General features: G+C 36.5%; 2 protein-coding genes across 3 annotated transcripts; one reads left to right on the plus strand and one right to left on the minus strand.

Moving 5' to 3' along the window:
- Positions 1–2,364: 2,364 nt before the first annotated feature.
- LNPK (lunapark, ER junction formation factor) lies at positions 2,365–82,757 on the minus strand. 2 transcript variants are annotated; one of them, XM_054477783.2, is made up of 13 exons: positions 82,605–82,757; positions 76,047–76,135; positions 73,678–73,719; positions 72,724–72,911; positions 60,298–60,356; positions 51,170–51,210; positions 44,851–44,934; positions 44,717–44,768; positions 21,594–21,806; positions 13,345–13,435; positions 12,082–12,152; positions 11,110–11,280; positions 2,365–4,020 (listed from the first exon to the last, which is right to left on the minus strand). In XM_054477783.2, the coding sequence occupies exons 2-13, from the start codon at positions 76,071–76,073 to the stop codon at positions 3,788–3,790; spliced, it is 1,272 nt and encodes a 423-aa protein (XP_054333758.1). In that variant the 5' UTR covers positions 76,074–76,135; positions 82,605–82,757; the 3' UTR covers positions 2,365–3,787. The 2 variants fall into 2 exon arrangements, with proteins under 2 accessions (XP_054333758.1, XP_054333756.1); XM_054477781.2 differs by having other exon boundaries at positions 13,345–13,450.
- A 14,337-nt stretch (positions 82,758–97,094) lies between these two features.
- On the plus strand, positions 97,095–97,817 carry LOC134737693 (thymosin beta-4-like). The gene is given in 2 exon segments (XM_063647632.1): positions 97,095–97,456; positions 97,459–97,817. Coding segments are annotated over 2 exon segments (180 nt in total). The 5' UTR covers positions 97,095–97,389; the 3' UTR covers positions 97,572–97,817.
- The last annotated feature ends 46,362 nt before the right edge of the window (positions 97,818–144,179 follow it).

The raw sequence follows: 144,179 nt of genomic DNA on the forward strand, positions 1-144,179 counted from the left end.
AAGTTGCTTCCTGCTATGGTTTGAATGCTACAAAAAGCATGTGTTGAAAACTTATGCTAACTGTTGCAGTGGAAGCTGGAGCCTAATGGAGATGTTTAGGTCATGAGGGTGAAGCCCTCATGAATGGATTAATGCTCATTATAAAACAGCTTGAGGTTGCAACTTCCATCTCTTGCTCACTCTTGCCCTCTCTTACCCTTCTGCCTTCTGGCATGGGATGACAAAGCACAAACGCCCTCACCAGATGCTAGCATCATGCTTTTGGATTTCCCAGCTTCCAGAACTGAGCCAAATAAATTTTTGTTCATCACGTTACCCAGTCTGTGGTATTCTGTTATAGCAGCCCAAACGGACTTAAATACATACTCGCTCTACAACTCAGCTTTCTCTTCTAGTAGTCCAAAGATAAAAATCTTCACAGGATTCTTGCCAAAGTACAAATAAAATAATATATATACAGCAGTTAGCATGTTTCCTGGCACAGAATAAGAATGCAAATGTTTATCATCATTATTAACGCAATGTGAATACAGAAATGAGAATATAACTAGAAGATGTTTAGGAGACAAAAATTGACAGTTTGAATAAAGGGAAAAGAGATGAGTTTACAGCTTCTGGCTTAGAGAGTAACTCTATTTGATTAGATGAGAAACAAACGGTTTGAATGTTCTAAAGGTTTGAAGCAAAGTATAGTGTTCATTCTTGAATATATGGATTGTGATAGACAGGCCAGTAGGCAGGCAAATATATAGCTCTAAAGTAAAGGAAACAGATCAAAGTTGGAGATCTGAGATTCAGAGAGACAGATGGTTGAGTCCTTTGGTGTTGAGAAGAACCCCTAGAGAAAGAATATGCAGAATGAAGAAATGATGACACTAGGTAGAACTTAAGGAACACCAACACTTACAGGACGTTAAGAGCAAGAAGCCAGAGAAATAAGAGAATAATAGTGTGATATGTGAAAAGCCAAAAGAAAAAAAGTATCTCAGAGAATATTCAACAACGTCAATACTGCCAAGCAGTGAAACAAGAACTGAGAGTTTTCACTGGATTTGGCAACAAAGTATTTATTCACACAATATGCATCAAGCATTGTGCTAGACCCTTGAGATACAGACATGAATAAGAAAAATAAGACCCTTGCACAAACGGACATTATGTTGTGAAGACAGTAAACTAGCAAACAAATCAAATACACATTGTGATAAGGATGGTGAGCAGAGAGTGACATGATAGAGAGTAAAAGGCAGAGGCCAGCTTTAGATGAAAGGTAGAGGCCAGCTTTAGATGGGGAGTTTGGGAAGGCATCTCTCTGAGGAGGGAAAATTTAAGCTGAAATCTGAGGCAGGAAAGGGCATGGTCAGAGAACTGAAAGGAGTTCCATATGGCTACAGCACAACGATGGTGGGAAGATGGAGAGACAGAAGCTAGACCATGTTTGTAGATCACGCTCGGGACATAGAAGAATTTAGATGATGGCCCACTGAACAATTGTAAGCAAGGAAGCTAAGATCACTGTAGCTAATTGTACTTAATAGCTTGGCTTTTCTCATTTATACTAGTCTTAATAATCAGTAATAGGACATTTTACTAATGTTTCAACCATTAACTGTTTATTATAATAATAATGAAAATAAGCTTTTATATCTAAAAGGATACTATATGGTTACAAACATGTTACCTATTGCATTAATTTTACTAATCCCCTTTTAACTTTCCTCCATATTTCTTTCAAAGATATTTGTCATACTATGTGTTTGAGTCTATCAAATTTCTCTGAGGTACTTACTCATTTTCAAGCAATGTATATCAGAATTTGAATGTTTTATAACAACATGACTAAGCAAGATGTTACTAAAATCCATATGGGTCAGTAACATACAAAAAACCTGATGAAATTATTTTTAAAAAGATTATATTCTATAGAGTTTCAGTTTCCTATTTCCTTAATCTATGTATTTATATACATACATACAATAAAGAAAAGTTGATGCAAAAAACATTGGCTTGAATCTGAGAAGCTGAATTACATGTTTGTATTATTTTTTAATTTCCTCATCTGCAAGAGGAAAAACTTATGGTCCTTGCATATTTTAAAGACGTTAATAAGAACAAATGCCATCATTATCAGGTAGTGTGCTAGGCACATTACATTATTTTTAATTATCCTAATACCCTTCAAAAATAAACATAATTCTTCCCATTTTACAGATGAAAAAATCATCTCAGTGAGTTTAGGTGACTTGCCCAAGACTACAGACCCGAAATTTAAGCCCAATACGGCAGGCTCAAAAACTCTGGTTACTATACCAGATGTCCCAGACTGTTAACAGATTGAGTTCCAAAAAAAAAAAAAGTCACATATGAGATATTAAATCATAAAGATAGATTTTTAAATGATAAAAATGTTTTGTTCACTTTTTAATAAACTGTGTGCAACTTAGAAACATTAGCCAAACACACCATTCTTATACAGGTATATTTTTCCCTTCAGCATAATAATTCGATTTCCATTTTTTTTAATATTGGAGAAGAGAGATAAAAGGAGGCCATAACAGATAAGCACACTGTATTAAAGGTCCAAGAATCAGCACTGAGACACATTTTTTCCAGTTAATCCTTAATACAAATATTAAATCCAATTAACTAACAGCAACCCACTACCTATTCTCACAAAATTTGTTTCTCAAAGTTAAAAATTACAAATGGCTGGCCTACAATATTCCTGAATCAGAAAAACCTAACTTTTGATTAAAATCTCTAAATGTCACTATTTCTCTTAACTAGAAAGGAAACAAGTCTGAATAAAAGTACCATAATTTGCTCTAAGCAGAATCTACAGATTTATTGTATTGTGAGCTATTCCTCCTAAGATTTTTCAGGTAGCCAAGTCACCCACCAAGATACTGTTTGAAGAAGACTAGATATTTAGCAAAATGAAACTGATGCCAGATTATTTTTATTTTCCTTAATAAAATACAAACAAGAGCACAAAATTCACTTATATATCATCATTTTATACGTATAAATAATGCTCAGAATTCAAGTAGGGTCAAGTGCAGAAATATTTCCTATATGCTAGTGTGTAAATATAAACTAATTATATACATCATGTGCCTTTGGCCCAGTTGTAAAATAAAAGACATCAAAAAGAAACACTGCACTTGACTGTTTCATTGCATTCTCACTGAGAATTCGTACCAGTGCCTATGTAGTTACAGTTCTACTTAACTGTTCCATTGCATTCTTATTGAGAATTCGTACCACTGTCTATGTGGTAACAATAACAACTTTCATACCGCTTAATGTAAACACCTAAATAGACATTTCCCCCAGTTGTAAATATCTCAGGAGCTAAAATTCTATCAATTTTTAATAATGAAGTAGTCAAAATCTTAACCAAGTTTCATTCCTTAAAACAAACACAATTAGAGAACTTACTCTTAACCAAAGTTCTTCCTATGTCAAAATGGATATTTACAGGTTATACATACAGAAAACAAGGCAATCATGTTTGCTTACTTTTAGAATGGACAAAAAAGTATCTAAAAGCTGTCTCAATAGTGTGGGTCTTTGTACATTCAAAAGGATCTTACTTCACTGATATAACTTGCTTTTAATACTCAGTATATATAACTTTGAGATGTTCAAATAGCTAGGCAATCTGAATTCAAATGATACACAAGCATACCCTTAGAGGGGCAAAAAAAGTAAGTGCCACAGAAAAAGCAATAACTGACATCAACGAGACTATAAATATCCAGTTGAAGGCACATGGAAGCATTTACTACTCTGCAGTCAAAGATTCTCCATTTAGTTCAGGATCAGGAATAGAATCAGCTCCGGGAACTGTGGAGTTGGTTTCAATCACTGAGGCTTCCTCATTCTCAGTCTCTTGTTTCTCCTCTGGTTCCTCTGAGTCAGATGCTTTTTCAATCACTTGGTTTGTCTGTTCTGTAGCTGGTATTTTGTCATCTGTCTGCTCTGTATTATTATCAAGAACATCTTGTTCTAAAGATTCTGAAAAGATAAAGATTCAAAACTTTAGGAATACCCGAACGTTAAAACTGCTAAATAAGGCAAGCAAAAGATAAACACACACACACAAAGAAACCATACAATTGTCTAACATTATCCTTAAAATCTTTTAAAATAAGTACATAACTCTCTTTACAGTTAGTATGACAGAAGAAAAAAAGGAATTCAGAGGAAATAAACCCATAAATATACTTTTTCTAATGTCCCATATTTTCATACAAAATAAGTTACTAAAGACACATCTGAAAGTTGAAAGTCCAAAAATCATAGTCCCAACAGAATTATGTGCTATAATACAATAGTCCAGCAAACAATGCAAATGTATTAATGTCCAGATTACATTTCCTGAAGAAACTGTTTCCCTTGTGTCCAGGCAACCCTGTGAGCAATATGTAAATGTGTACTTTGTGGGTGGATGGTGCTTTCCTACACTGATATACATCTCTATTATCCAAAAACCGGGAAGTCCGGTTTCTATCTTTTCCAAAGGCATGACTAGTCTCTCCTCATCCCTCTGCAAGACAAGTCCTCTGTATTTAACCTCTGGGTCAGAATGTGCTACATACCTAGCATATTAGGGAGAGAAAGAGAAGGGTCTTTTAATCCCATCTCCATAGCAGAAGTTAAGGGTACTAGTCCCTACATGAAAATTTACTCCTTTTAAACTCTCTTTTTAAGTATTATTGAATTTAAATCCCTTAATAATAATATAACAATTGTATTGAATAAACTGCCTTTAATTCTTTAAAGTTTAAAGAACAGGATGGAGGAGGGAATGACTGGAGCAGACAACCTTTGGGCCACCCAATTTCTACATTAAAGATAAAAATCTAGCTTTAAGGTATCTCTTTGTTTATGTAAAAAAACAGCAATTAATATTTTTGCTAGTAGAAATATGGCCAAACCATATCAGTTAAGAAAAAAAGCAGATTTTTCTACTCTCATAGATGATTCCTTACATACTACAAATGTTACTGATTCAAAAACTCTGGAGGGAAGGCCAGCCTTAGTAAAAAGTTCTAATTAAGTTCCTTGTACAATACAGGTCAGTTTTGCTAAATAAATAAAATTGTTTTGCAAAGAAATTATGTGTTATATGCACAAGTGTTAATATGGAAGTCTTAGAAATCCATGGTTTTACCATACCAGTTTATCTATAGCTCACATACTCTATGCCAAGACTTTAAAAATATTTAAAAAGAATTATTTCTTTAAAGAGATACCTTGGACTCCAGCTTATATAGTTTAACCACCTTCCTCCTTTTGATATGTAGAATAAAGGCCCAAATTCTATAGTTTTACTACATGAAAACTTCCTATGCTCACAAAAAGTAGTAAGGAATGTCCATAAATTAATTTGTGCCAAACTTCATTTTTTAAAATCCTATCTGTATCTTAATATGGAACTTAAAATGGCATTGCTACACACATGGAATTTTATAAAAATCCAAGTTAGAAAACAGTAAGTCACTTGAATTTTGTTATTTCAATGTTCCAGAGCAGAAAGGAAAAGCAGAAAGGGCAAATGAAACTACAGGCATGTACAAATCATTTCTGCTACAAGGGCAAACAAGTTATCCGTGGAAAACTTCAGGAGTCACCAATCATTTGTAATTCTACCCTCACAGAATGTATCCAAGACAGAATGTTAAGCATCATGGTTTTCCACAACTCTCTGGCCATAGAGCAGTATTTACTTGGCAAGAACTTCACAATTTCTTATAGTTTAGTAAGCCTTCTGAAACAAACCAATAAAGCCACAAGAAATGAAAAAACAAAAAGCTAAGAATCCAGGATGTAACTCACCAATAAACATGTTTAAGTGAAAACAGGCCCACATAGTTTGTCATATTCTGTCTGACAGACTGCCTCAATACTGTACTGAAACAGGAGACGTATCAAAATTCAAGGCTTGTCATATGAAAGTTTTGTGATGTTACTATTTTCAAAAATAGACTTTACTAGTCAAAGCCAATTTAATGTACAAATTCTGGCGCTACAAAGAAGTGGCTAATACAAGGAGGAGAACTACAATACTGAAATTTTTAAATGTCTGCAATACAAGAATTCATAGAAATACCATGTGCTATCATAAACAGAAAACAACAAGATACACGAAGTCTTCCAGTCACTATTGTATTTCAGAGAATATGTGGAAGACTACAAAACCAGTGAAATGGGTGGAAACTGAAAATAATCAAAGAGCCTATTAATGATTAAGTTTCTTCCCCTGGGTTAATTTGCAGAAAAGCAATTTTTTAATGGCAGTAACACTACAAAAAATTAGTATGTGACGTGACACCTACAATGTAGACATCAGGTAGTCTAAATAAGATAGGTATTGATGTTTGGATGCCAATGCCATTTTGTAAGAAGTCATCAAACAAGATCTAAATAATTAAGTGTAAATGATTAACAGAGAATTACATATAAATTTAATAACCACAGAGCTTTATAAGATTATTTAATGTGTTACAAACATACTTTTTTCATTTTTATGGAAGCGCATCATTTGCCCATTCTAACAAAAACAGCAAATTTCTTCCATGAAGTTGTAGTTTAAAACAGCTTGGTGGAATAAAATACATTTCACAAGATGTTAATATTTGGGCATAAAATACTATAAGAGAAACCAGGCTTTGTGTTCACACTAATTAAACAACCCTACTCTTCCCTTTATGGCCCAGTTTAAGACTAAGACATGAAACAATTACCTGAATGACCTAATTCCATCTATAAGAAAAATTTTAAAATCGACTCTGGCATCTATAATGTCAAGAAAACAATATACCACAATGTCATAAAACAAAAAATGATCCATGCAATTTCTTTCCCCACTCCTGCCATCACCCCACCCCAACCTCAATATTCTTGAGATATTATTACTATTTTCTTTTACCAAATAGTAACAATTGGCTTCCAGTTGTTTGGGAAAAGTCTCAACTCAGCTAGAAAACTGAAACTCATAAAACAGTGTAATTATATAATGAATACCACTGCCCCACCTATAAACTACACACATGCAAAAACATGTAAAGAATATCATGTTTAGGTTTTACTCTAGTTCTTGAAAAAATAATTTCTTAAGAAAATTAAATAATAGTCTAGCAAAACAACTTCATACATTTTTGCCTTGCTAACTCCTCAGTGTCCACTATATATGTAAGCTACAAACTTACCCAAAGGAACTGTGTTAAATTAAAATTGACAACATGTCTTTAACTCACAAGTTTTAAACAAGGCACTTTTTACAAGATTTTCCTGCCTTAAGGAAAATGGTTAACTTATATTTAAGAAACAAAGGTATAAATTTCACCCCAACTCAACCCAATAACTCAGTAAATAAAATTCAGTTAAATTATAACCACTCATAATAGTTAGTATTCATCAACACACAGAATACCATTTAATTATTTACCATTTCTGAGCAAATAAATTAGACAAGGGTTTAATTTTTTTTTTTTTTTTTTTTTCAGACGGAGTCTCATTCCGTCACCCAGGCTGGAGTGCGGTGGCACAATCTCAGCTCACTGCAACCTCCGCCTCCCGGATTCAGGTGCTTCTCCTGCCTCAGCCTCCCATATAGCTGGGACTACAGGTGCATGCCACCACGCCTGGATCATTTTTGTATTTTTCAGTAAAGACAAGGTCTCACAATATTGGCCAGGCTGGTCTTGAACTAACCTTGTGATCCGCCCGCCTCTGCCTCCCAAAGTGCTGGGATTACAGGCGTGAGCCACCGTGCCTGGCCAAGAGTTTAATTATTAAGCAATGATCTAAAACTAAACTATTCAGTGAAAGTGTTTTAGAAACGGGAGTGAGAAGGCCAAAAGATCTCCATGTCTAAAATAAACATGCAAAAACATACTACATATCTTGAGAAGGCTGCACATAAGTAAATATAAACAAAGGTATAAAAAGATTATTTAATGGATCTGGTAAATACATGGAATTCAACAAAATTTACATTATCAAATAGTTTAATTTCCTGGAGCATAACAAAAATACTAAACTTAGAATTTTCCCTTGTTCAGCGCAACCTAATGGTAACAGTATTTTGCATAAAAGAAAGAGAAGGACTAAAATCATATTATCAAGTTAAATTTTACCTTATATAAATTTCACTTGCTATTTTTGATAGTATTGATTAGATGCCATGAGTTTTCTTATTAGGAAGTTATTTCCCATTGGACAAAAACTATATTCTACTAAAATAACTGCATGAGACCTAGACAAACTGGGCAATAAAAACACAATATTAACAGTAACATTTTGTAAACATGCTAGCCAAAAAATCACTGCATTAGAATACCAACAATGTAGAAACCTAGTACTCTAATGATTATCACATACCATAAAAAAATGTTTTTTTAAAAAAAGGTAAAACTGATAAAACTGATAAACCACTTTAATGTAACTTAGCAGAGATTCAAGTATTACGGTACTATCTATTTAACCATAAAAGAAACTGAGGAACCTAAAAGCAGTTCATTTCTTGCCGTATTTAGTATGCCCTCAAATAAAAAGACAATCTATATCCATAATTTCTTGTATTTCTCTAATAATCTATTACCAAAGCATCTGGATGTAAAATTCCAGAAAAAAATATTCCAGGTATTCAGGTGAGAAATTAATGAGAGAAATTTCTTCTAGGTCTCCTCCTTTGATGAAAACTTTCCAAGATTCTGTATGTTTTTCTAAAGAGCAGTCCAGAAATTTTAACAGCTTTGTGCCCCATCCTAAATGCGAAATCTTCCAAAATCAGAATCCAGGCAAAACTTAACTTCAAAATCCTTACATCACAGATTGAAAAAAAAAAATTCTTCTATTAATTCTTGATTGTTCATAAAAATGTTTACTGATATTTGTTTAAAGAAAAGTTTGGATGGAAGAAAGTTATCTTTTGGTTCCATCTGTAACTTCAATAACTTCATCTCTACAATTTCTGCTGCTAAGAAGGAGCCACTGCAATACTTTTAATAATATAAGAATTAAAGCAGAAAAGTTTTTTTTTTCAGACCTCAAGTATCTACATCATTTAGAAATCAGAAATCTAAAACATTGGCTGTTAGCAAAGAGTAGATGATTGAGATGATGTGGTCTTCATTAATAGTTCAATATACTCATAAGCCACCAGTGTTCAAAACAAATGCAGCTTCATCTATTCATCAGATATACTTCTAGTTGTTTACTAAAGGAAGCCAGCTTGGAATTGATAACTGTGTGTCACAGTGTTGAGTTAGATGTCTTGAGAAAAGTTTCAATCTTCTAGAAAGCCAAAGAAAAAGATGCTCATGGCCACTTTGATGAATCCAAAGAGAAGTATGAAAGTTATTATTCTAGAAACTATCTTAACCAAACGGAATTGTTGCTTCAGTTTTTAGCATTATGAAGTTATCAAACCCTGCCTCCAGTTTTGTCTTCATGTAATAACATTACCTTATTGGGGTTGGGTTTGAGCCAGTAAGACTTCTTTCCAGGAATTTCAGACAGAAAATGAGACATCTAGGGTATTGCTCCTCCTAGGTTAGATGAGAAGGATAGGTATAGCTGGGTGTTGTTTGCTAACTATCTATCTTGACCTTAGCAGAAGACAGAAAGTATGGGACTCATTATCAAGATTTTCACTGTGTTGACTGTTTCTTCTTGTCTTTTTTTTTTTGTCCCAACTATTAGCTTACAGGTATTCACTTTAGCTTCTATAAGCAGGGCTAGTCATGGAAAAGACTTCAATTTTTCCTCTAGGCATCTTCAGTATGAAATCCTTTAATTTTCAGTTCCAAAAGGCTGCAATGGCAAGGCAGATGGTTTGCATGTGACAGCATGCAGCTCAGAGCACAACTTAAGCAAAAGAAAAAAATTGACATTTTGTTTGAAGTTGATGCTGCAGACTTGGAGAAGATGAATGCATTGATTCAGTGTTGGAAGAATACAGGCCTCTGTCATAGCTATCTGTATTCAAATTCACTTTGATATTTGTTAGTAAGCCAAAAGCCAAGCCCAATTCAACACACACATTTTAGGTTCACTCTTCAAAGTTAAAAAAAAAAATCGATACTCAAATCTCATACTAAATTTCTGATATCTGAAAATTCACTGCTTCATATAATATTCTCAATTCAAGCAATTTTTACAGTACTCAATGTTTTTATGAAGAAAATATCAAATACATGTAAATGATAATTCCTAGAAATTAATTAATCCTGACTGGTAAATAAATTATGTGAACTAAACTTCTAATATGCATTTTTTTCCATATCACACATAGCAACAAAACATTATGGCCTGTTTCATAATTTTGGCAATCTTCATAGTTCAGAGCTGATTAACAAAGAGCTCCTGACCAAATATTAATACTGTAGCAAGAAAGAGCTGGCAATAGTCTAATCTTCCACCTCATCTTTTCCATGTTTTCATGAAACTTCCTCAAGAATTCCTAAAACAGAATTGTAAGATGAATTCTAAAACTCAATAAATTCTGATAAATTGCTTCTCTAAAATAAGGTTGATTTTTACATCAAAGGCAATGTTAATCTTCTGAACCTTTAGAAAATTGTTTGTTTTAATAAAATACCAGTCCTATTGATACAGCAATCCAAAAAAATGCAAGGGTAACTTTATAATTCCAAAGTTTCCTGCTTTCTGGTAATTTCTACCAATTCATGTGGTAGATACAAACCTATTTTATCAATGTTAATCACAAATCTTGTATTTTATCCTTTGAATAGTTGTTGCATAATTCCAATCATCTGTTTCACTCAGATAAATTGAAAAAATTAACCCATGAAAATATTACTAATCAAATCTCCCAACAGTTTTTAGAAAAGGTCACTCCATAAACAGTATTTAACTAGCTGATGCTAGATGTTGCTTATCACAATACAACCTGCATGTTAAAAGTGAAACACATCACACCTATCACACAGGAGGCTATGGTAACAGAGCCATAGTTGACACATGCATGCGGCAAAATCTGATAAATTAATCCATCTTTATCTAAAAGCATTATGCTTTTATTATTGTTAAATAATACATGTGATTAAGGGGCAAAACTGTTTAACATATTCATACCTTCATTAAACTGGTTGTCTGATGAAAGCACACTTCCTGATGGCAAGGGACCAACTGAACTTGAACCTTCCACCACCTGCCTCTTCTCAAAACTAAACTCAGGAAGTCTTGGAGCCTGAGGTCTGGTTTTTCTTGCAGGGTTCAAGAAAAAACAGTAGGCACATCGAAAAGCTGCAGAGAATTTTTTAAAAATAAGCAAAACCACAAACCAAACAAAGTTCAAGGACTAATTAGTTAACTCACAAGATCACTTTTGCAGATATTCAAAAGAACCTTTTAAAAGTTACTGTGTATGTTATTTAAATAATAATATGGTAGATGCTCTAAACAGAACTAAAGCATACTTCCTAATTATTAGAATTTTAATTTTTAAAATTAAAGGCAGAAAAGGCATAACAGGTTACATAGCAGGCTAACTATGTAATAAGTTACACAGCAGGTTGATAGCAGAATAAGATTAATGATTTAAATGAATTAGTGAGATTACATTTCTAGTCACCAGAATCATTAGGTATTTTAAAATCCAGAACCTTGCACATTTACCCATGAAAATGTGGTACATAATATTTAAGAAGCATTTTCAATTTACCACAGTAGTTTTTAATAGTGGCTACACATGAGAATCATCTGCAGAGCTTTAAAAAATATACTGATGCCTGGACCTCATACTCAGTCCATTAAAGGAGACTCTTTGTAAATGGGTCCTGAGTCTCATAATTATTTTAAGCTCTTCAGGTGGTTGTGATGCACAGTGGGGTTTGAGAACAACTGGCCTAGAGGCTGTACATTATATAGGAAGAAACCTGAATTCTCTTCCCTGCTTTGCTCTATGTACTAAAATAAGGATAATATGCCTAACCAATGTATACAAAGAGAGTATATAAAATAAGATGACACTGCATAGAAAATGGCATAGAATAAAATATTTAAGTGTAAATTAATATTTAAAACTCATTGCCCAATAATTCTTACCAATGTATTCAAATTCTTCCTTCAAAGCCATGCCATTATGAGAAAAACACTGCTGACATATAAGTGCATACCTACACCGTAAGGAAAAATGAACAGACCAGTTACAAATGCAGACAAAGCTCATGGCAGAGACTAATTTAGCCATCATGGCTAATTTATATTTTAACACAGCTAAATATGCCATAACAAATTATATGAGACTTAGTAAACCACAAACAATATTCATTAAACAAAAGCCAAAATTAACCAAAGCCCAAATTTCAAGCATTTAAAAATATAATTTATACATCAAATTTAAAATAAATGAAGCAACAGTTAAATGAATATGTCTTTACTAAATTAGCAGAAACATATTTGACATCTGAACACTTAAATTTTGGTGTTTCCCAAAGTACAGTGCTGGGGATGAAAGCCTCCAAATCTGTGGTCAGATAAGGCTGGAAAAGTTGGAACCCTCTTAGAGATTCACAATGAATACTATTAAAACCTGAGATGTGTTGCAGCAAATAAACATTTGATTTTGTTTAGTACAACCCAAAGATTAATTTCTATACATGAATCTTATACCTTTCCCAGTTACACTAAGCATCTTCCTCATTTTCTATTTATATACTTTCTCAGTTCTCTGTGGATATACTCAATGAATACTTCGCAATATCAAATGTCATTCTATTTTGAATAACATACAATTTATTACATAAACATTAAATTCTGATTCCTTTTTTAAAATAATATTAATTAGGAGCACTGTCAAACATCTATTATCCGACGAATTTTTTAAAAATCTATACTTTGACAATTGCTCTATACATATCATACGATCTTCCTAGAGTTATTTTAAGAATAATTGGAAAAGCATTTTGAGAACTGCTAAGTACTAAATACATGCAAATTGCTCTTAACATTAAAAGTACTACTATCACCAAGTCCAGTACTGATACCTATAAAGCCCCATTTCTTAGAACCTATCAGAGTTGAACTATGTTTTTGCTCTTTAAGTTTAAAAGTTTCAATGAAATAATCCAGTTTCTCTAAAAGTTATAGCAGAGTTAATATTTTTTCAAAATGGATTTAATCCAGACTATGTTGTCAAAACTTCTACTGTCAAATAATTGAATATGTACTCTTTTGCAGGGCTATAAAATACTCCATTATGCTCTAAAGTCAGAAAATAGGTGCCACAAAACTGTAAAACATCTAGTGTGTACACACACACACATCCTGTTTTCACTTTCATTTATCTACCACCCCAGTAAATATTACCTGTTTTGTGGACCATCACCAACCAAATATTCAACAATTCTATCCAAAGCACCTCGTTCTCGGGGGAGAATAGGTCTTGCTAAAGGTGGACCTGGAGGATGAAGACCTATTAAATAAATACATATATACAAAATTTATATACATGAAATACACATAAAATTTAATTCCATTACCAAGAACTACCTATACTTGTTAGAACTTTTAAAAGGTTTTAACAAAATAGCAAAATACTAATTCTTATAAATCTCTGAAGAACATTCAAATTTTCATTGAAAATACTGTACTACAAAAATATATTTAAATATGTGCTATATTAGAACTACCTTTGCTAGTAGATTCTGTAGTAGATTCCCACATAACTACTAGCAAATAAAATTATGCTTAGTTCTGTACAAACTGATTTTTTAAAATGCTCCAACTGGGAACTGTTGTGGGGTGGGAGGAGGGGGGAGGGATAGATATACCTAATGCTAGATGACGAGTTAGTGGGTGCAGCGCACCAGCATGGCACATGTATACATATGTAACTAACCTGCACATTGTGCACATGTACCCTAAAACCTAAAGTATAATAAAAATAAATAAATAAAAATAAAAATAAAATGCTCCAACTCTTAAAAGCCTACGTGATAGTAAATCAGGGGACTTCCACTTCAGGCCATAATAGAGCAACAGGAGTCAGATTTAACGTCCCACCTAAAACAATTAAAATACTGTGCAAAACATATGAAGTAACAGTTTTAAAGACACTGGATATCAAGCAATGTAGGTTATTGTTCCCTGAGAAGACTAAAAACAAAACATGCCCTACAACTGCCCCAGCTTATTGCCCATAGAGAGTTTCCACTCGGCAGTGAAAAGAAAGTAAACCCAGGTGAAGTGTAGCAGACTCTCATAGTTGAGGAGACAAAGCCAGAATTCTGAGAAGGCCAAGGCATATTGAGTTCACAAGAAAGGGTACCAAGCAGGAGAGAAGGCACAGAGAAAGAACAACAAAGATTTGCAGAGGGTCTACTGGAGAATTCAGCAGAGTACTGACTGGTGCATACATGTGAGAAAACTTTCTGAGGATGGAGGAAAAAAACTACTCAAAAAGGTGAAAAGAAACAGCATTCATACAGGGCCAAGAATATTGCCCATTTCCAATCAGAGTGGGAAAACCTCCTAACACACAGGCCATCAGGTAAAGTATTCAGAAGAGTACTGTATAGGAATTTTTAAAACCCAGTGTTCAATAAGGTAAAATTCACAATCTCTGGCAACAGATTAGAAATTACTAGACATGCCAATAAGCAGGAAAATATCACTGATAAGAAAAATCAATCAAAATTGACCCAGAAATTATGAAAATGACTGAATTAGTACACAAATATTAAAACAATTCTTATGACTATATTTCCTATGTTTGAGAATCTAAAGATTCAGTATGCTAAGTAGACATAAAAAAATGTAAAACTTAAAACCAAATTGAACTTCTACAGATAAAAACTACAATGTCTAGTATAAAAAAATCCACAGATTATGTGTACAACAGTTTAGACACTGCACACAAAAAAACTGGTGAACTTTAAGACACAGCAATAGAAACCATACAAAATGACAGCCAGGTGCAGTAGCTCATGTCTGTAATCCCAGGCACTTTGAGAGGTCGAGGTAGACAGATCACTCGAGCTCAGGTGTTCAAGACCAGCCCGGGCAATATGAGGAAGCCCCATCTCCACAAAAAAATACAAAAATTAGCTGGGTGTGGTGGCATGCACCTGTAGTCCCAGCTACTCAGGAGGCAGAGGTAGAAGGACTGCTTGAACCCGTGAGGTGGAGGCTGCAGTGAGCCATGATCGTACCACTGCACTCCAGCCTGGGTGACAGAGCAAGACCACAGAACAGTCTCAAGCAGCCTAATATATAAGGGGGTGTGTGTGTGTGTGTGTGTGTGTGTGTGTGTGTGTATAATATATATATTATATACATAATATATATTATATATATAATATACATAATATATATTATATATATAATATATTATATATTATATAATATATATATTATATATAATTTATATTAAATATTATATATTATATATATTATATATAATTGGGGGTCCATCAAGAAGAGGAGAGAAATGAAGAAAAAGACAAAACTATTTAAATAATGCATATTTTCCAAATTTGATTAAATCTATAAACCCACAGATTCAAAAATATCAACAAATCCCAAATACAAGAAACATAATTTTGCTCCAAGACAGTGCATGAACAAATTGCTTAAAACCAATAATAAAGAGAAAAATCTTGACCGGGTGCAGTGGCTCATGCCTGTATCCCAGCACTTTGGGAGGCCGAGGTGGGCAGATCACAAGGTCAACAGATAGAGACCATCCTGGCCAACATGGTGAAAGCCCTTCTCTACTAAAAATACAAAAATTGGCTGGGCGTGGTGGCACGCGCCTGTAGTCCCAGCTACTCAAGAGGCTGAGGCAGGAGAACTGCTTGAACCTGGGAGGTGGAGGTTGCAGTGAGCTGAGCTTGTGCCACTGCACTCCAGACTGGGCAACACAGCGAGACTCCATCTCAAAAAAAAAGAAAAAGAAAAAGAAGAGAGAGAGAGAAATCTTAAAAAAAAAAAAAAAACAGAAAAAAATACATTATGTACAGAGAAAAGGATAAGAATGACAGCAGACTTCTCATCAGAAAAGACGCAAACCAGAAAATGATGAAATGGTATGTTTAAAGTTCTGAAAGAAAAAACTGTCAAAAATGTTATATCCAGTATGAACATTTTTAAATGAAGACTTTTACAGATATACAAAACTGAAAGAATTCATCACTAGAAGAATACGAGAAATGTTAAAAAGAAGTCCTTCAGGCAGAAGGAAAGTGATAGCAGATGGAAAGCAAGATCTACACAAAGGAATAAAGAATCTAAAACAGTTACCATGTGGGTAAATATATAAGACTTTTTATTATTTAAATCACCTTAAAAGATAACTGACTGCACTCTATTATGCATTATATGTAATCTAGAGATGATTTAAAGTATATGGAAGGATATGTATAGATTATATGCAAATACTATGCCATTTCTTTTAAGAGATTTACGCATCCATGGATTCCGGTATCCACTGGGGGATCCTGGAACCAATCACCCATGACATATATATGTTCTTTCAAGTAAATATAAAACATTTACCAATACATGGCATTCTCGGACATAAAACAAGTATGAATACACATAAGAAGATTCAAATAACACAATGTATGTTTTCTAACCATATAATTAAATTAGAAATCAGCAGCAGATAAACATCTGAAAAATCTCCAAATATTTGGTGACTAAATAACATACATTTGAATAACCCAGGATTCAAAGAAAAAATGAAAATTAGAAAGTATTTTGAACTGAATGAAAATGGGAAAAAAAATCAAAATTTATAATATGCAGCTAAAGCAATACTGAAAAGAAAATGTATAATATTAAACACCTATATTACAAAAGAAGATAGGACTAAAATCCATAATTTCAGCTTCCACATTAAGAAACTAAAAAAGAAGAGCAAATGAAACCCAAAGTACAGAATGAAAGAAATAATAAAGTTCAGAGAGGAAGTTAATACAACAGAATATACAAAAATAATAAAGAAAAGCTGGTTCTTTGAAAAGATCAATATAATTGTTAACCTCTAGCCAGACTAATCAGGAAAAAAAAAAAAAAAAGAAGATACAAACTATTAATATCAGAAAGGAGAAAAACGCCGCAACTCCAGATTGTAAAAACATTAGGAGAATAATTAGGGACTATTACAAGCAACTTAACGCCAATAAATTCTACAGGTTAGATAAAATGGACAAATTCCTTGAAAGACTACCAAACTACCAAAGTTCACTCAAGAAGATAAAAATAATTATTTGTTAAAATTTTGTTAGGAATTTTTGCATCTACGATCATGTGTGATATTGGTCATAGTTTTTCTTAAATAAATTGAATTTTTAGTTAAAAAAAAAAAAAACACCTTTTTCTCTTAGGAAAAAAAAAAAAAAAAAATACCAGGCCCAGATGCTTCAACTTGTCATATCTTTAAAATTAAGGAAACATTTAAATTAAGGAAGAAATAATACCAATTCTACACAAATTGCCCAGAAAACTGAATAGGAAATACTTACTCATAATGTTATGAAATGAAACCAACATAACTCTGATACCAAAACCAGACAAAGAGATGACAAGGAAAAAAATAAACAAAAAAACCACAGACCAATATTCCTAATGAGTATTGATATAAACATTTTTAACAAAATATTAGCAAACCGAAGCCAACAATATACATATAAGATAATTTATCATGATCAAGTGAGATTTATTCCAGGAAAGCAAGTTAGTTTAACATTTAAAAATCAATGTAATTCACTATATGAACAGGCATTAAAACAAAGAAACAAAGCCCAATATAAACATCTCAATAGATGTAGACACAGCATTTGAAAAAATACACAATCTATTACTGATTTAAAAGAAAACCTTCAGCTAACTAAGAATAGATGGGCACTTCAAGCTGATAAGGAGTATTTATTAAAACAAAAAACCCTAGAGCTAACATCATGCTAAACTGTGAAAGAATAATTGCTTTTCCCCTAAGACCAACAAAAAGGCAAGGATGTCCACTCCTAGCACTTCTATTACCATTGTACTGAAGGTATAGCTCATATAATAAGGTAAGAAAAATAAATAAAATAAAACCAAATTGGAAAGGGAGAAGTAGAATTTTCTTTATTCAGACAATGTGGCTGTCTATGTAGAAAATACTATGTAATCTACAAAAAAGTTATACTATCTAGAGCCAATAAATTAGTTTATCAAGGTTATAGGACACAATAGCAATATACAAAAATCAATTGTATTTCTATATACTAGCAATAACCAGTTGGAAATAGTTAATAAAACAATACCATTTACAATAGCATTAAAAATATGAAATAATTAGATGTAAACTTAACAAAAAGTGCAAAATCTGTACACCAAACACTACAAAACATTGCTGAAAGAAATTAATGACCTAAATAAGTGAAGAGAAATATACTGTGTTCACGTAATAAATTAGACAATATCATAAGAGACTAATGGTGAGTGGGGAGTGGAGGAATAACACATAAAATTTAGTTAATAATTTTTATTTTATATAAAAATAATAACAAAAATAAAGAGTTACACATTCAAACATTATGAATTGTAACCCTATAACCTCTGAAAACTGAAAGAGAACTATTTGCAGGAATACTCTGAATTGAGACAACACAGAAGGCACTGAGAAGACAGTGACAGAATAAAATAAAATGTGATGTTTGCCTTTGTAAAACAAGACAGAATGAACATAATAAGGTGGGCAGCAATGGAGGTTTACATGGAGATTTCATAGAAGACTCTGAAACAAAATGGAACCCTGTTGGAAGACGCCCTGCAATATAGGGATACCAGGGTTTCAAAATGGCTATGACAAAATCTTTCAAGTATTCCAGATGGCTTTAGGATAGCAATACTACATTATACTAAATTCCTATAATTTAAAGGAATAAAAAGGAAATTCGATTTGTAAATAATCACAAACTTAAAGGCTATTACCATCTATAAAAGGGCAACTGATGTCAAAATTATAGCTACTAGTAAATAAAAGTTAGGTTCTAGACCAAGTTCTTAGTATTAGAAATCAAGTACACTTTTTTTTTTTTTTTTGAGACACAGTGGCGCTATCTCAGCTTACTGCAACCTCCACCTCCCAGGTTCCAGCAATTCTCCTGACTCAGCCTCCCAAGTAGCTGGGATTACAGGCGCCTGACACCAGGCCCGGCTAATTTTTGTATTTTTAGTAGAGATGAGGTATCACCGTGTTAGTCAGGCTGGTCTTGACTAACCTGACCTCAAGTGATCTGCCCATCTCCACCTCCCAAAGTGCTGGGATTACAGGCGTGAGCCACCGTGCCCGGCTCTCAAATACACTTTTAAGATTCTATCACTGGCAGGGTGCAGTGGCTCCCACCTGTAATCCCAGCACTTTGGGAGACCAAAGTGGGCAGATCATCTGAGGTCAGGAGTTTGAGAACGGCCTGGCCAATACGGCGAAACTCCTACTAAAAATACAAAAATTAGCCAGGCCTGGTGGTGCCCACCTATAATCCCAGCTACTCGGCAGGCTGAGGCAGGAGAATTGCTTGAACCCGTAAGGCAGAGGTTGCAGTGAGCCAAGATCCATGACACTGCATTCCAGCCTGGGCAACAGAACAAGACTCTGTCTCAAAAAAAAAAAAGATTCCATCAGCTAAGTTATTGGTTTACTTGTGCTAACAACATTCAATTATTATCATCAAAAAATGAACTTGAATCCAGACATGGTCATCCCTCATTATCAAATTTTCAACTTGAATAAGCAAGCCAAATTAGATTTGGAAAGCATTTAAGCCAACTTAACTTGCTAGAGTATTTTACTTCTACATATTTAAAGTGAACATATCCACAAAAGAATCTGGATACATGAAATAATAGATTTCATAAAAATATCTTAAACCTCTTGCACATGCATCTTTATATTCATGCTGTTATAGACAACGGTAATTAATAAAAACATCAAAAGCAATCATTGTAGGAATACTGGTCATTTTTACACAGCTTGGCAAATTATCAAGTACCTGCTGGTTATTAATTTTCAAACATATGGGAGCTCTGTGGTAATACACATTAAATTGATTCTCTTCCACAAATATGGCATAAAGAAAAAATTAAGTATTAATCTTCTTTATAATGAATTATTTAACTCATTCACATTTTTGACAATGTACAATTTAAACACAGTCTTTCACACAGAAACTAATTAAAAACTTTAGTAAAACATGTTATATTTACATGATCATAAAATCTAGGCTATTATTCCTTCTATAGCCCTATTCTTACATGTGCAATACAGTTTTTATTACTTTATATGTTGCTAAACTTTTTGCTTAAAATAAGTTAGATATACAAATGTATATAATACATACATTCGCACCCAAAAAAGTTCTTTCATTAACCCAGGAATTTTAATTTACAAATCATGGGTATCTCAAATCAACCAGATAACAACAGAAACATTAGTAATTTTCAATCAATTTAACTTTTCTCAATTTCATAAAATATATGGCTGCCTTAAGTATTGTCATTACATGTCAAATTTAAAAGTATTGTTTTACGTAACTATTTTTAAAGTTTTAAGATTTGTATACATTTCATTTATAGTCAGTATTCTTAATTTGTTAATAAATGAAGAGTTTTAGTCTTCTAAAATCTTATGCTGCATTTTTGAAGGAAAACAGGAAAAACATCTACTGTACTAAGTGACATTTCCATTTTTTATTGATTTTACTACACAAATACTGATTACCTGACATCAGCTACTGCCTAGCCTCAAAATCATTATTAATTATATATTAGTAATTAGTCATGAAATAACAAAGTAATCTACATTAGAATTAAATAATCTAAAACAAAATAAATAATTTACTATCATATGCAACAATATGACATGGAAATCTACATAAAACAATGTGATCTGTGCTAAAGCAGTGGACTTCCATGCCCCAATCACACTCCAAAAGAAACTGCAGGGTACTATAGTCTATTACACTTCGGAATGGGATCTTCCCCTAGAGAGCCACCACAGTGAAAAGAGATAATCTATGAAATAAAATAAAGAGAATATGTTCATTTAATACAGCTTTGTAAAATATCTATCAGAAAATACTAAGGTTCTATGCGTTAAAAAAAAAAATTTACTAGCCCACATTAACAAAAGTATACCACAATACAGGAGTATTATTCCTGAAATATGTTGTCATGTTTAAAAATACATGCATGGAGTTTAGCAAAAAACATCAATACATTCCAAAAGTGTTTTCTTCTATCCCTGTTTTATATAAATCTGGAGGCATTCTAAAGTTGAATATAAAAAGATATGCTGTACTGTTGGCTACAGAATAATACAAAGTTTTATTGCCATTTAAACAAAGAAGCCATAACAGTTAAATGAGCTCAAGAAATAGGTTTCAGTATCACAAGGTGCCAGCTGTAAAGAGTTATGGCTAATTGAATATGGAACTCCTGCTTAATCAGATAACTGCTCTGCTATTTCCAAATGAAATGCCATTTCCATACCATCTGAAAATGGCCCGTTTTATTGGTAACCAGAGAAAACAATATAAATTGTAAATAACATTAAGTGCTCTGTTTACCCATTCCAGGCACTGAAGTAGCAGGGGATCCAAGATGTCTTGGTAACACATTTGATGACAGGGCTGGAGTAACAGTTCTTTCTGGGGGTCCACCAGGGGCAGAACTGTCCTTTGGTGGTCCAGGAGATACTGGAACTTGTGGAGGAGGGCCCTGGTTAGGGCTTGCTGGTGTTGGAGAAAGGTTTCTTTGAGCTGCAGTTCGCTGACGAATCTCTGAGAAGAGTAAGTACATACTAGACTTAATTTCCAATATACCATATTAGCCAGTATCACAAACAATTTATATTTATTAAAATTTTACAGCCCCAAAAGGCATTATAGTGTCAAAATTACTGATAATAATAAATCTATAATATGTGACATTGAAAACAAAGTACTCTATTTCTGAACTTACAGTTCAACTGTACATGTTTACACAACAAGCCATGATCTAAGTGTAGCTACTGATACTACTTTTCAAAACAAATCCAGTAAAATAAAATCACCCAATTATGTGCCATATCTTTTTAAACTAATCTTCCTAATTATAATAAAGGAAAGAAAGTTTATCAGAATTAGTGAAAACTCCAAATTGCAGATTTGTTTTTCAAGATTTAAAAAACTAAAAACTAAGAGATAAGTGAATAAGTATATTCTGGAATTATCAAGGTAATTAATCTAAGTAGTCATAGAAATGCTGAAAAAGTATTTTTACTATTAGGTACCATTTCCATTCTCCTTCATGGTATTGCTATCCTTTTGGCAAATTTGTTTTGGCCAAAACATTCAACAGATCTACTCCATATAAACAATGTTTCGTCATTAATAAATCTTAGCTTATAATTACAGAAATTACAAGATTCTCTGTAACAGGGGTCAGCAAACATGCCACATCCAGGCTGCCGCCTGCTTTTGTAGTTTTATTAGAACACAGGCCAGTTCTTTTGTTTACAGATTGTCTATGGCTGCTTTAGAAGAGTAGAGTAGTTGCAACGGAGACCATATGGCTCTCAGGGCCATTTAACTATATTTACTATCTGGCTTTTTACAAAAAAAGTTTCATGACTTGTACTCAGTAACATAAAATTGAATTCTATTATTCTCTATTCCCACCAATATTTTACTTGAATGTCAGTGGTAAGATTTCACATAAAGAAGCCTTTATACTTTTTCAATTCTACCTATCAGATTAAATTATCACAAATCCTGAATTAGTGAGCTGAAACTAAATAAGTTATTTTTAATTGACATAAACAGTAAAAATACATATGTCCAGAAGCAAAACACTTGGACTCTATTTGACAGTTAAAGAATTTCATGAAAGTTAATTGCAATTGAAAGTACAGCTCTAGCATCAGATCTTAGTTCATCCCAATCTAGTCTACCAGCTAAGAACCAGGGCCCTGCAGTCAGAAAGATTTGGTTGGAATCCTGGCTCTGGCTACATGACTTCAGATAGGTTACTTAACTTTGAAAAACCTGTTATTTTATCTGTAAAATTAGGATAATAATATTAACTAATATAATTGTTATGAGAATTAAATATGATAATGTCTATAAACTGACAGCTCACATTTAATGAATACTTATTTCAGATGACAGTTTTTGTACACAACTAAGTATTTTCAAACGATTTTAGCTAAAATTACTGGGATCAACTAATTTTCCATTGGTTCACAATTTAGTCTCTAACCAAGCCATGGCAATAACAAATTATAAGCACAGTATCATTATATAAATGGAACCATCTTTATATTTTGCTACTTTCCATGCAATTTATATAGAAAATTTCAGCTGTTACCTGAACAAATCATATCCTAACATCTGCAAATTAGCTGCTAACTTTATTTTTTACTCACAAGGAGCACCTTAATAAGTGGTTGCATATTAGGAAAGTCATTAAATGCTGCAAAAGGTACTGAAATCAATAAAATCATATTAGGATTTGATAATTTAAACTGCTCATTTAAAAATAAGGTATCAAATACTGTAAATCATTTTTCAGCCAACTTTCAGGTAAAGCATAACTCAAAAAGTGGCATTTTTCTTCCAGATAAATGAAAGTTTAGCATTTATTAGACTATACCAAAGCAGCTATTATCCTTCCTCTTCACGAAGACTTGAGACTACTTCCTCTAAATGTGCATTTACCCAGTGAAAATTACCTGAAATGCTTTTACTATCACTAGTACACCACTGAAAGGAGACTAGCTAACAAAGGACACCATGTCAAGCATTCCATAAAAGAGACGTACCTTAATAATTCTAAATCTAAATTTAGGCAAAGGGGGAAAATGTTATAGCAGTTACAAAAGGGAGAAAATGTAGTTTCATCATTTTCAAAGGAAAAGCAAGTATCAAGGGTTACAATATCTTCAATAGTTTAAAATAATAAGGTACCAAATCTATATTTGTCAAACTATTATAAAATATTCTGGTAGTCTCAATTTAAAATACCTCAGATCTACTTTTAACTACTTGTGATTCATAAAGTTTTGTATTAATTACTCTAAAAAGTTTCCAGTACTCAACAAAATAGTCATATTAGATATGTTCAACATTTTCTGCCTTAAAAGTAAGATACAAAGCCCCCAAAAGAGCCACCAAGCATTCCACATGAATCTGGCAAAATATCATAAGAAGCATGCCATAAGGTTAATTCTCAACCGGAGTATGTTTTAACACCCTCATCAATGATCAATGACCCAACAAAAATCATACTCACTGAGGATGATGACATGCCTATATTAGGTTTAAATTCAAAATGAAGCAAACAGACCCATTACCAAGCTCTTTTCAAAGAGGTTATTTATTAAGGGTCACGAATAAAGGTTGGTTAGTGGGTACAAAAATATAGTTAGATAGGACGAATAAGAGCTAGTGTTTGATAGTACAGTAGGGTGACTACAATTAACAATAATGTGTCATTCAAAATAGCTAGAAGAGAAGAATTGGAATGTTCTCAACATAAAAGACAAATGTTTGAGGTGATAGATATCCCAATTACCTTGATTTAATCATCATAAATTGTATGCAAGTATGTAACCCCAAAAATATGTACAATTATATATCAATTAAAAATGAAGCAAATAGAATCCAAATGATATATTTTTAAAACTACTATATTAAACAGAAGCTTAAATTAATGATAAAACAGCATAGCTGTGCAAAGCAAAGACTCTGGGATCAAATGGTCATAATTTTAGCTCCACCCCGTTTACTAGATGTGTATGCTACCTTTTCCAAGTTGATGATATCACTCAGTTCAGCTTTCTCATAATGCGAATACTTACCGCTTATGGTTGTTGTAAAGATTAAATGAGAAAATCAAGAGAAAGAACTCAGCCAAAGCACATGCGAAGTACTTAACAGGCAATAACTATTAGCAGAAATAGTGCATATCTAAAGGTTCCAATGATTATAATAAATCAAAAACTAAGCAATCTAGAATTTCTAAGGCAATTATTTAAAATATATAGATATTAATTTACACATTAAATGTTTCCTTAAAGTTATTTGTGAAGTCGTTTAAATGTATAAATTCACAATTTATATAAAAACTTAAATGTATAATTCTAGCTTGCCATTAAATAATATTGGGATGAATGTTTTATAATACAAATACTCGTCCCTTAATTTATCAGATTTTTTACATACTCTTTTTATGCTGCTAGAAGGTTCTGTCTTTGTTCTATGATCAAGCTGTGGCAGGAAGAACACCATACAATAATTAGGAGGCCTGGATTTTCATCTAGCTAATAGTACCAGTTCCTTTATTATTTCCATAGGTTACTGAGGAACAGGTGGTGTTTGGTTACATGAGTAAGTTCTTTAGTGGTGATTTGTAAGGTCTTGGTGCACCCATCACTCATACAGTATACAATGCACCCTATTTGTAGTCTTTTATTCCCATCCCCTTCCTGCCCTTTCCCCTGAGTCCCCAAAGTCCATTGTGTCATTCTTATGCCTTTGCACCCTCATAACTTAGCTGCCACTTATGAGTGAGAACATATGATGTTTGGTTTTCCATTCCTGAGTTACTTCACTTAGAGCAATAGTTTCCAATCTCATCCAGGTCACTGAGAATGCTGTTAATTCATTCCTTTTTATGGCTGAGTAGTATTCTATCATTCATTCATATATATATTATATATATATGAATTATATATATAATTCATATATATTATATATTATATATTATATAATATTATATATATTATATTATATATTATATAATATTATATATAATATAATATTATATATAATATTATATTATATATTATATAATATTATATATAATATAATATTATATATAAGATATAATATAATTATAATATATAATTGTATATTATATAATATATAATTAACATATAATTATATATTTATATATTATATATTTATATAATTATATTATATATTTATATATTATATATAATTATATTATAATTATATTATATATAATTATTATATATAATTATATATAATTATATTATATATAATTATATATTTTATTTATATATATTTATTTATATTTTATTTATGTATATTTTATATATTATATATAATTTATATATTATATTATTATATATAATTTATAATTATATATAATTTATATAATAATATATTATATATTGTATATATATACAATATCTCTCTCTCTCTCTCTCAGTTTCTTTATCCACTCGTTGGTTGATGACATTTGGGTTGGTTCCACGTTTTTGTGATTGCGAATTGTGCTGCTATAAACATGTATGTGCAAGTATCTTTTTCGTATAATGACTTCTTTTCCTCTGGGTAGAAACCCCGTAGTGGGATTGCTGGATCAAATGGTAGTTCTACTTTTATTTTTTAAGGAAATCTCCATACTGTTTTCCACAGTGGTTGTACTAGTTTACATTCCCACCAGCAGTGTAGAAGTGTTCCCTGTTCACCACATCCACACCAACATCTACTATTTTTTTATTTTTTTTATTATGGCCATTCTTGCAGGAGTAAGGTGGTATTGCATTTTGGTTTTGATTTGCATTTCCCTGATCATTAGTGATGTTGAGCATTTTTTCACGTTTGTTGCCCATTTGTATATTTTCTTTTGAGAATTGTCTATTCATGTTCTTAGCCCACTTTTTGACGGGACTTGTTTTTTCTTGCTCCTTACGTGAACTAAAACCCCACTAGGTTCCAAATTTCCTTAATATGAGTGTTGGCAAAACTACAAAGGCAATATTCATATTTTCCCTAGCACTAGTCAAAGGCTTTCTGAACTACTGTGTCCAGTTCTAAGACTCATAAGAGAAAATTTCAGAAATTGGATTTTAGTAATGGGGGTGGGGGAATCTTTAAGCCTATTCACATATGCAGATGTGGAAACTCTTAGACTTAGGGTGAATTTTGCTTTTTGTAATTGTGAAAAAAATTATACTATAGTATAATTTTATACTATAGTACTATAGTTAGGGCACAGGGATATATTTTCAGGTAAATTTCTATTGTTTTCAGTTCTGTATTTTTTAACTTATTTGAATGTAATTCCTTTAAATAATCAAAATAATAAAGACATCTCTTCCTTCTACTTTCAAAACTTTCTGAAGTCCATGTTCACTGTATCTTCTGTTCACATCCACTCATACTAAGCTGCTCCAAATTCAGCTTCTACCCTATTTCGCTATTAAAATTGTACTCTCAATAGGTCAATGTCTTTTTATTGCTAAAAAATGACTTTATAACCTCTTCCTTCCTATAGAGGCAAAGCTTTCTGAAAAACAAAACAAAAAAAAAACTTCTCTGCATTTCACTTCTTAACCCAACTCAATCTGGTTTTTGTGCTCCTTTTTAGCTACCACAGTATTACCCACCACTGAAAGTATCATTGCTTTGGTCACCAACAACGTTATAATACCACTACTAATGTTGCGTTAACATAGCTACTCTTTATCAAATCCCTATTTTCTGCTAGGAACCATGCTAGGCACTATATATAAATCTACTAATTTCATCTACTATTCATATCAATCCTTTGGGGTAACTCCTATCTCCAGTTTTCAAAAGAAGAAACCAAAGTTCAGTGGCTAAATAACTTGCTAAAATTCTGACAGTAAAATAAGAGATGGAGCCAGGATTCAAATTCTGGTTTTTATGACAAAAATGCCCATATTCTCTGTGTTATGCAACCTGTCAAATTCAAAGGCCTCATTTCAGTCTTCTACTTACTACCAATCTAGCTCTACTTTTGACTCTGATCATTCACTCTTTCTTGGGCTCCTCTTTCTTCATCTACCCTTAAATGTCAATGTTCCCTGTAGTTCTGTCTTAGGTGCTCTTACTCTATTTTCTCTCTCTGGGCAATTTCACTCAATCTCACATTCCAATAATAATCACCTATGCCTCCCAATTATTTCTAATCTGTATATCCATAACCTCAACCTTTCTCCTGAGCTCCATATGAAATAATCAACTACCTATGAACCTCAGCATCTTGCTATAACTCCCATTCAACAGATCCAAAAGTAAATGTATTGTCTTCTACAGAAACCAGTATTCCAATTATGTTCTTTATCTGGCTTAACATACTAACACCTAAGCAGTTGTCCAAACAAAAACATCTTGATTCTTCCTCCCACCCCCAACCCCTGCCCCACTTTCCAAATCTAATTGCCTGTATCAATCTACTCCTGAATTATCTCTTAAATCTCTTCTTTTTCCTCAGTGCTATTGCTGTAACCTTATCTAGTACAGGCCTTTATCTTTTAACTATATTAGATGATATTCCTAATTGATCTCTATGGCTCAGTCATATTCTCTCCAATCCAACATAACCTCCATGTTACCAAAAAAAAAAAAGTATTCTTCGTAAAATGCTAACTTGATGTAAAATTCAAAGCCTCCGTTGACTTTATATGTTGTGTATAAGATAAAGTCCTGAACTCCAGAACTATACTATATAATGATGCAGAAAAAGCCCTTCATAATTTGATTCCTCTTTCATATGAACCCTACCTTCCTTTTTCAGGGATATGGCAGTATTTGTAGTGCCTCGAGGTGCCAAGTCGTTTCTCTCTTCCAGTCCTTGCACATGGAGTAAATCCTTTATCTGAAGAGTACTTTTTCAATCCTATTCTCACATCAAATTATTATTAAAAGTTATAATGCATTGTAATTCATACCTATCTTCATTTTGGTCCTTAGCATACTGTTTATTACATGTGTATACCCCTTTTAATCAAAAGCTAATAAGCACAAACTACATCTCTGCAGACACATGATGTGGGAAAGGTAACTGGTACAGAGCATGAGCTTAATAAACACCTATGAAATCAATCTATTTTCCTCTTGCATTTCAATGTTAAATTTCCAACTGCCTATTACCCAACTTATTTGGAGTGATAAACAGGAAAATGGCCTCTCAAAAATGTCCCCATCTTCCTGTCCATTCTGTAAATATGTTACATGCAAGGCAGATAAAGATTGCAGATAGAATTAAGATTGCTAATTAGCCTGCTGCATTTAGAATCTCAGCTTAACTTCAGGAGTCCATACAAAAAAGCTATCTTTAAGCAGAAAGTTTTCTATTAATAATAATATATACCACTTGCCAGCCTTTAGTTGAGTTTATTCTTTTGTTCTGCTTTTCAAATTAAAAATACATTTTGCTTTATAGTTCTTTGTCTTAACATTTACTTTCCTTTATCACCTTAATAATTTATTTTTGATCTGGCCTAACTTCCAGCAATCTCAACATTAAACAACATGAACCTTGCAGTTCACCAAGGTCCTATTTGGTAAATTACTATTTTATAACATTTAAACAAAATAAAGCAATGCCAAAATAAATGTTTACTTTTATTTTCTTCAACTCATTTATTAAGCAACCACTAAGAGTAAAACACCAGTATAAGCACATTGAAGGGGATTCAGAGTTGCATATAGAGGTAGCAAGCTATCTTTAAGACAAGAAAAACAAACTCACTAAATATTCTAATACAAGCTAAATGCCATATAATGGGAGCCAACAAAGTACTATAGAGTGAAGTGAGGACTTCACAAGAAGTGAGGACTGACAACTTAGTCATCTAGATGGGCTGAAGAAAGGGTTTACAGTGATGATGGCATTTGAGACAAACAATGAAAACTGGATTGGGATAGAAATGCCTTTGTTATCTATATTAAAGTCCATGTGGCAGTTTTAAAATAAGACTCCAAAATCCTTTGATTCTCCTTTCAACAAATGAGAGCAGAGGGTGTCTGTGTACCCTCCCCTTGAAATTGTACTCTGACTTTGACAAAGAGAACAAAGTTGTGCCAGAATCCAGGACTTTTTGTCTCCTATGCTCCTTGGTCTTGGAACCTGCCACCAGGGAAGAGTAAGTTCAAGTGACCCGAGAGAGAAGTCCATGTGGAGAGGAAACAACAGCCAGCACCCACTTGGAAACAACAGCCAGCACCAACTTGCCAGTTGTTTTAAACCACCTTGATAGTAGATCCTCTAGCTCAGTACAGTAGCTCTAACTGATGTGAGACACAGATAAGCTGTCTCCAACAAACCCTAGCCAAATTGCAAATTTCATGAGCAAAGAAAGAATGTTGTGTTAAATCACTAAATTTTAGGATGGTTTGTTATATACTAAACAATTGTAACAGTATAAATTTGATATTTACGTAAAGAACATCCAAATTTCTTATAAGGCAAATTTATTAAGGTGAATTTATTATTTTATAAGGCATTTTTCAGATTCTCTTAATCAAACACATTCCCCCAAAACAGCAAAATATAAAGTATTTCTCCATTTGGTATAAAGATCAAAAAAAGATCTATAATTTCTACTTTAATTTTCAATACATGCTCTGGAACACAAGTGAGTAAACTCTAAAACCTACTGAAATAAGAAGTTGTACTCTATTTGCTAAAACCATGTCCCTGCAAAAATAACTGATTTTGAATTTAGCTGTGGCAAGATACAATTGACTTTTCTTTTATTACATTTCATTAGTAAAGGTGCAGGGTTGAGTACAAAAGGCAAAAGAAAATGTATAGGTGGTTTCCTCCTAGAAAACAATAGGAGGGTCAGTTAAGGATTTGTTTTTAGGCTGGGCGTGGTGATTAAGGCCTGTAATCCTAGCACTTTGGGAGGCCGAGGCTGATGGATCGCTTGAGCCCAGGAGTTCGAGACCAGCCTGGGCAACATAGTGAAACCCCATCTCTACAAAAAGTTAAAAAATTAGCTGGGCACGGTGGTACATACTTGTAGTCCCAGCTACTCAGGAGGCTGAGGTGGGAGGATGGCTGGACCCCAGGATGTTGAGGTCGTAGTAAGCTATGATGACACCACTGCACTCCAGCCTGGGTGACAGTGAGACCATGTCTTCAAAAAAAAAAAAAAAAAAAAAAAGATTCATTTTTAGGGCATCCTCCAAAAATCTGATCATTCTCCCTATTTCAATCATTCACCCCTATGGTGATAACCTATTCCTATAACTTTGCAACCAGAAATAACTGATCCCCTCTCAGGTTTAAGCATCCTGTTCTCCAACCACTAACCTCTCAGCTTACCTCCTCCAACTGCAAGATCTATAACCCGTTAATTATTAATTATTAATAGGTCAGTGAACATTTTTGGAAAGAGCCACATAATAAACATTTCAGGCTTTGCAGACCACACAAGGTCCTGTTGCCTATTCTTACTCTTTATTTTTTAGAATGCTTTGAAAATGTGAAAACATTCTAAGCTGAAGAGCCATAAAACACAGGTCTTGGCCCACATTTGCAGGCTGCGGTTTGTGGATTCCTGTATTAATACTACCAACACCTTTTGACTGTCCATCACTACCACTCATGTCTTTATTTCCCTCATAATCATCTTAAATTCCATAATCCATTGTGATAATGGCTCCCCTACAAACAACTTCAGCTCCTGGCCCCCTTATCAAATTATCTAATACATTAGGCAAAACCCCAACCCTGGTTAAAACCAACCATTTGCCTACTCCATGCTGGCACCTACACGGGTGACTGTAACTGGAAAAGCACACAGAATCCTGCATTAAATTTATGACTATTCATTTTAAGTAGCCTTTAGAGTCCCCTGGCATTATTCCATATCTTTTCTTCAAGCCTCCAACATTATCTCCCCCAACCTCATCCTCACAAAGAAAATAGAGACACAATCAGAAAATTGGCTGGGCGCAGTAGCTCACACCTATAATCCCAAAACTTTGGGAGGCTGAGGTGGGCAGATCATTTGAGGTCAAGAGTTTGAGACCTGCCTGGCTGACATGGTGAAACCCCATATCTACTAAAACTACAAAAATTAGCCGGGTGTCATGGTGAGCACCTGTAAACTCAGCTACTCAGGAGGCTGAGGCAGGAGAATCACTTGAACCTAGGAGGCAGAGGTTGCAGCGAGCCAAGATCATGCCACTGCACTCCAGCCTAGGTGATAAAGTGAGACTTCATCTCAAAAAAAGAAAACATCTCAAAAAAAGAACCCAACCACCTACTTATATCTTCCCATGTTCTCAGACTTTCCCCATTGCTAAAGATGAGCTATCACACACTTGTCAAAAGCTGACTTCTCCACTTGTATACTAGATCACATCCCCTCTTGCCTAGTCATGGACAGTTCCAAATCAATTCTCCCTACTCTCTCCTCCATCATTAATTATTCCACATGGATACTATTGCAGATCATTCCAAGATGGGTGAATAGGAACAGCTCCAGTCTGCAGCTCCCAGCACGATCAACACAGAAGACGGGTGATTTCTGGATTTCCAACTAAGGTACCTGGTTCATCTCATTGGGACTGGCTGGACAGTGGGTGCAGCCCACGGAGGATGAGCTGAAGCAGGGCGGGGCATCGCCTCACCTGGGAAGTGCAAGAGGTCAGGAGATTTCCCTTTCCAAGCCAAGGGAAGCCGTCACAGACACTACCTGGAAAATTGGTACACTCCCGCCCTAATACTGCGCTTTTCCAACAGTCTGAGCAAACCACACACCAGGGGATTATATCCCGTGCCTGGTTTGGCGGATCCTACGCCCAAGGAGCCTTGCTCACTGCTGGCACAGCAGTCTGAGATTGAACTGCAAGGCAGCAGCCTGGGGTGGGGGAGGGGCATCTGCCATTGCTGAGGGTTGAGTAGGTAAACAAAGGGGCCAGGAAACTCAAACTGGGTGGAGCCCACCTCAGCTCAACCAGGCCTGCCTGCCTCTGTAGATTCCACCTCTGGGGGCAGGGCATAGCTGAACAAAAGGCAGCAGAAACTTCTAGACTTAAACGTCCCTGTCTGACAGCTGTGAAGAGAGCACTGGTTCTCCCAGCATGGCGTTTGAGCTCTGAGAACAGACAGACTGCCTCCTCAAGTGGGTCCCTGACCACTGTGTAGCCTAACTGGGAGACACCTGCCAGTAGGGGCCGACTGACACCTTATACAGCCGGGTGCCCCTCTGAGACGAAGCATCCAGAGGAAGGATCAGGCAACAATATTTGCTGCTCTGCAGCCTCCACTGGTGATATCCAGGCAAACATGGTCTGGAGTGGACCTCCAGCAAACTGCAACAGACCTGCAGCTGAGGGTCCTGACTGTTAGAAGGAAAACTAACAAACAGAAAGGAATAGCATCAACATCAACAAAAACCCCATCTATAGGTCATACCAAAACCCCATCTATAGGTCACCATCATCAAATATCAAAGGTAGATAAAACCACAAAGATGGGGAGAAACCAGAGCAGGAAAGCTGAAAATTCTAAAAACCAGAGCACCTCTTCTCTTCCAAAGGATCGCAGCTGCTTGCCAGGAAAGGAACAAAGCTGGATGGAGAACAACTTTGACAAGTTGAGAAAAGAAGGTTTCAGAAGGTCAGTAATAACAAACTTCTCCAAGCTAAGGGAGGATGTTCAAACCCATCGCAAGGAAGCTAAAAACCTTGAAAAAAGATTAGACAAATGGCTAACTAGAATAAACAGCATAGAGAAGATCTTAAAGGACCTGATGGAGCCAAAAACCATGGCACGAGAACTACATGATGCATGCACAAGCTTCAGTAGCCGATTTGATCAAATAGAAGAAAGGGTATCAGTGATTGAAGATCAAATGAATGAAATGAAGCAAGAAGAGAAGTTTAGAGAAAAAAGAGTATAAAGAAATGAACAAAGCATCCAAGAAATATGGGATTATGTGAAAAGACCAAATCTACGTTTGATTGGTGTACCTGAAAGTGACGGGGAGGATGGAACCAAGCTGGAAAACACTCTTCAGGATATTATCCAGGAGAACTTTCCCAACCTAGCAAGGCAGGCCAACATTCAAATCCAGGAAATACAGAGAACACCACAAAGATACTCCTTGACAAGAGCAACCCCAAGACACATAACTGTCAAATTCACCAAGGTTGAAATGAAGGAAAAAATGTTAAGCGCAGCCAGAGAGAAAGGTCGAGTTACCCACAAAGGGAAGCCCAACAGACTAACAGCAGATCTCTCAGCAGAAACTCTACAAGACAGAAGAGAGTGGGGGTCAATATTCAACATTCTTAAAGAAAAGAATTTTCAACCCAGAATTTCATATCCAGCCAAACTAAGCTTCATAAGTGAAGGAGAAATAATATCCTTTATAGACAAGCAAATGCTGAGAGATTTTGTCACCACCAGGCCTGCCTTACAAGAGCTCCTGAAGGAAGCACTAAACACGGAAAGGAACTAACGGTACCAGCCACTGCAAAAACATGCCAAATTGTAAAGACTATCGATGCTAGGAAGAAACTGCATCAACTAATGAGCAAAATAACCAGCTAACATCATAATGACAGGATCAAATTCACACATAACAATATTAACCTTAAAAGTAAATGGGTTAAATGCCCCAATTAAAAGACACAGACTGGCAAATTGGATAAAGAGTCAAGACCCATCAGTGTGCTGTATTCAGGAAACCGATCTCACGTGCAGAGACACATATAGGCTCAAAATAAAGGGATGGAGGAAGACCTACCAAGCAAATGGAAAACAAAAAAAAAGCAGGGGTTACAATTCTAGTCTGTTAGAAAACAGACTTTAAACCAACAAAGATCAAAAGAGACAAAGAAGGCCATTACATAATGGTAAAGGAGTCAATTCAACAAGAAGAGCTAACTATCCTAAATATATATGCACCCAACACAGGAGCATCCAGATTCATAAGGCAAGTCCTTAGCGACCTACAAAGAGACTTACACTCCCACACAATAATGGGAGACTTTAACACCCCACCGTCAACATTAGACAGATCAACGAGACAGAAGGTTAACAAGGATACCAGGACTTGAACTCAGCTCTGCACCAAGCTGCCCTAATAGGCATCTACAGAACTCTCCACCCCAAATCAACAGAATATACATTCTTCTCAGCATCACATCGCACTTACTCCAAAATTGACCACATAGTTGGAAATAAAGCACTCCTCAGCAAATATAAAAGAACAGAAATCACAACAAACTGTCTCTCAGACCACAGTGCAATCAAATTAGAACTCAGGATTAAGAATCTCACTCAAAACCACACAACTACATGGAAACTGAACAACCTGCTCCTGAATGACTACTAGGTAAATAACGAAATGAAGGCAGAAATAAAGATGTTCTTTGAAACCAATGAGAACAAAGACACAACATATCAGAATCTCTGGGACACATTTAAAGCAGCGTGTAGAGGAAAATTCATAGCACTAAATGCCTACAAGAGAAAGCAGGGAAGATCTAAAATCAACACGCTAACAACACAATTAAAAGAACTAGAGAAGCAAGAGCAAACACATTCAAAAGCTAGCAGAAGGCAAGAAATAACTAAGATCAGAGCAGAACTGAAGGAGATAGAGACACAAAAAAAACCCTTCAAAAAATCGATGACTCCAGGAGCTGGTTTTTGAAAAGACCAGCAAAATAGATAGACCACTAGCAAGACTAATAAAGAAGAAAAGACAGAAGAATCAAATAGACACAATAAAATATGATAAAGGGGATATCACCACCGATCCCACAGAAATACAAACTACCATAAGAGAATACTATAGACACCTTTACGCAAATAAACTAGAAAATCTAAAAGAAATGGATAAATTGCTGGACACATACACCCTCCCAAGACTAAACCAGGAAGAAGCTGAATCCCTGAATAGACCAATAACAGGCTCTGAAATTGAGGCAATAATAGCCTACCAACCAAAAAATTACAGGACCAAATGGATTCAGAGCTGAATTCTACCAGAGGTACAAAGAGAAGCTGGTACCATTCCTTCTGAAACTATTCCAAACAATACAAAAAGAGGGAATCCTCCCTAATTCATTTTATGAGGCCAGCATCAGCCTGATACCAAATACTGGCAGAGACACAACAAAAAGAGAGAATTTTAGACCAATATCCCTGATGAACATCAATGCAAAAATCCTGAATAAAATACTGGCGAACTGAATCCAGCAGCACATCAAAAAGCTTATCCACGACAATCAAGTTGGCTTTATCCCTGGGATGCAAGGCTGGTTCAACATATGCAAATCAATAAACATAATCCATCACACAAACAGAACCAAAGACCAAAACCACATGATTATCTCAATAGATGCACAAAAGGCCTTTGACAAAATTCAACAGTCCTTCATGCTAAAAACTCTCAATAAACTAGGTATTGATGGGATGTGTCTCAAAATAATAAGAGCTATTTATGACAAACCTACAGCCAATATCATACTGAATGGGCAAAAATTGGAAGCATTCCCTTTGAAAACTGGCACAAGACAGGGATGCCCTCTCTCACCACTCCTCTTCAACATAGGGTTGGAAGTTCTGGCCAGGGCAATTAGGCAGGAGAAAGAAATAAAGGGTATTCAATTAGGAAAAGAGGAAGTCAAATTGTCCCTTTTTGCAGATGACATGATTGTGTATTTAGAAAACCCCATCGTCTCAGCCCAAAATCTCCCTAAGATGATAAGCAATTTCAGCAAAGTCTCAGGATACAAAATCAATGTGCAAAAATCACAAGCATTCCTATACACCATTAACAGACAAACAGAGAGCCAAATCATGAGTGAACTCCCATTCACAATTGCTTCAAAGAGAATAAAATACCTAGGAATCTAACTTACAAGGGATGTGAATGAACTCTTCAAGGAGAACTACAAACCACTACTCAACGAAATAAAAGAGGACACAAACAAATAGAAGAACATTCCATGCTCATGGATAGGAAGAATCAATATCGTGAAAATGGCCATACTGCCCAAGGTAATTTATAGATTCAGTGCCATCCCCATCAAGCTACCAGTGACTTTCTTCACAGAATTGGAAAAAACTATTTTAAAGTTCATATGAACCAAAAAAGAGCCTGCATTGCCAAGACAATCCTAAGCAAAAAGAACAAAGCTGGAGGCATCACACTACCTGACTTCAAACTATACTACAAGGCTACAGTAACCAAAACAGCATGGTACTCGTACCAAAACAGATATATAGACCAATGGAACAGAGCAGAGGCCTCAGAAATAACACCACACATCTACAACCATCTGATCTTTGACAAACCTGACAAAAATAAGAAATGGGGAAGAGTCCCTATTTAATAAATGGTGCTGGGAAAACTGGCTAGCCATATGCAGAAAGCTGAAACTGCAACCCTTCCTTACACCTTATACAAAAATTAATTCAAGATGGATTAAAGACTTAAATGTAAGACCTAAAACCATAAAAAACCTAGAATAAAACCTAGGTAATACCATTCAGAACATAGGCATGGGCAAGGACTTCATGAATAAAACACTAAAAGCAATGGCAACAAAAGCCACAATAGACAAATGGGATCTAATTAAACTAAAGAGCTTCTGCACAGCCGAAGAAACTACCATCAGAGTGAACAGGCAACCTACAGAATGGAGAAAATTTTTGCAATCCACCCATCTGACAAAGATATCCAGAATCTACAAAGAACTTCAACAAATTTACAAGAAAAAAATCAAACAACCCCATCAAAAAGTGGGCAAACGATATGAACAGACACTTCTCAAAAGACATTTATGCAGCCAACAGACACATGAAAAAATACTCATCATCACTGGTCATCAGAGAAATGCAAATCAAAACCACAATGATGTACCATCTCACACCAGTTAGAATGGTGATCATTAAAAAGTCAGGAAACAACAGGTGCTGGAGAGAATGTGGAGAAATAGGAACACTTTTACACTGTTGGTGGGAGTGTAAACTAGTTCAACCATTGTCGGAGACAGTGTGGCGATTCCTCAATGATGTAGAACTAGAAATACCATTTGACCCAGCCATCCCATTACTGGGTATATACCCAAAGAATTATAAATCATGCTACTATAAAGACACATGCACATGTATGTTTACTGCGGCACTATTCACAATAGCAAAGACTTGGAACCAACCCAAATGTCCATCAATGATAAACTGGATTAAGAAAATGTGGCACATATACACCATAGAATACTATGCAGCCATAAAAAAGGATGAGTTCATGTCCTTTGTAGGGACATGGATGAAGCTGGAAACCATCATTCTGAGCAAACTATCACAAGGACAGAAAACCAAACACCACATGTTCTCACTCACAGGTGGGATTTGAGCAATGAGAACACTTGGACACAGGGTGGGGAACATCGCACACCAGGGGCTGTCGTGAGGTGTGGGGAAGGGGGAGGGATGGCATTAAGAGAACAACCCAATGTAAATGATGAGTTAATGGGTGCAGCACACCAACATGTTACATGTATACATATGTAACAAACCTGCACATTGTGCACATGTACCCTAGAACTTAAAGTATAATAAAATAAATAAAATTGAATTATAGCAAAAAAAATACACTATTGCAGACTAAAGTGATGCATGATGTCTTCTATTTAATAACTTTACTAAAATCCCAAGAAAACAGAGATTACTTACACCTGCCTGATGCATTTTCCAATATACATACCATCCCTGCTACAATGGTCAATCAAGCCAGATAGACAAAATGAAACATAAACGCTGATATGGCTTGGCTCTCTGTCCCCATCCAAATCTCATGTCGAATTATAATTCCCAATGTTTGGGGAGGGACCTGGTGGGAGGTGATTGGATCATGGGGATGGATTTCCTCCTTGCTGTTCTCGTGACAGCAAGTGAGTTCTCATGAGACCTGTTTGTTTAGAAGTGTGTAGCACTTACTCTTTTGTGCTGTCTCTCCTACTCCTCCATGTAGGGCATACTTGCTTCCCCTTCACCCTTCCGCCATGATTGTAGGTTTCCTAAGGCCTCCCAGCCATGCTGCCTGTACAACCTGCAGAACTGTGAGTCAATTAAACCTCTTTTCTTCTTTTAAAAAAAAAAAAAATATTTCACGTCTTCTGGGCGATTTGCAGTAACACACAAACATGCTATCTTTTCTCTCATACAGTAAGCTCGCCTGCACTCAAGAAATGCTTGCCCCTCCAATTACCCATTTCTCTACTCCCTTTTACTCAAGAGTTGTCTCTTCTCATTGTATGTAACTATTCTACTCCCATCCTTTCTAACCAGGCTTTTGCTCCCATCCTTTCACTAAAACTGTTCTTTTCAAGGTCACCAAGGGCCTCCTTATTGCTATAATCAGTGGTCAATTCTCAACCCTCAACTTACTCGGCAGCAGTATTTGTCACAGATGATCACTACCTTGAAACACTCTCTTCACTTAGTGTCCAGGCTCCATACTCTCCTGGGCTACCCATGTCACTGGCCACTTCTTCTCAGTCTCTGTTCCTGGTTCTTCTTCCTTATCCTAACATCTTAATGCAAGAGTATGCTAAAGCATGACCCTTGGTCCTCTCATCTTCTTCCTCTGTAGTAACTTCCTTGGTAGCCTCATCCAGTCTGTTTTAATGCTATCCACATACTAATGACACCCAAACTTGTATCTCCAGCCCAGGTAATTACTGTTTGCCAGACACGTATTCGATTGCTTTCTTGAAATCTCTAGTTGGATGTCTAATAGGTATCTCAAACATAACATGTCCAAAATCAACCCTGTTCTTCACCACTCCATCTCAGACCCCCTCCAAAAAGGCACTTTCCACCATCTCAGTAAATAGCAAATCCATCTTTCCAGTTACTCAGGCCAAAATCTTTAAGGTCATCCTTGACTCCTCCCCTTCTTTGACTCCATAACCAATGCATCAATAAATCTTTTGGGCTCTATTTTAAAAATATATACAGAATCTGACTATTTCATAAACCACCTTAAGCTGGGGTGAAGAGAAAGAGGAAATTCAGTTTTAAAAAATATAAAAAATTAGTTTGTTTGTTTTTGAGACACAGTCTTGCTCTGTTGCCCAGGATGGAGTGCAATGGCACAATCTCAGTTCACTGCAAACTCCACCTCCCGGGTTCAAGTGATTCTCCTGCCTCAGCTTCCCGAGTAGCGGGATTACAGGTACCCACCACCACACTTGGCTAATTTTTGTATTTTTAGTAGAGACGGGGTTTCACCATGTTGGCCAGGCTGGTCTTGAACTCTTGACCTCAAGTCATCCGCCCGCTCCCAAAGTGCTGGGATTACAGGTGTGAGCCACCATGCCTGGCCTAGTTAATTATTTTTAAAAACCACCTCCAATATTACTAACCAAGGTCTAAACCAAGCTTGTCCAACCCATGGCCCACAAGCTGCTTGTGGCCCAGGATGGCTTTGCATGTAACCAAACACAAATTTGTAAATTTTCTTAAAACATAATGAGATTTTTTTTTTTTTTTTAGCATCAGCTATCATTAGTGTTAGTGTATTTTATATGTAGCTCAAGACAATTCTTCCAGTGTAGCCTAGGGATTGGATATCCCTGGTCTAAGCCATCATCAAATACTTTCCTACATTACTGCAGTAGCGTCCTAATTAATCTTCCTGCTTTCACTTTTGCTCCCTCTGCAGCCTCTTCTCAATACAGTAGACTTCCTTTTAAGACATCATTGAGACCATGTCAATACTCTGCTCAAAACAAAACAAAATTTCTTAGAAAAAAAAAAACCTAATTGAGAACTGAAGTTTTTGCAATGGTCCACATTCTACAAAGGACCTACATGAGATGCTCCCTTGTTACTTTTCTCACTGCCACTCTTCCTACTCTCCCCCTTGCTCAGTCTAGTCCAGTCATACAGGCCTCCCTGCTGTTCTACAGACATGCTCTTCACTCAGGGTCTTTGCACTTACTGATTCCTCTATCTGGAATGTGCTTCCCTCAGGTATCTAAATGGCTCATACTCTCATTTCTTTCATCAAATGTCACCTTATCAATGAGGTGTTCCCTGACGATCCTGTTTTAAATTTCAACCTGCCCTCACTCAAGGTACTCCCTATTCACCATCCTTTCTTTATTTTCTCCTAACAGTAATTTACTGTCTATCTATCTCCTCACTCCCCACAAAGGGAGAGAAACGTTTTTACCTGTTTTGTTCACTGCTGTATCACCAGGGCCTAAAATGTACCTGGCAGATAGCACTCAGTAAACATTTATTGAAAAAAAAAAAAGAATAAATCAGACAGTACTGCATAAAAATGAAATTTAGTTCTGTATACCAATTAAAACCTTAAAGACAAGTTTAATTTTCACCAGCTCCAAATATCTAGATTTCTTTAGAAATCTATAGAAATTATTCAGGAATTTACACTGTGACAAATTCTATTTTTCACTTACATCCAAACTATTACATTTTAATATACTAAAGACATTAAGTCTTTCCATCTCCCAGTCTATAATTTCTACAGAACTAGAATACTAAGCATCTAAGCAGAAAATAATTCCATTTAATGTGTATATATACATATGTTTACTTTTATGTTTGGTTATTCCTTCATATCAAGTGATGGCCCTGATTTTCTAAGATTAAGCACCCATAGATAAAAATTCCTTATAGAAAAGAGCTGGGGCAAAACTGTCAAAGTCATCAAAAACAAGGAAAGTCTGAGAAACCGTCAGAGCCAAAAGAAGCCTAAGAAGACAAGACAACAGAATGTAATGTTGTATCTGGATGGGATCCTAGAAATAAAAAGACATCAGATAAAAACTAAGGAAATATGAATAAACTATGGACTTTAGTTAACAATAAAGTATCAAAGTGTAACAAATGTACCACATGTTAATATAAGAGAAACTCAGCACAGGAGTAGGTGGGAGTGTTTATATTATCTTTGCTATTTTTGTATACATCTAAAATTATTCTTAAAAATAAAGTCTATTAAGGGGTGAGAGTGTAGGGACTAGGTTAGTTGAGGGTAATTGTCTGGTAAACATGATACTCCTTTCAGTGTTAAACCTCAGCAAATCAAAGATATCCCCAAAATGTATAATCAGTAATATTCATCATGAACAACTTAATAACAAAAAATAAAAAGAAAGATGCCTAGTACACATGAATGAAAGTTCTGGTTCAGCAATCATGCAGGAGAGTTACTAAGATAAGGATATCACAATCAGATTCATTTTGGAAAGATCTTTTCAAGGGCACATAGGTACATACATATATCTTTTAGTATTTGTTTTCCACTTTCTATTGTTTAAGTTTAGAAACACGCTAAATTCTAAAAACAATAAGAAAGTAAAACAGAGAACAGTGGTTCAGCAAAAAAATAAAGACCTGACTTCAAATTCACGGAAAGATGGAAATTCAACAAAGTTAATGACTAAGTCACCTATAGAAATGATAGGAACTAAGAGATATTCAACATGAGTAAATTAAACACAAAACTGAAGTATAATTCTCAAAAAGTAGAATAAAGCTGGGATATAATTTAGAACTTTTTTAAAGTTAAGAAAAAATTCCAAACAGCAATTAATTACTACATACTTGGAAGAACAAAGAACACTACAATAATGTACACCAGAAGAAGTATTTTTTAAAATAAAAAAATTAGGTCATAAGCTTAAGGTCAAAAACCATGTTACATTTATTTCTTTATTCCCATATTGTCTGCACATAACAGTTATTCAATATTATAGCTAAATGTTAATTCTTCCTAAAAGAATATCCAAAAGCAATGTCACAGGAATCCAAAGCATGCATTATAGAAAAATGATTGCTAGAGAGATCAGCAATCATTTTTCTATAATTTCAATAAGACATCAAAAGGAAAAAAATTATTTGGGTTTCAAACGTTACTAAGAAAAGATAAATTTAGATTTTTAAAATAATTATGTTGCCTAAATATCAATAAATACTTAAGAATGTTAGTAAAGGGGATCATAGTTTTGTTCTTTAATAAGACAGAACATACATTAGTAAAAACTAATAGCAACAGCTTTCTACAAAATATCACATTTTAAAAATACATCCACTAAGGTCATTTTTAAAGTATTTTATACATTGGGAAAAGATTACTATAGTCAAGCTAATTAACAAATCCAAAAACTCAGTTACCTTTATGTGTGTGTCTGTGCGTGTGTGTGTGTGTGTTGAGAACACAAGATCTACTTTCTTAGCAAATTTCAAGTATACAACACAGTATTAGTATTGTCACCATGCTGTACTTAAATCTCCTGAAGTTATTCACCTAAATAATTGAAATTTTGTATCCTTTGACTAACATTTCCCCATTTCTCCCATCCCTGCTCTCCACCCCTAGAAATAATATTTCTACTCTCTGCTTCTAAGAGTTTAACTAAAAAATATTCTTGGCTGAGCATGGTGGCTCAGGCCTGTAATCCCAACACTTTGGGAGGCCGAGGTGGGCAGATCACTTGAGGTCAGAAGTTCAAGACCAGCTGAGCCAACATGGTGAAACCCCATCTCTACTAAAAATACAAACATTAGCTAGGTGTGGTGACACATGCTTGTAATCCCAGCTACTTGGGAGGCTGAGGCGGGAGGACCACTTGAACCGGGGAAGCCAAGGTTGCAGTGAACTGAGATTGTGCCACTGCACTCCAGCCTGGGGGACAGAGCCAGACTTTGTCTCTTGATTGATAGATAGATAGATGGATAGATAGATAGACAGACAGACATAGATATTCTTGAAAAATTAGTACCAGTTATACAAAATGCTTTAGAAATTATAGAAATCTGCTTTATAGGCCAAAAAATGTTTTTGTATTTACTAGAAAGTATATACATCGTAGAAAAATTTAAACTGGTTATGAAAGTAGGAGTTTCATTGCAAGTATATATGCCTAATTCATTTTAATCATATGTGAACTTTTACTTTTTGCAAAAGTGAAGGCTTCAAAATAAAAAAAAAATAGGTTAACATTTCTATGAACCAAAATCCTAATTATGGAAAATGTGGAGGTAGAAGGAATTCTTCCCATATAGCCCTGCCAATTGGAAAACCTAAACCTATTATGACTTATTTAATATCCACGATCTTTGTGAATACTTATAAAAAGATTTCCTTTCAAAGGTCTAAATGTCGTCCTACCTTTACAAAGCAGGTTATAATTCTGGGGGGTTGCAAAAATTGAAGTTAAATTTTTAAAAGTAACATATTCTATATTGCAACAAAACCCTTACAAACTATATTATTAAAGAAAAGACCAAAGACAAAAGCCATTGCAAACTCAGAATATCTTTTCCCATGCCGGTCTTGAGAATATTTTATGCAACCACTTAATATAATGACTGTTAAAATTTTATATAACATTTAATGATGTAATAGTAATGACTTCATTAATAATATGGTAATACAACCTCAAAAATAGTTAACATTATATAGCAATAATTCAATTTTCATTTTTCTTATTTCTAAATTATTTTATTCTAAAGTGTTATTTTAGAAAAAACAAAATTTTGCAGAAATCATAACATTTTTCAAAAATAAAACATAAAAATGTAAGGATTTTCATAATAACAGATATTCCAAGAGACTATTATTTGAAAGTGGGAAATATTTACAAAATATTGATGAAATTACTTAAATTTTAAAAGATTAAAACCAATGATATATTTAATCTCAACACATATTTGATATCCTAACTTAACATATTCCCATAAAATCAAAATGAAATAAAATTATTGCCATCCACCCTAAGTCATATCCCAAATTACCAAATATAAATTTACACAAAAGCATTCTACATAAGTTTTTGCACACCTCCAACACACTTTTGAACTCACTTGGGTAAATATGGATCTTTCCAACAGCAGCAGCAGTTTCTACAAAGTTATTTACCTTGTCCAGGTCTTGCAGTTACAGCTCCTCCAGCAGATGGCGGCTCACACTCCTGTCAATTATAATAATGTTATTACAGTGACCTATTACAATCTGTAACTTATAATAAAATAGTAGTGATATCACAGTCTTACCTTTGCTTTCTTTGAGTCCGGATCAAACCTTTCAAGAATTAATTTAGCCGTCTTGTAAGTTTCTTTTTCCATTACTTCTTCAAGCTACAAACAAAAATTTCCATAAATTGTCACATTTCAAAACACACACTACTTATTTGTATAAGTCCTATTCAAAATGGTTTAAATACCCTTAATATATCCAAATAGAATGAAAGACTTCCTACATTCGAATAATTAAAATCCAGATTTTAAAATGGCTTCTAACCTCTAATGTGTTACTTGTACTTAACAGCTTTACTGCAAGGAAATACCAAATATTGCTAATTGTTTACATATAATGAGGAGAATAATTACATGCACCAACTTCAATAATGGAACGTGCAAAAATCTATCAGCCATCATTATTGGAAGTTATTAGACATGACAAGCAAATGACAGGCAATTCCTCAGATTTATTTCCTCATAGCACTTAATGCTATTAATTTAAAGAAGGTCGTTAGCCAAGAGCTTTACAAAATAAAATCTCTGTGCCAATTAACTGCTGTCAGCATCGATTTTAGATTATTTATTAGCAGAAGCAATTAGCTTGCTGCAAATGCAGTGAAAACTCACTAACTGGGAGAACAGCCATGGAATTTGCTCAAATGACTTTAAAAGATAACCCTCACCTCTTTTTTACTTAGACTCAAACAACTTTAGAGGAAAAAACTGAGCACAGAATTTAAGTAAAAATTTTACTGAGTTCTATGTTCACACTAGGGACTATAATTAAATCACTTCATTATTGTAGCGTTTTATTTACCATGCACTCAAGTCACTTTATAACTTAATACATGGGTTTAACTTAAAATATAATCGCTAGTAAAGTATCACTAGCAGTTACAGCTAGTTCAACATCAGAAAAAGTTGAACTTTAGTACAAGACAGCCATAGTAATGACAAATTACCTAATGTGTAGGATAAAATGCTTTTGCAAAAATTGGAAAAGAACCTTTTCTTACTCAGTGACCACTGATGACCACTTAGATTCATTAAATGTCATATTCATTCCAAAGGACATTTATTTTAAAATGCAACCCAAAGCACATTTACTGAGTTAAAAATATGCTGCCACAATAGCAGTTAACAGATTCCTCATTAAACACTCAATTCAACATTTAAGAGGTAGGTACTTAGATGAATGATTTATTAGCTTTGCCTTGGTTTAATGAAACTAAAATATTTTCCTATTTCAAAATTATGATAAATTCTCAAAATAAGCAAGTTGACTTCTCTGATGTAAAGGAGATGTTTATACTATCACTTTAGAGTTAGAAAAAAAAACACAAAAAACTAGGAACAGAGGTAGAAAGAGGGCATAATAAAATACATCCCCAAATCAACAAACTACATGGAATATCAAAGAAACAAATCCCTGATCTCTACACATTAGACTTTTGATGTTTTAGCAGTGTTGTGCAGTAAAACTTTATGTAACGATGAAAATGGTCTATGTCAGCATAATAGTAGCCACTAAACCCTATGTGATAAATGAGCACTTAAAATGTTGCTTGTGCAACTGGGGAACTGAATTTGTACTTTTGTTTTGTTTTGGTTTAGATGGAGTCTCACTCTGTCACCCAGGCTGGAGTGAGTGGTTTCGGCTCACTGCAGCCTCCACCTCCCGGGTTCAAGCGATTCTCTGCCTCAGGCTCCCAAGTAGCTAGGATTACAGATGCGTGTCACCACACCCAGCTAATTTTTGTATTTTTAGTAGAGACGAGGTTTCGCCATGTTGGCCAGGCTGGTCTCGAACTCTTGGCCTCAAGTGATCCACCTACCTCAGCCTCCCAAAGTGCTGGGATCACAGGTGTGAGCCACCGTGCCCAGCTGTAGTTTTATTTCATTTTAAATAATGTAAATGTAAACAGTCATACTCATTTGGACAGGTAACTCTAGACTAAAACTACTACTAGGTTTAAAAAGATTAAACTGTGATCTTTAAAACAACACACAAAACTCCAAACCAAAATGCTACTTTATCGAATGATTGCATTCCTGGTAGATTATTCAGCAAGTATTCAAGTGTAACTATGTTTTTATTTATCTTAAATAAAATCAGTTTTTAAGTACTAAAAGATACAAATCTATTTCCCATTTTTTGCATTTACTTCTAACAAAATATTTTCATATAATAGCTTATTTAACACACACCCATACAACATTTAAGTAATAATATGTTTTAAATGCACTGTTCAGTGGAAAGAACATGAACTTGAAACTTCAAAGTGAGAAAAGATCTGGGTTCAATGCACATTTCCATTCTTAGGAAGACTGTTAGCATGTTTGTCAGCCTCAGTTTCTCCTCTGCATAGATATTTTAATACTTTCTTCATAGCACTACTGTGCAATTTAAAAATATATAATGTAGGAGAAAGAGTCCACAACAGTGCCTAAAATATTAACATAATTTTCAGTGACACCTCAATTACTCAGAATGGGCCTGAAACAAACTATTTCCAAAAACTCAACATATTAACCTCAAGATTCAGGAACAAGAAACTAGAATTCTTGAGAATTCTCTAAATCAAGCTTGTCCAACCCTTAGCCACCAGCCACATGTGGCCCAAGACAGCTTTGAATGCAGCTCAAAACAAATTCGTAAACTTTAAAACATTATAACATTTTTTTGCAATTTTTTATTTTTGAGCTCATCAGCTATCGTTAAAGAATGAATCATTTTTCTGTAATACGGTTGTACTAAAGGTTTTAGAGGCTTTTTTATTTTAAAAGATAGAATAATAAATACATGATTCTATTAAGAGTCAACATTGTGATGAGACTGTATATTTCTATAACATGTAAAAATTATTTCTACTTGATACAGCCATTACATCATAGAAAACATTAAAAGGGCACACTAGCACAAAATAAATGTGAGAAAAAACTTTTTAAGTTTTGAAAGACAATTCTACAAATATTTAATACTAAAATCATCATTCTTGAAACAGAATTTTAAAACACACGAAGCACTAATTTCCCTAACCAATATTTACTCATGAAAAGTATTCCAGATGTGAGAAAACTTTCTTTCATTTCATTCATTTTGCATTAACTTTGCAATTCAGAGTATTAGGGAGCATGTTATACCATATAAACTCATCCTTTTATCATGCTGAAAATACTGTCTGGTATCCCTGATTTGGGGTTTGCTGTTGAAATTGATGATGTTTTTACTAATTCAGATGTTATATCATTTTCTTTCATATAAGAGTATTCCTCAATAATAGTCACATCTTTATTCTTTGCGTTTCTTCTGTTATTGTGTAGCCTAAGGTGAATATTCAAACACTGGGAAAAGCCAGAAAATATTACTGGGTAATACAAAAATGTAACATTTTAAGCCGCTATAAGGTTAAGAACTCTATAGAGAATAAAAGCTAAAATTGCCAATTTAAGGACTTCTTTTGCTTCCAAAACTTATTTCATGGAATATCATGCACAGGATTTTGTACAAAGTATAAAAATGTATAAAATACTTTATACATTTATATAAATTATAGTAGGTATATAAACATTTTTATTTGCAAGAATGACTCACCATTAATAAGAGAGTGCCATAAATGCCCACAAAACTGATTAGATTGTACCACTTCTCTATGATTCTGTACTGTTCCCAGAAATGTCAACATTAACCTGTAACTCAGCATGTCAGAATTTCTTGCTCTTGCCTTCAGCTGACATTAGTGAATTCCTTTGAACTAGTAACATCTGTAGTTGATTGTTAAGCTTTAATTCTCAGGGAACTATAACACTTTTCCTCAGGTTCCCAATTTCTCAAGTGATTTTTCTCAGGATTCAGAAAAACAGATTTCCCAAGGAATGCTAGAAATTACCACATAGGACTACTATTCTGAAAAAAGCACAAAATTTTCATGAAGCCATTTAAAGAGGTAACCTTTACTCATGTATTTTGATAGAGCTTGATTTTTGAACTGTTTTGAAGGAATGCTCACGGATGCAGAGGGATTATCTGCTTGCACAGATTACTCAGTGATTATTAAAAACTCAAGTTTTGTTAAAGGGCCACAAAATACGTGAGTGATAAAATGCACACAGATCTAGACTTGGGAATTTTTTAGATAACTAAAGATTACTTCCTAACTTTATAAATAATACTTACATTAAGCTCTTAAAATATTGTTAAGATGCTCTGTCCTAATTTAACTTTTTAATCAATTCATAATTCATATCTGTCATTACAAATTACAATTTTACAAATTTCAAATTACATTACAAATCTATTCAGATTAAAGGGATGCATCCCCAAGGAAACCACTTTTAATAAAATATCAAGTAGTGACCAGCCTGGCCAACATAGCGAAGCCCCCGTCTCTACTAAAAATACAAAATTAGACAGGTGTGGTGGTGCATGCCTGTAATCCCAGCTACTTGGGAGGCTGAGGCAGGAGAATCACTTGAACCTGGAAGGCAGAGGTCGCAGTGAGCCGAGATTGCACCACTGCACTCCTGCCTGGGCAACAAGAGCAAAATTCCGTCTCAAAAAAAAAAAAACCAAAGTGTAAAACTACTCAAAGCAGCTCTGTTAAAGGCTTGAACAGTCAAGACCACAAACTAGTTCGAGTAGCAAACAGTATTATAACCAACAATAATCAAGTAAATGCAAATTGTGTTTAATTAATAAAGTGAATTAGAGCCAACTTATTTTTCTTTAGTCAACTGCAAGAGAAATGCCATATTGAATTATTAATACTGAGGCCTAATGAACCATTTAAACAGGCAGAGCTATTGAACTCTGAACTTTTCAAACTGTTGTCAGACTTAAAATGAAACATCTTTTATGTTGCGATTCCTTTAAAGGCTATTTAAAAAGTAGTAAATAGCTTGACGTATCCTTTCACACAATTTTCCAAGTCAGCTCTGTTACTCTATTGAGAGATTTTCCCAAATCATATGTTCTTCAAGATCCTGTTTTCTGGCCATATGATGCCAGTGACATTGGGCTGCTTCTCATCACTTAGGACTTTTTTCTTTTCTGCTTTCCTTTGTCTTCCTCTTTATCTTTTCTACTTTAACTAATATTTCTCCATTTTGGTATAAGCAGGACTTGTCTCTGATCACCAGTACCAGCTCTTCTTTTTATCTCATCAGCAAGTCAAACCAATCATATCACAACTTCTAAATCACTGACACCATCAGTATTTCCTCACTTTGAATTTCTGGCTGTTTCATAATGTGCAGAATAGCAGAAACATAATAATAAGATATTTCTGTGTTTGGCAATTTAGGACCACCAAAATTGCCAATGCAATTTTGATAAATACCTCATAGGACACCTAATAAGGAGCAAACAAATAAAGCTAAGGAATCCTTTCAAAATTAAAGTTCTCTTACTTTTCAGGTACTTAAAGCCCTTAAAACCAGTATCTATTATCATCAATTCACAGAATAATTTTTAACGCTAGTCTTAACCTTCACAATATTGGTTTCTTATTACTTGTTACATACTAGACTATAATATATTGAATTGATCATTTGCACCTGATTAAATTTTATTAAATACATTTCTATACAACATAATACTATCAGCAGTTATCATTTTCACACTTCAAAAATAATCATTAAAAAATTAGTAGCTCTATGTCAAACACCAACTTGAATTACTTATTACAGACTACTATATATCAATATCTAGAGCGCCTTCTGTCTTACTCTTGGTCCTCTTTCCAACACATCTGAAGGGATGCATCAACCAGCCCCACAATAGATATCCATGTGATCAGAGTTATTGATAGAAAGTGGAAAACTCTGAAGAAAACAATTATCTCTCTCTCTCCCATCTCTTCTTCAGTATTTTCATGTTGAATTTCTCTCTTACAACCGATTTTCTTGATTCCCTCTCTTTCTTGGTGTCAAGAAAACCTGAGAACTGACATGTGGAGATATTTTGTCCTTTTTTATTTAGCTCTAATAAACAATCTGGTACCCACCTTTTTACCCTCTCTGCCTCATTTAGGCCTCCAATATGACTCATTTACTTACTTCTCAGCTTCCAACTGATATAGATTCTCAGAATCTCAAAAGTCCTTCTAAACTACTTTTTCCTGTCAATCATTATTAACTAGCAAAAATATTCACAATTTCACTTCATCATTAAAATGCTATCTAAAAGCATATTATTAACTAGCAAAAATATTCACAATTTCACTTCATCATTAAAATACTACCTAAAAGCATATTTCTTCCTTGGAGAGTTATTAACTTCCAACACATAAACATTAATTATTCAGTTCTTATTAGTTTAATATAAATTAATTTTAAATAAAAGTTAACTTACTATTTTTTTCCTCTGGGATTTTAAATCATCCAATGCTTCATCTAGAAAACAAGATTTAAATCAAAGCTAAATCAAAGATTAAGATATTTAGATATAAGAAAAAAATCATGCCAAATGACACACGGTAGCAAACACAAGAAAACTTTCTCATTTTAGGATTTCTCAAAATTTAACTGATGTGTAGAGACAAAAATTATCTCAATCTTCACCCACATGTAGTTCATATTTTTGCCTGTATTATATATTACAGGCTGTTTAGGGGAAAAATTGACTTTACATAGTATAAAGCACCTTTCTAAATTGAAATATATACAAATATTTTTTAGTGTGTTCAGAAACATTACTTTCTACTATTTCTTTTTCCTTTCAACACCTCACCCACATTAATTTACAAAATTAGTATCAAATCTCTTTTTATACACTGGTAATAAAAATGTTCTCTTTGTTTATAAGGAAATAAGTACATGTTTTACTTAGTCAAGCCTGAAGATATTAAGCACGACTTTTTAAAAAACCTAGAAAATCTACCTTATTGCATCTGAGAAGGGACATGGAAAAAAATACTAATAACTTTTCAAAATTAAACATTTCTAAGATTTGCCCGCTTATATAGGTTGGCACGGTGGAACAGAAAGAATCACCGCAGAGGATATCTTTTATGAATGTCAAATGTTATAATGTTAAAAAAATTTACCAATTTATTTAAGTTTCTAGTTTTCCTCTAGAAATATTTAACTAATACAGATTGAAACACTATTCCATATGGAAAGAAGAACTTATGGCTTGAATATTATCAAATGAAATGTAAATAATTGTTCTTAATAATTAATTAAATTTATAAATAAAATTATTACTTCTTCACTGAAATTCTAGGTAACAAATACCTGAATACCCAACTCAAAGTACATCATTTATGTAAAAATTCAAGGAAACACAAACATATAAAAAGACGATTTTACTATAAAAATTTTTTTCCAAATAGATTAAGCAGTCTTTAATGTGATAGCTAACTTATTACTAAAAGCAGAGGAAATCTGCTAACATCTTCAAAGAGAATAGTAATTTTTTTGTTACATAAGACCAAGCCAAACATCTGTACTTTAATCCAAGGGTTAGCAAACTTATTCTGTAAAGGAAAAAGTAAGTATTTTGGGCTTTATGGGCCAAAAAAGCAAAATCAAGTCTGTATTTTTTTGTTTTTTGAGACAGGGTATTGCTGTCACCCAGGCTGGAGTACAGTGGCATGATCTCGGCTCACTGCAGCCCCTGCCTCCAGAGTTCAAGCAATTCTCATGCCTCAGCCTCCCAAGCTGGAATTACAGGTGTGTACCACCACACCAAGCTAATTTTTGTATTTTTAGTACAGACAGGGTTTCTCCATGTTGGCCAGGATGGTCTCGAACTCCTGACCTCAGGTGATCCACCTGCCTTGGCCTCCCAAAGTGCTAGATTACAGGCATGAGCCACTGCGCCCAGCCTAAGAAATACAAAAGAAATACAAAATTTCCACAAACTTTATAGACTAAATTCAAATACGGGTTGAGTATCTCTTATCTGAAATGCTTGGTGCTAGAAGTGTTTCAGATTTCAATTTCTTTTTAATTTTGTAATATCTGCAGAATACACCCCAGCTGAGCATCTCAAATCCAAAAATCCAAAATCCAAAATGCTCCAAGGACCATTTCCTTTGAGTATCATGTTGGCATTCAAAAAATTTTGGATTTAGGAGCATTTCAGATTTTGAATTTTCAGATTTGGGATGTTCAACCTATATAATAATTGAGTTCAATTTTTTGTAATATAAGTCTACCAGTGAAAAGAATGGAATACTTTCAGGGGTGGATAACATTTCACTTAACTGAGGTTCAAAGCTAAGTGTTTTCTATCATTGAAACTGATTGCAAATGATAATCCATTAATGCTGATCTGTAATGAGATTTTACATTTTGATTTTTTAATGTCTTTTCACACAGGTAGTTACTGCCAAATACTGATATCAATCCACAAGCATATGATTTTAATTGAGCATATTCACTAGTTTGAAAGGCATTTATAAAATTCTATTAGATTCTTCTCTTGGCATTTGCCTTTTAGAGTATTATTACATTGGAAGTTAATCACATCAAATCAAAGACTGAAGCTCTTCAATTATACAGTGAAATGGATTTAGAAACATGGAAATTTCCTTTGCACTTGCCTTGAGGTCTGAAAAATTCTACTGGAACTATAATTTCACCTCGGACAACGCATCTGCTACAAATTTGTGTGGGAATGGCAATCCTGCTTCTTGTTTCCATTTTTATAGCACTTTTTAAAAAATTACTTGTTATTGCAATGTTGTTTTCTAAATGACTTTACCACATTATAGGTTTTGCATATATACATTGTTTTGCCTTGCAATCTTAGGTTGGATTAATTAAGAACCATTATCAAGGCTGTAGCAAAAGCTAATTTCCAAAGCCAGTCAGTATTCAAACACAGTGGCTGAAGATGGTCCTTCTCACTTGGAAGTATTTCAATCTAGGTTTTGAGCTCAAAATATGACAATAAAACTTTGCCACTGCTAAGCCATCAAACTGCTGTCAGACAAGTCAAGATAGCTTCTATTCATGATTAAAATTCATATAACTGACAATGGTGAAGTCCATGAGAGCAATGAAGTTCCCTTTGGCCCTACACAATGACAAATTCAAGTATGTTCTGCAAAGTACCTGTTGTTGAATAATACAATGAATAACCATAGAATGTAAACACCTTACAGTTTCAAAAGTTTTGTACAATTTGTACAACTAAGTCTTTTTCTGTTACATATTTTTACCACCAGTAGTTACAGTACATCTTAGCAGATTCCACTTCAGGCTGTAGTAAATTGCTGTTTTCTAAACTTCATTGAAAATATTCTCACCTAAAGTTGTTCTGCAAAGACTTTTTATAGAGACTAATTCTTCAGTCACTTCAAGCTCAGCATGGACAACTCAAACTACAATTGAGCAGTATTGATAGCATCTGTCAACTCAACAACAGCCAAGAAAGATCACTTGAAATCATTTGCCTTGTTCTTTAATTGACTACTCATGTTTGTTTTTCTGAATTTTCTCAATTCTTCAGGCAACTGTTCTTGCTGAAATATTACTAGTCTTAAGTGTATTTTCCCTGAATACATTTCTTCTGCTGCAGCAATCAAACACAATTTAATTAACTCATCATTGGTAAATGGCTTTCCTTTCTTCACAAACAAGCCACTCAGAAACTTTCTTTGGCTGAAGCCCCATTTTCCCTTTTAGTTTTATGGAGCAATTCTGCAATAATATATTCCATTTTAAATTTTCTAATTTTTATGACCATTGCCTTCTGTGAGTTGGGAATATGATGATGAGTAGTTAGTATGGTAATGTCAAATACATATTGTACACTTTTAGCACAGCTATAACGTCATTGCATAAAAAATACAATGCTTTGCATTTTGATAATAAAATAGTCCACATTCCATTATGTACTAAAAGTGCAACACTCAAAGTCCACTTTTCTTTTCTGGTTTTTACATGATGGGTATGCATGGGTAATAAAAATAAAATAAAATTGTCACAGTACAGCAATACACATGGCACTTAAAAAATGCTGTAAAGTTATAACTGCATCAGTCGTACAACAGTGTGAAATGATGAAATGATTAGTCCTACAAGTGCCTGAAGTGATGAGAGCACCACACAGTCTGTCACAGCTACTCAATTCTGCTATTGTAGGATGAATGCAGCTACAGACAGCATGACTGTGTTCCAATAAAAACTGAAATTTGAATTTCATATAAATTTTACATGTCAAAATATTATTCATTATAATATTGCAATAATTTAAAAATATAAAAGCCAATCATGAGCTGTACAAAGCAGTGGGCAGGACTTGGCTTCCAGGCTGCAGCCAACAATCCCTGCTTTAATTTATACAGGGTCCAACTTGTAAAACAAAACAACTAAAAATCATCGAGAATAAAAAACAAGGACTGGACCAATAGCTTCAGGCTTAAAAAAATACTATGTGACTGCAAGACAATCTTTTACAAAGTCGATTTTAAACATACATGTACTACCTATTCAAATGAATTAGTACAATTAAAAACAAAAGGAACCTCTGAAATGTATTTTAAAGCAAAAAAAATCCCTTTCATAACCACGTCCAGATCTGCCTATTTATTACATAAGTTAAAAATATTCATACATTTGATTTCCTTAAAGAAGTGTTCCAAAGAACTCTTGAAAAAGGTTTCTTATATTTTTTTACTATCTTGCTATTTCTTGAAGTCAGAAAGCATATTTGCTTTCAACTTCTTCCTATTCTTCCACCATCTGCTATATTACTAAATATCACCAAAAACAGTATCAGAAGCTTAAATTTCCTTACTCTGATAAAAAGCATTAACATTTTTTAAAACTACAGCAAACATCATACTTAATGGTAAAATATTAAAAGTTTTTCCATTAAAATCAGGAACTAGACAAGGATACCTGCTATTCCCACTTCAAGTGAATACTGTACTGAGTCCTAACCCATTTAAGCAAGAAAAATAAAATAAGAATTGGAAAAGAAGAATCAGTGCCATCAGCTCACATTTGTATAACACTTTGCAATTTTTATATGCTTTCATATATAGTAACATTTACTACTTTTAACAGTCCTACCAAAACAAATATTCCTGTTTTCATTTTATTTTTTTGTGGGTACATAGTGGCCCTATATATTTATGGGATGCATGAGATGTTTCGACATAGGCATACAATGTGAAATAAGCACATCATGAAGAATGTGGTATCCTTCCCCTCAAGCATTTATCCATTGAATTGTAAACAATCCAATTATACTCTTTATTTTAAAATGTACAGTTATTATTGACTACAGTCACCCTATTGTGCTATCAAATACTAGGTCTTACTCATTCTTTCTGTTCCCATTTTATAAATTAAGAAACTGTAAGGTTCAGCTGGGCGCAGTGGCTCATGCCTGTAATCCCAGCACTTTGGGAGGCTGAGGCAGGTGGATCACTTGAGGCCAGGAGTTCAAGACCAGCTCAGCCAAAATGGTGAAACCCTGTCTCTACTAAAAATACAAAAAAATTAGCTGGGCGTGGTGGCGGGTGCCTGTAATCCCAGCTACTTGGGAGACTGAGGCAGGAGAATTGCTTTAATCCAGTAGACGGAGGTTGCAATGACCTGAGATCGTGCCACTGCACTCCAGCCTGGGCAACAGAGTGAGACTCCATCTCAAAAAAAAAAAAAAAAAAAAAAAAAAGAAACTGTAAGGTTCAGGGAACTTGTTTGTAGTACAAAAAGATGGCCAGTGTGGCTGGAGCAGAAGTGAACAAAGGAGAGTGAAAGATGAGGTTGAAGAAATAGGAACAAGCTAGAAAGTGAGGATATGAATTCAGATTTCATTCTGGTTGCAATGGGAAGCTATTAGACAATTTTAAGCAAAAGACACACAAGATCTGATTTATACCTTAAAAACAGACTAGTGAACAAGCAATTGTGCAAGCAAGAGATGATAATGAATTAGAACTGTAGTAGTAAAGGAAGTGAGAACTGGTCAGATTCAAGATAATTTTGGAGGTAAAGATTATATTACTTGCTGGTAACGTGAATGAATATGAAAGAAGAATCAAAAATAGCTCCCAGGCTTTTGGTCTTGTGATGGTTAATTGTATGTGTCAACTTGATTAGGTCACACAAGGTATCCAGATAATTGGTCAAACATTATTCTGGGTGTCTGTGAGGTTGTTTTGTGAGATTATTTTTTCTGGGTGTCTGTGAGGTTGTTTGTGAGATTATATCGTTTTGTGAGGTTGTTTTGTGAGGTGTCTGTGAGATTAGCACTTCAATCAGTACACTGAGTAAAGCAGATTGCTCTCCCTAATGAAGTGTCCCTCAGCCAATCAGCTGAAGGCCTGAATAGAACAAAAAATTTGCTCCTCCCTCCAGTGAGTGAGAACACACCATGCCTGACTCCCTGGAGCTAGGACATCTATCCTTTCCTGCCTTCAGACTCAAACTGAAACATCAGCTCTTTCTGGGTCTTGAACCTGCTAGCTTTCAGACTAGAACTTACACTTACTGGCTTTCTTGGTTCTCAGGCCTTCAGACTTAGATTGGAACTAAACCATTAGCCCTCCTGGGTCTCCAGCTTGCTAACTGCAGATCTTGGAGTCTTCTCAGTCTCCATAATTGCATGAGCCAATTCCTTATAATATTTCCTATAATAGTTCCTGGAGAACCCTAACTAATACAAGTTTTAACTATTAGTCATATAGGGTAAACATTTACTGAGACGGAGAAAACAAAGGGAAAAGCAGATATGAGGGAGTGGGAATAAAGGGGAGGAGGAATATTAATTCTCTTTTGGCCATGTTACTTATGAGATGCCTACTAAACTCCTAAGTGGAAATGTCAATTACACAGTTAGGTATACAAGTCTATAGCTGAAGGGAAGAGTCTGGACTAAGGACTCAGATTTGGGAATCATTAACAAATAGGCAATATTTAAATCTGTGGAAGTGAATAAAATCACCTAGAGATGTACTGTCTAATGTATTAATAATAGCCAGGAGCCACATGGGGCTATTTAAATTTAAGCTATTTAAAATTCAGTTCTTCATTTACACTAGCCTTATTTCAAGTGCTCAACAGTCACAAATGGCTAGCAGATACCATATTGAACAGTAGATACAAATTATTCTCATCATATAAGGTTCTATCAGACAGCACAGACCCAAACAAGTTATCAAAGAAAGCCAAAGGCAGAATTCTAGTAGAAGAGGTAAAGCAAATAAAACTAAAAAGAAATCACCAGTGAAGTGTTGTCAAAGAAGCTTAAAAAGTTTTCAGAAAAAGAGTGAATAACTGAATTAATTCAAATGCTGTTAAGAGATCAAGCTGTATGAGAAAAGAGAGCTGATTACTGGCTTTGACAAGACATAGATAATGAGTGACCTTGAAATGAGCCACTGCAGTAAAAATTGTTGGAAACAAAACCTAAACAAATTATGTTGAGAAGGAATAGGTGGGGGAAAAGAAGAGAGAATAACTATAAACAATTTTTTTAAAAAATTTTTGTTTTAAACAAGAAAGAGAAATTGGTGGTAGCTTAAAGGAAATGTAGGGTCAGGAGAGGTTTTTTCCCCCAAATAGACATACTGAGGCAGAATTATATGCCAATAGGAATAATAAAATAGAAAATGATGCAAAAGAGATGATAACTACAGGAGATAACTGTAAGAGTAAAGCTCTAGAGATGGCCGGAGTATTTAGAATCCAGAGCATAAATGACGGTCAGCCATAGATGAGATCAAGTCCAGTCTTACAAAATATCATGAAGGTTGAGACCTTACGGAGTACAGGTGGAGCTAACTTTACATACATTCAGCCCACCATATGGATTAGTTCAGCACTCATGGAATTAAATCAACCATGGATCAAAAATATTCAGAAAAAAATTAAAAATAACAATACAACAATAAAAAATACAAATTTAAAATTAATAAAATATAGCAACTATTTATATAGCATTTACATTGTATTACAGATTACAAGTAATCTACAAATGATTTAAAGTATGCAGGACGACGTGTAGGTTACATCCAAATTCTACATCACTTTTATTCTTGGGGGTATTGGGACCAATCCCTCACAGATACTGAAGGACAACTTCACTTGGTGGTATAGGCAGCTCTCATCTGTTTACATCTATTTTCTGTATAAAGTAAGACTATAGGTTAAGAGTGACCAGGTAGATTTTGTAGGGTTTCTTTGTGACTTTTGATTTTTTTTATTTGGTTGGTTGGTTGGTTTTAGTTTGGTTAGATTTGATTGTTGGTTTTTGGTAGGAGGCAGGTATTAGTGATTTGAGGAGAAATACAGTAAAAAACATCACGCTGACAGAGAAAAAGGTGAATTTACTGGGGAACTATAATAGGACCATAAGGCAGTTTTAAGTACATATTTGATATCTGCAATCACAGATTTAAAATAAGTCTGGTCAGGTAAGCATGTTGTATCATTTTCCTCTAATAAGTTTAGCTGCTTCAATGAGATTAAACCTGTAAATGTATTTAATCAGAATACAGTTTTGCCAGTCATTGATTAGGCATATAATTGTATTTAAAGAGGGTAGGCTTTGACAGATAAGGAGGATGAGAAGGAGGAGCAAAAGGGTCAAGAGTGTCAGCAAGGAAATAGTCATTGGGGTAGATTATAGGACCTAATGTGAGCAGAAGAGAAGAGAGGTTGTGAGTGAGGAGGGCAATTTGAAAGTCATATATTAATATTTGTACAAACTTTATTTGGATCCTTAGTCAAACAAACAAAATTTTTTTAAAAGCAAATGATACTTATAACTGAAAAGTTAATATTTTTATATTTAATATTTTATGATATTAAGAATTATTTTCTAGGTATAAAAATGGAGAGATACATTTGGGATATACTTCAAAATAATATATGGGGTGAAAAAAATGGGTTGAGGTAAAAATGAAACAAGACTCTGTAACAAACCAAGTTTTCCATAAAGATTAATTTAACAAATATAAATTCTCTTTATTTAAAAATGTTTGTTTTGGTCGGGCACCATTGCTCACGCCTGTAATCCTAGCACTTTGGGAGGCAGAGGCAGGCGATTGCCTGAGCTCAGGAGTTCGAGACCAGCCTGGGAAACATGGCAAAACCCTGTCTCTATAAAAATACAAAAAATTAGCTGGAAGTGGTGGCACGCACCTATAATCCCAGCTATCTGGAGGCTGAGGCACGAGAATCACTTGACCTGGGAGGCGGAGGTTGCAGTGAGCCGAGATCATGCCACTGCACTCCTGCCTGGGCGACAGGTTCTTCCTATCCCCCTGACTCTGTCTCAAAAAAAAAAAAGTTTGTTTTGTGTAAAAAAAAATCTAAATGAACAAGATGGAAATAACACAAATTAAAAACAGAACCATCTTGATCATTTATAACCTTTCTCATGCTTTATAATAAACAACTCTTCAATACTTACCACATTATCATTCCAAAATCATATTTTACAACCTGTCTTACCAGCACACTCTAAGATAGGTATTTTAAAAAATATTTATTAAAAATTGGAATTAAACTTACTATTTCTTTCTGTTCTCTTGGAAAAGAAGAAAATAATTACTGTTCTTATGCTCCAGATGCTAAAGGGGAAGCAAAATTCAGAAACAAAAAACATCATTAGAAAAAGTGAATTAGAAGCCATGTAAAATGAAAACATATATTTCCAATTAGAGTTAGGTACATTATTTCCCTTTATATACAGAAAACGAAAAAGCATTTATTTCTGCCAGAGAAGATTAGAACCTGTGCTTTCAAAGGAGGAGTTCTCAACCTAAAGTCCACAGACCTTCTCATGATCCCCTTAAATTGCAAAATTACCTTTGTGTGCATAAGTGCATTTCTCTGGAAAGACCATTGCTTTCATCAGTCTGAAAGGAATCTATGCACCCCCCAAAAGATTGAGAATATTAGAATCCCTTACTAAGTAAGCATCACTTCCAAAAACTTAATTTGTCTATTCCCACACATTAAGGAAAAATGTTTTTACAAATGTAAGAGCATTATACAAATGTAAGTTGCCACTCCTTCCCTATTATTTAACAATGGAGGGACAGTCTCTACTCTAAGAGATTAAGCCTGAGGGAAAAATAAACAAAAACCTTACCTTCAAATAAATACCTGATAAGTAAAATTAGCTAAATATCTCCTTCCAAAGATTTTATAAGGATAATTCTTTAGGCCTTGCATTAGTAAGACATCAAATGAATTGAAAGAATTAAAAGAAACTAAATGAATAATCCTCATCACAAACTTGTCAGGGTCATCTCCTAAATTCAATGTAAACATAGGAAAATACCACTTCTCCATAGAACCTGGCAGAAATAAGTACATAAGGCTGGGCACGGTGGCTCACGCCTGTAATCCCAGCACTTTGGGAGGCCAAGGCAGGTGGATCTCCTGAGGTCAGGAGTTTGAGACCAGCCTGGCCAACATGGTGAAACCCCATCTCTACTGAACATACAAAAACTAGCCAGGCGTGATGGCACATGCCTGTAGTCCCAGCTACTTGGGAGGCTGAGGCAGGAGAATCACTTAAACCCAGGAGGCAGAGGTTGCAGTGAGCCAAGATCATGCCACGGCACTCCAGCCTAGGCGGCAGAGAAAGACTGTCTCAAAAAAAAAAAAAAGAAGCATATAAACATTCTTCATCATCTTAAAACATACACTGTATCTCTTGTAAAAAAAAATTCGATTGTACTGGAAATAAATTCAGAATATAAGTATGAAAATTAGTTCTTCACTCTGAAATACAGCATTTGCTATTTTGGGGAGTCAACCTGCAAGTAGTCACCAGTGATCCCTGTCTCTTGGTATTCACACCATTGTGTAGTCCTCTCTCACCAGTGTTGGTCTGTGCAACTAACAGCATGGCAGAAGTGATAGTGTATCACTTCAAGATTAAGTTATAAAGGACTGCAGCTTCCATTTTGGGCCTCCTCTTTCACTTGTCTTTCTGTCTCCTGGATTACAAGCTCTGTGAGAAGACAGCTGTCATGATATGAGAACAGTCAAAGAAGTCTATGAAAAGGTCCATGCAGTGAGCAAGAAAGGTCTGTGGTAAACACTCAGCAAAGAACTGATGCCTGCTAACAGCTGCCTGTGTGAATTTAGAAGTGGATTAGGGAAAAATCAGCCAAAGTGAGTAGGACCACACCAGATATCTTATTGGGATTTGAATTCAGAACCCATTTTGGTGGTGGCAAGACAATTAGCTTTGGCATGATTTATAAATTCCTCGATTATACAAAGAAAAAGGAAACTAAACATAGGCTTGCCAAAAAACAGCCCATATGAAAAGAAAAAGACCTCAAGGAAAAAGCAAAAGGAACACAAGAACAGAATGAAGAAAGTCAGGGGGATTGCAAATGCCTAGCAGTGAGCTGGAGACTGGATAACGGCAGAAGGAGTAAAGATCTGCAGTGACTTTATCTACAGTGATTGTATGGATTTAGTTAAGCCTGAGATGACTGTGGCCTCTACCAACAGCTTAACTGCAATTTACCTAAAAACAAAAGATCCTGAGATAGAACTACCCAGCTAAGCAGCTCTTAACATTCCTGCCCCTCAAGAGCTGAGACATAATAAACATTTGTTGTTTTAAGCTACTAAGTTTTGGGGCAATCTGTTACACAGGAATAGATAATACACTTTTTTTTAATATTGTGATGATTTATTTTTGTGACATGAAAACACCAAATAACTAGCACCAGATTCCTATTTGGCATTTGGACAATTACCTAAAAGTATGAAAAACACCAGGCTTTGTCCTTACCAAGGGAAGGGAGATAAGAGAATATAGGTTAAGCATAATGCCCATAACCTTCAAGGATCCCACAATAATAAAAAAGTCTCATATCACTTCTCCAGTGCAAACCCACTGAAATAGTAGCAGGCTGGAAGAGAGGACTTTAAAAAAGCATACAGAGAAAGAAAACGGGGGAAAAAAGATTGAATTGCAGTGATAGTGGCTAGAATTCTGTAGGAAATGTATAAATTTTCTTAAATGAGTAGATACTTTTTAAAAAGCATATATAATTGTCAGTGTAAATACTACAAAAATTGAAATTTACTCTCTTCAAAATAAAACTCACTAAATCCTCTCTGTGGACAATAAATTCCTCTAGTTTTTATCGGAATTCCTCCTGGATAACATAAGCTATCGAACAACAGACATTTCCATATGTCAAGTCTTCAAGACTTGAAAAGGTAAAACACAGAATTTATTATTCTTTAGGGCTAAATTGAATGAAATTCTTTGGTATTTTTTGTTATTTTTGTAGAGACAGGATCTCACCATGTTGCCCAGACTGGTCTTGAACTCCTGGCCTCAAGTGATCCTCCTGCCTCTGCCTCCCAAAGAACTGGGATTACAGGCACAAACCATCATGCCTAGCTCTTTTATATTTTTAAATAAAATTAAGAAAAAGAACTAAAGTACTTCAGGACTCTGTTTTAGTCATTCCAACAAAGGTTTTGCTCCCCCAATAATTAAAAATAATGTATTAAAATATAGCAACATACTTTGTGAAGATATTGACAATATTAAGGATATTATTACTAACCTCTAGTTAGAGAATAGTGGCATAAGATCCACTTCCCCCTTCTCTTCATAAAAATAATCCAAAAAACAAGAAGAACAAAAATAAAACTGCAAACTCCTTCTCTGGTAAAACAGAGATATAACTAAAACTCAACCATCAGAATATGTGGAGGCACTCTCAAAAGCAATGGAGATTATTACACAGGGGCTCCAAAAAGTGGAAGCAAAACAAGAAAACTGCGTATTTCACAAAGAGGTAACAAGGTAAACTTTTCCAAGTGTAGAACTTAAATTAAAACCCATGTTTGTAACAATGAGAACAAGATGCACAGCTACAGGCAGACACTCCTCAGTTTGGTTCCAATAAAAAAAGAGAGAAGGCAGAAATTAAAAAGAAATTATTCAGAAGTACACTATTTACAGAGTATTCTATTCCTATGGCAAGGGGGTTGGGGGGAAGTTTTGTATTGTGAAAGAAATAATTGCCTAGCCCCATTGGCTGGGAAAAAATAACAGCTAAACAAATTCACACACAAAATCCTGAATCATAAGGAAAATTCTAGTTAGCCTGGAACACAGGAAGATATGCCTTTATCCCAACACGACCTATAAATAACTGACCCAAAGTAAATGTACCACAAAGTAAAAGGTTTTAATTATAAAAACCAAAATCAAAAAAATTGTTTCAAAACAGACCAACTTCTTTCATATCAACAAATATTAAGTGGGCTAAACTCACTAAGGTAAAAGAAAAAGACCTTCACACTGTAACACCAGACAAAACCCAACTCTATAATGTAAATGGATGCATCTAAAACTAAGTATCTTTTAAGGTTGAAAATAAAACCATAGACAAAGGTATAGCAGGCAAATGCAAACAAAACAAGGGTTGTGATCTTAAAACTCCAATGGTTAAACTTTTTTAAAAAAACCTTTCAACTAAAAGAAGGTCACATTATAAAGTTAAAAAAAAAAAAATGTAATTCCTTTCCAAAAAACGTTGACTGAGCACATCCACAGGCAAAAACAAAAAACAAAAATTAAACCACCTTGACCTGAACCTTGATTAACTCAAAATGGATTATGAACTTATATGTTAAAAAAAAAAAAATTAAGGTATAGAAAAAAACATAAGAGAAAACCTTCATAACCTGTAGCAAGGTAAAGTGGTCTCAGAATTGACAAGAAAAACACAATTAATAAAGGGAAAAACTGATAACTTGAACCTAATCAAAATTAAAAACTTTTGCTCTGCAAAAGACCCTGTTGGGAGAATGAAAAGACAAGACAATCTAAAGACTAGGTGGAAAAAATAAAGCTGTAAACCATATATATCCAACAAAGAACTTTTTTTTTTTTTCTGAGACGGAGTCTAGCTCTGTCGCCCAGACTAGAGTGCAGTGGGGCGCGATCTTGACTCACTGAAACCTCCGCCTCCTGGGTTCATGCGATTCTCCTGCCTCAGCCTCCCTAGTAGCTGGGATTACAGGCACGCATCACCATGCCTGGCTAATTTTTGTATTTTTCATACAGATGAGGTTTCACATGTTGGTCAGGCTGGTCTTGAACTCCTGACTTCATGATCCGCCTGCCTCAGCCTCCCAAAGTGCTGGGATTACAGGCGTGAACCACTGCACCTGGCCAGAACTTTTATCTATAATATATAAAGAACTCTCAAAATTCAACAGTTAAAAAAATGAATAATCCAATTAGAAAATTGGACAAAAGTCATGAATAAACATTTTGCTAAAAAAAGATATATATTAATGGCAAATAACCACATGAAACATCCTCAGCCATTAGGGAAATAAAAATTAAAACCACAATGAGATATTACTACATACCTATCAGAACAGTCAAAACAGAAAATAGTGATTAACACCAAATGCTGGCAAGAATGTAGAGAAACTGGATCACTCACACCTACCTAGTGGAAATGTAAAATGGTATAGCTACTCTGAAAAAAAGCCTAGCAATTTCTTATAAAACTAACATGTACTTACCATATACTCCAGCATTTGCACTGTTGGGCATACACCCCAGAGAAATGACTTATGTTCACATAAAAACCTGTACAAAATATTCATTGCAGCCTTATTGGTAATAGCAAGAACTAGAAACAATGCAAATGTTCTTCAGCAGGTGAATAGTTAAACTATGCTACATTAATACCACGGAATACTACTCAGAGAAAGAAAGGAACTATTGACACATTGAACAACTTGGATGGATCTCAATATACTGAGTGAAAAATGCCAATTTCAAAAGGTTACATACTATGTGATTCCATTTTATAACATTCTTGAAATAAATTTCTGGAGACAGAAAACAGATTAATGGATGGCAGGGGTTAGGAATGGGGAAAGTGGAGAAAGATGTGTATGGCTATAAAGGAGTAGCAAAAAGGAGCCTTGTGGTGATGGAACAGTTCTGGATCTGAATTGTGCGGTGGTTATACAAAACTACAGGCGATAAAATTGCATAGAAATATAAAACCCACTCAAAGGAATTCATATAAAACTGATGAACTCTGAATAGGCTCTGTGGATTGAAACAATGTCAATTTCCTGGCTTAATATTTGTTGATATGAAAGAAGTTGGTCTGTTTTGAAACAATTTTTTTTGCTTTTGGTTTTTATAATTAATTAAAACCTTTTACTTTGTGGTACATTTACTTTGTGTCAGTTATTTATAGGTCGTGTTGGTATAAAGGCATATCTTCCTGTGTTCCAGGCTAACTAGAAATTTACTACAGTAGTTCTCCCTTAATCTCAGTGATAGGATCCATGACCCCCAGTGGATGCCTGAAACCATGAACAGTACCAAATCCAACATATACTAAGTTTTTTCCTATAAATACATACCATGTAGGTATAGGGATTTAATTTATAAATTAGGCACAGTAAGAGATTAACAAAAATAACTAAATAGAACAAGTATAACTATACTGCAATAAAAGTTATATGAATGTAGTCTCTCTTGAAAAACTAATATTTTCAGACTGCAATTGACCACAGTTAACTGAAACTGCAGACGGCAAAACTGTGGATGAAGGAAAAACTACCGTATAGATGTTACCATTGGGGTGAGCCAGGTGAGGGTACCTGCAACCTGCCTGTACATTTTTTCTGCAACTTACTGTTAATCTATAATTTTTTCAAAATTAAAAATTCTTTTTAAAGGATGTGTTTATAACGAAGATATAACAGAAATACCCATGTAAAGAGCAAAGCATCAACATTCATAAAGCAAAACTAAAAGAAATACAGGGAAAAGTAGAAATACACTGTTATTAGGATATAAAAGATCAATATAGCATAAGGTAGTTCTCATTGCTAATATTCAACTCTGTGTAACTGAAAAAAGAAAATACATCTTCAAATGTTCATGAAACACTTAAAAAACTGACCAAATAACATTCCACCAAAAAAACTCAATAAATTTAAATCAGAAATATTTAACATTCTCTGAGAGCAATACAATAAAACTAGAAATTTTAACTAAGACAATAAATAAAAATATAAATATATATTTGCCATCCATAAATAACTCACAGATTATAACTCCCTCCAAAAAAATCATCATATCTTGAAAATAACCAAAATAAATCACTATATATCAAGACCCATGGCATAAAACTAAAGCAGTGGTCAGAAAATGTCATAGTTTCAAAAACATATACAGTGTTATTGTTTCAACAAATAAAGAATGAAAATAAAGAAAAGTTTTTGATGTTTTTATAAAATGATCACAAGACTGAAAGCAGAAATTTTTCCTGGAATTCAAGAATGATTCAATATTTAATATTATCCCTTTGTATCAAGAGAAGATGAAAAATCATATGGTATCTCCATAGATAATGAACTGTATTTAACAACATTCAACAACCTTTCTTGATTTAAAAAAAAAAAAAAAAAACTAAATACAGTAAGAATAGGTAGAAAATTCCTTAACATGATCAAATATATCTGTCTCAATCCAAAAGTCAGAATAATGCCCAATGGTGAAACATTAGAAGAATTCCCAAAAAAACACATCAAGTATGTCCACTATTTTCTCTACAACTTAACATTGTCCTGAAGGTATTAGCTAACATAATTAGCCAAGAGAAAAAAAAATCAAAAATATCAAACGAGAAAAAAAATAACAAACGAAAAAAACAAAAGGAGGTGGTAAAATTATTGCTATTTACAGATTATATGATTGCATACTTGGAAGCTCTCAAAGAATCAACCAAAAAAATTATTACAAACAATAAGACTATTATTGTAGTTGAATATAAAATTAGTATAGAAAATCACTAGAAATACCATTTGACCCAGCCATCCCATTACTGGGTATATACCGAAAGGATTATAAATCATGCTGCTATAAAGACAGATGCACACATATGTTTATTGTGGCACTATTCACAATAGCAAAGACTTGGAACCAACCCAAATGTCCAACAGTGATAGACTGGATTAAGAAAATGTGGCACATATACACCATGGAATACTATGCAGCCATTAAAAATGATGAGTTCATGTCCTTTGTAGGGACATGGATGAAGCTGGAAACCATCATTCTCAGCAAACTATCGCAAGGACAAAACACCAAACACCATGTGTTCTCACTCATAGGTGGGAATTGAACAATGAGAACACATGGACACAAGAAGGGAAACATCACATACCAGGGCCTGTTGTGGGGTAGGGGGAGGGGGGAGGGATAGCATTAGGAGATATATCTAATGTTAAATGACGAGTTAATGGGTGCAGCACACCAACATGGCACATGTAAACATATGTAACAAACCTGCACGTTGTGCACATGTACCCTAAAACTTAAAGTATAATTAAAAAAAAAAAAAAGAAAATCACTACATTCATATATACAATATATCAGTTGAGAAATAAAAAATTTCTTTGACTCACATTCATCAAAGCATTTGTTGTTCTTTTCTGAATGAAATTAATGCTACTTGGAATATTACTACAGCATGAATTTTTGTTCAATAATATCTAATGACTTGAACTAAAAAAATATGTGTCCTAGCAGGAAATACTTGGAACTTCAATATAATAGAATCATACAGAGGACAGCGTAAACATTTTAAAACTTCAATATTCAGTGTTTTACTGTACTCAAACTAAAAATGCTAAAAGTTGAAATATAGCAGAATATCTCAATTCAATCAATATAACTAAACCTTCCTTACTTTGGGTAAAGAATTAACATTCTATAAACCTGGTGGTTTTTCACCAATCTTCATATATGCAACATTATTTTGTTACCTCTTTCGCCCTTTCTGCCAAACTTAAGTGTTCTTTTTCAAACCACCATATCATAAGCCCTATCCAATTTATCAAAATCTTTTTAGATGAGATTTAGCAATATATAAATCTAACGATGAGCTGAGCGTGGTGGCTCATGCCTGTAATACCAACACTTTGTGAGGCTGAGACGGGCAGATCACTTGAGGCCAAGAGTTTGAGACCAGCCTGGTCAACATGCTGACACCCCATCTCTACTGGAAAAAAAAAAAAAAAAAAACACACACACACACACAAAAATTAGACAGGCATGGTGGTGAATGCCTATAATCCCCACTACTCAGGAAGCTGAGGCGCAAGAATTGCTTGAGCCTGGGAGGCAGAGGATGCAGTGAGTGCAGTGAGGCAAGATTGCGCCATTACACTCCAGCCTGGGCAACAGAGTAAGACTCTGTCTCAAAAAAAAAAAAAAAAAAAAAGCTAAAGATGAATTGATATACAGGTCTTAATATTTATAACTATGTTGACTTCTTTGTCAGCTTATTTAACCACCAAAGACTTCAGCAATAATTACCTTCATGTTTAGGCAAAATAGTAACAATGATTTATTTTGGTGTAAAAAATAAGAATCAAGTATTTCTTGCTTTTGTTTTTTGGGGCATACAACTCAAAACCATTTTTCCTTACAAATGTCTTCTTTATTATATATAAAAGCCATATCTAAAAATTCCTTTTGAGGTTATCTCTGAGTCTGTCGCCCAGGCTGGAGTGCAGTGGCGCGACCTTGGCTCACTATAAGCTCTGCCTCCTGGGTTCACGCCATTCTCCTGCCTCAGTCTCCCAGGTAGCTGGGACCACAGGAGCCCACCACCATGCTGGGCTAATTTTTTTGTATTTTTAGTAGACATAGGGTTTTACTGTGTTAGCCAGGATGGTCCCGATCTCCTGACCTCGTGATCCGCCCACCTCGGCCTCCCAAAGTGCTGGGATTACAGGCGTGAGCCACCACGCCTGGCTGAAAGACACGTGTATTCTTACTAGTGTATCATGAAACAAACATTTAACTTTCTTCAAAAGGTTACAAATTATGTTTGTCAACCTAGCTGGATTGAGGAAATACCTAACATGTGCTACTTCTGGGGAGAGAGAGGAGGCATGAAAACTGTATAAGAACAAATCCCTATCCTTAAATGGCTTTCAATTTAAGTGGAGATACAAGAAGAGAAATAGGAATATGACCACCTTCCTCAATTCCCTTGCTTAAATTTCTTCCCCAACAACCCCATTTTGAGAGGCAAAAACAAATAAGAAAATTATGGCTAACTCTTCAATATCTTATGATGATGATCAGTCTCTAAAATTACAGAGAATGAAATGTCTAGAAAGTTATAATTCGTAAAAATAAGGTATCCGAAAGTAAAAATCTACAAGATTGCTTGTAGCATTAGTTAACATAGAAACAAAACTTAATGGTTGCTGACTTAGAAAATGAACCAACTCCCAAGGTAATGTATATTTGCTAACATAATGCAGAAATACAAAATTGTAACTTTACGTAACCCAAACCTTCCCTCACTATGGTGTGTAGCCTTAATGACTCCTACAAAATAAATTTGGCATTTATATTATGATTTAGGTTTCAGTAATAGTTGAAAAGATCAAGGGAGGTAAATATACTATTGAATCTGAAAGGCCGAAAAACAGTATGTGGAATTATATTAAACTCCTCCATATTACATTCTGAAGTGAAAATATAATAAAATTTCAAAGGATGTTTATATAGAGTATTGATATTCTACCATAAAGAATAATTTTGGAATAGTTATACAATATATGTTCAGTCCTGATCCATGACCTTTCCAGTAAAAGCATTTGGGAAACTGGGAATGTGCAGACAGCAGGCACTTTTTACAGATATCAGGTAGATTTCTAAACTATATAATCAATGTAGACAGTGTTGAGTAAAACAACATACTTTATTGCCCCTTTTGCCTGTTTAGTCTTTAAGTAAATCCGAGTCCAGCCCTCAGAACTGTTTGCTATAATTTGGATATTTGACCCTCCAAACCTCATGTTGAAACTTGTCCCCCAGTGTTGGAGGTGGGGCCTAATGGGAGGTGTGTGGGTCATGGGGGTGGAGCTCATGAACAGATGAATGTCCTCCCTGGGGCATGGTGAGAGTTTGCCCTCTATTAGCTCCTGAGAGAGCTGGTTGTTAAAAAGAAACTGGCACCTCCCCTATCTCTTGCTTTCTCTCTCACCAAGTGATCTCTGCATATGGTGGCTCCCTGTCACCTTCTGCCAAGAGTGAAGCAGCCTGAGGCCCTCACCAGATGCAGATGGTGGTGCTATACTTCTCGTACAGTCTGCAGAACCATGAGCCAAATAAACCTTGTTTCTTTATAAACTACCCAGCCTCAGGTATTCCTTTATAGCAACACTAAACAGACTAAGACACTGTTTTCCAAAGAAAAAAGTCCAGGGATAAGCTCACGTTAGACACAAAAGGCAACAACTCACATTACACACATAAGAAAATGTCCTGTGTTAAGTCTTCTTTCTTTTTACCACAACACCCACTTTCACATTGTTTTATTTCATGATTTTTCGATTGTCATCGATCAGAAGGACAATGCTATTCTTTGTTGGATAACCGGTCTGTGCTTCGAAAAGTGAAAAGCTCACTGAAATAGAAGCTACAACAGTTGAGAACGAGGTTACAAATATCAATGAGACAAAGTGAAAAATGGCTCTGAAACTAAACAAGCCAAGATATACTAGATGCACGTGATGCAGAAAAATCAGAGGGACACAGTAAGGATAAGAAAGCTTCATACCCAAAATATCAGAAAGACTGAATTGAAGAAATTACATTTTTAAAGAAATGAAGTTTTCCTGCTTCTAAAGAACAATTAGTATATAATTTATTTGCCCCCCAAAAAACTGTTATGAATTATAATAGCTAGATCATAGTTTTTAGATAGCCATTAGAATTAACACAGTAGATTTCCCTATCAGACATTCTGTGACAACTAGATACAAGTCTTTTATGATCAAAAAATCAATCTTTATATGGAAATAGATGTAAAGTGCATTTTTGAGTATTTAAAAGTGCTTAAATCAACTAAACATCTCATACTTATTTTGTAATTTTCTCTTCTCTCCTCTTATGAAAAAAGATAAGGGAAACAAGGAAAAGGGGCTCACAATTATAAAATCCACTACTTCTGGGATAAAAGCATTCCAAAAGATTTCAAAAAATGAAAATAAAGAAAGTAGCAGAGATAATTATTTTGCAATATTATGAAAGCACTCAATTTCAGCTCTTGTAGCTACATACGAACTTATAATTTTACAAGTTTCAGAAGTTTCAAACTGAAAATATGCCCTGCACTAAAGACTAAACAAACACATTTTCTATAGTAGTACTCAGACTGAGGCAATGCCCCTATTAAATGCTCCCATAGCATTTTACACTTCTCTTTTCTAACATTCATCATACTCATTACTTAATGTTTGCAGTCTAAGATATAGTCAGAGAGTTTTGTATTTTTATGTACCATACACCATTATAATCCAATGTCTAAACAATTGGTACCCATAAAAGCTTGTTGACTGAATAAACACACTTTTAATTAAATTGTCTCTCAAAATTCTTAGTCATGATACGCCTCCTATACAGTGCTGTATTATAAAATATTTCTAAAATAAGGGTCAATTGCTTTATAGCAGTGACTATAGAGCAGTAAAACGAGGGGAAGAGAGTTGAGGTGAATGGAATATATTCAGAATAATTTGAGCAGTTATTCTTTTGGTTTTACAAACCCTGCCCCACTTGCCATTACCCACTACTCCATGCCCAGTGCCCCTCGGGGAGCATGGTCATCTACTAGAAAATCATAAGACACTGCCATATAGAGCAATTATTACTCATATTACTAGGTAATATTCCTCAGGTATATTGGATTACAAATGAAGGTTTAAAACAATTGTTCTACTATTTTAAAAAAATCTTTTCAAATTGTGAAAGAAATTCAAACTCAATCAGATATTACCATTTAATAACAAAGAGACTGAATATACATATTAGATATACATTAAGACTCTCTAGTCAGAAAAGGAAAAGATCAACAAAAAGAATAATTTACTTACATCAATGGAAAAGCAAAAAATGGGAGTGTCATGGCAAGTCTTGCTGTAAATTCATCAGGAAGATACCACAAATATACAATTAAGCATGTAAACAGATAGAGAACTGAGGAATACAGAATTAATCTTCCAACCCATAATTTTTGTAATCTCTGATTTTTTTCCCTAAATTCTTCCAATGCTTGAATTTCCTGTTAAGAGAAAATTATTCCATGTTAGTAAATTTCAAACTTCATAAAGAAATTAAAATGTTAAAAAATTTTAGCAGGAAAGATATTTAAGAAAAAACTCTTATTTAAAGTTCAATAAAGCATAATATCCTAACAGTTTAAAACAAAACATAATATGAAAAAGAAAACTAAAAATGAAGTTAAAAATGTATAATGCTTATTCTAACAAATCATTTTTACAATGCAAAGTTAATTACTATTTTTAAACTATCAAATTGGCAAAGATCCAGGGAATGAAATTGGTATCGGCAATAATATTTGTTGAGTCAAATAAGTAATAATTCCTCCTATAAAAGGCATTTAAAAAATCTGGCAATAAGAAAAATAATTAATAAAAATTAAAACAGTAACCCATCTATTTATCACTCTCAATATTCCCAGAAAATAATCATTTTTGATAATAGTATATAAAAAGCTGTGAAAATTTTGTAGACTGATAAAAACTATCGTACAGTATCTCATCTATTTTGTCCTACCTGTAACACTGATTTACACCACATTACAGATCTAATTTCATTCTAACTGGCTCTATTACTTGAAACAGACTTCTTAAGTCACTGATAGACTTTGGATTTTTTTGAGATCACATAACATTAAAGTTCTCAGACTCACTCTATATCATTTCTAAATTCCCATACCAGATTTGGTCTCCAAAATAATATACACTACAATAATATTTACTTAATAACTAAAATGAATTAAAATACCTCACAGACAAAGAACATACCTTATCTATACTTTCTAGAACTTCTACAGTTGAAGGTTTTGTCTGTTATAGAAACAGAAACAAGAGACAGCATTAAAACTTATGACAAATCCTTACATTTTGATATAATCATTAAAGAACATTTATTTCAAAATTAAATTTTCTCAAAGCTTGTCAAGCAAATATGCATTCTTGTTTATAACTAAGATTTATTTAAATAAAAATTATAATTGCAAACAGAACTACGTAAGATTAAAGAAATAAGCACTTCCTTACTTAACTTTTTTAATCCTAGAAAGACTTTTAATTCTGATAGCTCAATTTTTACCATTCTTAACCTCAATAGAACACACCGTTCTAGAAAGAAACAAATTTTGGCCACGCACGGTGGCTCATGCCTGCACTTTGGGAGGCCAAGGTGGGCAGATCACTTAGGGTCAGGAGTTTGAGACCAGCTTGGCCAACTGGTCTACTAAAAATCCAAAAATTAGCTGGGCATGGTGGTGTGCGCTTGTAATCCCAGCTACTCAGGAGGCTGAGGCACGAAAATTGATTGAACCCAGGAGCCAGAGGTTGCAGTGAGACAAGATGGCACCACTGCACTCTAGCCTGGGTGACACAGCAAGACTCCATCTCAAAAAAAAAATTAAATTAAATTAAAAAATTAAAAAAACACGTTTTCCTCCAAAAAAAATTCTTAGGAATGATTACTCAAAAGAATTAACACATTAAAAAAATTTACAGACTAAAAATGGTCTGATTTGCTAATGCTAAAAGTTCACTTCAGACTCTGGAGGTCAAAATCAACAGGCTATCTTCATTCTAAATTCCTAAAGTACTTTTTGCAGATCAGATTTTAAAAGGACATCTAAGAATACTTCATTATAGCAAAGCTTGTTTGCCAAAGATATTTTTTATATATCTAGAATAAAAACCAGCCAAAATCGCTCATAAAACACTTGAAAAAATATTTACCAATTACATACTCAACAATCCAAGAGGGTAATGAATATCAGTTCATTGTAGTTTCCATAAGAGTTGTTAACATTAGAGTTAACCATATGAAACTGACATTTTGCTAAGTCCAATCAATTGAATACTGGCAATTTCATATGGTTCAACCTAATATGAAAGACAAAGCAAGAAGAGATAAATTTGATCCTTGGGCAGATTATTATAAGGTCATAACAGGGTCAATATAATGCTGATCCAAAACAAGGCTGTTCCAGCAATAGCCCAAAACCTAAATTATGTACCAAGTATAGTTAGACTCTATTATTACGGTAATAAGGAGTAAAAAAAATAAGTAGTTTATCCTAGATTACCTTATCTCCTCTCTTACATTTGAAAAGACCATTTATATAAATTTTTTTTTTCTTTTTCTTGAGACAGAGTCTAGCTCTGTCGCCCAGGCTGGAGTGCAGTGGCACAATCTCGGCTCACTGCAACCTTCATGTCCTGGATTGAAGCGATCCTGCCTCAGCTTCCCGAGTAGCTGGGACTGCAGGCGCCCACCACCATGCCCAGCTAATTTTTGTATTTTTACTAGAGACAGGGTTATATAATTTATACAATTCATATTTTCGAGCTGTAACTTTGAGATACTTCCTCTAAAAGCTTATCCAATAAAATCAAACTGCATTTCTAATTTTGTTTAACCTATAATTTCTAAAAGCACATGTAGTGTGACTTTAGTCAATATTTATGATAAGCTTCAAGTAAAAAGATACAGTCTGTAAAAAACAAGTATCGTATAGAATACTTTTGTGTGTGTGTGTGTGTGAGACAGAGTCTTGCTCCGTCACCCAGGCTGGAGTGCAGGGGCACAATCTCGGCTCACTGCAACCTCCACCTCCTGGGTTCAAGCCATTCTCCTGCCTCAGCCTCCCAAGTAGCTGGGATTACAGGTGCGCACCACTACGCTGAGCTAATTTTTGTATTTTTAGTAGAGACGGGGTTTCCCCATGTTGGCCAGACTGGTCTTGAACTCCTGAACTCATGATCTGCCCGCCTCAGCCTCCCAAAGTGCTGGGATTATAGGCATAAGCCACCACGCCCGGCCTAGAATACTTATTTTCAACTACCTTTCAAATAAGCTTGAAACTTAGGAAGTATAAGAAAACAATAGCCATTTGCACAGAAATACAGAAATAAAAATAATGCATACATCCAAGTGAAATAATTCTGTTAAACAGAGGCATTGGACACCTACAGAACAAATGGGAGTATTAAAATAAAAAAATAGAAAAGTAATTCAAAAGAGAAGAAAAAAGTTAAGGAAAATAGCAAACTACTATTCAAGGCTATAATCAAAGGAGACTTTCACAAATAGCTTTATATGACACTTTTATATTAGACTCAAGAACTAGCTGTAAAGAAAAGTACCTTACCCTCCATCGAGAAAATAATCCACCCATCTTTTATTTGTAGAAACTGGGCACAATGATAAATATCATCAATTGTCCAAAGGAATTCACAGCTGGAAATAAAGCAAGTATTTAAAATGTTAAGTTAAACACACAGCATACCCACTATAGATGTTGCAATACTGCCTCAAAAATGTTATGAAATATTAATTTCTTTGGATGCCACATATATGGAATTTGATTTCAGACAGTTATTGGAATAGAATCTACTTTTTTTTTTTTTTTTGAGATGAGTCTCTCTGTGTTGCCCAGGCTGGAGTGCAGTGGCGAGATCTCAACTCACTGCAACTTCCGCCTCCCAGGTTAAGCAATTCTTGTGCCTCAGCCTCCTGAGTAGCTGGGACTACGGGTGCGCACCACCACACCTGGCTAATTTTTGTATTCTTGGTAGAGACGGAGTTTTGCTATGTTGGCCAGGCTGGTCTTGAACTCCTGGCCTCAAGTGATCTGCCCGCCTCGGCCTCCCAAACTGCTGGGATTATAGGCGTAAGCCATTGCACACCACCAAGCCCACCTTTTAAAAATCCATTCTTCAAAACCAGAAAAGATTTAAAAGTGAAAATAAAGTTTGAAAAGCTTTTTAAATGACAATGCAGTTTAGAAATGTATATTCTTACCACTTTGCTATTTTCTATTCTTTAAAATAGGTTCTCTATGTTGTTCTGGTAACAAAGTTTTACCATACTACTTTCATACTATACACTTAAATAAAATAATTTCTACCATCCAGCTGTCTCCCAACTAAACTAGTTATCTGGAAAAGGAGTGTTTTACAATGTTTAGAATATCACCTTACAAGTAATAAGAGAAGCCAACTGAGTTATGAATAAGAAAATAAGGATTACAAGGCTATCTGTGACCTTTAGCAAATCACTTAATGATTCTAAGCCTTAATTTTCTTTTCTCTTAATTAGTTAATAATACCACCACTTTCTCACAGGATAGTCTATAGTATTACCATCTCACAGATAAGAAAACTAAGTGAAAAGAGGTTTAGTGATTTGCCCAATAGCTCAGAAGAAATATGGCCTAGAGTCCCTTTATCTTCAGATTTCTAGCCTCTATTACTAAACACTACTGTTCAATGCCCAAATAAACATTTCTCCCTGACATTGTATATAAGTCCCTGAAGCTAGTTGACCTTCAATTCAGCTAGCTCTATAACCACTTCTTTTAGTTGTTTTTCTATGACTCTCGAATGTTTTATAATAGACTCAACAATATTATATTCTAAATCAACTTACTGGACAATGATTACATAAATTTGTATTCTTTTAAGTTGAAATGGTAAAAGTATAATTTCAAACTGACATATTTTAACCAGGTTACAGTTAGATACTTGCCAATGTATAAAACTACTTTTCCACCCCCAAAAAGGTTACCTATGTCATACTTCTCACATTTTTTAACCATAAACGTAAACACAAAATAATACCAGTTATCAAGTAAGAACACTCACTCCGCAAAATTATTTATATGTTGTAATTAGCATAAGGCATAGCTATCTTGGAGTTTCTCAGAAAAGTAACAAAGTGCCTAACTGTAAAATACTTTTACTCACAAAGTAATTTTTAAGGACAGAAACACCTATAAATCTGTCCCGAAAAACTCTAAGGTTTATAACTATAATGAATGTTTCAAGTCATATTTAAGTTGCAATCTAAATATTATTAATCATTTAGTATTTGCTTAGTACTCAAATTTCTAAAATGTGGTTGTAGAAAATCCAGGAACTTTAATGATTAAACTATAAATTTCTATCTGAGTTATGACAGTAAGTAAATCTAAAAACCCTCTTGAGATGCTAAAAATAACTACCAAAAAGGTGGGTGAAGGGGGTAGATTCATATGAATCACTTGTTATTCTCAAAATATACATCATTCCACTATTCTGGAACTAGTGTATGGTGTCTAGCAGTGTTCTGTACACAACCAACCTACATATTTTGGTTTGAAGTAGAATTATATCCTTCAATGTCAAGTTTCTAACCATCACACCCTGAGACTGTGATCAGAATTTTTAATATTTGAAATTAATGACAACAACAATATCAGTTAAACACTTAGTAAGTACTTCATTTCTAGCGGCCCTAAAACAAATGCTGTGTGTGTGTGTGTGTGTGTGTGTGTGTGTGTGTGTGTATAAATATAAATTTTTTTTGAGACAGGGTCTCACTGACACCCAGGCTGGAGTGCAGTGGTGCGATCTTGGCTCAATACAACCTCCATCTCCAGGGTTAAAGCAATTCTCCCATCTCAGTCTCCAAAGGTGTAGCTGGCACTATAGGCACGAGCCACCACACCCGGCTAAATTTTTTTTTTTTTTTTTTGGTAGCGACAGGGATTTCACCTCATTTGCCAGGTTGGTCTCGAACTCTTGGCCTCAAGTGACCTGCCCACCTCGGTCTCTCAAAGTGCTGGGGATTATAGGCGTGAGCCACCACACCCGGCCCAAATACTTTATATTAATTTTAGCATTTAGATACTACTATCCCTCCATTTTACAAATGAGAAATCTAAGGCAAGAGAAGTGAAGTAGTGTGCTAAGTAACATCCCAAAGACAGTAAGCAGGCCGGGCACGGTGGCTCACACCTATAATCCCAACACTTTGGGAGGCCAAGGCGGTTGGATCAGAAGGTCAGGAGTTCAAGACCAGCCTGGCCAAGATGGTGAAACCCCGTCTCTACTAAAAAACTACAAAAATTAGCCAGGCGTGGTGGCAGGTGCCTATAATCCCAGCTACTAGGGAGGCTGAGGCAGAGAACTGCTTGAACCCAGGAGGCGGAGGTTGCAGTGAGCCAAGATCGCGCCACTGCACTCCAGCCTGGGTCACAGAGCGAGACTCCGCCTCACAAAAAAAAAAAAAAAAGACAGTAAGCAGCAGAGCCAAACATAATATTTTAGTTTTTATTTTTTAAGCACCCAGTTATTACCAATAACACAAAATCAGAAATAAAGTCTGCTTTGTATAGATTAGATTTGAATATTTATATGTAAAATATATGAAACCACCTCTGACATTATCAAATAGTTGGTAAACAAATCTACTGAAATGAAAAGTGAGTAATAAGCACAAGAAACAGTATTAGTACAATGTATTGTGTAACCCAATTCCTTTATTTGATTACATTTGAGCGTTTAAATCTACATTAAAGAGAAGTTAAATGATTTGCCAAAATCATGTAGCTCCAGCTAGGGACAGAACTGGTACTAGAAGTCTGCAAGCACAGCCTTTACTTGTTTACTGCATATCAATTTTAAAGTAAGTACAATATGAAATACATGCATAATATCACTATACCAATTTTGACAATTATTTGCTTAAAGAATTGTTTTGGTATTAATGAAACAATCTACATCTTAGCCTCTAAGACCCCTGAAGCAAGGGATTATGCCTTTAAATTTGTACTCTAAAACAATATTAGAGTGATAGTCATTAAATGCCATATCCATGCTTTCAGGTTCATAATCAAAGAACAGTCAACTGGCACTGTTCTAGCAATTTTTCTATCAAATTCTGATATTAAAGGAACTGTTTTACTGTAATGCATATGTAATAGGTGGTACTTTCTAACAGATGTGAAAACACAACAAAATTAAATAATTAAATCAAATATTTCTCCATAGCTTTAATTTCATACCTCTTCTGTATTCAACCACTGGTTCTCTCCTTTCCACCCAAACATCTTAACTCCAAGTCCTGTGGCCCATCACTTACTGTAAAATCTTGGACAAATCAGTTACTTAACCTATCTGCTACTCAATTTCCTCATCTGTAAAAGAGGGATAGATAGTTAAGGACCCTCTTAAATGTTGAAAGACTTAAATGACATAATGTATTCTAAACTATTTACAACAGTGCTTGGCACATAGTGATTGCTCAATACAAACTGTTTTTACTGCTGTGGTTGTAGCTATTTTCTAATCCATCTCTCCTTTCTTTCAAATACATGGAAAATACATGGGAACCGAATAACCCTTGCATTTCCTTCTGAGGCATAAATCAATTTGCTTGCCCTGGATTGGACAGACGGTTCAACCTCAAGTGACTTTTCTCCAAGAACTCTCCCATGAACATGTACAGAGTGTTTCTTTCCACTCTGATCTGATACCACAACAGGACCTGTCATGACCTTAAGAGCGGGGTGCATCTAAGTGTGTTTTTCTTTTTGTTGAGACTGAGTCTCACTCAGTCTGTTGCCCAGGCTGGAGTGCAGTGGCACAATCTCAGCTCATGCAACCACCGCCTCCTGGGTTCAAGTGATTCTCCTGCCTCAGCCTCCCATGTAGCTGGGATTACAGGTGCGTGCCACCACTCCCGGCTAATTTTTGTGTTTTTAGTAGAGACAGGGTTTCACCATGTTGCCCAGGCTGGTCTTGAACTCCTGACCTCAAGTGATCCGCCTGCCTTGGCCTCCCAAAGTGCTAAGACTACAGGCGTCAGCAACCCCACCCGACCTAAATGTGTTTTTCAATGAACAATAATGTCGACCACCTTATTTGAATGTTTTCTACTAATGGCTATTTATACTCAGGTTTGGGTGTCAGAATTTTAAATCTTGGGAAATGTTTTTCTTAAATTGTCACCTCACTCCAAGACACATTAAAATAATGTAATAAAACAGATCTGGATTCAAAATATGGCTCAACCACATACTAGCTATGCAATCTTGAGCAGATTACTTAAACTCTGCACGCCTCAGTTATTGCATTTGCAAAATGGTAAAAATATCTACACTTCATAGAACTGTTGTATAAATTAAATGAAATTATGTATCATTTGGCACAGTGTCCGACACATAGAAGTAACTGCTTAATAAATTGTAGCCATTATTATTACCAGAAAACACACGTATTTTTATGAAACACATTTCTTTCTAACTTCTTATAAAGAAAGCACCTATTTCATAATTCTAAAATTGGAAAATTATATTACAGTTTGTATTTTTACTAAAACATTGCTCTCATTTTCTCTAGTATAAGAAATAGAGCAAAAAATTCTGTAGACTCTGCCATTAAATAACCTTGTAGGCCTTTGAAGGAAACAGCAAAGAAAGTTTTATGTTTATCAAATTCCAAAGTTAAGTATAAGCTATTTAATCACCATCAACAGTACCTCCATACAATTGAAGAGTAAAGGTGATTTATTCTAGAACTCTAACTTTCAAATGTCCTAACTGAAAAGACAATTCTGAAATAGCCCAAGCCACATTTATTGCTCAAAAAGAATTTTAATGAAAAGAAGTACACCTCTGTTATATATTAAGCACTCTTAATATATAATGATTAGTGCTTGCTTTCATGGTAAGTTAATTTTCATCTGAACTAAATACCACCAAAAAATTACTATTTGATTATAAATATTTCTATATGAAGTCATATATTTTTATAGCCATATAACTTCTTTTCTTGTATTTTCTTGTTTATATGTTATAACATATAAACACTATATAAGTTTATTAACATCATTACTGAGCTGATCTCAATAGATAACAGACAACCTTAAAATTCTAATTTTAAACGCACCACTCCTGTTTAAGAAAATGTGTTAAAAGTCAACTTGATCTTCTGGGGGCTGCTGAGGAAAAGAAATGAGCATTCCCTGCCAGTCTGAACATATTCCTGAAACCAAGCTTACTCACACCCACCAAACCGCTGTTGAATAGAGTCAATTTTGTCACTGCTGACACCCAGGCCATAACACACACCGGAGGACAAGTGGGAAAAGCAGAACACGGAAAACTCAGTGATTCACGGGTCTTGCTTAGTACTGTGAAAGCACCATCAGCAAAGCTGAGTTGACCAATTTCAACTCTTTCTCAATCCGTAAACTATGAACTGATGGAATTTAGATTTGTTTTTCTCCTCCTGCCACGCCTCTGATACTACGCATCTTCGCCCTTCCCCTCCACCCCACAGCCCACCATCCCTGAAATAAGGACAATGGTTGGAGAGCCTCTTCTCTAAGTAGCACGTACTCCACGCCCACACGCTAGAGCCCGGCAGCATGACACTGACAGTTTTCAGTCCCTTCTGGTCTTTCCAACTCTTGGAGCCTCCGCACAACTCAGAAAGAGAGTCGGAAAAAACGCTCAAAGAGGACAGCTGAGCGTAGGAAATGCTAGTTTGGGACCTTCTGACCTCTTTGCCCTACCTGTGTCGAGGTAAGCTCGACACAGGTGGGCCAAAAAGCTGGGACTCAAGCCAGTCACCACCCGGAATCTCCTAGAACCGAGCTGGAGAAACTACCAGCCCTAGAGGGGAGAAAAGGGTTTCGAGACTCCAGCACCACCACTGCCAGTGTGCTGGGAAATCCAGGGAACAAGGCAGCGAGCCTGGGTCTGCGCGCACTACCGCGCAGCCTGACTAGCAGCCGCCGCAGAGCTCTAGGCCACTTGGCAGGAGGCGGGGGCACTAAGGAGAGGCAAGCGGGGAACCCGCGGCTTATTTCCCAGGGGCACAGCTCAGCATGCCTGCCCGCTGCAGAGCCCTCCCAACTGCCCTCGCCTTGAGCGTTCTACCTGCAAGAAGCGGGCGCAGCCCGGCCCGGGCATCCACCCCCGCCAGTCTCGGCCGCCACCGCCCAGCCTGCCTCCAGAGCAGGCACCAGCGGCCACTGACAGAAACAGGCCGGGCCAACTCCTTCCCATGAAACCCCGCGCTCCAGCCGCTCGCCAATTGGCGCCGCGGCCGGCGCGCGCCGCTCCCCCGTCACGTGACCGTACCCGGGGCGGGTAGTTGTTGGGGCGGGTCGGCCGGGAGGTTGGGAACCTGGGTTTGTGGCCTCCGCAGCTAGCTTAGGCTGCTGGGTGTCGTGTCGCAGTTATGTACTGCCATTTATTATGACTCTTAGAATATAGTTATTTCTTAGTCTTCCGCTGCCTCCTTTGCTTTTAAAGCCTGTTCTGCCGAGTCTCGCTGGAGAAGGAAACCCCTGAAACTGGTCCTGGTGGTCTCAGACCGCCGCGCGAGCGAAGAGTGGGGAGGACAAAGGTTGGGGAGTTGAGGAGGACAAAGGTTGGGGAGTTGAGGAGGATGGAGATGGGTGAGTCTGGAAAGGAGTCCGTCCTGAGGAGTCCCCCATCAGCTGTCAGCCAGCCAGCAGCAGAGCAAGTTAAGACTACACAGCTCCGAAGAAGCCAGTTCCCAACCAAGCCAGTGGAGAAAAGTCAGCCTGGTCCCCAGGAGTGCTTGAGGCTCTGTCACTCATGGACGTCAAAAAGGGTCATTTGATGACTGGACGCTTACCTCACCGGTGTGAGGTAAGCTTCAAACGCCATATCATGTTGCTTTAAAACCTGCGGGTAACAGCATAAGCTGAGTTTTCTGTCTTAGAACTCTTAAGCCCAAGAACACTCTTCACAGGCCCTGATAGGTGGACCCACAAAAAACCACTCAGGCTATATTTGACTCGGATTTGAAACGCTGCCTAAACGGTATTAAGTGTCCTCCTCAACTGGAAAAGACAAATAACAAATGATGCCTGAATGAGAAAAAGACTAGACTTGCACACAGTAATGTGTGAGCAGGGAAACTTCAGCGAAGGTTTTTATCATGCTTTACCCCATGTGCAAACATTTTTCATGGGTTTTTTTTCTATTTTTTATTTATTTATTTATTTATTTTTATTCTTTTTTTTTATTTTTTATACACAAAAAAGTTTCGATGATTTTTAAACAGTGTAATAGTTTTAATATGTTCCATTTAAACTTTGACGATGCAAACAGGTTGTCAAGAGAAGCAACTGAGCATTGTTTGGTTGGTAAGAAAATTTATTATACTAGAAGCTATCACGTAATTCACTGTGCAATTTGCTTGCCCTAATTGCCTAAATATTTAGTTACAGTTCTGTACACTTGCAAGGATGAGGGGAAGGGAACTAAAGTTTAGTGTGTCACTGTGGATCAGGCACTTTCCAAATGTAGAAGAAAATGAACAGAAACATTTCACCTGTTTTGATATGGAAATTTAGCCGTTTTGTTTTTCAACCTTTGCTGTTGCAAAGTATTAAAGTCCTGTGCAGTTTTGCAAAGGTATCTCACCGCAGAAAGATCTCCTTTCCTAAGAAGACTGGGAAGAACGGCTTTCCACTTGACAGTAATGTGTCCTCTGGTTTCAATTGAGCCATCAATGTCTGTACTCCAGCCTGGGCTACCAAGCGATACCCCACCTCTAAAAAAACGGTATCGAGGGGACAGAGAAGAGCTGCCTGGATGCACGAGATTCCAAAAACCTAATCCTGAGATAAAATTCCCTAGGGAATTGCTCTACCAAGAGTAGAGATTTGCCTGGCAAGAGAAGGGAGAGAAGTATTTAATCATTAACTCTTTTAATCCTCCCAACAACCTTTTTAGTATCATTTTTCAAATGAGGAAACTGAAATGTAGAAAGATTATGTACACTGTTAAGGTAACACTAAACCACTGCCTCCTTTATATCAAGAATAGTTCATCAAGCAAATAAAGTGAGGGAAAGACATTACAAGCAGAGAAATCAACATACACACTATTGTGGCTGGGCTTCAGGCTACAGAGTGGTTCCAAATATTTATTGACAAGGCCGTGTGTTAAGGGCTGAGGATACAGAGATAAATAAACCAGCTGTCCTAAAGCAGCTGACACTAGTGAGAGAAATCTTAAAAGAAAATACAATGCAGACTAAATAAGTGCTGTGATAGAGGCTAATGTTCACAGTATTGGAAAATGATAAGAAAACAGCAGCCGGAGAGAATGTGAGAAAGCCAGTCAAGGTGCTGCTTTAGCAGAGTCCAAATGTCAAGAGTTATCCCCTACTAACCCTGAAATTGTTCTGGGATAGGGTCTAAAGAAGTGAAATCCAAAGAACAACAGAGAAGAACACCAGAGAATACTTGGAGAGAGGAAACAAATTGCTCTAACCAATGGAGTTTTAAATGGTCTAGTTTAACAAATAGGTTGAATTTATCTAGGTGTTATGAGAACTTACATAAGTGGCATTCATTGGTATGGTCAGAGAGGTTAGGTAAGGCTTCTTTGAGGAAGTCACACCAGAATGGAGATCCGAAAAATGAGAAACTGAAAAAGGGAGAGTGGGAAACAGGGAATATCATGTGTAAAGCCTTTTTGTCAGAAGGGAACACTGCAAGACTGAGGGACTGAAAGGAGGCTATTGTGGCTAGAGCCTAGGTTGCAGGGAGAAAGTGCACCAGTTTGAAGCTGGAGACCAGACTAAGCAGAGTCTTATTGGCCATATTAAGAACTGTAATCTTAAGAGAAAAAGGGAGGGGGAAGGCATTTGACATGATCGGATCTGTGTTTTGAAAAGCTCATTCCAGCTGCAGTGTGGGAACACAAGCAGAGCCAGCACTGGACTAATTAAATCTATGAGTGGTGTTAGTGTTGGTAGGCATGCAAGTGGATTGGGGTAGGAACAAGGAGATGGACAGAAGTGGGGGAAATGGAACAATAGGAAGTAAAGTGGAAGGTTTTGGTGATGGATTCAAATATCATGGGGTGGGATGGGGACTGAGGCTAGTCAGATAACTCAATTTCTAGCAGACCCAGTGGGTGGATAGCAATGCCATCATTGAGATATGGAGGACACTGGAAGAGAGCCAGGTTTGGGGGAAGAGGGTAATTTCAATTTGAACACGTTAAGTTTAAGATATTTTTGTGACTTCAAGGGAAGATGTAAACATTGGATCTTTAGGTCTGCAGCACTGGGCTGGAGAAAAAAATATATATTACCATTTGCAATTTTTTGTTTTCTGCAGGGTACTTATTTTTTCAAAATACAGATATCTTTATTGTAAATAAGATGTTTTGTTTTTAAACATATTTAGAAGCACTTGAACCCGGGAGCCAGAGGGTCGCAGTGAGCCGAGATGTCACCATTGCACTCCAGCCTGGGCAACAAGAGCAAAACTCAGTCTCAAAAAATAAATAAATAAATAAATAAAAATATATTGAGAACAGAATTTTAAACTAGAGCAGTTTCCCAGACTTCTCTGAGAGTCACCAGTGTCCCTTATCAGAAACTCAAATTCTCAGGCCCATCCCCTAGAGATTCTGATTTCACTTGTCTGGTATAGGGGGCCTGGAAATGTGGATTTTTTGACAAATGCCACTGGGGATTCTTCTTATTGCTGAGTTTCTCTGGGAAGTGGTATGCCAGTGCCAGAGGCTACCTGCATAAGAGTCACCACAGTGCTTATTGAAATATAGATTCTCAGGCCCTGCCGACTAAATCTATAGGGATAGAAGGGTTGTGAGGAATGGAAAAAGGAACATGGTACCATGTCAGGTGGTCCAAGACCTCACCCTTCATCTTTGACAGAGGTGTTCTGCGCTTCCCACTGGGCAGCCCAGAGGAAAGTGGATGTCCCTTGCTGGGTGATGCATATTTAGGCAGCCGGCAGCCCTCACAGTGTGCAATGATAACAGCTCTTAACCTAGGCCTTCTGCCCTGTCCACTGAAATGGCACTCAGCCCACTTAGATAGTCTCTTTTTCCACCATTCTTATCAAGGCCCGTTGTTCCCTCCTGGCCCCCAAATCTTTTTCAATGTTGCTTCCAGCACGCTGTCTTTCTACTCCTGGTTCAGGTGTTTTTCAGCCAATCTCTGTGGCCAGAGCTGGGAGAGAAATTGGGTCAAATGCTATGTTTCAGTCTTGACAAGGCTTTTTTGTTCTTGAGAACCGACTTTGGAAGTGTTTTTAAAGACTGAGCTGTGTCAGGGAGGAAAAACTTTCCTCTGCGCTCTCATGTTTCCTCTTTGGGGGACTGCAAATTAAAACAACAAAGATAGCAAGAGAAAAAAGACATTTAATTACATATGTACACACACACAGAGAGAGGGAGAAAGAAAGAGAGAGAAATTCACAAATAACTGACCCTAGGTGGTTAGAATTTGGAGCTTATATACCATCTTAATAGGGGACAAAGAAGGGCAGAGAGGCCCTTCTAGGAGAGTAAATGACTTCTTCAAAGGAAGTGAGGGAGAGACAAAGCATTTAGAGAAAACAAAACACTTTTTGGAAAGATAAATGGACTTTTAGGAGAATAGATGGACGATATGATAGTTTTGTAGCAATGTCTGGGTGTGGTGCAGATGTCTCCTCAGAGAAGAAAATATTAGAGTTGCTCCCCAGGAGGGAATTTATTACAATTGAGTTCTTTTGGGAGGCTTTACTTTTAGGCACATAAGGGATTTCAGGAACTCAAGTCCTTCAGCTCAAAATAACTTTTATGCCATGGTAGCTTATTCTGAACCCCTTCAATTATTTGTTCTCCTTGTAGTCTTGCTGTAGCAATCCCAAGTCTCTTTGAGACACTGTAGATGCTTTTCAATAGAGGAAGAATCAGAACGTATGAAGAAAAAAAAATGATTAGAATGATTTGTTGGTGATGGCAAGCATACAGAAAAGTTTCTAAAACTAAAGTATACTATTTAGCACGATAACACACTCATGTAACCCCACATGGGCCAAAGTAGAACATTCAACACTCCAAAAGGCCCCAATGTGCTCCTTCCCTTATAACCTTCAAGTGCCTAGAGATGGCCACATCGTGATTATTACCATATTTACTTTCTTGTTTTTCTTTCTAGTTTTACTGCCTAATTACTCATCCTTAAACAATATTATTTTTGAGCTCTATGTAAATGGAGTCACAGAGTAAGTTTTTCATTTACATGTCTTGAACTTTTTTGATCAATCTGTCTTTAAGATTTACCTATGTTGATATGGCTGTAGTTTATTCATTTTCATTGCTGTAGGTTACTATATTACATTGGTGTATCATAATTTATTCTACTGCTGATGGACATATAGGCTATTTCTAGCTTTAGGCTATTATAAGCAATGCTGCTGTGAAAGTTTGTGTAAACACACACACATATATATGTTATCTTTAAGTACGTGTGTGTGTGTGTGTGTGTGTGTGAGTGTATATATATATATTCTGGAGCATATAAACACAGATTTCTTTGGAGGCTTTACCTTGGTATGTAATTCCTGGTTTGTAGAGCATGTATATATTAATATATTCAGTTTTACAAGATCATGCCAAAATTTTCCAAAATGATTGTACCAATTTATATAACCAACAACAATATACAAAAGTTTCTGTTGCACTACATCCTCACCAGCACTTGATATTGTCAGACATTTTAAGTTTTATTACTCTAATGAATATGTAATGCTGTTTTATTGTGGCTCTATTTTGCATTTCCCTGATTTTTAATAAAGAATAGCCCCTTTTTATATGAGCATTGTCTAATTGTTTAGGTCTTTCCCCATTTTTCTGTTGAGTTGTTTGTATTTTTCTTATTTTTTGTATTAATCCATTATATAATGTTGAAACAAGTTTTATTGATTATATGTGCTACAAATGTTTTTCCCACTTTGTGGCTTGTACTTTCACTGTCTTAATGTCTTTTGATGAAACCAAGTTGTCAATGGAGTAAAATTCATCACTCTTCCCTTATGAGTAATGATATCTGTATCCTATTTAAGAAATCTTTTCCAACCCTAAGATCATTAAGACTTTTATATTGTCTTCTAAAATTTTATTGCTTTGCTTTTTAAATTTTGGTCTAGGCAGACCTGCAATTAATGTTATTACATATGGAGAAAGGGAGGCATATATAGATCCCCAACCCCTTCCATGTGGAAAATTAGACTAGCACCATTTGTTGAAAGATGGTCCTCTCTGCCCTACCCTGCAGTGCCATCTTGATCATGCACCAAGTAGTCATATAAGTATGGAGTTGTTTCTGATCTTGGTATTCTTTCCATTGATCTATTATCTTTTTTTGTATGTTGCTGGATTCAATATACTCACATTTTGTTTAAGATTTCAGGGGATCTCACAAATAAGACTGACCTGTAATTTTTCTTTTGGTAATGTCTTTCTCTGAATTTGGTATCAAATTATGCTAGCTACCTTCATAAAATTAGTTGGGGAATACACTTTCTTTTTCCTATTCAGTTGTCTTTTTTACCCATTTATTCTTCTTGTTTTTGGAATCAAGTTGTCAAGAACCCCCAAAACTCTATGTGGATTTTTATTAAAATTTATGTTTGTATATTAATTTCAGGGAAAACAATATTCTTCTATATGAGACTTTCTTTTCAGTAGTCTGCATTTGTTCAAGTGTCCTCATATATGTTTTCCAAAAATTTTATCATTTTCATTATATAGGTCATGTATCTTATAGGAGGCAGAATTCTAAAGTCCCTCTAAGTTTTCCACCCCTAGTCAGTAAAACACTAATCTAGGCACTACTAAGAATGTACAGATGTAATTAAATTTATAGATCTTAAAGTAGGGAAATTATTGTAGATATCTGGTTGGCCCAGTCTAACCACTTGAGCCCTCATAAAAAGAGAAATTTCTTCAGCTGGAGTCAGTCAGATGTGGCAAAAAAGAAAAGCTGAGAAAAGATGAGTCAGAAAGATCAGAGACATTCAAATCATGAAAAAGGCTTGATGCCACTATGTGGTGGCTCACACCTGTAATCTCAGCACTTTGGGAGGCTGAGGCGGGCAGATGGCTTGAGCTCAGGAGTTCGAGACCAGCAACGTGGTGAAACCTTGTCTCCACTGGGTAATACGGTGAAGCCCTGTCTCCACCAAAAATACAAAAATCAGCTGGGCATGGTGGCACATGCCTGTGGTCCCAGCTACTTTGGAGGCTGAGGCAGGAGGATCTCTTTAACCCAGGAGGCAGAGGTTGCAGTGAGCTGAGATCGCACCACTGCACTCCAGCCTGGGTGACACAGCGAGACTCCATCTCAAAAAAAAAAAAAAAGAAAAAAAGAAAGGCTTAGTGCATCGTTGCTGACTTTGAAAAAAAAATGGCCAAGGAATGCAGGTAGCTTCTAGAAGCTGAGAATGGCTCCTGGCTGACAGATAGCAAGCAGTGGAGAGCTCAGTCCTACAAGTGCATGGAACTAAATTCTGTCAACCACCTAATGAGCAGGAAACAGATTCTCCCTTAGAGCCTCCAGAAGGGAACACAGTAAGTAATACCTTGATTGCAGCCTTGCGAAACCTAGCACAGAGAGCTAGCTGAGTCACTCTGTGCCTGGATTTCTGACCTACGGAACTGTGAGATAATAAATGAGTGTGATTTTAAGCTGGTAAATTATGGTAATATGTTATGGGAGGAAAAGAAAACGAATACATATCTTATTAGGCAAAAATATTTTGGGTAGCTCATCAGGTAGGCCTTTAAGTAGAATGAGTCCATGAAGGTTACACTACTCAAATCCTGTGGCTGAGATTGTTTCACCTTTTAGAATTTTGACTAAAAATGCATATGCTGTATATATAAGGCAGATGGCACTTGGGGCTGCTATCAGCTACCTCCTGAAAGTGGGCTTGGTAGACAAGATAGATAGTACTTAGGAAAAGAAGGAAGTAAATAGAGGAAAAACACAACACCAAAAGCCAAGAGCACGGGGTAAGAGCAGAATGAGCAGCATGGCTTCTCAGCCTCTGTTTGCTCACTTCTGATTTGGACTCATCCATCACACTCTCCTGAAATAAATGTGTGCTAAATGTGGTTCACATGTTCCACTTAAAAAGTGAGAAAATAAAGTCTAGATCTCTGTGAAGTAACTCTGCAAATATTGAATGTATTTCGATACTGACATTTTTCAAGTCTAACATTAAAGGTTTCTATTGTCATAAATAATGCATAATTCCAGAGACCGTTTGTGTCTGAAAGGCATGATTTAAAATTAGAACACAAGGTGTCCTGGCATGTATACCTGTCTCAAAACTCCATGTGAGCTCAATCTACTTATCAAAAAAGAGAGGAATAATTCCTTCTTACAATTAAAAAAAAGTTCTCATTCTGGAAATATATATATATTAGCTAAGTAGGTTAAAAATATACATTCTTGGCTTTGTGCTCAGTAACTCCATAAGGTGACATTCTAATGCTTCCTAAAAAATAAATGATACACATGACAAATCAGGTAGCTGGTGAAACTTGAGTCTTCCCTAGAATGCATGTAAAGCTTACACATAAAATAAGGAAGATGTAGCTTTAGCTAATTCAGACTGAGATTTATTGTTAATAGGAGTCATAAAGGTGCATGGTGTTTCACAAAGCATAAAATATGGAAGACAGATTTCCTGCCCTGAGGAGCTTAGTGAAACATGTGCAGACAGTAGGTAACAGGAAAAATATTAAGTCATGGTGATTTACAAAGTGGTCACCAATGGAAGACCGAGTACAAGAAGATGCCTTATAAAAATGTCTGGTTTTTGGAAAAAGATCTTGCAAAAGCTTGAAGAAAGAATGAAAAAGAGATGAGTGAAATGAGAGTTCTAAAAATGATGAAAGAGGAAAAACTGAAGGGAGAGGTGGAGAAAAAGGCTCAGGCTGCTGTGAGACATGAACCAATATATGAATTATAGAATATAGGACTGATTTGACAAACCTCTGAAAATAGACAACCAGAAATTCTAACTATACATCTCATTTCTTATAAAACTTAAGAGATAGTTTTCTCAAATAATAGACACTAGACCAAACTTCTTGTTCAAGCCATATTATATGTCTATAAGATATGTATATATAAATAAAATTCCGTGTAGATCTGAATTGGAATTCCATGTACTGCTGAATTGTGAATAATTTCAAAAGTTTGATTTTTTTGAGTTATAGTGTGAAAGTAACTTCCCCTTAGAAGATATATTCAAAAGCACTAGTTTTCCTTATACATACATATGTTACAGAAAATGCCCAATGCTATAGCTATACTGAAATCAGAACCAATATTTCCCTACAAGATAAAGACCAAATTCCTGTACAGTATATTCAAGGCCTGTATCATCTCCAGACTCCACCTTTGTGGACCAGACTTCTCTTTATTCCTCCAGTAGGCTGTATTCATAAAATTGTCTGTCCCAGTAATTTGCCTATTTTTAATTGGATCATTTGGCTAGGTGCAGTGGTGCATGCTTGTACTCCCAACATTTTGGGAGGCCAAGGTGGGAGGACTGCTTGAGCCCAAGAGGCTGAGGCTGCAGTGAGCCATGATCACTACTGTAGTCTAGCCTGGGCAACAGAACAAGATACTGTCTCTAAAAAACGAAGTTAAAAAAAGAAAATTGGATCATTTGTCTTAACTAAAGGGTTTTGAACATTATATATTCTGAATACTAATTAATTTTTAGATATGTAATTTTCAAATATTTCTCCAGGTCTGTGGTTTGTCTATTTGTTCATTTAACATTGTCTTCAAACAGTAAAAATTTTTAATTTTCATGAGGGAAATTTATAATTTTGGTGTCATATCTAAGAAATATTTACCTAACCCAAGATCACAAATATTTTATCCTATGTTTTAATCTACAGGTTTTTACCTTAATATTTTGCTTTTAAGTCTTATGGTTATTTTGAGTTGGTTTTTTAAAGGTATGAGGTATGGGTTAACATTCATTTTCTTTGCATATGGATGTCAAACTGTTTCAGCACCATCTGTTGAAAAAACTATCCTTTTTCCATTGAATTGCCTTTGCATCTTTGTCAAAAATCAATTGGCTGGCCGGGCGCGGTGGCTCACGCCTGTAACCCCAGCACTTTGGGAGGCCGAGGTGGGCAGATCACGAGGTCAGGAGATTGAGATCATCTTGGCTAATGTGGTGAAACCCCATCTCTACCAAAAATACAAAAAAAAAAAATTAGCCGGGCGTGGTGGCACGCACCTGTAATCCCAGCTACTAGGGAGGCTGAGGCAGGAGAATCACTTGAATCTGGGAAGTGGAGGTTGCAGTGAGCTGAGATCATCACCACTGCACTCCAGCCTGGGAGACAAAGCAAGACTCCATCTCAGGAAAAAAAAAAATCAATTGGCTGTATATTTGTGAGTCTAGAAATAGACTCACTCTTCATTGATCCATGTTCTCTATTTTTGCCTTTTGCTACACTATGTTGGCTACTATACCTTCACAGTAAGTCTTGAAATGAAGTAGTATGAGTCCTCCAACTTCGTTCTTGTTAAAAATTGTTTTGGCTAACCTAGTTCTATATGAACTTTTAAATAAACCTCAATTTCTAGAAAAATATCTTGCTGGGATTTTTATTGGGGTTGCATTGATCTATATATCACTTCGAGAAAAATTGGCTTATTAGCAATATTGAGTTGTCCTATCCATAGATACAGTATTTCTATCCATTTATTTAGATCTTTGATTTCCTTTATCATTATTTTGTAGTTTCCAGCATATAAATCCTGCATATTTTTGCATTTTAAATTTATAGCTAATTATTTCATTTTTGGTACTATTATAAATTATACTGTGTTTTAAATTTTGATTCCCAAATATTTACTGGCAATATTTAGAAATAAAAATTATGTTTATCTTTGTACCTTTTATTTATAATGTTACTTTTCTAAAATGATTAATTCATACTAGGACTCTTTTTATAGATTCCTTGGGGTTTTTTATATAAAAATCACATAGTCTGAACAGAGAGTTTTATATTTTCCTTTCCAAGCTGTATTTTTTTAAAAATCTTGTTTCTTGCCTTGCTGCACTATCTAGTACCTCCAGGATAATGTTGAAAAGGAGTAATGAAAGCAGACATCCTTGCCTTAAACTCAGTCTTAGGGAGAAAACATTGAATCTTTCACTTGTAATACATTAGATGTAGATCTTTTTATCAGGATAAAGAGGTTTTCTAGTTTGTGGAAAATACTTATCATAATGGATTTTGAATCTTGTCAAATGCTCTCTCTGCAACTACTGAGATGATCATGTGGTTTTTCTTATTTACTAAATTGCTGTAATTAATGACATTGACTTTCAAATCTTGAACAAGCCTTGTGTTCCTGGAATAAACTCTATGTGGTCATGACATACTCTTCTTTTTATATATTGTTAGATTCAATTTACTAGTATTTTGTTAAGGATTTCACATCCATGTTTATGGGAATATTGCTCTCTAGTTTCCTTTCTTATTATGGAATGTCTTTGTTTGGTAAATGAGTTGGGAAGTGTTCTCTCCTCCTATTTTCTGAGAGAAAGTGTGACGTATTGGTATTTGTGTTTGGTAGAACTAACCAGCAAAACCAGTTTCATTGTTGGGAAGTTTTTAACTGCAAACTCAAAATCTTCAATAAATGTAAAATAATTCAGATGATTTAGTTCTTGAGTGAGCATTAACAGTTTATATATTTCAAGAAATTGATCTCTTTCATCTAAGTTGTCAAATTTACTAGCATAAAGTTGTTCACAATATTCCTTTATTAGCTTTTTTTGTTTGTTTTGTTTTGTTTTTTATTTTGTTTGTTTGAGACAGGGTCTCACTCTGTTGCCCAGGCTGGAGTGCAGTGGTGCAATCTCAGCTCACTGCAACCTCTGCCTCCCGTGTTCAAGTGATCCTCCTGCCTCATCCTCCTGAGTAGTTGGGACTACAGGTGTGTGCCACCACACCGAGCTAATTTTTGTATTTTTAGTAGAGACGGGGTTTCGCCATGTTGGCCAGGCTGGTCTTGAACTCCTTACCTCAGGTGATCTGCCCACCTCAGCCTCCCAAAGTGCTGGATTACAGGCATGAGCCACCGTGCCTGGCCACTTATTAGTTTTTTAATGTCTGTCATATCAGAAGGATCAGTGATGACGTCCCTACTTTCTTTTTTTTTTTCTTTTTTCTTTTTTCTTTGTTTGTTTTCTTTTTTTTTTTGAGAAAGAGTCTCCTTCTGTTGCCCAGGCTGGAGGGCAGTGGTGCGATCTCAGCTCACTGCAGCCTCCGCCTCCTGAGTTCAAACGATTCTCCTGCCTCAGCCTCCCGAGTAGCTGGGATTACAGGCACATGCCACCACACCCGGCTAATTTTTGTATTTTTAATAGAGTCGAGGTTTCACCATTTTGGCCAGGCTAGTCTCGAGCTCCTGACCTCAAGTGATCTGCCTGCCTCGGCCTCCCAAAGTGCTAGGATTACAGGCGTGAGCCACCGCTCCTTGCCCTGCTACTTTCATGTTTGATATTGGTGATTTATAGCTTCTCTCTCTCTTTTTCTCAGTCTGGCGAAAGGTTTATCTTTTTTAAAAAATAAGCTTTTTGTTTCATTGATTTTTCTCTATTATTTTTCTACTTGTAATTTCATTGACTTTTGCTTTTCATCATTTCCTTCTATCTGTTTGCTTTGGGTTGAACTTGCTCTTTCATTTCTTAAGTGGAAATTTTGATCACTGATGTAAGACATTCTTATTTTCTAATCTTAGCAATTAATGCTACAGGTTTCTTACTAATCACTGTTTTAGCTCCATCCCCATATTTTGATGTTATATTTTTATTTTCCTTCAATCAAAATGTTTTCTAATTTCCCTTGTGACTTTCTCTTTTACTCATGCTGTATTTAGAAATTGTGTTGTGTGTGTTATATCCAAATATATGGTGATTTTCCAAATATCTTTTTGTGATTTATTTCTAATTTAATTATTTTATGATCTGAGGTCACGGTTTGTATTATTTTATTTTTTAAAAATTTGTTGTGGCCGGGTGTGGTGGCTCACACCTGTAATCCCAGCATTTTGGGAAGCCAAGGCACAGATCATCTGAGGTCAGGAGTTCGAGACCAGTCTGGCCAACATGGCCAAACCCCATCTCTATTAAAAATACAAAAATTTGCCAGGTGTGGTGGCACATACCTGTAATCCCAGCTACTCAGGAGCTTGAGGCAGGAAAATCGCTTGAACCTGGGAGGCAGAGGTTGCAGTGAGCTGAGATCGCACCATTGCACTCCAGCCTGGATGACAGAGCGAGACTCCAACTCAGAAAAAAAAAGAAATTTGGGCCAAGCAGGGTGGCTTACACCTGTAAGCCCAGCACTTTGGGAGGCCGAGGCAGGTGGATTGATTGAATCAGGAGTTCGAGACCAGCCTGGCCAACATGGTGAAACCCTGTCTCTACTAAAATACAAAAATTAGCTGGGCATGGTGGTGGGCGCCTGTGATCCCAGCTACTAAGGAGGCTGAGTCAGGAGAATCAGTTCTACCCAGGAGGCAGAGGTTGCAGTGAGCCAAGATCGTGCCACTGCACTCCAGCCTGGGCAACAGGGTGAGGCTCCGTGTCAAAAAAAAAAAAAAAAAAAAAATTGTTATAGTTTGTTTTATTGGCCAGAATATTGTCTTTCTAGATAAATGTTCCATATACAACATTTGGAAAGAATGTGTATACTAATGTTGTTGGGTGGAGTGCTCTATAAATGTCAATTAAATATAGTTGGTTTCAAAAGTATTGTTCCAGTCTTTCATATCCTTATAACATTCTGTCAACTTCTATCAATTACTAGGAGGCAGATGTTAAAGTCTTTATGTGTAATTGTGGATTTATTGCTACCATGTTTTGCTTTATGTATTTTGAAGCTCTGTTGTTAGGTATAAACACATTTAAGATTGTTATATCTTCTTGGTGAATTCACTATTTATCATCATGTGATGTTTCTTTATATTCCTGATAGTATTCTTTATTCTAAAGACTATTTTGCCTAACATTAATATAGCTACTCCAGCATTGTTTTGATTAGTGATTGTGTGGTATACCTTTATTCATACTTTTACTTTAAGCCTATCCTATATCTTTATACTTGAAGTGGGTTTCTTGTAAACAATATCTAGTCGGGCCTTTTTTATACAATCTTACAATATCTACTTTTTTACAGTTTTTTGTTTGTTTGTTTTTGTTTTTGTTTTTTGAGATGGAGTCTCACTGTGTCGCCCAGGCTGGAGTGCAGTGGCATGATCTTGGCTCACTGCAAGCTCCGCCTCCCAGGTTCACGCCGTTCTCCTGCTTCAGCCTTCCGAGTAGCTGGGACTACAGGCGCCTGCCACCGTGCCCGGCTAATTTTTTGTATTTTTAGTAGAGATGGGGTTTCACTGTGTTAGCCAGGATGGTTTCGAACTCCTGACCTCATGATCCTCCCGCCTTGGCCTCCCAAAGTGCTGGGATTACAGGCGTGAGCCACCACGCCTGGCCCTTTTTTACAGTTTTATTGAGGTATAATTTATATATGCCTTTTGATATTGTCCACAGGTCCCTGAGGCTTTGCTTATTGATTTTTCAATCTATAATGTGTTTCTCAGATTAGATGCTATCTATTATCTATCTTCAAGTTCATCAACTCTTCCTCTGTCATCTGCAATTTGCTATTGAGCCCATCCAGTGAATTTTTGAGTATGCTATTTTTTAGGTCTAAAATTTTCAGTTAGGTTTTTTTAAAATAATTTCTAACTAGGTGGTGGCCACTGCACAAACTAGATTCTGCTCACGCTGGGCCTCACTCCACTTCCTCTGTGACAGATCATATGACACATGATATGTCAAGACATATCATGTCTGACAAACCTGATATGGCTGAGATCAAGAAATTTGATGTCAAAAATAGAAGAAGACAGAATTGCAAGAGAAAAATCCACTGCCTTCCAAAGAAACAATAGAACAGGAGAAGCAGGCAGACAAATCTTATGGAGGCATGCGCCGCCAATAGGCACCGTACATTCAACGAGAATTGCCTTCTTATTTTACTTATTTTAGCTGTTTAATTTTGTAAGATGCCAAGAGGTTGGATCAACTTTTAAAGGACTTTGCTGCCCTTTTCACATCAAACAATAGAAAACTGCTGACGATGAAGGCCACACCTACCTCTCCCATCTGCTTGTCTGGCTGTCAAGGAAGGAAAATAACTTGCATGTTGGTGAAGGAAGAAGAAGAGTAAGAAGACAGGTAAATCTAGAGTAAAACCAAGCTGCCCCAAGGTGTCCTGCAGGTTCTCAAATGCAGTTTAAATGAAGTTTAATTAGAGTGCCATTTTTCTTGTTCAAATGATTTTAATTATTAGAATGCACAAATTTTATTTAAAAATAAACAGTTTTAGGCTGGACATGGTGGTTCATGCCTGTAATCCTAACACTTGGGGAGGCTGAAACGGATGGATCACTTGAGGTCAGGAGTTTGAGAAGAGCCTGGCCATCATGGTGAAACCCCACCTCCACTAAAAATACAAAAATTAGCTGGGCATGGTGGCTCGCACCTGTAATCCCAGCTACTCAGGAGGCTGAGGCAGGAGAATCACTTGAACCCGGGAGGCAGAGGTTGCAGTGAGCTGAGATGACACTACTGCACTCTATCCTGGGCAACAGAGTGAGACTCCATCTCAATAAAAACAAACAAAAAAATAAAAAATAAGAAAACAGTTTTAAACCCTTTAAACATTTTTGTATTTTTCTGCTGAGAACTTTTCATTCACTTCAAAGTTGTTTACCTTTATTTCATGGAGCACAGTTATACTAGCTGCTTTAAAGTTGTTGATAATTCCGTCATCTGGGGCACCTCAAGGTTAGCACCTGTTGATTATCTTTTCCCTTGAAAAATGGTCACATTTTTCTAATTCATTGTCAATTTTAGATTTATCCTGGGCATGTTGACTTTATTTTTAATTTTTAGTTTTATTATTTTTTATTTTTTTGAGACAGGGTCTTACTCTGTCACCCAGGCTGGAGTGCAGTGGCGCAATCTTGGCTCACTGCAACCTCCACCTCCCAGGTTCAAGTGATTCTCCTGCTTCAGCCTCCCAAGTAGCTGGGATTACAGGTGCCTGCCACCACACCCTGCTAATTTTTGTATTTTTAGTACAGACGGGGTTTGGCCATGTTGGTCAGGCTGGTCTCGAACTCCTGAGCTCAAGTGACCTGCCCACCTCAGCCTCCCAAAGTGCTGGGATTACAGGCATGAGCCACCGCGTCCAGCCCAAAATAATACTTTTTAAAGTACTTTTTTCTCTTCTATCCTTCTAGGTGACAGAGTACAGGGTTTCTGGCTTCAGGGACCTCATACTTTAAAAGTGAAGGAGAAAAGAATGATAACTTAAAATATTTCTATAGGGCAATATTTTAATGTTTTGAAGTATGTTTTCATATTTTAAATAATTATAACCCACAATAAACTCACAGGGAAAGTGTGAACGGAGTCTAAAATTTCAGAATTGTCTTAATTCTATACTTTGAAATTGAAGATAATTTTATATTAAATGTAAATAATCCTCAAAGAAGAGTAAATTAGTTGTTAGTCAATTCACTATATTTTTCTTCTTTAATTATTTGGCTTTTTTCTGAATGGGTAATATATGCATGACACAAAATTCAAAAGTTGCAAAAGGGTACAGAGTGAAAATTAAGTTTTTATCCCACCTCATCTTCAAGACTCATGGCTCCCTTCCCTGGAGGCAACCAGTATTACCAGTTCTTGAGTAGCCTTTCAGATATATATTTTGCATACATGTACATATTTCTCTGTTTGTTAATACAGAGAGTAGCTCATTCTATACACTGGTCTTCATATATCTTAATAATTATTTTCATTCACTTTGATGGCTACATTATATTCAATTGAAAGGATGTAGCATTCTTTAACTGTTCTTCTGTTGATGGACATTTAGGTTGTTTCTGGTCTTTTACTATTACAAACAATGCAGCACTATATAACCTGTGCACATGCCATTTCTTTGCGTGACAGTACATCTGTAGCAAAGAATTTCTAGAAGGAAGATTTCTGGGTTAAAGGATATGTGCAATTAAAATTTCAGTAGATCTCACCAAATTGCCCTCTATAGATGTTGTACTAAATTACATTCCCACCAGGAATGTACCTCTTTTCCTATGGTGGACAACACAGTATATGATTAAATTTTTTATTTTTAACAATTGATAGATTTAAAAAATAGTGTCTCATTATAGTTTTAACTTGTACTTTGCCAATTATGAATGAGGCTGATCATCACTTTATATGTATTAGAGCAATATTTACCATCAAGCTTCAATTACTTAAAGAGTAGTCAATGATTTCCTTCTAAGTCTGACTATTCTCCCTCAATGAAAAAGAAAACATCCTACTGAGTTGTAATTTTTAGCATCTACCATTAATAAATAGATAAACAAGACACTGCACCATCTTAGAATATAAAAGCAGAGTTTTTTCACCTTTTCTGGAAGAACTCAAAAATTTATCTTTGGTCTGGTAATAAACACGTAAAGCTTCACTAAAGTTATTTATTAATAAAGTTGACAAAGCAAGCAGATCATTTGAGGTCAAGAGGTTGAGACCAGCCTGGCCAGCATGGCAAAACCCCGTCTGTACTAAAAATGTATAAAAATTAGCCGAGCGTAGTGGCACATGCCTATAATCCCAGCTACTTGGGAGGCTGGGGCAGGAGAATCGCTTGAACCCAGGCGGCAGAGGTTCAGTGAGCCGAGATTGTGCCACTGCACTCCAGCCTGAGTGACAGAGCAAGACTCTGTCTCAAAAAAATAAATAAATAAATAATAAAATAAAATGAAGTTGGAAGTCCCCACAATATATAAATCCGTAATTGTTTTTCACAATAACATGTCAAAATGCAATATATATATATATATATTTATATACCAATCAAAAAATGTTGACCTTTAAAACAATAGCTATGATAGTATTTAGTAATAAAAAAATAAACTTCTAAGACTTAGGAAATCATTCATCTAATAAAAGATTGTCTTTAGGGATATTTGGACATTATTTTTGAGTAATATAGTAATAGTATAAATTTTAATACAGTATTCATAAATAGCATTATTACATTGCTACTAGTATTGCAACACCAGTGTAAGTAAATACTATAAATAAATATCAATGCTAATTTTTTTGTTCTGTGGAATTTCACTGTTCACATTAAATTATTGTCTTTTCATCATTGCTATAGCAGTTAATCTTATTAAATAAAACATAGCAATTGAAATGCACTAAAGTCTTAAGACTTTTCCAGTTAATGTGTGTTGAGCGTGTAGAAATTACTTAGTATCTTAGAGTTCTAGGTGCAAAATATACTTTTTAATATCATTATTTTGGGAGGTTAGTCTTTCCACTCCCTACTCTCCTCTCTACCAACCTCATCCAGAGAAATAACTCTCTCAAGGTACTGATAAGAGATGCCACAGTCAGCCTAGTCAATGGAGTGAAAGATGTCACTGCCAGATCCCCTGTATAGTGGCACAGACTCCTGGAATTGAAAGGGAGCTAGCTTAAGGAGTCATTTAATCCAGACCTCTTTCTTCCTGCAAGGGGTCTGCCTGAAATGTCTAAGACAGATGGTTTGTCCTTAAAATTCACCAGGGACAGAGATTCTACAATATTACTCTGGAGCCTTTTCTAATGTTTAATCACTATTACTGTCAGGTTGGTTTAAGCTCTTTCCTGCTAGTTTTTCCTCTGCAGACATGGAAAACGGTTGAACACCAACCTCTTTATAATCACCTTGCCAATACGCAAAAACAGTTACCATGGTGCCCTTCGGCCTTGTTTTTTCAAAAGTATGTAATTTATCTCCTCTCCATTTTTAACACATCAATATTTTATCTCATTAATCATTTGGGTTAATTTTAATTAAACTATTTCCATTTGTTATATATCACTTCTAATGTGGCATTACAGTAAGTTCTTAAATTGTAATGTGTTTTATTTTTAATTATTATAGGGTTAGGTAGAACAATACAAGTACTTATTGAGTATGTTGTTCCAGCAAGAAAAGGATAGGCAAATCTCTTGCTCCCACATAGTGTATATTCTAGTAGGAGAAATAAACAATAAAAACTATAAAAATTGATCTATAATATCATATGATGTTATGGTAAGAATAAAACATCTTGTATTAACTAGAAAAATGCTAGGCTGCTATGGTAGAGACCCAAAAATAATGCAGTTGTTTGAAAAAGAAGTTTGTTTCTCTTACTTAACAGTCCAAGGTAAATGTTCTGGATCATCAAGAAACTGCTCTGTGAAGTCATTTGGGGACTCCAGTACTTCTATTATGCTGCATTACCATTCCTAAGATCATTATCATTAGCTCTATACTATAAGCTGAGTCACCCTGAGTTTCAGCCAGCAGGGAGGAGAAAGACAGAATGGATGAGGCTACCCTAGATTCAGAGGTGGCACACATCACTACCACCCCATTCTGCAAGAAAACACAATTTCATGGCCACCCTTGGCAAGGAGGCTGGGAAGTGCATGCAATCTAACCACATGCCCAGGAAGTAGAGAATGTATTTGGGGGAACAGATAGAGTGTTACAAACACTGTCAATATTTCTCCCCAGTATCTTAAGATCCCCTTTCACCTATTTGTGTGTTTCTGCTTCCAACAACAAACCCCAGGCTGTTTTTCAGAAGCCACTGGATCCCACTTGGCCAACATCAGAACATGCCTGGGAATTTACTTTCCCCCATTCCACAATGCCCCCAAGGGGACTGGTTGGCGCAGAACTATGAAAGACCAGCTCCCTTCCCCTCCAGTCAGGACAACTCAGGCATAACTTACCTTTCAGAGCTCCCCTTCAGACACAGGCTGAAGCCACCCTCTGTGGGGTTAGCCTGAGATCCATACTTGCTTGGCTGTCTTCTCTTCTCTGTCCTGTCCTGCTTTCCCCATTCCCTTATTGGTTTCTCCCAGGAGTGCTTTCGTAATAAATCACACACGAATCCTCACCTACGGGCCTGCTTCTAGGAAACCCAATCTAAGGCACAGGATAAAGGGTTAAAGTGTGATAGAAGGTGCTGGATCATTTTTAGTGGCTTCCTAAATAATCAAAAGGATTATTTGGACAAGTATGAATGACTTTAAGGAAGGAGGCCATTTCTCTTACTGTCTCCTGTCTCCAAAGGAAAGGAGGAAATAAAAACTGAAAAATAACAGACTGATCAGAGCCACTGGCCAGGCCTGTAGGCTAAAGATTAACCCCCACCCGGCGGGCGCCTGTAGTCCCAGCTACTTGGGAGGCTAAGGCGGGTGAATGGCGTGAACCTGGGAGGCGGAGCTTGCAGTGAGCCGAGATGGCGCCACTGCACTCCAGCCTGGGCGACAGAGCGAGACTCCGTCTCAAAAAAAAAAAAAAAAAAGATTAACCCCTACCCTAATCGCTTGTGCTATCTATAGATCACAGACAATGGTATGGAGAAATACTTGCCTTGCTCACCACCCCCACCTAGTCACGTACCCCATGCTTGCTCAATCTATCACAACCCTGTCACGTGCACCCCTTAGAGTTGTAAGCCCTTAAAAGGGCCAGGAACTCTTTCTTCAGGGAGCTCGGTTCCTGAGACGTGTCTGCCGAAGCTCCCGGCCAAATAAAGCCACTTCCTTCTTTAACCCAGTGTCTGAGGGGTTTTGTCCGTGGCTCGTCCTGCTACAACTTAGCTCATAGATGTCGCCACTACTACGGAAAAAAGAAAACTCTAAAATGTGTGTTTTAATTGTTTTGCAAGGGTCACATTCACATACACAAACTTAACTTTTGCAGTGTGGATATCTACAACCTGCTCAAAAAGTGAATGCAGTGGATCTGCAGCTGTGGAGAGCGAGTACCACCGCAATAATGGGCCACAAGTTTGGAAATCTGAGGTGGATGCAAGATGCGGTTACCTATAGCTCGTGGCCCTCAGGCACTGGCCTCCCCACACTGCTTCAGCAAGGACATCCGCAACAGGCTGCACAATAATACTCAGGCGGCTTTCCTTTGCATAAAGCCACCATTTGCAGTGTTTTATCTCGTCTACACACAGGAGAAATGGGAGTCTGAGAAATCCAAGAATAACCCAGCTGCCTATGAAAATGGCAAATGAGCAACTCATCTGGATGACTCATTTGGTTCCCGGTCTCTGAAAGACCATTCTCTGGGATAGGAGTCTTCATTGTAGTGTCTTGAAGACATGATAAATGTATGGACTGCACTGTTGTGTTTTTTTTTTAAGTGAATGCACCTCCTTTTTATGTTATCAAATTAGGCTTCACAAACGTAGTATCTTCCAGTTTGATATTTGACAATGACGAGAATGCAGTTAAGTGAATGGAGTAGATGGGCAACAAAAGTCCTCAGTAATATTCTGCATGGTATAACCCAGCTTGGACTCAGAGCACTGCAGAACACAGAACATCAGCCTCGATGGCTCACGCCTGTAATCCCAGCACTTTGGGAGGCCGAGGCAGGCAGACTGCTTAAGTCCAGGAGTTCGAGACCAGCCTATGCAACATGGCGAAACTCCTTCTCTACTAAAAATACAAAAAAATAGCTGGGCATGGTGGTGCATGCCTGTAGTCCCAGCTACTTGGGAGGCTGAGGTGGGAGGACTGCTTGAGCCTGGTAGACGGAGGTTGCAGTGAGCTGAGATGGAGCCAGTGCACTCCAGCCTGGGTAACAGAGAGGCCTTGTCTTAAAACACACACACACACACACACACACACACACACACGACATTATGGATTCTGAAAACTAAAACACTGAAGGATGCAAATATATCCCATGTAACTGTTTTGCACAAGGGTATTGGCAGCATAACCATAATGAAGTCTGGGAGTGGAGTAACTGGCAAAAGATTAGATGATTTAATTTTGACTTTACTAATTTTAACCAACTGTGATTCCCTTCTATGATCCTAACTAATAAATTAATGTAGAGTTTTATGTTACATATTTTTTACAGTAGGATTGAAATATGTAAATATTAGACTCATTTGTGTGCTGCAGAATCATTTGGTTTATATGAGTAATTGATTCAGTAAGAGAATTCTTTAAAATAGGTTTCCAATTTAAAGTATCACCTTTGATGAACACACACATCAGGAAATATATATGCTACTTAAAGTAAAATTAACTTGCATTGAGATTGCCTTATTCAAATTTTACTCTCTCAGAGCTCTGTAGACTTTTTTGTGGCTCTGATCACAGTTTAAATTGTACATTTATTTTTATGATCATTTAGTTAATGTCTGTCTCCATCACTCAACTGTAGATCTATGAGGGCTGTTTTTGATCACCAGCAGTACATACAGTGCCTGACACATAGTAGGTATTCAAAAAGAATTTGTTGGCTGAGAAAAATTAATGAATATCTCAATATAGAAATATATATATTAATTCTCAAAATAATCTTTACCAAGTATGTGGTATAAGTATTATTACTTACTACTCTGTAAATTATAGAAAATGGATAATACAAATGACTCTTGTCCATAGAAATGCAAATGATTTTATCCAGTATAATGGAATTGATTATTGCTATCTGGATAGATTAATTTTGCATCAATTTTCGCATTCCTTATTGCCCCTATGTATGTGGTTCTTTGAATTCTTTTTTTAATTACTTATAACATCTTACTGGTTCCCTCATTAATTATGCATTAAAAAGGATTTTTGATATGTGCTAGTTTTATATTTGTATGACAGTCATGATGTTACCTTCTTTTAGAAAATAACATTTAACAGTTTAACAATAGCTTAATACCATCTTAAATAGTGCTAATAAGTTACTCTATGTACACAAAAGTATATTGAGAATGAACTACATGAAGAGTACTGTGCTATGCCTGAACATAATGAACAACAATATAGTGATGGAGTCTGATATATAAACCAATGGCAGGAACTGAATATCTTTATCACACTTCTTACTAGAATTTAGGCCAGGTGTGGTGGCTCATGCCTGTAACCCCAGCACTATGGGGGGCTAAGGTGGGAGGATGGGAGGATCACTTGAGCCCAGGAGTTTGAGACCAGCCTGGGCAACAGAGTAAGATCCTGTCTCTACAAAAAATCAAAATACAAAAAATAAAAAAATTAGCCAGGCATGGTGCACACGCCTGTGGTTCCAGCTCACAAGAGGCTGAGGCAGGAGGATTGCTTGAGCCCTGGAAGTTGAGGCTACAGTGAGCCATGTTTGTGCCCTTGCACTCCAGCCTGGGAGACAGATCAAGACACTGTATCAAAAAAAAAAAAAAGAATCTAGTAAAGCTGCAAAGAGATTAGTAAAAGAATTATGCATACATATTTTGCTTTTCATCATTATTGTTACTTCATACAACCACAAATTACTAGCACTGCGCTGTATCAATGGTACCCCGTCCCAGTTCTCTGGGATTTGCATGTCAGAGAAATATTTTATCTAAGCCAACCATGTGAATATTTCAAAATATTCCAGTTTGCAGTTAAATTCATTGTTTTATTTCATTTTTTCTTTTTCCTTTTGTTGTTTTTTGTTCCATTTTTCATACTTTATAAATGAAGAATTACTTAAAATTGGGAAAAGAGATAGCTCAAGCATTGAAATTTCAACTCCATACATGTTTCAAGGAGTGCAAAAGATTATACTTCAGGGGGTACTAAAATTACTTAAGATTTTTTTCAAACGAATGCCAAAAACTGTATCTGCTAATAAGTTTTGCCCAGCTTGGAAACCAAACTCACCCACGAAGTATGAGAACGCCAGATATACGACAATAAATATTTTTGGCATAGTTTCAAAGCTACATAATGCCAGACATAGACATGTAAAAGTAATGGCAAGAACTACAAAGATTATAAAAGAAATAAAGTCACAGTTCGTAATTCATATGATTATGTTCAATAGCAGGCTTAGACGGCTATTCACATAATAAGATCCACATGTAAAAGCATCAGCTTATTTTACTTGGTAAAAGATAACAAATATTAAAATGGCTTTTAAAAGTAAAATTTTGTTGAGAGCTTGTAGATGCATTTTTGCAAGCTCAAGAACAGCTGAAATTGTTTTTTTGTTTCTATTTAGATTTCCAACTTCTGCTTCCCTTTTCATCACACTCAGAAAAGTTAAGTAAAAAATGAAAGAAAATACAATCTCAAAGATCAAAACAGCTTTTAAATATTGTCACTATAATCTGTGTATTAAAACTGGAGTGTAGGGGGAAACACCATTCCCCCAAAATTAAATAAATTCTGCATTGCATTTAGAGAAAGGATGAGGGAAATACAGCTGTCAGATGTTCAAACCTTGATTTGACTACTGGGCACAGATTATGGGGCTCAAAGCCAAAGTGAATAAAGCCAAAGCAATTCCCTTGTATCCTCCACTGCAAGCTGAGTATATAAAGCTGGTTTTTAAGAGCAGAGATTCTAGCAATATTTTTTGCTCCTTGGAATATTTTATTTTAGACCCAAGAAAATCAAATTAAATTAAGTTTGTGATGTGTTTGATTTTCAAAGATAAAAGAAACACACCTTTGTGTTTTCTGTCTGCTTAATTTATGGATTAGAAGTGGTCAACCATCAGGGTGGGCTAATGAAAAGCGAGACTAAGGGGAAAAGCTAGTGGAAGAAGAATGGAAGAAACGGTAGAATCTGAGATAAACTGTCAGTGCCTCAGGCAAGATAAACCAGAACACCACAGTGCCAAGAACAGCTAGCCTGGGGTTCAGTTCTTAGTCACAAGCAATACAATGAATTGCGGTTCATTTTTTTAAAAGAAATTTGACTAACATAGAAAATAATTATTCAGTAGGTGAACTGAAAATAATCATATTGTAAGATTTTATATTAAATACAGTGAAATATTTTTGTCAGTACTATAGGTCTATATTGTATTGAATTTTTATTCTGCTGTGAATAGAACAAAAGCTCTTGTTCCTTTTCAACCCAATGAAAATTTATAATGTAGGATAATTACATTGCATCTCTTATCTATCAGCTGTTATAAAATAAAACAATAATGTTTTGCAAACACATGTTTTTTTCCTTAGTTCAAAGTTTGCATGAAATTTTTAAATAGCCCTCTAGCAAAGCACTGTTTGTGTTGAATACATTTGTAATGCATTCATGGTGATATACACTTTTCTTAGATGTTAGTGAAAATTTTTTGTTACAAAAAGACACTTTTCGATTGAGTTCTGTCCCTATTTACACATGGATCCTTTTAATGGATGTTGAGAGTCTTGATTTAGAACTTTTAATAGGCTCGTTTACATTTTGCAAATCTCTACCTTTGAAATAAAAATGCAGTGATCCACCCATCTGCAGACAATTAAGACCAGCAGCCAAGTATAAAAGGGTGGAGAACTTTTAATGGGTGTTTATAGATTGGAAGCACCAACCCCCCTTTTAAATGAAAGAGGCCTAAGAAGAAATAGTAAGTGTTAAGGATAACCATGAAATTCATTTAACCCCCCAAGCAGAAGATCTGTTATCAAAGAATTTGCAGGATTCTACACCTTCCAACTTAAGGTTCTCAGCTTAAGTACTTAGCAAAAGTACTTTAAAAAGAAATATCTTATTAGAAGTGTTTTGATTATAATTTCTTAGCTGCTTGAAGGTCAAAACGCAAGCCAGCAGGAAGACCAACAGTAAGGTATGTGATATAAAAACAAATATTTCCATAAAATCTTTGCCCTAGCAAAAAGAGAAATTCTTAGTAGGTTCAAGGTGGGAATTTAGGGAATAGTATTTTTTTACAGGAAATACTGGTTAGGCGTTTTATATAGGGGGTTCTGCATTTGTGAAGGGATAATTTGCTCTAAAATATGTGGGCAACCAGCCTAAATTCTCTAATTGAGTAGTTTGCTCATAACCCGAGGCCATTAGGTGAATGTAAACTGTTACAGGCTTAGTAAGAAAATAGTCCCATTAGGATTTTTTCTATTTGTATGTGGTTGCGGGTTAAAGTAACTGTTTCCAAAATCATGGATTAATGAAAAGCTCTTTTTTTCTGAGTTTGCAAATACCAGCTTTAAAATGCTCAAACTCAAATTAAGCCAAGGATTCTTTTTTTTTTAACAGTTAAAAAAAGTTTTACAAGATCAAGTCTCAACTATAAGTTCCATCGTAAGTTATCTAAAAATAAAAATTAGAGATGTTTAATTAAATGGTTGTTAATAATAAATGAAAAACAGCCATATTTTCTTTGAATCTGTCATTCAGGTATTTTGTTCATGTCCTAAAATGTCCAGTATTGGCAAATGCCAAAAACTTTGATGCACAGAAAATGAGTATGACTTCTAGAAAATAAAAACTCATGCAGAAATTCAAGAAATGTTGTGTCCATGTATTTCATTCGGTAATGCTCAGATGCCACACGTGCTGCATGTATGCTCGTATATCTGTAAAGGAGAAGACAACTTTATGTGCTGCTGCTTGAATTAAATTCTGAACTTCTCTCTCATAATGGATCTCTTCAGTTAAACAGTCTACTTCCTTTCCTGTTTCCCGATTCCTGTTAAGTCATCACATTGTGCTTCTTACTAAGTATGGCATACTTGTATAGCCCAGAGCAGGACAAGGGAGGAACGCAAAATAGACTGTGTAATATTTCTTAAAATCAGTAGTTACTATATATGCAGAAGAAATTCAGTCAAGGGAGGAAAAATCTGACCAAATATGTCAGGTAAATTTAATAGACATACTCAAAATTAAAGTAATTCATGTGTCTTTTTCATGTCTCTATTTCTCCTTTGAAATTGGCTCCAGCACTAGTAAGGTTGTGGATGCTAGTATTACATCAAATCTTATTTAAAAATTGAATTACACAAAAACTTTAGCAACTTAATTTTTTAAATATACACTTAGAGCTGAACACGAATCTCTCTCACCTGAGAGTGCTAGGTGTTTTCTTCAGCTGTTTAACTTTTTACTCTGTGATGTTTTCTTTTTTCATTTTAAAATGTCTCATTTCAAAATATTATAAGATTACAGAAATACCCTAAGTATATATTTGTCCAACAACTTAGCTGAAAAAAAATCAGAATAATATGTGAGAAACTCCTTAAAAAGAGAAAATTTTTAAAAAAATGTTAAAGCAGAATTGTTCTGAAATGACTTGCAAGAACTGGAGGAGAAACTTATATACACATTGGAGTACATGAAGAGAGAAGGGATTTTCAAAAAGGCTTGCTCTATAATGAAAGTATGTCTAAATTCCACACCTTGAAAGAAGGTAGAAAAGATTTCCAGAACAGCCTGATAATTTTTAATAGCTTTTTAAAAACTTTCTAAAAGATAATCATAAAGATAATTTATTTACTATCTTCTTTCAATTGAGATTGAAGATGGAATTCTTGAATCATAAATTTTGGAAGAATTGAAAGATGAGATTTGCTAAAAGAACTGATGATAAAGGAAATATAAATTGATTCTGGTAGAAACCAAATGGAGAAAAAGAATTTGTCATCAAAATTGTTCTCTTAATTCCTTATTTTCAAAACTAATAAAATAATACTATAAAGAGGAAAGGCAGAGATTCATTAGATTCTTTCACATACCACCTTACCAATATTTGTAATATCAGATATAACTAGGAATTGTATTACAAGCAAAATGAAAATGGATGTTTCTATAGAGAATAATTATGCTTGAAATGACCAAAGACATAATAAAATTATAATGATAAAAGCTTTTAAATCCATTCATGTAAACATACTATTAGAAACTATCTGCACATAATGAAGCTTCAAAAGTATCCTAGATGGTTTCTCAGAAGGTTTACAGGTGAAATTTTAAAAGAATAAAGGTCCCATCCCTCTTACAGTCCATCTTGCATGTACAGTAACTTTAATAAACTTTTTTAGATGAATGAGAAAGAAGAAAAGCAAACTGGTCATGATACAGTATCTATCTTGTGAGAAATAAAACATTACAAGTCTAAATATTCGTTCTTACTAAAATATGACTTAAAATAGGTTTTCCTGGTAGATAACTGTTGAAGTTAGGTGAAAGTGTTTCATTATAGCATTCTGTTTTGTGTATGTTTAAAATTTTCCATAATAAAAAGTTGAAAAGATAAAAAAGCAGATTCCTCAAGATTTGGAGAGTAGATAAATTGGCATTTGCAAAGTTTGTTTCTATTTAGGAATAAAAACTTGGAGAATCATTGCGGAATTTCTTCTCTGGGAAGGATTTACTGGGGAAAGGGATACTAAAGTGGCGTCTGCTCTGTCTAGTGATAATAAAATAAGAAGGTAGAATGAGGCAGAAAGGGAAGCCAGAAGGGAGGGGCAGGATAGCAGTTTTAAGCATGGTGGCTATTTTCATAGTACAAGACTTTGTTCTTCTGATGCTTCACCACCTCATTAACCTGTGTGTCATTCTGAAGTATTTTGCCATGCTCTGATGATTAGAGACTTGCTCGCTAACAACACATTTTAAATGCAAGTTCTTCCCTGGAGTCATGGTGAATTAATTTTCAATTAGTTTTCATTAATGAACTTCATTTTTATGGTCCTAATTGCTATCCCAGCTTCAGGAAACTAAGCAAGTACTTTGGTGGGGTGTGGGGTGGGAGGCCGCTCTAAGAGCCAAGAATATTCTGGGCACTTTTCAGAAGATTTTACTTCAGTCATCCTCCAAAAATTAAATCTAAATTATAAATCAAACACCCACCAATAGAACCCATGCATCTTTTCTGTGGCCTTGAGAAGTATGTTATTGCTAGCTTCATCTGGAGTTTATCTTGCGTCCCAAAACCAGGATCAGGGAGGGAAACAGTCAGATTTAAGCAAAGAAAAAGAGCTACTGGAAGTTCTAGAGAAATTGTGTAAGGTAAGGAATCATTTTCTCTTCTAGAAAAAAAGGAGACCAAGGATGTCTATGATGATCTTATTATCATAAGTATGTCCATATTTTCAATGAGCAAATAAAATTCCTGCAACCAGGTCACTTCGTCTTCTTTCTTCAGTGAAAAGAATGAATACCAACCTATTCAGAATCTTCTTTCCTCTATAGAGAAATTCATCACCACTTCCTTTTGTAAGCTTCAGTGTTAAAATCAGAATAGGCTATATCTGTACTTCAGGAAATATTGAGTAATCATTATATATTGTTTAAAATAATTCCCTTCAGTTGTTAATATTTTTTAAATCTGTCTGCCATGTGGAAATTCTATCCTGAATTGTTTCTATCTAGTACTAACGCCAAATTTCTTCCTACTTGGAAAATTTAAAAAAATATATATATGTTTTAGAGATGGGGATCTCACTATATTGCCCAGGCTGACCTCGAACTCCTGAACTTAAGCAATCCTCTGGCCTCAGCCTCTTGAGTACCTGGGACTACAGGCATGCACCACCACACTTGGCTTACTTGGATAATTATCAGTCATTGTAAATTAATAGTAGAAGATGTTTTACAAGCATAATACATATAAATAATAAAAGAATAAGAGATATATAAGCTTATACCTGATAGAGTTCTGCTCCCATTTGTATGGTTTGGGCAAGTCACCCGCTCTTCTTTTAGACAGCGTCTTGCCCTGTTGTCCAGGATGGAGTGTAGTGGCACAATCTCAGCTCACTGCAACCTCCACCTCCCAGGCTCAAGTGATCCTCCCACCTTGGCCTCCCAAGTAGCTGAGACTAAGGGGCAAGCTACCATGCTTGGCTAATATTTGTACTTTTAGTAGAGACAGGGTTTTGCCATGTTGGTCAGGCTGGTCTCTAACTCCTGGGTTCAAGTGATCCACCCACCTCAGCCTCCCAAAGTGCTGGAATTACAGGCGTGAGCCACCATACCTGGCCTCACTCATTCTTTCAAAGACTTAGTTTCCTCTCAAGTAAAAAAGTTTAGCCTGGATTTTTCAGAGTCAAATAAAGATTCAAAAATAGTTTATAAATAATCACAAATAAGTCTAATACATAAAGACAAACTGCATAGTAAAATCAGTGTTCTTGGGTTGCTAATGAAGGACTAATAGCCTGAGTAACACACCCACAAACCAACCCTCTAACAATGCAGGAAGCCACTGTGATGCTCTGTGCCACAGGATGAAGACAATAAGATGTCTGTACTCTTCATTTCCAGTCTAAAAACGAATCTGACGCTCATGAAATACTTATCACCCACAGCCTGAGACTTCATCTTTGTAAAATTTAATAAATATTTTTATTTCTTATTATTTTCTTCATGAAAAACTGAGTTTGTTGATAGCTTAATTCTTTTTTTTTTTCTCTCGAGGAGGGACACATTTTAAAGCATATCATCGTTTTAGAATTTAAAAAAGTATTTTATCTTGTTACTTTGACTTAAAAATATGTTATTTTTTAATTAGTTGTGTTAATGCTTCCCTTTACACAGAAATGATTATTTCAATATTCTTTCAGTTAACATTAATAGAGTGCTGATTTCCTCATAATACAGAAATCTTCAGGATCATATCTAAACAAAACAAAACTTGAAGATGGGGTCCTTCTCTGGAGGGATTATAAAATAGTTGAGATGACAAAAAGGAATACATGAAACTACAGAGCAGTGACAAAGCAACAGGTGAATAAGTAGAAAATAAAGCAGCAGAAAATGTAAATGGAAGTGTCCAGGGCATGTAGAATAGAGTAAATTATGATGGACATAAACCTTAGCTAGTGTTTTACTGTCTTCATTTACTTCCTCCAGCAGAAGCAGTTTCTCTACATTGCTGATCACTTTATTGTGAAAACAAACTCAGATTTTAATTCTTCTCAAATGAGAAGTATCTTATAGACAGAACCATTTCTTGGCATTCCATTCTCCCCCACCCCCACGGAAAGACATAAAGATGAAATTGGGGGCCAGGCCCAGTGGCTCACAACTGTAATCCCAGCACTTTGGGAGGCCAGGTGGGCAGATCACTTGAGGTAAAGAGTTTCAGGCCAGCCCGGGCAACATAGCGCAAACCCCGTCTCTACTAAAAATACAAAAATTAGCCGGGTGTGGTGTCGCACACCTGTAATCCCAGCTAATCCAGAGGCTGAGGCAGGAGAATCACTTGAACCCGGGAGGTGGAGGTTGCAGTGAGCCAAGATCGCACCACTGCACTCCAGCCTGGGTGACAGAGTGAAACCCTGTCTCCAAAAAAAAAAAAAAAAAAAAGATATAAAGACAATGGCTCTCACAAAATTCAGCAAGAAACTACAAATGAGAAATACTTTATTATGTAAGTCATTTTTAAAGATCTGGAATATCACTGTATTGTTTAGGTACAGATTACAGTCCAATCTATAAAAATATAAAAAGAACTATAGATAATAAAACTATAAAAATATAAAAAGAGGCCAGGTGCAGTGGCTCACTCCTGTAATCCCAGCACTTTGGGAGGCTGAGGCAGGTGGGTCACCTGAGGTTAGGAGTTCAAGAACAGCCTGACCAACATGGTGAAACCCCGTCTCAACTAAAAATACAAAAATTAGCCAGTCGTGGTGGCAGGTGCCTGTAATCTCAGCTACTCAGGAGGCTGAGGCAGGAGAATTGTTTGAACCCGGGAGGCAGAGGCTGCAGTGAGCAGAGATCAAACCACTGCACTCCAGCCTAGGTGACAAGGAGACTCCATCTCAAAAAATAAATGAATAAATAAATAAAATAAAAAGAACTATAGATAACAAAACTGAATTAATAATGAGCAGGAACAACACTAACCTTCAGAAGTGATCTATTAGGTAATGCAATGAATTAAGGGTGCTATGTTAAAGCCTTTAGAGGTGTTAATCTGTAATAAACTATTGTATTTTTAACAAAATATTGTCTGACTAATCAATTATGAAAGGAAGATCCGCAGTCTGACAATGGCATGATAAAAAGAGGTCAGATTTTTGAGTCAGACAGACCTGAATCAATCCCACTTCTGACATTTATGAACAGGTCCTTTGGCAAGTTTCTTCACTTCTCTGAGTCTCAGTTTTCTTACCAGTAAAGCACAAACAATAATAATACCTACATTATAAAGATTTTTTGAGGATTGAATGACATGACTCGTGTAAAATGTTTTGCACATGGTAAGCATTAAATAAAAATAAACCATTGCTATGATATATTCGGCTAAACATTCAGACCCAAACAAGACTCTCTAAGGAGGATGAGGGAAGTTATCTTACAAAATCATCTCATCAGTGAAGTCAATAAAATATTTTCATTAAAAACCACTAATAAATTTGAAGACATAACCAAATAAGAATTATGTGACTGCCGCCTCAAAAAACTGAGATGTCACCAGTTTACAAATCTCAACTTCCAGCACAAAAATCAAGTAGTTAATATCATTCTGCCTTTATAATTCCACTGAAACACAGGATAATTGGTTCTATATTTTGCTTTAACTATCCTGAGTTAAAATAAACAATAAGATACACGTCCAGTGTTTTCTCATGAATAAAGCATAAGTGGATATATGTGGTTTTATTAGGTTGGATGGGAAAATAAACTTCCCTGCAGCCATGCACCTGTTTTCTACACATTCAAATATGGGAAATGTCAACTTCTTTAAGATGACCACTGTGAAACTGGCCCCTAAGTACATTTTCTTAAGCCCCACATAATAAGGATTTTCCTAACATGTTATGTGTTTTCTCAAAACATTAAGGAATGTGTTTCAGGATTCCCTAACCTTAATCATAATGTTCTTATAAGATGGGTGATTTGTTGTATTTATAACAAATAGTCAAGTTATAGTAGCTGAAAGTCAAATAGCATTACCAGAAAAAGGCAATGAGAGAGAACTGGGTAATATTATAATTCTGACTCTTCAAGATACATGTTAAAATAAGGCATCTTACCGTATGTGGTAAAACTAACAGAATATCATTGCCCCCATTCTAGCCTAGTAAGATGTTAATTATTTTGTTTTCTTTTTTGGAACAGTAATACATGTACACAGTTTCAAAAACTGAAAAGTTTAAAAGGATATACGCCCCTCACTGATCTTCCAAGTAAACTTGGTTTTTAACACTGAAGCACTATTCAGTCATGCATCTTATAAATGTAATCTCACATTGATTTACCTGATACCAAGACAGATAGATAGACTAGATAATTGGATAGAGACACATAAACTTTTACTTCTGATTTTATATATATAGTATTAGTTAATAACATATTAAATAAGAAGTAAATTAACAAATACCACATGTTATCAAGATTTTTAGTTCTGAAGAAAATATCTAACACAAGGAGTGTCTACTGTACTACAAAAGACCATCAAGAGAAGCTCTGAAAACTGTATCACTGAAAGTACCACATACACGGAGTCAAAAGGAGAACTGAAGCAAATACATAAACTGCTTTCTAACCAGACCCAAATAACAGAATTTTTGTAGTCACAGACAAGGATAATTTATGTTCCTATTGATAGTCCTAAGACCCTGCAAGCTGAAAGTGCCCTCTGAACCACAAAGCAGTCCAATTGTTTGATTTAGTCTTAATATTAAAGTCATCTTGTTACATCCTATTTCCTTGAAATTTATGATCCAGATCTAAAAGTTTCTTATGTGTGACAATTTTTTCATTACCCAGAATGTTAAAGTAATCATAATATTTTATTATCCTTAATTATTTAGAAAGAGGGGTTTCCTTTAAGTATAAAATGAAAATAAGAGGGACTATAGGAAAATGAAAGACAATCTTTGCCCATATGGCTTTATAAGGAAGACTTCTGTTTGTCCTCATTGTTGAGTCAATTAGTATTAATATTGGCTTAATGTGGACTAAACAATTTTATCATTTTTTCAATTTTTCTAATAAACAAATTATATGTAATCAAACATTTAGACATTTAATTGATTTTTGATTCCATGAACATAGTATCTTAAATGCATATAAATGTATTTCAAATGATTAAAGGGTAGTTATTTAGATATTTCATATAAGGAAAAATACTCTTTAGTAAATACAAGTAATTATGCTAAGATATGATAAATGTATAATGAACATTTATGGTACTCAATGTTATGAGTTAACAACTTAATACTAATTTTACTAATTTCTTCAGAGCTACTGCTGTCTATTTTTTACATTTACTTATTTAAATAAATGATATATTGTATATGGTTTGAATAGCCACCTTAAAACCTCTCTCCCTAAATGTAATTTAGAACATAAATTATTACATAGAAAACTGCTTTTAGAACTTCCAATTGATAATTGTAAAAATATTTTAAGGATGCTTTGCTTTGAGTTTTAAAAATATTTCAAGCATATTAAATTGTTCTATTAACTATTAATTTATTTATATTTATATGCAACAACATTAGAATATTTTCATTTTGACAGAAACCAAAGGAAGCAAAAAAAAAAAGCACAATTAAACCAAAAAGATACTGTGTCATTCGTACTCAAACACCACAGGACATGGGAAGAGAGCCATTAAAATAGCATTCTGTTGTGTTATTATGACACATAGTAAGTTTCCAAAATTAACAGAGAGGGTATTTTGCTGCCTGTTGGCATGTATCACAGTCTTAATATGGTTTTTTTAAGGGTGGGAGAAGAGTTAAAAATGTCTTATGTGTTTTGATAAGTACTTCTTTTTTTTTTGAGACAGGGTCTTGCTCTGTTGCCCAAGCTGGAGTGCAATGGTGTGATCACGGCTCACTGCAGCCTCAACCTCCCCAGACTCAGCTGATCCTCCCACCTCAGCCTCCTGAGTAGCTGGGACTACAGGAATGCACCATCACACTTGACTAATTTTTTTTTTTTTTTTTTGGTAGAGATGGGGTCTCCTTATATTGCCTAAGCTGGTCTCAAATTCCTGAGCTCAAGCAATTCTCCCACTTTGGCCTCCCAAAGTGCTGGGATTACAGGCATGAGCCACTATGCCTGGCCCTGATAAGTACTTTTGAGAGTTTATTAGGCATTGATCACTTCTAGATATGTTGTTTTGGGTAAGAAAACACTCAGCCATCACATTTCCTCTGTTTTCTTTAGAGTTCTTTTCTCTATGTCTATCCCAGCCACCTTCCGGGGTTGCTTCTCTGTTCTCTTCCTCTTGGCCCAACTGCATTTAAAAAGGATATTTGAAAAACAAATTGGTGAAGGTATAAACTTGTTCAGTTATGTTATCTGTTCATGCCTGACCTTATAGATTGGGCACTCCCCTTGGCCTTTCACACGTGTGGTAGCATCTCCAATTTTGTTCAAGATTCACAAGGTTAGCTCTGTCTCTGCACATCCTTGACACTCACAATGCAGCAAGAGTCACTATCAGTTAGCTTCAGCTTTCTGAAATATTCAGTTTATGCCCTAGAATGTGCTCACTATGTAAATAACGTTTCAATATGATTCCAAAATATGGAATGTATTTCTAAACCGTAAGGAAGAACACAGAATCTCATCTCAAACTCCGCATAGCTAGGTCACTATGTGGCACTGTTTTCAAGACGAAATGAAGGTTTCAGAGTTATATGAACTCAGCCTCACTGCCCAGGCATACACTTTCCATACTTAATTAGGATACCGTCTGTGGCTTCAATAAACCATACTGGGGCCTCCTCCTTCAAACCTCCAACCACTGCCATTTGAGTATGAAGCATCCATTGGCCATTTGTTTCACCAGGTGTTAAATTTCTCTTTGAGCATGTTATATTTAGATTTCTGAGTAAAATGACAGTAATATTTAGTTCAATGCCCTTCATTTACCCCCATAGAGGTCAAAGGGCAGGACATATTTTGAGGCCAATTACTCTGTCTCTTTGGTTTAGAAGGACATTAGTTATACACTCTTCAAAACACAAAAGGTAAAGTAGTTTTCCTGCATCCAAAATTACCGACAGCACATAGTAAGAGATTCCAGCCCCAGTGAGTTACTTTTTCACATGGTGTGACATGACAAAGCACAGACACAAATTCACCGGGCAAAAGATAGCTGGAGTGTTGACAGTTGTCTTTAGCTGACATTTTTTTCCTGGAGCCAGAGGGAGGACTTAGACATAGCATGCATAAGAAGACTGGCACTGGATTTAGACAGTCTGGGTTCAAAATTCACACATTGCTAGCTGGTGACTTTGGGAAAGTTAATTTAAGCTCAACTTTCTCCTCTATCAATTAGCGTTAATAGCAGCATCTGCTTCATAAGGCTTAAATGAGATAATGCATGCAAAGTGCCCAGTATGTGGTTAGCACCTAGTAAATCATCGTTATTATTATTTCATTCATTCATTCAACAAGCATTAAACACCTACTACAAAGCATCTTATGGATGAAGAAACTGAGGCACAGAAATGTTGGACAGGTATCTAAAGTTATTATTAAAATAGGACTGGAACACAGATGTCCTAATGTCAATTTATCTCACTAGGGTAAGTTAGTTCTCTTAATGGGTTATTAAAAACTCACCTTAGTTTTGAGAAACAGCCAGGAACTTCTCAATAAATGAACTAAACAGCCAGTTTTTTGCTTTGGTTTTGTGAAGGGTGTAATGGTTTCAAACATATCTGCAATGAGAAACATATTACAAACATGTCTTCCATGAGCAAAGCAAAATAAGACTGAGATGTAAAAGTGACCCACCAAAAAAAGGCCAGCAAATCCTTAAGCCACCCAAAAAATCCATCTCACTGCTTTACCTGTGTCTTGCTCAATCTAAAAAAAAAAAAAAACCCTGTTGTCAAGTAGGGCCCGAGACTTTTATTTCTTTAATTGTATATATTGTCTTCATGTCTTCATATAATGGGATTTATATAAATGTCAATCAATACTAAGGACAAAAAAATGAGTGATGATCAGGAGGAGAAAGGGTCCCTGTGGATTGATTATTTTCTCTAATGAGTAGTTATACCCGAAGACTGACTAACAGAGAAGTTATACTAAACAGATTAGCCCACATTCACCATGCCAAAGCTGATAATGGATTCCCTATGGAACAAATATCATATCACTCAGATCTTTATACATCACTACTACTGAATTGAAAACTTCAGTCTCTGTAAACACAAAATAATATAAGAACACATAAAAGACTATAAGATGATGTCAAAATAAATATAAATTTCTTCACTTTTTTTTTTTTGAGACAGAGGCTTACTGTATTGCCCAGGCTGGAGTTCAGTGGTGCGATCTTGGCTCACTGCAACCAACACCTCCCAGGTTCAAGCGATTCTCCTGCCTCAGGCCTCCAAGTTGCTGGGATTACAGGCATACGTCACCACACCCTGCTAATTTTGTATTTTTAGTACAGATGGGGTTTCACCATGTTGGCCAGGCTGGTCCTGAACTCCTGACCTCAGGTGATCCACCTGCCTTGGCCTCCCAAAGTGCTGGGATTATGGGCGTGAGCCATTGTGCCTGGCCTTCTTCACATATTTCAATTGAAATCTAAACATATGATAATATGGTTGTTTCTGCACAACAGCACAAAAATATGCTTTTATGAAAAAGTGACAAAATCAGTAATTAGTGGTCACAAAAACACTTCATTGTTTATTCACGACCAATCAAAAAATGACACTTTTTCCCACTGAAAGAATAGAAAGTAATTACAGTACAGATATTCAAATAATTTGATGAAATTTAATTGATGCTCTATAAGTGGAATTACCAAACATCTTTGACCAGAATGCTGAGATTTGGTGGGAGGGAGTAAAACTACATTTGATGATGTAAATATTTCAGAATGTTGAAACTTGATTTTTCCTAAACTCCTTTATTTGAAAACTACCAAAAATTAATATGAAAATAAAATTTAAAACAGCAGGAGTCAAAATGCGCATTTTGAATGACAGCAGTTCCACTGGCTTATAATCATTTCTTTAGCCCAGATAAAAACCTCTTTATAGCCTTGGTTCCAAGAATGTGCATTTCTGATGCAGTTTATTATAAGAAAAGTAAGACAGTCCTGGTCTATGTAAGTGCATTTAAAATTTACACTGCTAAGAAACATAACCTTGATAACAAAAGAGAGTGGGAATGAATATTATTACAAATGACAAGATTTTTGAATGCAGAACTGGCATTTGACAGTGTCATTTACAATAACTGAATTTTTTAATCTATGTAATTCCTGAAGTATCTTTCTGTTGTGCATAATATTTAGTTTTTGGTCACATTGCAATATAGCTTTGTGCTTAGTATATTCACTTTTATATTCTTCCTCCCCTGGTACCATGCCAGTTTTGAAGCTGATCAAATAAGATTTTTCATTATTGAAGAGGAATTGACACTAATTTTTTCATTCATTTCACACACAAAATTTTTTTCTGTTTTGAAGAAAAAAGTCTCACTGGGCAGCAGCCCAGGCAGGAGTACAATGGTGCAATTATGGCTCACTGCAGCCTCAACCTTCCTAGGCTCAGGTGATCCTCCCACCCCTCCCTCATAAGTAGCTGGGACCACAGGCATGCACCACCATGCCTGGCTAATTTTTTTTTTTTTTTTTTTTTTTTTTTTTGGAGAGACTGAGTTTCACCATGTTGCCCAGGCTGGTCTTGAACTCCTGGGCTCAAGCAATCCACCCACCTAGACCTCCCAAATTGCTGGAATTACAGGCATGAGCACCGCACCCAGCCCATTTTTTTAGAGTGTCATTTATGTACCAGTTAGGGATCTGTGCTGAGAAGAAGTCATGGTCCCTGCTGTCATGTAGCTTAGCGTCTAGTGAAGGAACCAGACTTTTAACAAATAATCACACAAATAAGTGTATACAGTAGTCCTCTTGATCCCTGGTTTCATTTTCCACAGTTTCCATTACCCATGGTAAAACGAGGTCTGAAAATAGATGAGTACAGTATAATAAAATATTTCTAGAGAGAGAAAAAAACAGATTCACATAACTTTTATTACAGTATATGGTTATAACTGCTCTATTTTATTGTTAATTATTGTTAATCTCTTCCTGTGCCCAATTTATAAGTTAAGCTTTATCACAGGTATGCATGTATAGGAAAAAACAGTATATATAGGGTTCGGTACTATCCCCCGGTTCAGGCATCCACTGAGGGTCTTGGAAAACATCCCCCTGGGATAAGGGGAAACTACCATAGTTTAAAGGCAGTAAGTATTATGAAGGAAGACCACAGGGTGCCATGAGCTAGAACATGACTCAGTTTGGGAGATCAGGGAAATCCATTCTGCAGATCTGATCTCTAAGGTGAGAACTAAAGAAAGAATGAGTTGACTAGGCACGCAAGTGGATCAACAGAGTAGACTTTGGGATTGCTTCCCTCCCTACCCCTCACCACAGACTTCCCTTACATAGGTGGGTTTGAGCTGGTATAGACCTGCCCTCACCTCAAGCATTGGGCCCTGATTGGTCTGATTTAATCTCCTTGCCATGGTGATTGGTTCAAAGATGGACTGGCCAAAACCAATCAGCACATGACAGTCTTCACAAGTCACAGTAATTGGCTCTTGGGGGGAAGGAGGGGAGTGTGACCCAAATGTGGATAATCAAAATGAAACTCAGGAATTTTGTCTGAAGATAGGGGAAAAGTTGCCTCCCCTTCTTGAATGTGAACAAAGACATGCAGCCCAGGAGCCAGCAGCAGCTCTCTCTCTACCACAAGAAAGGCCAGCTTGAAAGTAAAGCCAGCAGGGAGGAGAGAATAGAATCAGGATCACCACAGTGAACCAGAATCCTGATGGCATTATGAACAGAAGCCTGAACCACCCCTGATCTTTCCAGCTTGCTTTTCTGGATAGCAACCAAAAGTATTTTAACTGTTACTGGCAAAGGAGATTCTAGGCAGAGGAAATGTTATGTGAAACATTATGTGAAAACCCCAGAGCAGGAAAGAATATAACACAATGTTGGATATCACTCACTTATCCACCACATGAATTCACTCCTTTGATCCTCTAAGAACACTGTGCTCCATGCTGTTCTCTCTGCCTCTGGTATTTTTTTCTACCTCCAACTTGCCTATCAAATCCTACTCATCCTTCAAAATCCTATTAAAGTACTTCCTCCTTTTCTAAAAGCCCTTCCCCAATCACTTTTACCCACTTCTCCTTACTGACTCTAGCCAACTTTTTTCCAATTTCAATTTCAGCATCTGCTGTACGCTGACTCAACATGCGCCCTACCTGTTCTCCAATGCACGTCGGCACTCCCATGCCTTTGCCCAGGCACATTTACTCAGTCTGGAATGAACTTCCTCCTAGGGCATCTATTGACAGACCCTTCAAACATCTATGATGCCACCTCTCCTAGAAAGCCTTTGCTAATCCCCCAGTAGGATGTGAACATTATCTATTTCTCCACTATATTTGTCCTTTATTGAGGACAGGAACCATTTTTTATTCAACTTGAGTTCCCACAGCATTACTACAACAGAGTAGACATTAGAGACAAATGTTTACCGAACAAATAAGTCATTGAATTGTTAGATGAATATACACATTCCTCTAAATAGATAGATAGGTGAACAGATAGATAGACATAGAGATATAGATATGTATATACAAATTGAGAATCCCTTATCTAAAATACTTGGGACCAGAAGTGTTTTGGATTTCAATTTTTGTGGGGGACTTGGCATATTTGCATATACATAAAGAGATATCTTGGGGATAGGACCCAGGTCTAAACACAAAATGTATTTATGTTTCGTATGAACCCTGTACACATTGCCTGAAGGTAATTTTATTTTTCCCTTGGGGACCTGGAATAAATTGTGTGCTGTGTGCCTGTGTTTTGACTGCAACCCATCAGACAAGGTCAGATGTAGAATTTTCCTCTTGTGGTGTCATGTTGGTGCTGACAAAGTTTCAGGTTTTGGAGTATTTTGGATTTCAGATTTTCAGATTAGGATCACTCAACCTGCATATAGTTAAGTTTTATGGAAAAGGATCCATGTCTACATTTTAAAATCCATAGTAAATAGCAGCATACAGAAGTATGTTGCAGGAATTAAATGTAAGTATATATTGAATGAAAAAATACATATGAGATGCTAGAATTTACAATAATCAGAAGAATGAGGACTTAAGCAAATGTGTTTGATGTTTTTCTGGTTTTTTCTTTTAACTTGGAAGCTACAGAATGTCATTCAGCAACTTTTTATTTAATGCCTAAGGCACTCATTGCTTGTGACACCAATCATCAGAGCCATTACTAAAGTCACTGATGTACAAGAATATGCAGCTAATAGAAACCAGAAATGTTGTTCATATGGTTAAGCACTAAATATTGGTGAATTGCACTTGAGAGCAAATAGCTTCAGCTATAAATATGGGACTAAAAGAACCAAAGACCAATCAATGTTTACTTCCTTCTATGAAATGCTCTTTTGAAATGGCAAATAGACTTTTGTAATGAGAATATCATTCAGTGGATCAAACTGGAAATGTAACTACTTCATCGTTTTTCTTTAGAGTCAGCAGCTTCAGCTTTTTAAGTTACATTAACATTTTTGGTGCCATTCATACAAAGTTAGTGGGAATATACTTGGTAAAGACTTTTTGAAGGACAATTTGATATTATCTATCAAAATGTAAAATATATATAACCCATTAAGTACACTTCTAGTAACCCATCCAAAATAAAAACTCACACTAGAGCACAAGGAAATATGTACAAAAAATGTTTGATACAATATTATTATTGGTTGAAGACAACCTAAATAGCCATTAGTATGGGAATGGTTATATAAGCTGAAGTATTTTGAGACTGTTCAATACTATACCTCTGCTAAAAAGAATGAAGTGCATCTGTATGTATTGGTATGAAAGAACGTCAATAATAAATTCTTGCAGAAGCTGCATGGTGAGTACTTACTTTTCTCTCTACTTTTTTGAAAGTTTGAAAATTTCTATAATGAAAAGGCTTTTTAAATATCATCTAGAGCTCCACTTCTACTTAGGATCTAGAAAGCTTCAAGATAACATTGCTCCCATCTTAATAATAAGAAAAAAATGGATAACCTACAAAATCATAATTTTTCTTTAACCCATTAGAGACCCTGAGGATACAAGGCAACTATATGAACTAAATTCTAAAGACTGACAAACTTCTTCAAGGAAAAAAAGGAACACTTAAATTTTTACCTTTGTCACAGCACAGAAGGAAGAGTAACTACAATTTAAGGTAGGTTTAAAAAAAAAGGAGCAAAATTTTCAACAAATTCCTAAAGACTAGATGTGGGCTAGTGTATCAATTTAGAATAAATGGGAACCCTGGGCCTCTACAAGGAACTTTGCATTTATTCCCAAGCTCTTATGCACCCAGGGACCACAAAATAGATTGGGGGGAAAAGTTGGAGAGAGGGCAGAGCCCCTTTGGAGACTCAGTCATACAGGTAAGATCAGCTGCAGTGGGGGAGTGGTATGAAACAGAGCCCCCAAAACCTTCTCTCTTAACAACATAAAAGCTGTAAGCAGCTTAAGGGGAGGAGAGCGGTAGCAGAGCTTCTCATACCAAGAATCCAGGCAAAGATCCACTGCTTCTGGCCAGGTGTCGTAGCTCATGCTTATAATCCCAGTACTTTGGGAGGCCAAGGTTGCAGATTGCTTGATCCCAGGGTTTTGAGACCAGCCTACGCAATATGGCAAAACCCTGTCTCTACAAAAAATACAAAAATTGGCCGGGCATGATGGTACATGCCTATAGCCCCAGCTACTTCGGAGGCTGAGGTGGGAGTATCACCTGAGTTCGGGGAGGTGATTGGTTCAGTGAGCTGAAGGCTCAGTGAACTGTAAGCATGCCACTGCACTCCTGCCTGGGGGACAGAGTGACACCCTGTCTCAAAGAAGAAAAGAAAAATGAGCTACTTCTGGGGAAAGAAGTAGCTTCAGTGAGCTGTAAGGCTTCAGTGAGCTGTAAGCATGCCACTGCACTCCTGCCTGGGGGACAGAGTGACACCCTGTCTCAAAGAAGAAAAGAAAAGAAAAGAAAAATGAGCTACTTCCGGGGAAAGAATAGAAACAAAAGCCCCTCGGCCCTCGGAGAGGTACAAAAACCTCTTGGGCCTGGGATACTGCAGTAATACAAAGCAAGGGTCTGCTCCAAATAGGGAGAAGCTGGAAACTTTCCCCTGCCCAAGACTCGGCACAGATGTCTGACTTCTTTAAGAGGGGCATCCATCAAGAGGAATACTTAAAAGGCTCCACCCCTCAGGCCCAGGCACACAGGCCCTGCTGAAGACTGCAGATGGACCAGGAAAACCAAGATCTCCCTGGTCCTACAATGAGCCTAGCACTAAATTAGTACAAATGGCTGTCTACTAGCAAGGGAGGGACAAGAGCACAGAGGGAACGCTCCCCTCCGTGGCACAGATATTCAGGAACAGTTGACAACTGAAGGTGAACCACAAACATGAGCATGCCTCCCGCACCCCGGGCCTAACATCCAACACAAAGAAATAGCCATTCCCTGCCAGAGGCATTTGAATCTGTTGTGCACTGAAGACAGAGATAGCAGCAACATGGCAAAACCAGCTCAACGACTGACTTAATTGACTAATTCTACCACACTAACATGCTGACAACAAGAAGAGGTGCACTCATCACTGAACATACTCTTCACCTCACTCTCTGCTGTTCTACACATATCTGCCATTAAATCAAAAATTAAATGATATAGTTTGGCTCTGTGTCCTCACCCAAATCTCATCTTGTAGCTCCCATAATTCCCATGTGTTGTGGGAGGGACCCAGTAGGAGATAACTGAATCATGGGGGTGAGTCTTTCCCAGGCTGTTCTTGTGGTAGTGAATAAGTCTCACAAGATCTGATGATTATAAAAAAGACAGTTTCCCTGCACAAGCTCTCTTCTCTTGTCTACTGCCATGTGAGATGTGCCTTTCACCTTCTGCCATGATTGTGAGGCCTCCCCAGCCACCTGAAACTGTAAGTCCATTAAATCCCTTTCTTTGGTAAATTGCCTAGTCTTGGGTGTGTGTTTAGCAACATGAAAATGGACCAATACATAAAACAACAAAGAAAGCAAGAAAAAAGACCTATTGTCAAGTGATAAAGCAATAATTAAAATCCAAATTCAGAGATGACCCAGGTATTGCAATTATTAGACTGGTACTTTAAAATAACTATGAATAATATTTTATTTTTTTGAAATGGAGTCTGGCTCTGTCACCCCGGCTGGAGTGCAGTGGAATGATCTTGGCTCACTGCAGCCTCTGCCTCCTGGGTTCAAGCAATTCTCCTGCCTTGGCCTCCCTGAGTAGCTGGGACTGCAGGCATGCACCACCATGCCCGGCTAATTTTTTTGTATTTTTAATAGAGATGGGGTTTTACCCAGCAGCTTGGACCAGGAGCTGCTGGTCTCAGGAGCTTGAGACCAGCCAGGCCAACATGGTGAAACCCTGTCTCTACTAAAAAATAGAAAAATTAGCCAGGTGTGGTGGCGCATGCCTGTAATCCCAGCTGCTCAAGAATCTGAGGCATGAGAATTCTTTGAATCCAGGAGGCGGAGTGTGCAGTGAGCCAAGATTACGCCACTGCACTCCAGCCTGAGTGACAGAGTAAGCCTCCATTTAAAAATAATAATATTAATAATAATAATAACAACAACAATGAAAGAAAACAAACCACACATCCAAAAAACTCTAAGTGCCCCAAAGAGGAAAATAAATCAAATAAATAAGTATCAATGACATGAAAGTCAAACTACTGAAAAGCTAAGATAAAGAGAAAATTTTGAAGGCAGAGGAAAAAAACAATGCAGACAGAAAAACAAAGATGACATATTTCTTACAATATACTTCTCATTGGAAACTACACAAGCCAAAACAATGAAGCAACGTCTTAAAGTACTGAAAGAAAAAATACCTGTCAACCTAGAATTCTATACCCTGCAAAAGATCTTGCAAAACTAAAGATGAAATAGACTTTTGGGAAAAAAAAAATGCTGAGAGAATTTTCTAACAAATCTGCACTAAAAGAAATGTTAAAAGAATTTCTATGGGCAGGAATATGATATTAGATAGAGAGCTGCATACATGAAGAAATAAAGAGCTCCAGAAATTATAAAAATAAAGATAATTTTTTAAAATTTACTTTTTTTCTTTTGTTTTTTTGAGACAGCATCTCACCCTGTTGCCCAGGCTGGAGTGCAGTGGCACAATCACAGTTCCCTGAGGCTTCAATCTCTCAGGCTCAGATGATCCTCCCACCTCAGCCCCTCAAGTAGCTGGGACTACAGGCGTGTGCCACCACATGCAGCTAATTTTCATATAGATATATATTTTTTGGTAGAGGTAGGGTTTCACCATGTTGCCCAGGCTGGTCTCAAACTCCTGGGCTCAAGCAATCCACCTGCCTCGGCCTCCAAAAGTGCTAGAATTATAGGTGTGAAACCCTGTGCCTGGCCTTAATTTACTTTTAATCACTTTAAAACATAATCGACTGTCTGAGGGAAAAACAGTACTATGTGACTATCTGAAGAAAAAAATAGTACTTTAAGGTTCAAAAAATATTTAGAAATAAATTGTATTACAATAATAGGACAAGATTGAGATAATTAACATTTAAGAAAGATCCTTCCCAAATGCTATTCTCCCATATATATGATTTCTTGGCTTAATGAAGGCTGCTTGTGTAGAAAAAAGCATGAGCTTTGATGTCTCCCCAGTCTTTAGCTGTGGGACCATGAGTAGAATGTTGAGCATCAGTTTCCTCATCTTTAAAATGAGAGGGAAGGGCCAGGCACGGTGGCTCACGCCTGTAATCCCAACACTTTGGGAGGCCGAGGCAGGCAGGTCACCTGAGGTCAGGAGTTCGAGACCAGGCTGGCTAACATGGTGAGACCTCCATCTCTACTAAAAATATAAAAAATTAGCTGAACATGGTGGTGCACACCTGTAATCCCAGCTACTCGGGAGGCTGAGTCAGGAGAAGAGCTTGGACCTAAGAGGCAGACGTTGGTTGCAGTGAGTTGAGATTGCACCACTGCACTCCAGCCTGGGCAACAGAGTGAGACTGTGTCTCAAAAAAAAAAGAAAAAAGAAAAAAGGAAAAATTAGAAGGAAGAAAAAAGTAATACCTAGCGTGTGGCTCCCTGTGAGAAGCAAATGAGTTCACTATGAAAAGCAACTGGCCCTGTGCTTGGTATATGAAGGGCACACAATGCCAATGTTAGGAGTTGTCTCTCCTAACCACCATCACCACCGCTCCCCTCACTGCACTATCCTCATTGCTGCGTATTTTGTTCACGGTTTTAGACTCTGTTTGCCGATCTCGTTGATATACACCACTCTTAGAATAAGACTTTTATGCAGCCAGAAACCATATTTTTTTGTTTTTTTGCACCTGGGAAACCTGTAAACTATTCTATTTCTCATCTTCTTGCCCTTCTGTGTCAATGCTCCTTAAGACATTTCTTCAGAACTCCTTTAGCTCCCATAATAACTGTGTGTGTGTTTACTGATGCTATTATTCAATCACATTATAATAATTGCCATTAAACTGAAGTTATTTCTCTGTCCCAGTGAATAAATGGCACATGGGAATATTTCTAGGCAACAAATCACTCTGTACTCAGACATTTTTATAACATCCTAATTCTTGATCAAATTCATCATCTTTTCGTACAGTTTCAGAGCTGAAAGAGAAGTTAGAGGATATCTATCCCATTCTCAAAGAGGAGCCACTCAGCCAGTTAACGGCAGAGCCAAGATTGAAACTCAGGGTTCCTGCTTCACCCCATCATTATAAAGTGGACTGGCTAAGTGATTTTTAAAAATCAAGTAATCATCTCTATATCATAGTTAAAGATCTTGAGCTAGACATGGTGGCATGCCCTTGTAGTCCTATCTACTTGGGAGGCCAAGGTGAGAGTATCACTAGAGCTCAGTAGTTCAAGGCTGCAGTGGGCTATGACTGTGCTACTGCACTCCAGCCTGGGAGACAGAGCAAGACTCCATCTCTAAAAAAAGAAAAAAGAAAAAGAAAGAAAAACATAATGAGGCCGAGCACAGTGGCTCACGCCTGTAATCCCAGCATTTTGGGAGGCTGAGGCAGGTGGATCACCTGAGGTCAGGAGTTCAAGGCCAGCCTGACAAACATGGTGAAACCCCATCTCTACTAAAAATACAAAAAATTAGCCAGGCATGGTGGTGGGCACCTGTAATCCCAGCTACTCAGAAGGCTGAGGCAGGACAATTGCTTGAACCCAGGAGGCAAAGATTGCAGTGAGCCAAGATTGCACCATTGCACTCCAGGATGGGCAACGAGAGAAAAACTCTGTCAAAAAGGAAGGAAGGAAGGAAGGAAGGAAGAAAGAAAGAAAGAAAGAGGGAGGGAGGGAGGAAGGAAGGAAGGAAGGAAAGAAAGAAGAAAGAAAGAAAGATCTTTAAAATGTGCAAAATGCCATAGTGAAGACTTCTTTTTTTTTTTTTTTTTTTTTGAGACCGAGTCTCGCTCTGTCACCCAGACTGCAGCACAGTGGCGCGATCTCCGCTCACTGCAAGCTCCGCCTCCCGGGTTCACGCCATTCTCCTGCCTCAGCCTCCCCAGTAGCTGGGACCACAGGCGCCTGCCACCACTCCTGGCTAATTTTTTTGTATTTTTAGTAGAGACAGAGTTTCACCGTGTTAGCCAGGATGGTCTTGATTTCCTGACCTCGTGATCCGCCCGACTCAGCCTCCCAAAGTGCTGGGAATACAGGCGTGAGCCACCGCACCTGGCCCATATAAAGACTTTTATAGATGAAAATACTTTAAGACCACAGGAGAAAAGAAGCCGTGTTAATCCAAAGTTGTAGCAGCACTAATGATTATTGTCACTGTTATTCAAACAATTTTTTTCTTTTGTTTTATTTTGTTTTTTGAGACAAAGTTTCACTATCCTTTCCCAGGCTGGAGTGCAATGGCGTGATCTTGGCTCACCACAACCTCTGCCTCCTGGGTTCAAGCAATTCTTCTGCCTCAGCCTTCCAAGTAGCTGGGATTACAGGCAAGTGCCACCACGCCTGGCTAATTTTGTATTTTTAGTAGAGATGGGGTTTCTCCATGTTGGTCAGGCTGGTCTCGAACTCCCAACCTCAGGTGATCTGCCCACCTTGGCTTCCCAAAGTGCTAGGATTACAGGCGTGAGCCACCGTGCCTGGCTCAATTGACTTTTTAAAGTTAATTTTAATATCTTACTTTGGTAGATTAAAGATGGCCACAAATTTTCACTACCATTTTCCTGGAATCTAGGCTGATCTCAGTGACCTGCATGACTTATAGAACTGGGCAGAAGTGAGGTCCTGGGACTTTTTTTTGTTAGAGATGGATCTTGCTATGTTGCCCAGGCTGGAGTGCAGTGGCTCTTCATGGATCTGATTGATCATTGCCTCAAACTCCTGGGCTCAAGCAATCCTCCCACCTCAGTCGAATGAGTATCTAGAACTATAGCCACGTGCCACACTGCACCCAGCCTTGAGATCCTGGGACTTTTGATGCTTAGTCGTAAGAAGTCTTGCAGCTTCTATCCAGGTCTCTTGGAATCCTCTCTCTGAACACAACCTAACAACTATAAGGAAAAAAAAATTTAATGGCCCAACACATGAATAAACTTCCCCAAATAAGATATACAGATGGCCAGTAAACACATAAAAAGATGCTCAGCATCAGTAATCAGTAGGGAAATGCAAATAAAAACTACAATGAGCCAGGTGAGGTGGCCCACACCTGTAATCCCAGCACTTTGGGAAGCCAAGGAGGACAGATTACTTGAGCCCAGGAGTTGGAGACCAGCCTGGGCAACATAGCAAAACTCTGTCTCTACAAAAAAATACAAAAATCAGCCAGGACTGGTGGCACATGTGTGTAGTCCCAGCTACTTGGGGGGCTGAGGTGGGAGGATCACTTAAGCCTGGGAGGTCAAGGCTGCAGTGAGCCGTGATCACACCACTGGGTTCCAGCCTGGGTGACAAAGTAAGACCCTGTCTCAAAAACAAAACAAAACAAAACACCCCAAAACACAATGAGATATCACTTCATACCCATTATGATATTCTGACTGTAATAGAAAATTAAAAATATTGACAAGGATATGTAAAAATTGAAACATTTGTGCATTGCTGATGGGAACATAAATTGGTTTAGCCAATATGGAAAAAACAGTTTGGTGGTTCCTCAAAAAGCTAAACATATAATCCAACAATTCCACTTCTAGGTATATACCCAAAGTAATTAAAAGCAGAGACTTAGCAGATGTTTGTATAACCATGTTCTTGGCAGCATTATTCACAACAACAAAAAGGTGGAAACACCCAAGTGTTCATCAGTGGATGAATGGCTAAACAAAATATGGTACGTATGTAAAATGGAATATTGTTTATCCATAAAAAGGAATGAAATTCAGGTATATGCTACAATAGGGATGAACCTTGAAGACATTATGCTAAGTCGAATCAGCCAGACTCAAAAGGATGAATATTTTAAGATTGCATTTATATAAAATACCTAGAATCTAGAATACGCAAATTCATAGAGGCAGAAAGTAGATTAGAGGTGATATGGTTTTGCTCTGTAACCCCACCCAAATCTCATCTCGAATTGCAATCCCCATGCGGTGAGGGAGGGAGGTGATTGGATCATGGGAGCGGTTTCACCTATGCTGTTCTCCTGGTAGTGAGTGAGTTCGCATGAGATCTGATGGTTTCATTTTTTTTTCCTTTTTTTTTGAGATGGAGTTTCGCTCCTGTTGCCCAGGCTGAAGTGCAATGGCGCGATCTTGGCTCACCACAACCTCCGCCTCCCGGGTTAAAGCCATTCTCCTTCCTCAGCCTCCCGAGTAGCTGGGATTACAGCCATGTGCTACCACTCCCGGGTGATTTTGTATTTTTAGTAGAGACAGAGTTTCTCCATGTTGGTCAGGCTGGTCTCCAACTCCCAACCTCAGGTGATCCGCCCACCTCGACCTCCCAAAGTGCTGAGATTATAGGCATGAGCCACCGCACCCAGCCAAGATCTGATGGTTTTACAAGTGTTTGACAGTTCCTCCTACACATGCTCTTCTCTCACCAGCTGCCATGTAAGATGTGCCTGCTTCTTCTTCCGCCATGATTGTAAGTTTTCTGAGGCCTCCTCAGCCATGCAAAACTGTGAGCCAATCAAACCTCTTTTGTTTATAAATTACCCAGTCTCAGTGTCTTTATATCAGTGTGAAAATGGACTAATACAATAGGTTACCAGGGGCTTAGGGGAAGGGAAATAGTAAGTTATTGCTTACTAGTTGCAGGTTTTCTGTGATTAAAAAGGTAAATTTTATGTAACGAGTATTTTACCAAACAATAAATAAAAATACAAGAAAAAGTTGGCAATTTATGTAATTTTTTTTTAAAGAAGTCCTTGGCTGGGTGCAGTGGCTCACACCTGTAATCCCAGCACTTTGGGAGGCCGAGGCGGGCAGATCATGAAGTCAGGAGATCGAGACCATCCTGGCTAACAGGGCGAAACCCCGTCTCTACTAAATTTGTACAAAAAAGTAACTGGGCGTGGTGGCGGGTGCCTGTAGTCCCAGCTACTCAGGAGGCTGAGGCAGGAGAATGGCATGAACCCGGGAGGCGGAGCTTGCAGTGAGCGGAGATCGCGCAACTGCACTCCAGCCTGGGCGACAGAGAGAGACTCCATCTCAAAAAAAAAAAAAAAAAAAAAACAGTCCTCATACTCTGAGACCAACATGCTGGAGAGGCCACATGTAGGTGCTCTGGTTGACAGTCCTAGCTGATCTTGACCTTCCAGCCATCCCTGCACAGGTGCCAGATATCTGAGCCCTACCCTGCCCCTCAAAATCATGAGACATAATAAAATAGCTGTTGTTTTAAGCTGCTAGGTTTCAGGATAATCTGTCATACAGTAATAAATAACCAGAATATGCTCTCTCTACTTTCTGTAAATGGATTGGCCTGGTGGCTCCTAAATATCTAGAAGAGTGGTATGGTTAAGAAGGAGTGCTCGGACAAGCTTTGGGAAAATTTGAGAAATATTTGGACTGTAGGCAGCACCGGTCTCCCTTACCTAAGGCAGAGGCAACAACAAACTGGTTAAACATTGTATCCTAGGTTGCTGGTAAACATACTTGACATACAAAGGCCAATTCAGTCATCAATTACAATGTTTACAAATGGCATTTTGTTTTTATTCAAAATGAAATTACTTTTAAGAAGTCCCACAGGAAAAATGGAATGTTGTAAAAAGTAAGATTATTCCCTTCACTAAAATGACAAGGAAGAAAGTGATACTGTTTTCCCACTCCCCACCCCCAATACTATTTGGTGATATTTTATAAGGAGAAGTATGATAGCTGCTTCTAATCTTTTGTCCTAAAATTAGAAGGTGAGCAGGCTCCAGGGTGCTTGTGAACTGGGGGGTCCTCCTCAGTGCCCCAGTGGAGAGCACTGTCCATCTCAAGCCAAGATGAATAGCACCATAGAAAGTGTGTTTGAAGAGGTGTTAGGACGCCTCAATTCTTTGTTCATTTCCACCCACCACCTAACATGGGCAGAAAACGCGACCTTTCTGGAAGTCGGCTTCCCCATCCACAAAAAGGGAATAAAGCAGTTTTTCTACTTTAGTTGCACACTGGAATCAGCAACCTAAGATATGATGCTTAAAATCTTGAAGCCCAGGCTGCACACTAGAACAATTACGTCAGAATTTTGTAAAACAAGGGCCTCAGGATTTTTTAAAATCCCCCAATACCTTCCAATACAAAGTCAAAGTTGAGAACCACTGAAATCGAAGAATGAGTTACAGAAAAATATTTACAGTTCCCATTCAGCTCTAAAAATTACATAATCTGATACTCTCAAAAATTACACTTATTCAGTAAATATTTATCACATACTATGTTCCAGGCACTCTGTTTGAAACTAGAAATACCAAGAGAAGTTCAGTATTCTAGATGGGGGCAGTGGGATAGATCACATAGAAATACAGGCAGTATTCAGTCTCCATTCAAGGGAAGAAATGGAGTAGTCAGTTCTCCTGGGAGCAGGGAGGAAACAAAGACGAGGTAAACTGAGTTAAGTCCTCAAAGATGATTTGGCACTCAACAATGGTAAGGCTCTCCATTTTAGCTCCATCTTCTTGGAAGCCTCTCCGCTGTGAGAGCCAAGAAGCAAATGCGTAGGCTGAAGCGCAAAAGAAGAAAGATGAGACTGAGGTCCAACTAAACTCCCAACTTGTGCACCCGTGGAGGTGCATTTCACACGAACAGAAACATGGGACGCCAGAGGCTGGGGATGCTGGTACAAGTTGTTGGACTGCATGCTACTCTCTAGAGATTGTCTCTCAACTGACCTAGAACTTCCATAGCTATCTGATCACCAAGACTGCCTCTGAGAGGGAAGTTCTGAGAGTCTCACCTTCCTCGCATCAAAACAGTTCCTATTTATCCTTTTTCCTGGATCTGTGACATTCTGGACTGTTTCTGTGTTCAGTTGTGGCCAAGTGTAACAGATATACAGTAAATCACCTCTTCTGTTGTCTTAGGTGGAAAACAAAACAAAAACAAAACAAAAAACAATGGTAAGACAGAGGTAGTGGAGGGTAAAGAAAGAACACTTCCTGTTAGCCAGTATCCTGGTGTCTAACATTTACACACGAAGTTGTTGATGTAGGCCAGTCATGGTGGCTCATGCCTGTAATCCCAGAACTTCGGGAGGCTGAGGCAAAAGGATCACTTGAGCCCAGGAGTTGGAGGCTACAGTGAGCTATGATCGCACACTGCATTCCAGCCTGGGCAACATAGCAAGACCCTTTCTCTAAAAAAAAAATTATATAAAATAAAAAACTGATGTATTAGGTGGGAACCTCCTAATACATGTATTAAGTGGGAACCTCCATTTCTATGACACCAGCAAACCTCTTCCCTAAAAGAGCTCAACTTATGAAGAAATGGCACAAAGGCAGTATGATAATGCAACTAATAGTAACTTGACCTTTTTTTTTCTTAGAGACAGGGTCTCACACTGTTACTCAGGCTGGAGTGCAGTGGTGCAATCTCAGCTCACTGCAACCTCTGTCTCCTAGGTTCAAGCAATTCTCCCACCTCAGTCTCCCAGGTAGCTGGGACTACAGGTGCTCACTACCATACCCAGCTAATTTTTGTATTTTTTGTAGAGATGGGATTTTGCCATGTTGCCCAGGCTGGTCTTGAATTCCTGGGCTCAAGTGATCCACCCACCTTGGCCTCCCAAAATCCTGGGGTTACAGGCTTGAGCCACTGTGCCCAGCCAACTCGACCATTTATAAGGATACTACCATGGGCCTGCATTGTGCTATGCACATGATATTTGAGTTCAGTAATTTCTGATCACACAAATAAGCTTCCTTGAAATATTAAAGGGTAGTTACATGGCAGACCTGTTGAACTTGTTCTGTGTGGTCCTGGGTTAGAACTAGGATCAATGAGCCATAGAAAGGCAATTTCAACTCAACTAAGGGAATAGCTACCAAACTGGCTATACTATGATGGACCGAATTACCTCTGGACAAAGTAAGTTTCCCATTTCTTTTTTTTTTTTTTGAGACAGAGTTTCACTCTTGTTGCCCAGGCTGGAGTGCAATGGCATAATCTCGGCTCACTGCAACCTCCACCTCCTGGATTCAAGTGAGTCTCCTGCCTCAGCCTCTCGAGTAGCTGGGATTACAGGAGCCTGCTGCCACGCCTGGCTAATTTTTTTGTATTTTTAGTAGATATGGGGTTTTAGCATGTTGGCCAGGCTATTTTCGAACTCTTGACCTCAGGCGATCTGCCCGCCTCAGCCTCCCAAAGTTCTGGGATTACAGGTGTGAGCCACCATCCCTGGCCAGTTTCCTTCTTCATACTTTACTATGTAAAAAACAATTTTGACCCCACACTACTTAGAGACCAAGTACAAGAGGCAAAGGCAAAATTTAAAGAATACTGATGCTTCAGGAGTTTGTTATTATTTTCACCCACAGATATACCTCTATTTTCCACAAGAACAGCAAGCAAAAGAGAAGACAGGGAGGCACTCAGAGGATGGGGATTCTCCAAAGGTGAAATGCAAGCTTAAGCAGTTTAAATGTGTTGATTTCAATTGGGATATGAGCAGCAAGTAAGTAAGGTGTTGCTCAGAAAACTCTAAGACTAACATGGCACTTGAGGCTACTCTGATGGGGCATGGCTTATGTTAGGCTCACAGTCCCCTCTTCTGGCTATAGAGCTAGACTGGTGTCCAGACTGCTGGTTCCAGCTGGTAGGTTCTTGCCAGGGTGGGGTCTTGTCTCCGGCCATCCACCTGTGGAGTCTACCAATCCATTTGCTTTTTACTCATAGCCCTTTGCTTTGACAGATGGCTTTAACTTCAAGTTACAGATAATTTTCTCTCTGGTTACTGTCTCAGTCTCCAACTTATGCTTAACATCTTAGGTAATAGTTTGCTGTTTATCATCTTAAGCAACTTACAGATTTAAACTTACACAGTGTGTTTGTGTGTGCATCTGTATGGAAACACATATGTGTTCTAATACAAATAATTTCCTGCTTCATCATTTTCACACATGACATCCTGAACCAGAGAAAAGCAGAAAAGAGAAAGCCTCTAGTAAACTGAAGATTCTCCTTATTCTATCAGTATTACAGCATACTTGAAGAATTCCATAGCCCTACAGCTTGTAGAAATGTTGAAGGACCTCCAAGTGTCTGGTGGGTTGTTGCATTGGATTACCTGTAATTGTTATCCCAAGTCTAAGAATCTGTGACTCTCTGACATTTAACCTGAATTGAAATCAGCTTTGAAATGGGACTGTTTCCCATCTCTGTCTTTCAGCTGCAAATTATAAATTGTCCTGGTTAGCCTACTGAGATCAGTGAGGAGAAGAGAATGGGAGGATCAGAACACAAATGAAGTCATTGATTACTTGGTTGCAGTCAAGATGCAAAAAGGAATAAGATGTGCTTCTCTACTTAGAAAATTCATAGTCCATTGAGAGAATGGGGCCTTCCTGGATCATTTCAGAACAATGTGGAAAACAATGTGATTAAAGAATGTGTGTACATAGCATAGTTTCACAGAACCGCAGACAAGGGCACCTAGCCTATCTGGGGTGGGTGCAGAATACAGAATTTGAAAATTATCCAGTGGAAGTGATTACTAAGATGACCGAAAAACAGGACTGACGCAGGCATGAACAGGGAGATATGAGCATTCTGGATGGTGTTGCATATGGAGGGAGAAATTCTACTTTGGAACACTGACGTCAAGGCCAGTTGGGTGAGAGATGGGGTTGGGGCAGTCATCAAGTGCCAGACCACACGAGGATGAAATGCGTTGTTAAGGCATCCGGCCTTTACCTTGTTGGCAGAAGGAAACCATTGCTGAGTCTTAAATAGGAGAATGACATGGTCAGGTATGCCTTTCAGATAACTCTCTGACATGGCCTTGTAGAAAATTGATTTAAGAAGACAAGAAGATGACAGGAGAGAATGAGCCATAGAAAGGCAGATTTCTTTGGAAGAAAGAAATCTTCTTCCAGAGAAGACTTCCATAGGGTACTGTTACAGTAACCCAGACAGGAGATGTTAAGGTCTGAACCTGGGTATTAGTAGTTAGGGAGAAAATAAAATTGAGAAATATTACACTATGTAATTAGAGGGCACACCAAATGGTTGAGTGGGAGGTGTCAAAGAGAGGTGGATCAGAGTTGTCTTAGTTCAGCTACTATAACAAATTTCCAAAGACAGAATGGCTTAAACAATAATTTATGTCTCACAATTCTGGAGGCCAGGAAGTCCAAGGTCAAGGCTCCAGCAGATTTGGTCTCCTGTGAAGGCCTGCTTCCTGGTTTGCAGATTGTTTTGTGGCCATCTTCTCATTGTATCTTCACATAGTGGAGGGCAGACAGAGAGATCTCCTGCCTCCTTCTCTTTTTAAAGGGTACTAATCCCATTACGAGGTTCCCACTGTCGTGACCACATCTAACGCTAATTGCTTATCAAAGGCCCTACCTTCAAACACCATTATATTGGGGGTTAGGATTTCAACATATCAGTTTGGAGAAGACACAAATATTTCGTGCATAACAAGGGACAATTTTCATGTGTGTACAAAGGTCTTCCTCGGTAAGACCTTTCCTGACCACTCCACTAAAACTACAAATCATCCTTACCAGCATCCACTATCCCTTCTCTTTCATCTTTCTCTAGTGCTTATATAATTTCATTATTAGCTATCTGTCTCCACTACAATATGTGAGATTCTTTATGGCAGGGATTTTGTCTCTTTTGTTCACTGCTGCATCACAATACCTGCTGCAGTGCCTGGCACCTACTATGTACTCAATAAGTATCTGCCGAGTGAATGAATGCCTGATGGTGGTGCTGAGAAAAACTGAGAAAAAAAAAATGCAGGAAGAAGAGCAGGTTTAGAGAAAATGATGCTGGGTTCAGTTTTGCACTTTCTTTAGCACTCCAGGGAAAAATAAAACTGTGCAGAGACTCAGAATGTTAGATATGACAGAGGCCCTAGAGACCATTTGTTTTAGTCCATTTATGTTGCTATAAAGGAATACCTGAGGCTGGGTAATTTATAAAGAAAAGAGATTTCTTTGGCTTACAGTTCTGCAGGCTGTACAGGAAGCATGGCTCCAGCATCTGCTTCTGGTGAGGGTCTCAGGCTAATTTCACTCATGGCAGAAGGCAAAGGGAAGGCGGTGTGTGCAGAGCTCATATGGCAAGAGGAAGCAAGAGAGAAAGAGGGAGGGAAGGTGCCAGGCTCTTTTTAACAACCAGCTCTCATGGAAACGAACAGAGCAAGAACTGACTCATTCCCACCAGGACAGCACCAAGCAATTCATGAGGGATCCCCCACTGACCCAAACACTTCCCATTAGGTCTTACCTCCAATATTAGGGATCACATTTCAATATAAGATTTGGAGGGGTCAAATATCCAAACCATTGCACCATTCTATACAGTTCCTTCATTTGGGAAAAAAAGAAACTGAGGTCCAGAAAACTGAAGTGTCATGCCCATGGCAAGGCAAACACAGCTGAGCCAAGCATCCCACTCCTGTTCCCAGCTTCAGTTTAATGTTTATGCCTCTTGTTTCTGGTAATATGAAAGATCAATAAAAATCACTTGCCTTTGACCTTCAGCTAGAATTTAACTAAACTATTAAGTGCCTGTTTTTTCAGAGCCCACTTAACCAATTCATTCAGGAAAGAAAATTTTTTGAGCCTGAGCCAGATATCGAAAGATCTAGTCATAGAGGTCTCCTCTGCCCTGGAATCTTGCCAGGCTGAGGCTGCCTCAGCAGCTGTGCTAAAGCAAATAGACAGCTCTGCCTGTGAGCCTCACACCAGGTAAGTAGTTGCCTGAATCCATCAGTGATTTTATTTTTATTTGATATTTTTAAATTGAGGTATAATTGTCACACCATGAAATGTATAGATCTTGTCAATACAGGTCAATGAATTTTGACAAACATAAACACCCATGTAACCCCTACCCCAATAAAGATCCTTCCTGCCCTTCCCAAAGCCCCTTTCAGAAGCAACCACTTTTCTGATTTCTATCAACATTGATTAGTTTTGCCAGTTCAAGAACTTCATGTAAAAGGAAAACTTTTCCAGATTCATACACCTGGCTCCTTTTACTTGGCCTCATGTCTATGAGATTCAACCAAGTTGGTGCTTGTATCATTAGTTTTTTCTTCACATTGCTGAGTAGTATTCATGGTCTTAGTACAGCACAATTTGTTTATTCATTCTCCTGGATATTTAGGCTGTTTCTAATTTCTGGCTATTGTGAGTAAGGTGCTATAAACAATCTTGTTTAAATATATTTAAGGACATATGTTTTCATTTTCCTTGGATAAATGTCTAGAAGTGACATGGTTGGGTCTTAGAATAGGTATATGTTTAACCTCATAAAGAAATGCCTAACAGTTTCCCAAGGTAGTATGTGACTTTTACATGCCAACCAGCAACATATAAGATTTCCAATTGCTTCATATCCTCACCAATAGAGGTGTCATCAAGCCTCTTCATTTCAACCCTGTAAGAAGTCAAACAAACACAATACATTTTTGTTTGTATCTGCTAACACTTTGCAACCTTCTATTATGGAGAATTTCATACACTTACTTAAGCATTAGATGCATTCATCATCTAGCTTTACGAATTATCAACTTATGGCTAATCTGGTTTCATTTCTATACCCTTTATCCCCTCCTCCCATACTATTTAGAAGCAAATCCCTGACATCATATCATTCATCTATAAGTATTTCAGTATGTATCTCTGAAATATAAGGACTCTTTGTAAACCTAACTAAAATGCCATTGCATTTTAAAAACAATAATGCCTTAATACCACTAAATATTCAGTCAACATGCAAATTTCTAATTGTCTCAACAAATTCATAAATTTTCTGTGTATCTTGTCTGCTAAAATCAGTATTCAAATTAGTATACGTATTGCAATCAGTTGATACGTCTTTTAAGTATCTTTTAATTCAGAGGTTCCTCTTCTTCCTGTTTTATTCTTCATAATGTTTTTGTTAAATAAATTGGATTGCTTGTCCTCTAAATTTACCTATAGATTGGATTTTGCTAATGCATTATTTAACACATTCTTCTGTCCTCTGTATTTTCTGTAAATTGTTACTTCATCTAGGAACTTAACCACATTCAGGTTCAAATTTTTGGCAAAACTACCTAATCCTTGGTATTATATTCTTCTATTTGGAGGCACATGGTGTCTGCTGTCTCTCTTTTTTACATTAGCACTGTTTTTTATTTCATCATTAGATGATTAACTTATTTTAGGTCACAAAATTGTGACATTCCAATGCTACTCTGTTTTCATTTATATGTTGGGATACTTCCGTAAAGAGAAATTTTCCTCATCTACTAATTGATTACTCCATGGTACAGTTCATATACCAAAGGCAGGTCAGCAAAGGAAACATCAACAGGATGAAAAGAGTACCTACAGAATGGGATGAAATATTTGCAAACCATATATCTGATAATGGATTAATTTCCAAAATATAAGTGGAATTTCTGCAACTCAATAACAAAAAAGAAATAATTCAATTTAAAAATGTGCAGGCCAGGTGCCGTGGCTCACGCCTGTAATCCCAGCACTTTGGGAGGCCGAGGTGGGTGAATCACCTGAGGTCAGGGGTTCGAAACCAGCCTGGCCAACATGGCAAAACCCTGTCTCTACTAAAAATACAAAAAATTAGCCGGGTGTGGTGGCAGGTGCCTATAATCCCAGCTACTTAGGAGGCTGAGGCAGGAGAATTGCTTGAATCCAGGAGGCGGAGGTTTCAGTGAGCTGAGATCACGCCATTGCACTCCAGCCTGGGTGACAGAGCAAGACTATGTCTCAAAAAAAAAAGTAAATAAAAATAAAATAAAAATGTGCAAAGGATTTGTACAGACATTTCTCCAAAGAAGACATATAAATGACCAAAAAGTATATGAAAATATGTTCAACATCATTAATTATCAAAAAGTGCAAATCAAGATTACAGTGAGGTCCACTGTGGTGGTTCATACCTGTAATCCCAGCATTTCGGGAGGCTGAGAGGGGTGGATCACTTGAGGTCAGGAATTCAAGACCAGCCTGGCCAACATGGTGAAGCCCCATCTCTACTAAAACTACAAAAAATTAGCTGGGTATGGTGGCACATGCCTGTAATCTCAGTTACTTGGGAGGCTGAGGCAGGAGAATTACTTAACCCAGGAGGCGGAGGCTGCAGTGAACCGATATCCTGCCACTGCACTCCAGCAGTTCAGTGTAAAGGAGATTACAACAAGATAACTCCTTGCACCTGTTAGGGTGGCTATTATTTAAAAAAAAAAAAAAAAAAAGATAAATGTTGGTGAGGTTGTAGAAAAACTGAAACCCTTGCACATTGCTGGTGGGAATGTAAAATGGTTCAGCAGCTATGAAAAGCGGTATGGAGATTTTTCAAAAAATTAAGATTAGAACTACTATGTGATGCAGCAATCCCACTTCTGGGCATATATTCAAAAGAATGGACATCAGGATCTCAAAAATCTATCTATACTCCCATGTTCATTTCACGGGAAGTTGCATGGGATTTCACAACATCCAAGATGTCTATTAACAGATGAATTGATGAAGAAAATGTGATATATACATACAATGGAATATTATTCAGCCTTAAAAAAGATCCTGCTGCTTGCAACAACATGGATGAAACTGGAGGACATTATGCTAACTTAAATAAGTCAGTCACAGGACAAATACAGCAAGATTCCACTTAAATGAGGTATCTATAATTGTCAAACTCATAGAAGCAGAAAGTACAATAGGGTTGCCAGGGGCAGGAGGGTAGAGGAAATGGGAAGTTGTTGTTCAATGGGTATGAGAAAATTTCAGTTTTTCTAGAGGAATATGTTCTAGAAATCTGCTGAGCAACATAGTGCCTACAGTTAACAATATAGTATATGTATTTTAAAATTTGTTTAGGGGGCAAATTTCCTATTAAGCGTTTTTATCACAAAACAAAGGGACACAAGGAAACTTTGGGAAGTTTTAGATGTATCTATTACCTGGATTGTAGTGATAGTATCACAGGTATTTGCATATGATCAAACTCATCAAATTGTACATATTAAATATGTGTAGTGGCTCACACCTGAAATCCCAGGACTTTGGGAGGCTGAGGCGGGTGGATCACTTGACGTCAGGAGTTCGAGATCAGCCTGGCCAACATGGTGAAACCCCGTCTCTACTAAAAGTACGAAAATTAGCCGGGTGTGGTGGTGGGTGCATGTAACCCCAGTTACTCAGGAGGCTGAGGCAGGAGAATCGCTTGAAACCAGAAGGCGGAGGTGGCAGTGAGCCAAGATTGCGCCACTGCACTCCAGCCTGGGCGAAAGAGCGAAACTCTGTCTCAAAAAAAAAAAAAAAAAAAAAAAGTGCAGCTCTTTGTATATCAATTATATTTCAATAAAACTGTTTTTAAAGGCAGACTAAGTAAGTTCCTTTTTTTTTTTTTTTTTGAGACAGAGACTTGCTTTGTCACCAGGCTGGGGTGCAGTGGCGCAATCTCAGCTCACTGCAACCTCCACCTCCTGGGTTCAAGCGATTCTCCTGCCTCAGCCTCCCAAATAGCTGGGATTACAGGCATGCACCACCACATTCAGCTAATTTTTGTATTTTTAGTAGAGATGAGGTTTCAGCATGTTGGCCAGGCTGGTCTCAAACTCCTGACCTCAAGTGATCCACCTACCTTGGCCTCCCAGAGTGCTGGGACTACAGACGTGAGCCCACCGCACCGGCCCTGAATAAGTGAGTAAGTTCTTAATTCTTTTCTTTTAGTTACTAATTTTAAAAATAGTGAGTTTTATAATATTCTCCAATGTGGGCTTTTATTGTATAAAATAAATAGGATAAACTCATATATTTAAACATATTGGGGTATGTTTCAGTTCATTGTGATTATTTAAGCGTAATTTTTTCTACTAATCAAAATGTCGTTAATCCACTGACAAATAGCTTTGAAAAGCATTACGGTGTTTTGAATGGTTTTTATTTTCAATGTCATATGTGGCTGTCTAATTATTAAAGTGATTATACAGCGTAAGGCAGCGCTGAGAAAGGGCAAGATCTTTACAAGAGCATCACTGTCTTCAGCGGCATCACAGAGCACCTCCT

Source organism: Pongo pygmaeus, chromosome 11 (assembly GCF_028885625.2).
Source record: "Pongo pygmaeus isolate AG05252 chromosome 11, NHGRI_mPonPyg2-v2.0_pri, whole genome shotgun sequence".
Lineage (NCBI taxonomy): Eukaryota > Metazoa > Chordata > Mammalia > Primates > Hominidae > Pongo > Pongo pygmaeus.

Excerpts from the sequence above, each read along its gene's own strand:
- LNPK (XM_054477781.2), bottom strand. The coding sequence starts at position 76,073 with ATGGGTGGATTATTTTCTCGATGGAGG. Across the intron at positions 21,807-44,716 it reads AACTGCAAGACCTGGACAAG|AGATTCGTCAGCGAACTGCA; the intron begins GTAAATAACTTT and ends TACTCTTCTCAG. Across the intron at positions 13,451-21,593 it reads TACTTCAGTGCCTGGAATGG|GTCTTCATCCTCCAGGTCCA; the intron begins GTAAACAGAGCA and ends TTTATTTAATAG.